The sequence below is a fragment of the Salvelinus alpinus genome, chromosome 38 (assembly GCF_045679555.1).
Source record: "Salvelinus alpinus chromosome 38, SLU_Salpinus.1, whole genome shotgun sequence".
NCBI lineage: Eukaryota > Metazoa > Chordata > Actinopteri > Salmoniformes > Salmonidae > Salvelinus > Salvelinus alpinus.
This window is the reverse complement of record NC_092123.1, coordinates 10,037,138-10,159,033: the sequence shown is the minus strand read 5'-3', so window position 1 is coordinate 10,159,033 and position 121,896 is coordinate 10,037,138. Positions and strand designations below refer to the sequence as shown.

General features: G+C 43.8%; 5 protein-coding genes across 17 annotated transcripts in view; 3 read left to right on the top strand and 2 right to left on the bottom strand.

The window, feature by feature from the left end:
* Nucleotides 1–1,208: 1,208 nt before the first annotated feature.
* Nucleotides 1,209–66,864, bottom strand: itsn1 (intersectin 1 (SH3 domain protein)). 6 transcript variants are annotated; one of them, XM_071387352.1, is made up of 40 exons: nt 66,720–66,864; nt 48,926–49,121; nt 45,428–45,495; nt 44,781–44,876; nt 43,997–44,060; nt 43,538–43,704; nt 41,260–41,421; nt 40,984–41,059; nt 40,040–40,152; nt 39,880–39,943; nt 39,404–39,541; nt 38,938–39,050; nt 38,264–38,526; nt 35,262–35,411; nt 35,019–35,159; nt 31,992–32,079; nt 30,967–31,106; nt 25,809–25,930; nt 25,457–25,656; nt 24,928–25,049; nt 23,258–23,272; nt 21,937–22,265; nt 21,619–21,793; nt 21,016–21,221; nt 15,087–15,169; nt 14,418–14,584; nt 13,994–14,161; nt 13,478–13,676; nt 12,600–12,794; nt 8,796–8,917; nt 8,318–8,424; nt 7,884–8,067; nt 7,375–7,473; nt 6,626–6,793; nt 6,194–6,406; nt 5,622–5,743; nt 5,451–5,533; nt 4,795–4,878; nt 4,097–4,270; nt 1,209–3,862 (listed from the first exon to the last, which is right to left on the bottom strand). In XM_071387352.1, exons 3-40 carry the CDS (start codon nt 45,453–45,455, stop codon nt 3,714–3,716), a joined length of 5,289 nt encoding a protein of 1,762 aa, XP_071243453.1. In that variant the 5' UTR covers nt 45,456–45,495; nt 48,926–49,121; nt 66,720–66,864; the 3' UTR covers nt 1,209–3,713. The 6 variants fall into 6 exon arrangements, with proteins under 6 accessions (XP_071243453.1, XP_071243455.1, XP_071243457.1 ...); XM_071387354.1 differs by having other exon boundaries at nt 12,600–12,791; XM_071387356.1 differs by having other exon boundaries at nt 13,553–13,676.
* Nucleotides 66,865–67,088: 224 nt separating this feature from the next.
* On the top strand, nt 67,089–72,128 carry cryzl1 (crystallin, zeta (quinone reductase)-like 1). Of its 4 annotated transcripts, XM_071387761.1 has the most exons (14): nt 67,090–67,313; nt 67,398–67,456; nt 67,583–67,660; nt 67,959–68,031; nt 68,147–68,191; nt 68,395–68,463; nt 68,619–68,752; nt 68,922–69,033; nt 69,379–69,399; nt 69,521–69,619; nt 69,881–69,993; nt 70,383–70,488; nt 70,675–70,720; nt 71,318–72,128. In XM_071387761.1, exons 1-14 carry the CDS (start codon nt 67,226–67,228, stop codon nt 71,415–71,417), a joined length of 1,143 nt encoding a protein of 380 aa, XP_071243862.1. In that variant the 5' UTR covers nt 67,090–67,225; the 3' UTR covers nt 71,418–72,128. The 4 variants fall into 4 exon arrangements, with proteins under 4 accessions (XP_071243863.1, XP_071243862.1, XP_071243864.1 ...); XM_071387762.1 differs by lacking the exon at nt 69,379–69,399 and having other exon boundaries at nt 67,089–67,313; XM_071387763.1 differs by having other exon boundaries at nt 67,098–67,456.
* On the bottom strand, nt 72,086–79,594 carry setd4 (SET domain containing 4). 4 transcript variants are annotated; one of them, XM_071387757.1, is made up of 11 exons: nt 79,456–79,594; nt 78,761–78,845; nt 78,574–78,669; nt 78,422–78,459; nt 78,249–78,337; nt 77,521–77,950; nt 76,355–76,529; nt 75,995–76,079; nt 75,797–75,877; nt 74,407–74,530; nt 72,086–73,720 (listed from the first exon to the last, which is right to left on the bottom strand). In XM_071387757.1, the coding sequence occupies exons 2-11, from the start codon at nt 78,834–78,836 to the stop codon at nt 73,571–73,573; spliced, it is 1,344 nt and encodes a 447-aa protein (XP_071243858.1). In that variant the 5' UTR covers nt 78,837–78,845; nt 79,456–79,594; the 3' UTR covers nt 72,086–73,570. The 4 variants fall into 4 exon arrangements, with proteins under 4 accessions (XP_071243858.1, XP_071243860.1, XP_071243861.1 ...); XM_071387759.1 differs by having other exon boundaries at nt 78,574–78,646; XM_071387760.1 differs by lacking the exon at nt 78,249–78,337 and having other exon boundaries at nt 77,521–77,813; nt 78,574–78,646.
* Nucleotides 79,508–82,842, top strand: cbr1 (carbonyl reductase 1). Its single transcript, XM_071387765.1, has 4 exons — nt 79,508–79,610; nt 79,991–80,272; nt 81,555–81,662; nt 81,975–82,842. Exons 2-4 carry the CDS (start codon nt 79,993–79,995, stop codon nt 82,409–82,411), a joined length of 825 nt encoding a protein of 274 aa, XP_071243866.1. The 5' UTR covers nt 79,508–79,610; nt 79,991–79,992; the 3' UTR covers nt 82,412–82,842.
* Nucleotides 82,843–116,217: 33,375 nt separating this feature from the next.
* Nucleotides 116,218–121,896, top strand: part of bcl9 (BCL9 transcription coactivator) — a 106,821-nt gene continuing 101,142 nt past the window's right edge. For both annotated transcript variants that reach the window (XM_071387836.1, XM_071387835.1), the window contains exon 1: nt 116,218–116,751. The gene's annotated coding sequence lies outside the window, so the exon portion shown is untranslated. The remainder of the gene's footprint in view (nt 116,752–121,896) is intronic.

The following is a 121,896-nucleotide window of genomic DNA, read 5'->3' as shown; positions in this document are numbered from 1 at the left end:
ATCTGTACATTTAAAAAACAAGAAAATGGTGCTGTCGGTTTAAAAAAAAAAATTAGGCATTTGAAATCCTTTTACTTTTGATACTTAAGTATACTTTAGCAATGATTTACTTTTGATTCTGAAGTATATTTAAAACCAACAACTTTTATACGCTAGTATTTTTTTTGGTGACTTTCACTTTTACTTGAGTCATTTTCTATTAAGGTATCTTTACTTTTACTCAAGTATGACAATTGGGTACTTTTCCCCCCAATGGCCGTCCCGCCAAACTGGATGACAGAGGAAGTAGGAGACTGATCAGAGGCTACCAAGAGTCCATTAGCAACTTTGAAAGCGCTACACACTTTTATAGCCAAGCCTGGTCAAAGTGTGCATGTGACAACTACAGTGCATTTGGAAAGTATTCAGACCCCTTGACTTTTTCCCCATTATGTTACGTTACAGCCTTATTTCTAAAAGGTTAGCAAAACCTCAAGACTTCCTTAGATATCACGCACCAGCTGTTGGAACATAGTAAATAGGAATTTCAACGTCATAGCCTCAGCCGGTGGTAACTTGTGGAACTTTAACCATTCAGCTTCCAGAATTAGACCCACTCAAAGAGACTACTAGGCTAACAACTGTAGCAAGCTTAGACGTCAAGCCAAAAGGACTTACACTGAAATACGGTGAAATACTTGGTAATAAACAGAGAACATTGCAAACAATTCTATTTGTTTACATTACTACCTTGAATGAGCAATCACAGAATGCCATCTAAACGGAAACAAATGTGAAAACAAATTTAGTTCCACCCTATTACCTCAAAAGAACGAAATGACTAAAATGTCACACATCAAGACATTCTCAGTTTCAATGTGAATATATATGCAAGTCCTACACAAAAACAATACATATTGCTATTTCAACGTCAAACTCCACCAAATCCAGCGAAGTTCTGTTGCCCCAAACATTCCTTGCATAACAAAATTGCACCCTGCTGAAACACCAGCCCCTTCAAATCATCAAGGTTACTGCTTTAACATGAATGATACGTTCAATGTACAAAGCTTTCAGGCACCGACTGAAGTGAACGCTATCCATGAGACCCATATTATGGAAAAGTAATATATGGCGGTAAATTCCAAAACATTTAAGTATATTTTGTATGAAATAAGTACTTACAAGGTTTGTAAATTAAGGCTACAAACCAAACATACATCAAACTCTTTGGTCCAATCAAATTTTATTTTCAACATTTAAGACAATACACTTCCCATACATTGATAACAATACATTGTCATCAACATTCTTCTACGGTAGTTGTTGTAATATATTACTTATACTCCTTTCAAATATTTCAACATATTCACATACTGTACTTTATCAGTTAAGACTTTGCTCATTAAAAAGAATAGAGACCATCACTGGTTTTAGAGTGAACATTAAAAAGGGCACTACTGTGGGGTAACCGGGAAGGAGTGGCGGTACAGGTCGCACGCTATAGGGAAATGACTAGTCATAATCTAAGTCCTCCAACTTGAACAGAGACCCAAGCACAAACCCAAAGCACTCGAGAATAGTAAGTTCATGTTACACACTCACTCCTAGACATACACATAAGGAACACAGGCTCTGCAAAAGCTGTTCTCCTTGACCACTTTCACTAACACGGCAGTGGAATTTCACTAGTATTTGTACATTATCTACATGGACACATAGCTGGTAACAACAACATACATTAAACTAACATTAGACAAACTATGCTAACATTGTCAGACTTAACAGACTGAAGTCAATCGTCTCCGCTTCCTTTGGATATCCTTGTACGTCTCCTTTCGAACGCGGAACCCAAGATAATGGGAGGGTCATAATAAAGAACGAAATAACAGAGAAGACAATATGAAAGATTCAAATGGTCTCATACCTCAGAGTAGATTGCATATTGCAGCAACCTGGAGGCTGATATTTCCCTTTTGTCTGAATTGTCTTTCTTAACGTCAATAAATATGTAATACAGTGTTGTTCAACTGAACACAGTGCCACACAAAACTCAAAAAAAATACTTCCTGTTCTCTTGCAAAGGAAATATATTAATTTGAGACCCAAATTGAATGAACCTGAAATGCCTCCTCTTCACAAACAGTTACAGTTACAGCATTGGCCGAATATGTCCATCAGAACAAAGCCTGACCTCAGTCTCCAAAACAAAACACCTACAAAATGGCTTTCCAACACATAAATATAGCACTCTATATTAAATGGTGCTTTTTTGCCGTACGAAAAAATGTAATTAAAAACAACCAAAATATACATACAAAACGTGAAGATATGAATGCGTTGAAAATAACAGACTTTTTCGGAACAAGTACAAAAACATTCCTGACATCACCGTATGATTCTTCTAACCATCAAAAAACGAATGATTTGTAGTACATTGGTACTCATCATCTTGGCCTACGCTGCAAATGTAACTAGAAATCGGCACTCATTTACACATCATTTAGAAAACAGGAAATCTGCTCTTCAATTCCCCTCAAACCGTACAACAATATGTTTTGGGCTAAGCCAATTTGATAGACAATATATTAGTGTGTACTTTCGTACAGTACTTCTGTAATGCCTCAAATACACCCAAACATTTCGTCTGGCCTTTCATTTGAATTTCCAATCTAAAACACAAACGCTCAATATGTGGAACATATGTAAAGATTACTGATAGCTTCATTTTCATTCTCAGCATACTAACATAACAGTTCTTTAATTGCTCAACACACTTTCCCAAAGTGTTCTCACCAAACCTTTGAGGGTATATCACAAAGTATATCTCTCCTCCTCACATTCACTTATGTACTGTACCTGCTTTTGTACCCTTGTCTCAAACAGACGTACACGGAAAAGAATACATAACTCGAAACCTGGGTCACGTTTGAACGAAAGAAATACAAGCGGAGATGTTCCAGCTAATACAACCAGGGGTATTATTAGACAGGCTTCAGACACGCTTTTGAAATGGTCCGACCTGCAATGACATAATAGCCGTATGTTTATAAACATGAACACAGTGTCAAAGGTTATATGGGAGGTTACCGTATGTTGTCACAGGGATGGCACAACAACAGTGTGGTCACCTGGGTGGTGTTCATTAAGGCCACACAACGGAAGGCGTTTTAAAACGTTTTGCAACGTAAAACGAAAATGAACGTTTATTATTGGACAAGGGAGTCTCGCACGGTTTGTCTGTTTTTCCCCGCTTGTTGACTAATGAACACGCCCCAGGTGTTAATGCCACAGGGTGGGCTCTTTCAGACATACAGTGCATAAGCAATGATCATATGTGTTGTTCAAACATTTCTCTACAGTATATCATGTCTCAAAGGTTCATTGCGTAATAAGATGGCCTTTGAGATTTTAGATTAGCTGTGGAATGCTTCATAATTTTGTTCAACCAAATAATAGTGGAATCATGATATCATATATACACCATAATGATACAAATCATAAAGAGAGAAAAAAAAAAAAACATAATTAAAACCCTTCTGCAGACATTCATTCACACAGTCACACGTGCGCACGCACACACACACACTGGAGTGTGGGGCTGGGCCGTTGGGGATTGTCACTAGAGCTTGGTGAGTCTTCGGGCAGGGGTAACGGGGTTTGGGGGGGGAGTGTACAGTATATGGGTGTTAGGCTGGGTTAGGCTGAGCAGGGCTGGGTTGAACTGGGATGGGCTAGGGCTCCTCGAAGAGCTGCAGGTCCAGTCGTACGACTATCTCTCCTGTGGGCACCTCGTGGAGCAGCAGCCTCTTGGTGATGGGCCCTTTGGAGCCCTGGTCCTTCTTAATGTCCGCCAGACGGATCTCTGTCCTGCCTAGGAAATCTACACACAAACAGGACAGACAAGTAATGAGGGTTCAATACAAGGTTGTCACACCATATTTTGTGATAGAATATATCGCATGACAGCACACACAATCAAAAAGGCCTCGTCAATAAAAAGCTGTTTGTGTGTGTGTGTATAAGCTTGTGTGTGCACAGTCTCACCGTAGCCTTTTTAAACAGAGTGTTATCCTGGTGTGTGTGTGTGTGTGTGTGTGTTTGCCCGCAGCCTCACCGTCAGGAGAGAATTGGTCCCTCTCAAACACGGTGACACACAGCACGTCCTGCTCCAGGTCCTTGATGAAGAACTGACAGTTGGAGTTCCACTTGGGGTTGAGCGTGTCCTGCAGGGTCTTGGTGATGTGGCACTGGGAACCCATGGTCACCTCGCAGTACGGGTTGCTCTTACCTGAGAAGAGATCACAACTTAGGGTTGCAAAATTCCGCTCACTTTCCCCAAATCCACTGGTTTGAAAGAAATCCCGGTTGAAGAATTCCAAGTTGGAGGATTCCCTCCATGCTTATTCCCTCCTGATTCCTAAACCCTCAAACTGGAATTTTACAACCCAATAACAGATTGGCACAGTTGTATAGACGTTTAGAATAGACCAATATGGGTATTCCTCCACAAATTAGTATTTTAAATCTTCCACATACTTGTGCTCGATTAAGCTGGCCTGGTGAAATGGAACCAATGGAATAGTCCCAAAAGGGCAAACACCACCCATCTGGCATTGCAGGCAGGCTCAAAATACTATTTGAACCCCTGCGTGTACTGTTAACACTATCATTCTTCTCCTGTGTACTGAACAGCAATCGACACATGTATTAAAAGGTGGCGTGTGTCACTCTCTCGTGTCAGAGACACACAGATCAAGTGTTGAGATCAACCTCAGGTCTGGGTGTGGCAGGGGGTCATCTCTAGGGACTTACCGTGAGAGCGGCAGGGCTTCAGCTCGATGCCCTCCACAATGTTTACCATCAGCCGGCCGATGCCCGTGGCCCTCTGTGAGCGAACTGCATCGAGACAGACACAAACGTAATGGTCAGAGGCAGACCTAACGTAATGGTCTGAGACAAACACACAGCAAAGTCAGAGGAGACAAAGCCAGCATGAAAACACTCAGTTGTCATGAGAAATAGTTTGGTAACACTTTACATGAAGTTGGTCTTATACCTGTGTACTAACACTGTACATACAATAAAAACCAAAATCGTTGTTAGCTCGTTCCTGGCTTCTTAGTGAAATTAAGCCGTTTTTGTTAAAAGTGGAATAAGTAGTCACTATTCCTCAAGTATAACACAGAAATCGCTCAACTCCACAATTCCTACACTACTATGTAGCAACATTTTCATAAAATGTTACTAGCATAAATACAAGGTTACAAAGATATAAGGGTTCACTTCAAGTAATAATACAAGGTACTTACATAGGGCTTATATGCAACCCAAAGATGCTCAAAAAGACACTACTATAAAGTGTTACCAACAGTGCTTTTGAGACCATGGTCTGGGAGGGTAGGTGACAAAGCTGTCCCTCCCAGACACAGTGGACCAGAGGAGAGGAGCAGAGAGACAGACTGTTATACCCAGGTAGGCCTTCTCCCTCTTCTTCTTCTCTGTCTCGATGAAGAGCTCCGAAGCTGCCTTGATCTTCTGCACCCAAGCAGTCCTGCATGAGTCATCACAACAAGGTCAAAAGAAAGCCTTGGCTATATGTGTGTGTGACTGTGACTGCATGCATACGTCTGTGTGTGTACCTCTCGTTGATGCTCTCTGCCCGGATGGTGTAGACCCTGTCGATGTGGGAGATGTGGAAGATGGGCTCGTCTCCCGAGGGATCTGTTGGCAGCTTCACCAACACCTCGTTCAGGAAGATGGGCTGTAGCGGGGGTTAAAGGTCACCACAAGGTCAGAGGTCACAAGTTCAGAACTCCTGGGGTGCATCGCAATAATATCTCGTCTCGTTCCTGAAGTGCGCACTCGTTTACTACATCCCATAAATCTAAAAGCACGGGATTGGTGCAGGTTTGGGCTAGAGGGAATTTCCACAATATTTCTTATACAGGTAATTTAATTTCGAATCAGTGAAGAGAAGTGAACAAATGTACAGGAAGGAGAGATAATTGGGATGTAGCCCTGGTCTTGAACATGCCACAAAACAGCCATACTACTGTACTTGGGGATTTGTACGGCAAATCAGACACCCATGACCCACTCAAAACCTCACACGACCCAAATTTGGGTCACGCCCCACAAGTTGAGAATTGCTGCCCTATAGGGTGCCATTTGGGACGCGGACAGTGTAGGTTGGTGAGAGGAGAGTACTTACGGTCTTGTACATGCGGTACTGCAGGTGGGACTTGGCACTGAACACCTTGTCGCAGCCCGAGAAGCCCAGGGGCTTGATGATCTGAGTCAGGAGGAGGAAGTCGTTGAATAGGAAGCCGTACAGCTCCTTGTTGCTCTTGGCCTTGTAGAGTTTGCCGCTGTGCAGGATTTTGCGCGGGCCCAGGCAGTTGGTCACCGAGTTGAACACGAGTTGCTAAAAGAAAAAAGGCCAAGTGAGTGAGTTGGGAGTTGAGTCTGTGTTCACGGTGTGTAAATGTGTCAACTGTGTGTGTATTTTTGTGTAAACAAGTACATGTTCCTGTGTTTTTCATTGTGTTTTATTTGACCATTATTTAACCAGGCGAGTCAGTTAAGAATTATTATATATATATTTTTAAATAATGATTTGTGTGTGTTTGTGTGTCTGTATTACCTCAGACAGACCCTCACACTGGACGTGGGCCTGGGTCCACTCCAGCCGGTCAGAGTTCTCCTTCTCCCTGACGCCCTCGTTGACCTGGGAACACAGCTCCTCAGCCTTCTCCAGAGCCTGCTTCAGATGGCTATGGTCCGGGTGAGCCTCCGGAGTATTCTCTAGGATCTGAGCCGTATCACACATAGTTAGATAGTCAATTCCAGTGTGTGTGTGTGTATCAGTTAAATGTTTTATTTATTTAACCCTTATTTTACCAGGTAGCTTTACTGAGAACACATTCTCATTTACAGCAACAACCTGGGGAATAGTTACATGGGAGAGGAGGGGAATGAATGAGCCAATTGGAAGCTGGGGATGATTAGGTGGCCATGATGGTATGTGGGCCAGATTGGGAATTTAGGACACTGGGGTTAACACCCCTAATTTTACGATAAGTGCCACTGGATCTTTAGTGACCACGGAGAGTCAGGGCATCCGTTTAACGTCCTATCAGAAAGACAGCACCCTACGCAGGGCAATGTCCCCAATCACTGCCCTGGGGCATTGGGATATATATTTTAGACCTGAGGAAAGAGTGCCTCCTAATGGTCCTCCAACACCACTTCCAGCAGCATCTGGTCTAGCATCCAGGCACCGACCAGGACCAAACCCGCTTAGCTTCAGAGGCTGTGGCCAGGCTTTTCAATCACATACACTTTATTCAGATGGTGGGAAGAGTGGGTGTGAGAAAACATGTGTGCACATACATTTTTGATGATGAGGGGGTAGCGCGTCACCCTTTGCATGGGTTTGAGGAGGAAGCTGGAGAGGGGCATTCCCTTACAACCTGGGTCCATGGCCAGTCTCTGTAGGGGAGAGGAAACACTATCACTATCAGATATCAGCGTAGAACCTAATAACACTCACATGTGAATATATATACACAGGAATCACGTTGGATCAGTCCCAACCTAGTGCTGTGGCTCGGCTACCCTCAAATAAGAAAGTATACTGACGCTAGTATATTAGTCTAGTCTTGCGGTGTCAGACATCGCGCGAAGAAACCAAGAACGGCTGGAGTCGAGGCTATTCACAGACAACCAAACAAGGGGCATGAACAAACGGAATGTGCACGAGACACTAGGGGCCAATAAAAGTTCAATACAAATTAGTCAAACATAGAGCTCTGGTCAACAGTTGTGCACTATATAGGGAATAAGGTGCCATTTGAGATGGTGACGCAGGCAATGCGCACTTTACGGCCTTTCTCCATTACCTTGACAAAGTCCTTGAACTCGGGCACCTCGTCGGTCTTCTGCTGGATGAGCGTGGCCCCGTTGAGCTGGCAGCTGCAGAAGCGGATGTAGGGCTGCATGTGGGGCAGCTGGGCCGTCAGGATGTCTCCAATCATCTTCACCGGCATGCGCTCGCCCGACATCTTCTTCCTAACCCTCAGAGCCCTGGTGATGGGGGACAGGAGGAAGGGGGCAGAAGAGAATGGGACGATTGGTGAGTCTGGCTATAGTTTTAACCATGTTCTGAAGCTGTACCGTGTTTGTTTACAAGGATCAATGGCAAAATATCATTACTTTGAAAGTGTACAAATGGATGTACCAATCCAAGATTGCCCCTTTAATCAGCTGCTATCCACCATATAGCTAGTTAAACTATAGTTATGACAACAGGACCAGAGGTGGCTAGGGGGCGTACTTGAGCAGCTTGATGTTACACATGATGAGCTCCTTCCAGTTGACGAAGATCATGGCCACCTCTTTCTCTGTCAGCAGCTCCGACTCCAGCAGAGGCTTCTGAAAGACCTGGAGAGGAAACGTTGACGCAATGTAACAAACATTCCGGAAACGTTTGCATGTAATGCAGATATCATGTTACCATGGAGTGAAAAAATATAAATAAATTATATATATACACACACACACACACACATATTTGAATATGGGGCGGCAGGAAGCCTAATGGTTAGAGCGTTGGGCCACTAACCGAAAGGTTGCTAGATTGAATCCCGGAGCTGACAAGGTATAAAATTCTGTCGTTCTGCCCCTGAACAAGGCAGTTAACCCACTGTTCCCCGATAGGCCGTCATTGAAAATAAGTTGTTCATAACTGACTTGCCTTGTTAAACAAAGGTTAAAAAAATAAATATATATATATATATATATAAAATGGCTACCTCGGTGACGAGCTGCAGGTCATTGACATAGTTCTCCTCGGTGACGATGAGCTCGTGCGTGTAGCCCTGTCTCTTCCTCTCAACGGGGGTCAGCATGTCCAGCAGGTGCAGGTCAGCGCACCCTGTGGAACAGGACAACAGCTTCGATCAGCTCCCCTCTGTCACTCAAATACCAACAGCCAATCAGAACACAATCTCAATGACCCATCTCTCAAATAAACTTCCACACCTGAACAAATCATTGAAATAAACAATATACACTACAAAATACTTCCCTGGAAAATAATAAAAAAATGTATTTAGAAGGTGTAGGGTAAAAGGGTCTTCACCTCAAAAGCCAGGCAAACATCATACATACAAATAAAACAAGTTGAAAGTATAATTCTTTAGAGCCTTGTAATTGACATTTTCCCCAGAGTTATCTACAAAAGGAATAAAAAAAACACACAAAACATGTCTTAAAGCAAACATGCTTTGAAAAGAAATGGTGGTAGGTCTCTTGCTCAAGTAAACAAACCTTTTGATTTTTAAAATCAGTAAATAAAAAAACACAAGTCCACCGTTGCCATTGAGCTTTTTAATCATTATACACGTCATTTTCTATATTAAAGACAGCATGACACTTTTTTATTAAAGCTGACTTGTTTGTACACATTTTTCAATTTGTACATTCATTTCTGATAAAATGCTTCAGGAACCAAGTGTAACGATTACATTTTGGATCTGTTGTTGATTCATAACATACCAGAAGCAATTCAGTTTATAGTCAGAGTATTGTATAGTTAGAATTTTTTGTGTGCTTCTCAAACCCGAGTCAGTAACGGAGTACAAACCTCCTTGAAACTGATGGGTCTCAAAAGACACATTGGAAAGTCCAACAAACCAATCATAAAGCAGCAAACACCAATACTGTCACATAGTGGAACCAATAGGAACCAAACGGTTATATAAAAAAAGGCTGCATACAGGAATTCCATCTTTGTGTTTTAGAATTACAATAAAATTACAATACTGTTGTGACAAATGCAAACAAGATTGATATGGTACCAGTCCAATACTACTGTATGTATATATTGCTTTAAATGGATGATGCCATGCTTTTTCCTGTTGTTTGAGAAGAATAATAGTTTAAGGCCATAGCTATATAGCCCTAGAACTTGGTATTCCACTCTGTTAGAAGGACTACAAAAAAATAGCATAGTCTTAGTTTTCATATGTAAACATTGTTAAAAAGCTATTATCAGGAGGGTATTCTTTTCATATTTAGTATGTTCATATTCAGCTGAATCACAGTTCTTTTCAATAGGATTTTCTTGACAAAATAACTGCGGAAAAGGTCAAACTAAATGGACATGTTGCTTCAGATTTTTACAAATGGCAACTGCATAAACCGGTAAAAATAACTTCAGGAGGGAAGGGGGAAAAAATACAATACTACATAACCATATATATTTAAAACACTATGCACTATAATTGCATTCATTTATAAAAAATAGACTGTCATGGGGATATAGAGTTGTCCAACTTGTGTAGAAATTACACTTCAATTGAAATAAATCTAGGAGAAAACATGTAAACCAACTCATGAATACAAAACACCCCATCTACTCTGAATAATACATAGTTCTGAGACGACAAGAATTGACTTGCTGAGGATATAACATCCTTACTTTGTGTGTGCCACTCAAATCACACAATTACAAGTCTGTGCATACTGTGTGTGTACCATCCCCTCTCCACTTGTGCCGGCTGTGCATTATTTGGTTTGCGTCGATCATAACCCCGTTTCACAAAACACTACAGCACAAAGTAAACACCCCAGCACCTCCAAACAACAAGACTCATCCAAAGAACGTTTAGTATGAACATAAAAAAACACTGCTAGATGTGAGTGGATAAATGGACAGGTTCAGTCCCGCCCATAGGTTTGACAGACAGCTTCTCTGTCCACTGTATGAGCTGGCTTTGGGGCAGGGGTGGTCTGGATGTAAGCTACAGTAAATGTAATAAGCTCTCCCTCCATCCTATAACGTGACCCATGTTTCGGTGACCTTTGAACCCCTAGACTAGTCCATTAGACAGGTTGCTCATGATGAACCAATCCCGGGCCCAGTCGGACAACCAACCCACCACCCATCCCCCTAACCCTTCGGTTTGTGCAGATCTGTAACACGTAAGCAATGTGGTTACAACCGATCCCGTTTCCTTTAGATCTGCAAACTGAAGGGGTTTGGGCAAGGGGAAAGGGGCTTGGGGTTGTCTTTCGGGCCAGGCCCCGGTTGTTTGGGTGGCCCGTCTGATGCTGTGTGTCATGAATAGTGGGTCTTTCTGTGGAGCTGTGGGTCGGATGGGGGAGGGGTTAGTAAGGGAGGGGAGGGAGAAGCTTAACGTCAAAAAGGAAGCCATTTGACTCATTAGTAAAAAAAAACAAAAACATAAATAGACCAAATCCGTGGTGCGGTGATAAAAAATGCAGAATGATAAAAAAAAGCAAGAGGTATGAATGTCTAAATCTACCCAAAAAAATCTGAGTTCACAGAAAGCCACAAAAGGACCCACTATCCAGTCTCCCATTCATATGATCACTTCAAGTAGTTATTTTTTTCAATTTCCTAAAAAAAAACATTGAAATGTTTCGATTAATAATAAATGTTAAATTTTTTAAAGTATATTGTTTAAAGAATAAACGGTGTAGGATAAGGAAGCTGCTTGGCAATTTTGGCGAGTGCGTCTAACAGTTCGAATATAAGGAGGTAACGGCCTGCTCTCTGCAGCTTGACTCTTCTAGCCCACAAGGCCAGGTGGTTATCATGTGGCAGTCACATGATCGGGGTGGCTGCATCTCCCATCATCCCGCGGGGGCAGTGTTTAGGGGATAGTGGGTCTCTTTGAGGACTTTCAAGGCTGAGTGGGAATGGGCAACATATGAGTCCTAGAAAGAGGAGGAGAACACAGCACATAAGCAAAAAACGCAAACCAAAAAAGGAAACAAACCAACAAGACAACAACAAAAGAAAGAAAAATATGCAAATACACGAGCGTGCAGAACTAAATGGACGCCGGTGGCGGACGAGTTCACGAGACGACACACAGCGTGCAGCATAACAGATGAGGTGGAGTCTAACCATGGTACAGTATGCATGAGGGATGTGGAGGGGAGGGGGCGTCTACAGGACATTGAGGGAGATGTTAGTGAGGAGGGACTGTACATACAGACACACACACACCTCTATTCAACTGAGGATGGTACATGATCTGAAAGGTCTTCAAAGAGGGGGCCCATAGGTATCAGTATGATCAGTTGCCTACAGATTATACCCTTGTCAAACACGGTCCCATTTGATTCGATTCCAGAGGTTTCCAGGGGTTTTAGTTGAAATGAATAAGGTATCGAAGAGAGTGAGAGGATACAAGAAGATCACTTCTATACAAAGCAGGAGTACACATCGGTGGGTGTGTGTGTGTGTGTGTGTGTGTGTGTGTGTGTGTGTAAGAGAGAGGAAGGAATGTAATCACAGTACTCGTTATGACCCGTGCTGGGTTGTGAGTGTGTGACTGTGTGTGTGTGTGTGTGTGTGTGTGTGTGTGTGTGTGTGTGTGTGTGTGTGTGTGTGTGTGTGTGTGTGTGTAAGAGAGAGGAAGGAATGTAATCACAGTACTCGTTATGACCCGTGCTGGGTTGTGAGTGTGTGACTGTGTGTGTGTGTGTGTGTGTGTGTGACTGTATGTGAGAAGGGTGCAGTATGTACTCAAACTGCTGGGTGTGACAGAGAGGGAGACTTTAGTAGTAGTGTGTGCACTCACATTGTTGGCTGGGGTCTGTGTCGGTGGTCAGTTTGACGTAGTTGGAGGGGAAGAGGCCCACAGAACCGTTCAGCTCGCCTTTCCACCAATCAGGGTCCTCCCTGCTCAGCACGTTGATGATCTGGCCCTTCCCAAAGGGCAGCTCGTCATCATTCTGTGCCATGTAGTCGTACATGCCAATCACCTGACACACTGCTGGAGACACACATACAGATACAAGTGAAAGGTTAGTCAGACAATACAAGACAATACAATAGACTTGGGCCCCGTCCACAAGAAAAGGGACAAAAGGCGATGTTCTATCAAATCTGTGATACATTGTGGGTAAATTGTTAACGACTGATTGATCAAATAATTATTGGATATTAATGATGCAAAAAAGGCGATTTGTAGATCAATCAGTCGGCAATGTCGAACAAACCCCAAAAACTCTTGTTTAGGATCTGAGAGGATTGGATGGGTATTATATAGGCTACTATGGAGAAAATTCTACGTATAGCTTATCAGAGGGCAAGGTAGAGCTACGACCAAATGAATTATACCTATCCAATCCCCTCAGATCTACACAAGAGACTAGGGGTGTAGGGGCTAGGGGTTACTCCTGGACAGGACCTTAAAATGCTACTATTAATATTAGGCCCACTTCACAACACAGTCCTCTGTTACTAATAATATGAATGTTATTGTAAAGAATGTTATTATAACACAAAATAATGTAATTATCAAGGATGTTATTATACCATGAAAGAATGTTCTTGTAAAGAACGTTACTATAACTTGGAAGAATGTTATTATGACAGGAAATAATGTTATTATTAAGGACGGTATTATAACATGAAAGTACACAGAGAATGTCTGCACTAGCACAGTATTAGTACCCGTCATATGTTGAGTCAAGGAGGGGCCCCAAGGCCCCGGCGGGCCCCCGTCAGATCCCTGCTCCTGGCCCCTACCTGCACTGGGCATTGGCAGCTTGGGGGGTGTGGGTTCTGTGGGCGTGGTCTTACTGGTGCTAGGGCTCAGGAGCTTCACGTAGTTGGCCGGGAACCAGCCAATCTGCCGCTTCTTTCCCCGGGCCTGGACCAATGAGAGGACTTGTGAGTATGGGAGAGGCCACAGGGGCAGAGCAAGAATTTTAACAGTTAGAAACAGTCCCTTCTACTTATTTTTAAAGCAAATGTGTGGATAACAATGAATCAATGAATTTCTACATCACTGTCTATGTATAAATTACCATATCACCTTGTATATTAGTATTATATTATATATTAAGACAATTATTGGCACATCTATGTCCACATATGAATACAACTTAGCATTTAAACATCTACTACGACATTTCAAGTAAGTGTTGTTTGTTTGTGGTGAGTAGTGTTGAGAGATGGTCCTCCAACCTGCAGCTCCCCTTCCCACCAGCCCCCTGGGTTCTTCTTCCTGATGAGGATGAGCTGGCCGGGCGCCAGGGTGAGCTGCTCGGCCCCCGTGGCTGTGTACGGGGCGATGACCTGGGCTATCTCGGGCTTCTTCCCCAGGCTTCCAGTCTTCCCTGCGGGTCCCAGTCCCTAGAGGGAAGACCGAGAGCTCTGGTTTTACTGGGAGTTAAACAAGGCACACAGTTCGTGAAACGTTAGCTAACGTTGGCCAACTAACATACTCCATTTGTTTTATGTTCACCGTGAACGTCCGCTAATGTTAGGAGAGCGCTTTGGTTTTACTGGGAGAGCTGATCAGACAAACAGGACTGCATCGCAGAGTTTACGAATCGCCACACAAATACTTGACAAAGCGTGTGAGCGAGAAGCGTTTCCTAGAAGTTACCTCAGAGTCCTTGGGTTTGACGTAGTTGGAAGGGAATACCCCCGTCTTGCCCGAGACCACGCCCGTCCACCAGTCGCCCTCCTTCTTGGTGACCACGATGACGTCGCCCTGCTGGAAGGTCAGGTCGCCCTGCTCGTTGCTCTCGTAGGTGTACATGGCTATGTATTCTGGGAAACACAACATCTGAGCAACAGGGTCTGCTTATACACATTTTTAGCTTTGTTTTACACAGGATTTCATCTAAATGGGTAGAGTAACAGGAACATACTGTGTTCCATGATAAACTCTGGTGTAAGTGCTCTGTTTTATATTGTATATATGGTGTGGAACAGTCTGAGAGAAAGAGTCATTTAAAGCCGCGATCCGCGATGGGTGAAACGGTGCCACTGGTTGCCCCAGGCGTATTTGTTATTGTTTTGTTTAGCTTATCAAAAAGGACATGAGCGTCCAGCGTCATGGTAAAAAAACAATCGTAGTACATCGTAGTGCTGTTCTATCGCACGTGCAATGAAATACAATGATGTCAGAGAAAAAAACAACAGCGTTCGTTGTTTGAAGTCATTTATTTGTTTTTGTAATATTGCAAACGGACGTGGCAGTTTCACCGCAAGGGATTCCAACTGTATGCTGAGCTGTGTGTGTGTGTGCGTGTCTAGGTCTATCACCCACCTTCTCCTGGGTCCATGGTCTTGGTAGGGGACGGGGTGGGTCTCTTCATGGTTGGGGGGCTGTCGGACGAGCCAGACTCAATGCTGCACCAGAGAGAGGGCAAACATTCACTCAGACAGCCAAGCCAGTGGCTAATATAACAATACATTCTAGATGGGGAGGGACTAAAGCCATACACAGAGAACTTGGCCATTGAGGTTTCAATAAAAAAGCATTATGATGTCACATCATTCCATGGCAGCCATGTTGCTCCCTCCTAGACAATATCAAGCAATAGTAGTTGGGATTTACTCTAAAGTTGGCTGAAGTCTGTAGTCCAGGGCTGCCCAACCCTCTTCCTGGAGATCTACCGTCTTGTAGTCCAACCCTAATTTAACATACCTGATTCTACTTATTAGTCCCTCAACAAGACCGTAACTAGCGGAATCAGGTATGCTACTTTAGGGTTGGACTGAAAACCTACAGGACGCTAGATGTCCAGGAAGATGTTTGAGTAGCCCTGCTGAAATCTATCCTGCTGACCAGGTCACCCACGCAAAATAGGTTTTTAACCTCAAGCGTCTTTCCTGGTTGATAAGGCCAGACAAAGTTGAATTACTGTTTAACGGATGCCCCGCCTCACTTTTCTCCACACCACCAAAAAATCTAAATCAGATGTGTTATATTTTGGCCAATATATGTTTATAATGAACTGTTTGCGCTCCCTTGAGGCTTTCCCAAGTTGATACCCAACAGCCCAAACAGCCTCAGATCACACGCTCAGATCATGTTCAAGCCTCGGATTGGACAGTGAAACACACACGCTCAAGCCTGCAGGCGTCGTGCAGATGTTTCATTTCTCTCTCATACAGTCATGGCTGAAGCCAGCACGAATTCCTACTATGTATGTGTCCAGGTTAAACGTGGGACGTCCCTCATTATAAACAAACAGTCGGTTAAATTCATGGTTATTGCATCATTTTCAGATCTATTAGAAGCGAGTAATAGACGAAACAATGTAATTTTACCAATTGACTGGCCAGAGATCAGGGCATTCATCAGCAAAGACGCAGTGCAAGCTGATAGTATTTTGGACAACCAAATTGAAGTCAAAATGATTGATGAAATCGAAGTGTGTCAGCTGTATTTGCGATTCATAACTTACATTTTTTTTTATTTATTTTTTTATCCCCTTTTCTCCCCAATTTTCGTGGTATCCAATCGCTAGTAATTACTATCTTGTCTCATCGCTACAACTCCCGTACGGGCTCGGGAGAGACGAAGGTCGAAAGTCATGCGTCCTCCGAAGCACAACCCAACCAAGCCGCACTGCTTCTTAACACAGCGCGCCTCCAACCCGGAAGCCAGCCGCACCAATGTGTCGGAGGAAACACCGTGCACCCGCCCCCCTCAGTTAGCGCGCACTGCGCCCGGCCCGCCACAGGAGTCGCTGGAGCGCGATGAGACAAGGATATCCCTACCGGCCAAACCCTCCCTAACCCGGACGACGCTAAGCCAATTGTGCGTCGCCCCACGGACCTCCCGGTCGCGGCCGGCTGCGACAGAGCCTGGGCGCGAACCCAGACTCTGGTGGCGCAGCATAGCACTGCGATGCAGTGCTCTAGACCACTGCGCCACCCGGGAGGCCCTTATAACTTACATTTTACCGGTACTACCAGTAGTAGTAGGCCAACCGATAACACCACGACAGAATGTGTTTGAAGTGATGATGCGCCGCCGAGAACAGCTAGCGTGTCCAGCAAAGTACATCGCCAGTGGCACGCACACACTTTGCGCAGATCCGCAGGTGTGGGCTTTTCGTGGCAGCCAGACGAGACAATTGAAGGAGGATGCGGTGAACAAAGTTACTGGGCTTGAATTTAGTCACACTTGATCTACAGTTGAAATCAGAAGTTTACATACACTTAGGTTGGAGTCATTAAAACTCGTTTATAAACCACTCCACAAATTTCTTGTCAACAAACTATAGTTTTGGCAAGTCGGTTAGGACATCTACTTTGTGCATGACAAGTAATTTTTCCAACAATTGTTTACAGACAGATTATTTCACTTATAATTCACTGTATCACAATTCCAGTGGGTCAGAAGTTTACATACACTAAGTTGGCTGTGCCTTTAAACAGCTTGGAAAATTCCAGAAAATTCCATCATGGCTTTAGAAGCTTCTGATAGGCTAATTGACATAATTTGAGTCAATTGGAGGTGTACCTGTGGATGTATTTCAAGGCCTACCTTCAAACTCAGTGCCTCTTTGCTTGACATCATGGGAAAATCAAAAGAAACCAGCCAAGACCTCAGAAAACAAATTGTAGACCTCCACAAGTCTGGATCATCCTTGGGAGCAATTTCGAAAAACCTGAAGGTACCACGTTCATCTGTACAAACAATAGTACGCAAGTATAAACACCATTGGACCACGCAGCCATCATACCGCTCAGGAAGGAGACGCATTCTGTCTCCTAGAGATGAACGTACTTTGGTACGAAAAGGGCAAATCAATCCCAGAACAACAGCAAAGGACCTTGTGAAGATGCTGGAGGAAACAGGTACAAAAGTATCGATATCCACAGTAAAATGAGCCCTATATCGACATAACCTGAAAGGCCGCTCAGCAAGGAAGAAGCCACTGCTCCAAAACCACCAAAAAAAGCCAGACTACGGTTTGCAACTGCACATGGGGACAAAGATCGCACTTTTTGGAGAAATGTCCTCCGGTCTGATGAAACAAAAATATAACTATTTGGCCATAATGACCATTGTTATGTTTGGAGGAAAAAGGGGGAGGCTTGCAAGCCGAAGAACACAATCCCAACCGTGAAGAACGGGGGTGGCAGCATCATGTTGTGGGGGTGCTTTGTTGCAGGAGGGACTGGTGCACTTCAAAAAATAGATGGCATCATGAGAAAATAAAATTATGTGGATATATTGAAGCAACATCTCAAGACATCAGTCAGGCAGTTAAAGCTTGGTCGCAAATGGGTCTTCCAAATGGACAATGACCCCAAGCATACTTCCAAAGTTGTGGCAAAATGGCTTAAGGACAACGTATTGGAGTGGCCATCACAAAGCCCTGACCTCAATCCTATAGAAAATGTGTGGGCAGAACTGAAAAAGCATGTGAGAGCAAGGAGGCCTACAAACCTGACTCAGTTACACCAGCTCTGTCAGGAGGAATGGGTCAAAATTCACTCTACTTTTTGTGGGAAGCTTGTGGAAGGCTACCCGAAACGTTTGACCCAAGTTAAACAATTTAAAGGCAATGCTACAAAATACTAATTGAGTGTATGTAAACTTCTGACCCACTGGGAATGTGATGAAAGAAATAAAAGCTGAAATGAATAATTCTTTCTACTATTATTCTGACATTTCACATTCTTAAAATAAAGAGGTGATCCTAACTGACCTAAGACAGGGAATTTTTACTAAGATTAAATGTCAGGAATTGTGAAAAACTGAGTTTAAATGTATTTGGCTAAGGTGTATGTAAACTTCCAACTTCAACTGTATATAGATTAGACTGATGCTTCCAATTGTGCATGTTATAAACATTTTATTTTGATGATGATAGGCTATACTCTGTGTGTGGATTTATGTTTTGTGCGTCTTTTTTCCAATGCTACATTCAATTTGGCAGACCTAACTTGATAGACCCTCTTTCTACAAGGCCTAGTCTATGATAGCAAAATATTCATACAAATATGATTAGACCTACCGGTAATGCCTAGGCTATGGAGATGCATTCAGGTAATGAACTCATTATTATGCATCAATATTGTAATTTGATTACAATTATTTATTGTCAATCATTCTTGAAATTGTTAGGCTATACAATTAAGTATTCAATCGCTCCCTATTCCAGTCTGCTGTCCCCACGTGCTTCAAGATGGCCACCATTATTCCTGTACCCAAAAAGGCAAAGGTAACTGAACCAAATGACTATCGCCCTGTAGCACTCACCTGCTTTGAGAAACTAGTCAAGGATCATATCACCTCTACCTTACCTGCCACCCTAGACCCACTTCAATTTGCTTACCGCACCAATAGATCCACAGATGATGCAATCGCCATCACTCTGCCCTATCCCATCTGGACAACAGGAATACCTATGTAAGAATGCTGTTTATTGACTATAGCTCAGCATTCAACACCATAGTACCCTCCAAACTCATCATTAAGCTTGAGGCCCTGGGTCTGAACCCCGCCCTGTGCAACTGGGTCCTGGATGCCCCCAGTTGGTGAAGGTAGGAAACATCACCTCCACTCCGCTGATCATCAACACTGGGGCCCCACAAGGATGCGTGCTCAGCCCCCTCCTGTACTCCCTGTTCACCCATGATTGCGTGGCGAAGCACGCTTCCAACTCAATCATCAAGTTTTCAGACGACACAATAGTAGTAGGCTTGATTACCAACAACGATGAGACAGCCTACAGGGAGGAGGTGAGGGCTCGGAGTGTGGTGCCTGGAAAACAACCTCTCACTCATGATCGTGGACTTCAGGAAACAGCAGAGGGTGCACCCCCCTATCTACATCGATGAGACCGCAGTGGAGGTGGAAAGCTTCAAGTTCCTTGGCGTACACATCACTGACAAACTGAAATGGACCACCCACACAGATAGTGGTGAAGAAGGCCCACAGCACCTCTTCAACCTCAGGAAGCTAAAGAAATTTGGCTTGTCACCTAAAACCCTCACAAATTTTTACAGATGCACAATTTAAAGCATCCTGTTCGGGCTGTATCACTGCCTGGTACGGCAACTGTGATAATGCATTGGGCAGACTGCACCACCCTCTGGAAAGCCTTGCAGGTTGCGGTTGGTGCAGTCTGCCCAATGCATTACTGGGGGCAAACTACCCGCCCTCCAGGACACCTACAGCACCCGATGTCAAAAAGATCATCAAGGACATCAACCACCCGAGCCACTGTCTGTTCACCCCGCTACCAACCAGAAGGTGAAGTCAGTACAGGTGCATCATAGCTGGGACAGAGAGACTGAAAAACAGCTTCTATCTCAAGGCCATCAGACTGTTAAACAGCCATCGCTAGCACATTAGAGGCTGCTGCCTATTGGCATAGACTAGGAATCACAGGCCACTAAGGAATGGAACACTCGTCACATTAATAATGTTTACATATCTGGCATTACTCATCTCATATGTATATACTGTATTCTATACTATTCTACCGTATCTTAGTCACTTAATGTTTACATATCTGGCATTACTCATCTCATATGTACTGTATATACTGTTTTTCTATACTATTCTACTGTATCTTAGTCTGTTCCGCTCTGACATTGCTCGTCCATATGTATATAGACTTAATTAATTCCTACTTAGATGTGTGTATTGGGTATATGTTGTGTAATTTATTAGATATTACTTGTTAGATATCACTGCACTGTCGGAGCTAGAAGCACAAGCATTTCACTACACCCGCAATAACATCTGCTAATCACGTACGTGACCAATAAAATTTGATTTAAGTAGATTGATAACTGATAATACATTACTTTTTTTTCAATATGATAGAATAGTGCATTCTATTATACATCTTACGTAAATAATGTTCATTAATGTCAACTTGTGTATTAATAATCTGAAAATCAGTCTGAAATTGAATATTTCTCCTATTGATCATGTCCATATAATGTGGTAAAGTACTTTTATTCCTTATACACTGAATGTTTTGTTTTTTTGCTCGCTCGCCTCACTTTTCTGGGTGAAAATCCGTTAAACAGTGAATCAATTTTGTCTGCCCTACGGGTCGAATAAAAATACATTACTATATAATATTATTAATAATAATACTCCAATAATAGTTTATATTATTACACACACATATATATATACACACACATATAAACATACATACATTATTGATAAATGTGACTATGGGGAGGGACAGTTTCATCCTCATTGTCCTCACCTCATGGACTTGCGTACGGGGCCAGAGATGAGCTTGACGTAGGACTTGGGGAACCAGCCCCGCTGGCCCTGCACCTCGCCGAACCACCACATGTCCTGCTGCTCCAGCACTGTGATCACGTCGCTCTTGTTGAAGTTGAGGTGGTTGTCCTTCTTGGCCCGCCACGGGTACAGAGCCTGGGCCTGCAAACCCTCCACCTTCTCCCCCTGAGAGAAGGGGGGAAACAGAGACAGAGAGAAAGAAATGGGGAGTGGGAGAGGAAGAGTGTGAGAGAAGGGAAGTACTACAGAATCTCTATGTGCTGTTTCTAAGTCCTGCTCTTCATTCGTCTGACAGTACAACCACACTGCTTTAGGAGTCAATATCATTCTCCTGCTAGGCCTAGGTGATATGTTCCTGTGCTCCTCAGTGTCATCTAAACTGAGTGTTACAATAAAATGTATTATTATTATTACTATTATTTGACTGATGTGTGTACTTTGTATTTCATTTAATTTTGCATGTTGCAGGGCTCATTTGTAAAAGAGACCTCAGTCTCAATGGGACTCCCTCTTTTTAAATAAAAAGGGTAAAAAAATATATACATTTTAAAAACGACTGTACCTGTCCCAGGACGGGAGAAGGAGAGGAGCCAGTGAGGGTGGCGGGTGTGAAGGCAGAGCGCTGGCGCAGCTGGCCCCCGGGCCCGGCACTGGGCACAGAGAGAGACGGCTGGGTGGGCCAAACGTCCCAGCCCTCCCCAGTCTCAGTCTTCTCCACAGAGCTGGTGGACGGCCATCTGAGTGGAGAGAGGCACACACAGTTTACCAACTCAAACTCTGATTTCTCTTCAATTAATAACTTGGTGTAGGTAAGACTATGATAGAAAAACACTTGTGTATTGAGTGCTGTGTGAGAGGAAGGGTTGGAGCTGTCACTCACGTGGTGCTGAAATCTGCCCAGTTACTAGATGCCGAGGAGGAGGAAGAGGCGGGACCATGGCTAGGGCAGGGACCGGGGGCAGGGGGAGCTGTTGCCGGGGGAGGGGTTGCCATTGGCTGGCTGGGTGGCATGGGTGTGGTAGAGACGGCGGTGGGTGTGAGCCGTGAGGCCAGTTTGGGTGGGGTGCCCGTGGTGGCAGCACTGGCCCGCAGGCTCATGGGAACCTCAGATTCTGGGATCTTCTCTGCGTAGTTGGCAGGGAACCAGCCCGTCTTCCCCTTCAGCTCGCCGCCCAGCCAGCCTGGCTCACCTGTCTGGGACTCGTCCACCTGGGGGTTGAAGGTCAAAGGTCAGCTCACCATCATAGCACTACAGAGCCAAAGAAGACTATAAAAATGACTAGAACTGATATTCTCATTCAAGTCATGCTGGGATGAGTGGACCGGGTGGGCCATATTGAGTGTACCTTCTAGTAATTATATTTCTATGCCAAGAACAACCCACAACCCCAGTTCTCAGGGATCTATCCATTGGACCTTTTCCTTTAACCAGCTACAGGCTCATAGCTGACAGCGGGGTTAGGATCAATTCTATTTCAAATTAGGAACATGTACTGAAAAACTTTGTTGAAAGCAATGGGGAAATTCCTGAATTGACTGAGTTAAAATTGAATGGACCCCAACTCTGACTGACAGACAAGGCAAGTAGTCTGGACCAAGATACTGTCGAGCCAACACAGGATTAGATTGATAAATTGTGGGAAAACAAATTAAATTAAGAGCGGTTACAATAAATCCTGTGGACTGGGGTTGCCCAGCCATGTGTGGTTATTCCTTATTTAAAACATACAACAGAGTGGTTGGACCACTTTTGGAATGGATGTTCGCGATTCAAAAGACAAGTCGAACATCACAGCTTCCTTTCCAAGCATGCGGATGGTCATGAAGAGAAGCTGAGAGAATAAGAATGACAGTGGATGGCTTTGGGACTGCTTTGTTGAAGGAGTACTTGGTGAAATGGGATCAAATGTGTCTGTATAAACGTCTCACTCTCTGCAGCTTACAAGATGCTTTATCCAGTATATAACGTAGAGGCACGCCTGTATAGATGTATGATCATATGCCATTTGAGAACAAGTGTGTATCCTCCGAGTATACTGACCATATAACGGATATACAACCACAAACATGCAACCAACGGTTAAATTCTTTAAGTGCTTATGAAGAGACGACAGCAGTTGAGATGGACACATGATGGACCAATGAGAGCAGGTGTTGGGATCATAAGTGAGCAGCTGATTAGACAGTGGACCTGCACTTACCCACTCCCCTTTCACCTTCAGGTAGAGTGAGCAAAGTCGGGAGAGAGTCAGGAAGCAAAAGTTAATACTCACACGCACGCATGCAGGCAGACACACTCATCTAGAGGTCGACCGATTAATTAGGGCCGATATTCATAACAAATCGGTAATCTGCCTTTTTGGAGGCCGATTATGGCCAATTACATTGCAATCCATGAGGAAACTGCGTGGCAGGCTGACCACCTGTTATGCGAGTGCAGTATTCAAAAGGATCTTGTGGCTGCAAGGAGCCAAGGTAAGTTGCTAGTTAGCATTAAACTTATCTTATAAAAAACAAATCAATCTTCACATAATCACTAGTTAACTACACATGGTTGATGCATATAATCAATGCGGTGCCTGTTAATTTATCATCGAATCACAGCCTAATTCAACTTCGCCAAACGTGTGATGATTTAACAAAAGCACATTCGCGAAAAAAGCACATTCGTTGCACAAATGTACCTAATCATAAACATCAATGCCTTTCTTAAAATCAATACACAGAAGCATATATTTTAAACCTGCATATTTTGTTAAAATAAATGCTTGTTAGCAGGCAATATTAACCTGGGAAATTGTGTCACTTCTCTTGCGTTCAGTGCAAGCAGTCAGGGTATATGCAGCAGTTTGGGCCGCCTGGCTCGTTGCGAACTGTGTTTCTTCCTAACAAAGACCGTAATTAATTTGCCAGAATTTTACATAATTATGACATAACATTGAAGGTTTTGCAATGTAACAGCAATATTTAGACTTCGGGTTACAACCTGTTCCGACAAAATACAGAATGTTTCCCGAATTTCACTGAAAGAATAAACGTTTTGTTTTCGAAAATGATAGTTTCCGGATTTGACCATATTAAATGACCAATGGCTCGTATTTCTGCGTGTTTATTATAATTAAGTCTATGATTTGATATTCGATAGAGCAGTCTGACTGTGCGGTGGTAGGCAGCAGCAGGCTCGTAAGCATTCATTCAAACAGCACTTTACTGCGTTTGCGAGCAGCTCTTAGCAATGCTTGATGCACAGCACTGTTTATGACTTCAAGCCTATCAACTCCTGAGATTAGGCTGGCAATACTAAAGTGCCTATAAGAACATCCAATAGTCAAAGGTATATGAAATATAAATGGTAGAGAGAGAAATAGTCGACGCATCATAATTCCTATAATAACTACAACCGTAAACTTATTAGCTGGGAATATTGAACCACCAGCTTTCATATGTCCTCATGTTCTGAGCAAGGAACTTAAAACGTTAGATTTTTTACGGCACATATTGCACTTACTTTCTTCTCCAAAACCGTGTTTTTGCATTATTTAAACCATATTGAACATGTTTCATTATTTATTTGAGACTAAATAGATTTTATTTATGTATTATATTAAGTTAAAATAAAAGGGTTCATCGTTCATTCAGTATTGTTGTAATTGTCATTATTACAAATATATTTAAAATTGTCCGATTAATCGGTATCTGCTTTTTTTGGTCCTCCAATAATCGTTATCGGCGTTGAAAAATCATAATCGGTTGACCTCTACACTCAACCACACACTCCTTTGTTCATATAGATGAATCACTTTACATAAACCTCCATAACATACGCACACAAATGGTGCTTGGCAGGAGTGATTGACAGCGTGCCTCTCACCATGACAATGTCTCCGGGGGTGATGGTGATCTCATCGTGACTGCGGGCATCAAAGGGGTACAGCGCCCGGTAGAAGACCACCTTGACCTTGTCCTGGTTGAACCCAGTCACCGGGATCTTGTCTGCAGGGAGGAGACGAGGAAGGGAGAGAGGAACACAGGACAGGGTCACATCTTTCTCTCTCACCCACGGAACCAGGCACATCCAAACGTTCTTAGAACTTCTACAGTAGGACCTCTGAGATTTGAAAATGTTTGGAATGTATGTCATGTCATTCGGGAACACTGAAATACTCGAGACTACTTAAAAACTGCATTAAACTTCACAGAAAATATGAATTGTGTGAATTGAATCTACATGCATTTCCTAATCATTTATTCAGATACCTACAGTACACATACTGGTTGTCTGATTTAATTGTCCCAGTTCGATATTGCCCCTGGTCAGTCCAGAAATCTGAGGTTTTGTAAATCTGAGGTTCTAATGTATGCAAGGCTTCTTTGTAATACATTTTATTTTTGGCACGTACCACCCGTGGGCCATGGGCTCTGGTTCATGAGTGTCCCTGGTTCAGGCTGCTCCATGAAGAGCTGGTTGAGTTTGTCCTGCATGTCCTTCTTAGTGCGCCCCTCCTCACTCACGCGCTTCATCCAGGGCTGGGGGGGCGGGGTGGGGGCCTCCACCGTGCCCTCATCTTGCCACGCCAGGCCCTCGTCAGTGGCAGACAACCTGGGGAGAGGAAAGGGGGTGTTAAGAGGTAACCTCTAAAATGACTGGATCACAGTGATGGGGCTGCATCCGCGTAACCCATACAAAACGAGCGGACATAGGAGCAGCTCGCTCACACATATGGTGTCCTGTGCGCACACGCACACACACACCTTCCGTCTGTGAGCTCGGCGGACTTGGCCCTCTCCTGGGCGATGGCGTGGATGTTGATTTCTCCCTCCAGGTGATCCTTCTGCTTCTGCCTCTGCTGCTTGCTGTGGATCTCTCGGAGCTCCTGCAAGGCAGCGTGGGATAGAGGAGGACCGGTGAGGGGGAAGTGTGGGCGGGGTCGCCGGGACTCAACACAACACTCACATCACAGTGAGGCGTCAGCCATTTTGTGCCCTGTAAGCGCCATTATGATCCCAGCCGGGCTCAGTTACCAGATGGAAAGTCTGTGTTTAGTCTACTGCTTCCCTCCATTTAATCTCATCTCGGTGTTTTCTCCAATTAATGCTGGGCTACTACTGAAATGTAGGTGTCGGTTGGATTTTTGGGGCAGACACACTTGCACAAAACATGGCCGCCGCCACAGTGCGTTCATGGGAGTTGGACAGCTCTCGGAGTCTGGCGAGCACTGCACATGAACCACTGAGGGAGGGTTAAACAAGCCCTGGGTTACTACGGCAACACTGACACCACTGGAACTGGAAGATTGCAGTGTTTCAGAGCTCCGGGGTGAAGTTTTCCTTAGGTACAGATATATGATCAGCTTCATCTCCCCCACTCCTAACCTTAACCTAGTAGGGGAAATGCAAAACTGACCTATGATCAGCATCTAGGGGCAACTTCGCTCTGCTCTGGTTTGAGCACCAAATGGAAACACTACTGGTTAAAGCCAAGTGGTACCAACCAATCACAGAGAACATTCATGGCTCTGGGAGAAATCTGAGCCAAACTATGATTTGGAGATCAGTCAAAAGAGTTGAATGGGAAATTCACAAGGATCATAGGTAGGTGTAATTCAAACCCATCGTCTCTAAAGGGTTAAGAAAGTCTTAATATACAGTCTGAGCAGGGAATTAAGTTCTGAGGACTTGATTTTCCTGAATGAATTACTATCAATATCATTAAATCAGTATTAGATGAAAATGCATTGAGCAGAGGAATATTCTAATGTCCATATCTGATACGAGATACATTAACACATTACGGCCACACGAGCTTGAGAACTTTTGGTCCTGACCACTACTATGGCCCATTTGGACAGAGTGACTGCTGGGTAATGTAGCCCGGCGTTAGAGGGCACACCGCACACACACCCCAGCACTCAGCTAACCAGTCTCATTGGTTAAGATTGTGATGAACCATGCATTGTGAAACACCATGCAACCAAAGGCTTCACCCCCATATGTTTAGTTGGCGTGTCATCAACACATGGGGCTGGAGAGAGTGAGGTACGTTCAGGAAAGCGATATTTCTTTAGTACTTGGTTAAAATGGTGAGAGATGCACGACTGACTGAGCAACTGAAGATTTATTGAAATAGTCTCACAATCATTTTTCATATCGCCTCAATCTACTGATAAATGACATTACCCTGTTCACTACCTTCTTCTCTATTTCTTTACTGTACCAAGTCTTCAATTAGCCTATGTCTGTATGGATTTGGTCTCCCAAAATAGTAGGCCCTACACCGCAGTTCACTATTAAATAAATACATCACTAACACTAGTGGCCACTCACCCAGTAGAAGGACTGTACAGCCGCAAAGCGTCGGTCGAGTGTGCTGTTTCTAATCTTGTCCTCCTGCCATGTAATTAAACAAAGGCATTTCATTTCTTTCCAATAAGACAGAGTGCCTTACGAGTCTTTTGAGAAGTGTTTTTGTGCTTTCTACAGATGTTTACTAACGCAACAAACGTATGTCTTAAAGTTTTTTGGGATACCAAATAGGTAAACGTTGTCCTCTCACCGTAACCAAAACTACAAAGCCTGACAACTTAAAGCTCAAGTGCTCAAGGAGCTGAAACAGATAAAATTGTCATTAATTCAATTTAATAAAATGAAGTAGCCAAACAACCAGGTTCATGCACATGGTGGCTAACAACATTGACCGGAGCTGTGTCCCAGTACACACTTGCATACTACCTAGTGTGACCCAATTGACTCTGGTCTTGGCAATGCATACTAGATAGTATGCTAGTGTTTTTATTGGGCCCTAGTCTAGAGGGTTGAGGAGGCAATGAGAGAGATATACTCCAGCACCACCCAGAAGACAGATAAAGGAGGGAAGCGGCTGGCTTTTATTAACTCGCTGCAGGGCTACCGGGGCTAAAGCTAAAGACGCTCAAGCAGAAGGGCGGCATGGCTTTGCTTTGACCGGCCCTTCACAGGAAGCAGAGGAGCGGTAAGGGGGTTGGGGTGGGGGAGCACGGGGGGAAGGGCGTGGAGGAAGAGGAGGAGGAGGAAGAGGCAGTAGGGACACCTGCAGGTAGACGTCTATACGCTGCAAACAGGCCAGGAGGGCTGAGAGACAGTCCAGCAGCGTCTGGTCCACCGAGCCCCCCTCGGACTGAAAAGAGACACACAGGGACCCCAAGGTCAAGGGTCAGATAGAACAGCAGCAGTGCCACCGAGGTCAACAACAAGGTCGTGTTCATTAGGCACCAAACAGAAAGAAACAGACTGAAAAAGGGAGGGACTACCTGCCCAATAAGGAAAGCACATTTTTGTTTTCCATTGCGTTGTCCTTAATGAACATGACCCAGGTATACATCCAGATTAGACTCAACCCCTAGCCCTGACCTGGCGCCTTGAGTTAGGTGGCACAAGAGCCCCATGTGGCTGTGTCCGACGTCAAACCACAGCAACCCACATACAGCTTAACCATTTTTGATTCCCCAGGTTGAGCCCACAGGATGTTGTGGGGAAGAGGGCCACGCTGCTCGGAAACAGCACAGCCTACCACAGGTACAGACACAGGGTGAGCCTAACATACCCGTCACATTACTGAGCCCAGCTGAGCAGAACCGTACTGCACTATGGCCTGGTTACACATCCACCATAGATGCTGGAACCGTGTTTTGAAAGGGCAATGTGAAATTGAGCCAGCCCAGTACAGTTCCGGTTGGCCCTGTAGTGTGACATGGGTGTAACTTTCTTCATCAGTTAGTAAGGCAGCTTCCTTCTTTAGCATTGGGTTTCAAATCTGCTTAGTAACAGCACACGGAGTTATTCTGATTGGTTATTATTCTCCAGAGGGGTGCACTACTCTAGAGTGTCCTGCGGTGGGCAGCAGTGCTGGTGAGTGGACTACCTGTCGCCCCCTCTGCTCCTCCAGCAGCAGCTCCAGACGGAGGCCCTCTATCCGGGCAGTGTGGCCCTGATAGAACGCAGCCAGAGACTGGACGGACAGGTGAGGGCAGAGGTCAGAGGGCATGGGGAAAAGGTCTGCCAAGCCACACAGACCAGACGGGGGTGTCAGGGTGGATGGCGGGCGGGACAACAGAGTGAGCAACAGTCAGATACAGTGAGAGAACAACAGTGTAAACCCCCACGTTTTCCCCCAGGTACAGACCTAGGATCAGCTCCCCTTCCCCCAATCCAAAACTGACCCAAGATCAGTGTCTACAGGCAATTTCACCCTACTCCACTACAGTGCACTCTGCATGTAGTGATCACATTCACACATGGCAATTGGATCACTATAACATTTATATGACCGCATTCACTATAAGCGGAATGCACTGTACTGTATATCTGAAATTCTGGGGCCCTGATGTGGTATGTGGAGCAATTAACTAAGTTTTGGTTGAAAAGAAAAAGGACTAAAGTACTGAGATCACATTGAAATTAAAAAAAGGGGATCATCAGACACACAAATCATCAAGCCATCTGACAGTCTTGGCGCCCCAACACACAAACACAACACGAAGAGATGCAAAGGTATCGTTAGGCAGAAAGAAAGTTCTGGAAGTCAGTGTTTTAAAATTGTCCACTGTCAACTGTTAAACTGAGCACATGGGGCAAATCCTAACTTCCATTTATTAAGTCAGATTTGCATTTGGTCTCTTATTGAAATCAATGCATGGTGAAAATTAGACTTATGTGGTAGTTAGGATTCGCCCCCCTATGAGAAGAACTGTAGCCAGTTGTTGGTCACTTCTTGTCTGTGCTCTGTGGGATAGGTCTATCCACTGGGAACAGGAGACAGGGACAGGGCACTCTAACCCTGTTCCTGGAGAGCTACCATCCTGTAGGTTTTAACTCCAACCCTAATCTAGAGCACCAGATTCTAATAATTAGCTGGTTGATAAACTGAAATCAGGCTAGTCTCAAATGGGGTTAGAGTGAAAACCTACAGGAGGATAGCTCTCCAGGAACATGGTTGGAGAGACCAGGGCCGGGTTTCCCGATAGCGATGGAACTAAAGCTTCCATAATGTTTTAACGAGGCATCGTTCCTATAAAAACGGCTGAAGATGTCACATGCTTTTCCCAAAGCACCACGTACAGAGAATGTTCATAAGTGTGTCGTTGGAGCATGTGTCGATACTGATAGATTCGAAAGAAAGTCAGCGTTGCTCTCGGATCAGGTTTCTCCTTTCAAATCTTATTTTAGCATTAGAATTATTCCACAATACTGACAACAGATCTGCACCTAGAGAGATATCATCGCCTATATGGCAGCAAATATTGAGGATGTTTATTCTAATGCCAACCCTATGATAATGCACTAAATCACAGATTTGGTACATCATTGCGCACATGTCACACAGCATTAAATATACTGAGACAAAAATTATAGACAGTAGCATTGCAAAAAATAACTCCTTGATTGAACATGACATTTATTTGAATAAGCTTATGATAGAAATATAGGTAATAGGCCTAAGTAGCCTAAACCTGTATCTTCTTTTAATGCAGTCATCTCGGTGTTCATTCAAAGCATTTTTTATCCTTCGCTTGTTTGTAACAATTGAAAAAAAATTCGACAACTTTCTATTTGTAGTCAACTTCCTTCTGAAGTTAACTGCGGTCACAGAGACACAGATCAACATCTTCATTCCATGTGTACTGGAGATATTCTTTGTATGAAGTGACGCAGGGTACAAAAAGCATCTAATGATGCACTGTGCTGTTCTACGAGTGGTCTTGGGGCAGTCGGTAAATAACGAGCGTTTTCAAGTGAAACTTTCATGCCAATGGTTTTGAGAAACACCTCAGAGATTTAACGATGCTCCTACGAAGGTTCTAACGATGAACTTAGCCTTAAAAACCGGGCCCTGGTCTGTAACCTAGTAAGATGAGTGGTTAGTGAGTAGTAGTACCGTGAGCTGGGTGTTGAAGGCGTCTATCTCCAGCAGCTTGGAGCGGGTCTCTCTCTCCACGGTGTCTAGCTGTTCTCTCAGCTGCTGCCGACTAGACTCCTTGACCTCCACTGCCTTCTGCAGCGACGACAGGGAGTCTCCTGGACAAGGACGGGGTTGTATTTATTAGTGCTCAGCGTAGCAACTTTTTTGCAGCAGAAAACTAAAACAAGCATTTCTTATTGGACAAGTTTGGCTAGCCCCTCCCCATTTGGCCCGTTCATTTTGAACCTAGTGAATATGACCCAGAGAGCAAGCGCCGTATCGGTTATTATAAACCGGGTGGTTCGAGCCCTGAATGCTGATTGGCTGAAAGCCGTGGTATATCAGACCGTTCTAATTCCGTTGGTAACCAGTTTATAATAGCAATAAGGCACCAAGGGGGTTTGTGGTGGGTGGCCTATATAGACACCACGGCTAATGGCTCTATCCAGGCACTCCGCTGTGCATAAGGACTTAGCTGTGGTATATTGGCCATATACCATATACACCTCTTCTGGTCTTATTGATTAAGTATAGCATGGCAGTCAGTATTTCCCTTTTGCAGGTGGGTTACAAAGGCCCCTCAGGCAACAGATTGTCAATTAAAACTAATAGGCCAGATTATTTGATGTGGCGCTAGGTGGGGGGCACTTCCACACCTATACTATGGTAGGGGAAACACTGTGGAACAGGAAATAAGGCAGTCCAATGTGGCCTACCCATGCACAGTATGATAGCATAGCTAGGACTAACTAGCAATCAGGCTAAAGCTAACTACTCATTTATGACAAGTACATGGGGGAATAAAACAATGCATTTACGTGGGAATTATTGTATGGCCTTAGCATAGAATTCACAAGCCATCTATAACAGCAAAGCATATAGTACAGTACACGGTCAGAGTCCAAATGGCTCCCTATATAGTGCACTACTTTTGACCAGGGATCTGGGAGACGCTCTCTGTAGAAAGATGTGCGGAGGTGAGGTGAGGAAGCAGTACTTACTGTGCAGGCTGTTCTGTTGAACCTGTTTGAGTTGTTCGTTTAAACACTGTTTGTCAGGGATCAGCCTGCCGAGCCACTGCTGAGAGTCCTGGGGGAGACAAACAAAGCAACGGCAAGTCTTAAGGAAACTGCATCTGTGAATGTTTAAACGTTAAAATGAATTTGGGATCCTTAACGTTAAGAACAATCCCTAACCGAAAAACTAAATGTTTTTTTGTCCCCACCCACTTAATTAAAATCTCAGTGCAGTTATCACAAAACGTACTATAACCCATAAGGGTTATAGTCAATAGGCTATAAAGGCCTGGGAAAGTTGTGTAATTCAAATAAAACCAGAGAGGAAGAGGCAAACTTCAGGCTACTTTGGTGAATTTGCAAGGTAAGACATTGCGAGATGCAGATTACCAAAACATATGAGCACGTTTCTGCCTGCCCCACCTCTCCATCTCTCTCTCCCTCGTGTTGGCCTGCCTGTTTGCTAATGTTCAGATCAAACTTTATTTGACACATGCGCCGAATACAATAAGTTAAATTTTGAATTACAAGCCCTTAATCAACAGTGCAGTTCAAGAAGAGTTAAGAAAATATTTGCCAAATAAAAAGTAAAAAATAAAAAGTAACACAATAAAATAACAATAACGAGGCTACATACGTATCAGTGCAAGTGTGTGCTCAGTCTTCGGTCTGCTGCATGTAGAAAATACTAGCCTATTCATGGCACCGATTTCGCAGGGATACAGATTGCCTCATAATATGAAATGACAGTAGGCTACCGGTAGCCTTTATCGATGACCCTTTTCAGACATAATGGAATGTGGCCTCTTGAAAGTGCCTCGGCTACGGCACATCTGTCTCTCTGTCAGGGTAGGCTACACTACGGATTTTTAAAGTGCAGACACTAAACATTCTCTGGAGATCTGAGCGGGCATTTTAGTTGTCTGTAAAGGAACGAGGCTTCTGAAGCAGGACTAACGTCCATCACTAGGCAACCAGAACCGTTAATCAAATGACCTTGAGCTGCAGAACAATCTATCCTAAAAAAATGACCAACCAAGACATTTAGTAGAAATTAAACATCTAGCTACCATACCATAAAAAAACTAAAGAAAGCAGCACATCAAATCAGCAACATTTACTGTCGTTAGGGAGAAAAATACAGAACATTTTATGCCGGAGCAGAATTCTACTTTTGTTGTCTGCAAAGTTACCAATTGTCGCTATCGATATGTTACTGTAGCTGCGTTCTGTCTGTAAAGGGTCGTGGTAGATATAACTTCATTGCCCGGCCCTAGAGGTCATACATACGTAACAGGACCATTATTCTGCATTGTAAATCGACGTGGAATCTTGTGATTTTTTTGTTATCTTTTTAACTGAAAACCGATAAAAAAGTTTAAACGTTAAGCAAAAATTGTCAATTTGTCACATCCCTAATCTGTATAGGGTTTGGGTGGAGGATATGCACCTGAGGCTGCAGCATAATGTGTGTGTGTGTGTGTGTGTGTCAGGGTTTCCATTAAGAAAATGTGGGGCCGGACATTTGACTGGCAGCATTTTAATTTAACGGACATTTGAGAAATTTACCGGAACCATATGCATTGGGTGCGTACCATGATTAGAGCGTCCACCCACAGTGCTAAATATGACAGAAATCACATTTAGATTATGGTAAATCATATTAAGAGAACATGCAACGGCGTGCATCCTTTTTACCGACAAAGTTATTTTAAGTTCGATGCGAACTTAAAATAACTGCCACATTTACTTTTCCTGAGCCAACAAGATGACAAACGAACAGCAAATCACTAGCCTATGCTAATCCAATATCCCCCATAGTAGAAAAGTTGACTTATTCTATTGGTCAGCGTGTCGTTCTGTGTGAGAAAGAAAAAGACTATTCCAAACAGACTCTGGGACAGTTGTGGGACGATAGATCCCAAATTCATACCATCAGTAAGCCTAGGCTACATGTACAGTGTCTTCAGAAAGTATTCAGACCCCTTGACTTTTTCAACATATTACAGCCGTATTCTAAAATTGATTAAAAAAAGTTTCAAAATGTTTGCTAATTTATTACAAATAAAAAATATCACATTTACATAAGTATTCAGACCCTTTACTCAGTACTTTGTTGAAGCACCATTTTTACTATTTTCTACAGCGTAGAATAATAGTGAAGACATCAAAACTATGAAATAACACATATGGAATCATGTAGTAAGCAAAAAAAGAGTTAAACAAATCAAAATATATTTTAGATTCTTCAAAGTAGCCACCCTTTGCCTTGACAGCTTTGAACACTTACTGGGACAGTGAATAATTTCCTATTCTTTTGGCTAGAATAATGTATGGTGTCATTTTGGAGTCCCTTTTATTTGAAATAACAACAGAATATGTTTCTAAACACTTCTACATTAATGTGAGTGCTACCATACACTACGGATAATCCTGAATGAACCGTGAATAATGATGAGTGAACAAGTTAGACGCCTAAATATCATACCCCACCAATAACGCTAACCTCCCCTGTTATTGTAATGGTGAAGGATAGCATGTCTTGGGGGTATGATATTTGTGCGTCTAACTTTCTCACTCATCATTATTCACGATTATCTGTAATCATGGTAGCATCCACATTAATGTATAAGTGTTTAGAAACATATTCTGTTCTTATTTACAATAAAAGTGACTAAATGTACACAACATTATTCACAATTCATTTCTATTGGGCACAAAAGAATCTGAAACGCAACCAAAACAAACAGAAAATGCATGCAACAAATTTGTAGTCATAAGCTTGATGTAATCTTTGCGTGCTATGAATATGTGACCAATTACTTAACTTTTGACTACTTTAATATACATACAAGTGAATTTGTCCCCAAAATGAAAGCTGACAGTCTGCACTTTAACCTCATAGTCATTGTTTGATTTCAAATCCAAACTTTTGGAGTATAGAGCCAAAAGAAGAAACTGTCCCAATAATTATGGAGGGGACTGTATGTGTTACACAGGGTGTGTACGTACCTGCAGCTGCTGTTGGAGGTGGGTGATCTCAGCGATGCGGACCTCGCGGGTCTTGTTGGTGCTCTCGATCTCATGCCGCTGAGCAGACAGGCGGAAGCGGATGTCCTGCAGCTTGCCCTCCAGCTGGCTCTTCTTGTCGTTCTGGGGAGGGAGGGTGAAACTAATTATCATACCTTATTGTCTTTTCTTCCAAAGAACAAAGTAAAGACAGTTATGATGGTGTGTGTGTGTCTCTGTCTTTACCAGTGCCTCCAGCTCTAACTCCAGGGTCTTCTTGCGGGCTTTGAGCAGGACAATGTTCTCCTGCTCTCGGTTCCTCTGGGTCAGCAGCTCCTGCCGGCGGTTCCTCTCCCACTCCAACTGACGCTGACGCTCCAGGTCCCGCTTTGCCGCCTAGCCCGAGGAAACACAGAGGGAATGCTATACTGTATACGTAGAAATAGTGCAGAGCCAGCCGTGGTTCGAATGGTAACACTTCCAGATCTACGCACATATTCAACTTCCTGCCGGAGACCTGGGTTCAACCCGCGTTTCCACCTTTTTCTCTACACCTGTCTCCCCCTGCCATTAAAGCAGTGCTTCTCAATTATTTTCTGTTTCTGTTACTGTTCTGTTTTCTGCTAGGAAGAAGTAAACATTTCGCGCCCCCCAACTCTCCGCTGCGACTGTAAATAGTATAATTTGTCTATAAAATTGTTATAAGTACACCTCTGCATAACGTTGTATCCTTATTAACATTAAAGAAAAGAAAAAAAGAAAGAAAGACTTAAAGTGCATAAATTTGCCTGAAAAAATTCATAAAAATCAAGCCTTATTTAAACAGATTTTTTTTTTTGACAATTTGATACTGATAAATAAAATGAAATATAATCAATAAATAATAATAAATTCAAATTGATCAGCAACATTAACTCAGGAGCACAATATATGAAACACTTTGACCTATAAAACAAAAATGAATAAAACTATTTGTACTGATTTTTTAAAATCAAAATGAGGAAGTCAGGATTAATGGCTACAATGAGCACGTTTTGCAGAGCACAGCTTTTCGAAGCGGGGTTTGAAGCATGATACTGCAACTCTCAGCTCCTGCTCAATGTTTAGCTGGGACCTGTACTTGGTCTTCAGTGCAGCAACAGCAGAGAAGCCAGTCTCACAAAGATAAGATGTTGCAAAAGGAAGAAGAATGCCCATGGCCCTCTGCCCTAAGAGTGGATACTGCCTCTCTACACTCAGCCAGAATTCACTCAGTGTCTGTGATGTGAACCTCAGTCTCAATGTGGAGTCAGACGTCATATCAATGAACTGGTCCTCCTCTGCAGAGCTGAAACCAGTTGGAGCTGGTGCATTGAAAGGATCTCTCACCCAGTCATATTGGGAACTGTTTTCAGGGAAGTACTTAAAAAAAAATCCCATCAGTGATGAAATATGCACCTTAATATATGGAATCACTAAGGTGGCATCATAGTCAGTAGTGTCAACAAATTCATGCAGGTTCTTGAATGAATCAGTATTTCCTTCATCAAGTCGCCTGCCCCACATTGCAAGCTTTCGAGTGAAAGAGATGATCTTCTCTGTGACCTGAGGGAGGTGTTTATCTTTCCCTTGAAGCTGTAGATTTAGTTCATTTAGCTTTCCAAATATGTCACTCAGGTAGGCCAGTTTTGCCAGGAAGTTCTCATCACTACATTTTTCTGCGAGGTCATACTTGTGCTCCTGCTCCGAAAACATTCTTATCTGCTCTCTGAGCTCAAAAACTCGGGACAAGACTTTTCCTCGTGACAGCCACCTTGCTTCACTGTGAAACAGCACAGCTTGATGTTCAGCTCCCATCTCCTCACAGATAGCAGAGAAGACTCTTGTTTTTAGTGGTCTGGTCTTTATAAAATTGACTACACCTACAATGTCAGTCATAACCTCACTTAATTCAGAGGAAAGGTGCCTTGATGTCAGTGCTTCTCTGTGTATAACACAGTGGGTCCACTCAGCATTAGGTGAGGCCTTCTTGATGAGTGCCCAAAGTCCTTTTCTCATCCCTGCCATGGTCTGTGCACCATCACTGCAAACACCAATGGAGTTCTCCCACTTTAGCCCATTCTCAGTCAGGAAGCAGTCCAGCATTTTGAATAGCTCTTCAGCTGTGGCTCTGTCTCTGACATATTTACAAAAAAGTAGATCCTCACACAGAGAGTTTGTCACGTCAAAACGTACATAAGCGATAAACAAACAGCCTTTGTTGCTGTCAGTTGCTTCATCGAACTGTAAGGCAAAACGTTTGTCTTTGAGTTTATCTACCAGCTGTTCTTTAAGATCGTTAGCAATGTCATTTATACGTCTGGCGACAGTGTCATTGAACAGAGGGATAGTTTTTATTTTTGCAGCACTTGCGTCATCCAGCATGACAGAGACCATGTCTAATGCTGCAGGCTGTATCAGCTCCTCTGCTATGGAGTGTTTTTTGTTGTTGCATTGAGCAATTTGGTACGCCACCTTATATGATGCTAACAGTGCTCGCTGGTTTACTGAAGTAGCATTCACAAAGCGGGACGATTGTTGGCAATATGCGGCACGTTTTCGCTGAAAAAACTCAAGCGGCTTATCAGCGTGATTGGGGTGTAATGTCTTTAAGTGACGCCTTAATTTATTTGGCTTCATGCTGTCCGCTGCCAACATTTTTAGACACAGTAAACATACCGGTCTTTCCTCGTCTCCCACCGTAGTCACAGTGAAGCCAAGCGCTACATACGCGTCGTCATATTTCCTCGTCTTAGCTTTCGGGAGACTTACGTTTGTCTCATTATCTCCGTCTCTCTCCGCCTTTCTTTTCATCCCGTTAAATATTTTCCCATGGTGTCTCTTAAGGGTTTGTTATCTGCACTTCATATATCCTGCTGTGTGCTCTTGTTCGGTGCAACAAAAAAAACTACTCCCTGCGGCAAAAAAATGATTGTTCCCCGGGGTCACACGCGCCCTGGCATGGCTCCGAGCCCCCCCAGGGGGGCGCGCCCCACTATTTGAGAAGGACTGCATTAAAGCAATACAATAAGGAGAGTGAATATACAAATCTTAAAAAGACAACGTAGTAGAATGGTTAATACACACACACTGCATTGGTTCCTGTGTTCTTCACTTTCCCCTTACATCTCCCCCTCCACCTCTCTCTCTTTATCTATCCTCACTGTCCTCCTTACCCCTCTTTTCCTTCTCTACCCTCCTTACTCCTCTTTCCCACCTCCTCTCCTCACCTCTCTCCTCTCGATCTCCTTGCGTCTTTCCTCCTCCCGCTGCCTCTCCATCTCCCTCTGCCTCTCCAGCTGCTTCTCCAGCTCCTGCTGCCGCCGCCTCTCCTGCTCGAGCCGCTCTCGCTCCTTCCTCTCCTGCTCCTCGCGCTCCAGCGCCGCCAGACGCTCCTGCTCCTTGCGCTGCAGCTCCAGCAGGGCCTGTCGACGCTTCTCCAGCTCCAGGTTGCCCCGTTCAAAGTTCTCCCGCTTCCTGTCCTCGAAAGTCACTTTGGGGAGACAGAGATAGAGGGGTCAGAGAGAGAGAGAGAGAGAAATGGGGGACATATTTTGCCCTGTTGCCTAATTTTCAGGGGCATTTCTTGGAAAACTGGGGCCATTTTTATAGACCTGTTTATATTTATAAAGGAGCGTTTTGCTGTGTGTTTAAAGGGATTGGCACATACATTTTTGGACTTTAAAATTGATGATACATAGCCATAGATTCGAGAAGAACATAGCTCACAAGCATTTTAGTTTAGTTCAACTGACGCACCGCACCCAAAATGTGAGCTCTTTTTGCTCCATTGTTCATGAACAACGTAATTGTAAACAAACACTGCATCGCTTCAGATCTATCACTTCGATCCCATGGACAGTCAGTCACCCATAGCTCGGTCTATGAATTTAAGAGTGGTTACGTTTCTCCAGCTTCTGTTTCTCGCTCTCCTGCTCCTCTTCGGCCTCCTCTTGGACCCGCTGGTCAGTGGAGTGCAGGCTGGTGACAGACACCCCGCTACCACTACGTACCCTCCTGGAGACGGACATCAGACCACAGTCAGAGCAGCTCACTAACCTACAGCACCTCATATAGGGCATGGATGAGCAGGACCAGGGGTTTTTCCTGACCGTGTGACTTGACCAGGAAAAACTCCTCATGGAATCAATATAGACTGATTGATTAATAGTTAAAACAATAGGAGCCAGTGTTTTTCCGGGTCAGGTCACGGGGTCAAGGAAAAAAACCCTGGCCGTGGTGAAGGGCAATAAGATCAATAAAGCATCTTTAGACAAGACTGTCTAAGGTAAGTGCCGGTATCAATGCCCTGCAGACAGAGGTAGAGCTAAGGGGCATTGCCAGACAGCAGAGGGTGCAGTGGATTGTACCTAAAGGTGGGGGGGATGAAGTCTGGGGGCAGGATAGGGGGCAGGGGCAGGCCGGACATCGCCATGTCAATCAGGTGCATGGCCAGGATGAACTCCTCGGCCGTCAGCTTGCCGTCCTGGTCGATGTCCGACAGGTTCCTATAGAGAAACAGGGAGAGGGGGAGAGAGAGAGAAAGACGTGGCGTGTTACCACCAGCCATGCACTTCCTGTCCTGTGACTAGCAGAGTGGACGAAGGTAAAACAAGTGCCGTTTAGGAGCACCCTGACGGCACTGATCCGAGACCAGTTTTGCGTTTCACCCTCCTAAACAGCAACTGATATATGATTAGTTTTGCCATCTGATGGTTAAGCTGATCCCAGATCTGTGCCTAAAAGTAACCTCTACCCAGAGTCAGCAGAGAGAAGCAGTAGTCAGAGAACATGTAGGAATTAGTGGCCAAGTATCCTAAGTATTGGCTCCGCTCCCACCTCTTACCATATGGACGCCAACGAGGTCTGGGGCAAGCTGGACTGCATCAAGATGGTTCTTGCTTGGGGTCCTGAAAGACAAGGATAAAAAACATGAGCTCTTTTGAGAAACCTCTGCTCTGGATTGGATAAACCGCAATGAGTATTGTTGACAGACAAGGTCTTACCGGTGAGGTGGCCGCTCATCATCTTGTCGTGGCTGTTGAAGAGCTGCCGGTACTTTAGCCGGGACGAGCTGGGAACAGCCCAGTCAATGGGGGGCTGGGGGGGCACAGGGGCGCTAAGATGGAGAGGGGGGGGGGGGACAATATCTTATTAAAAGTGTATTTTTAAACAGACTTTTTGATGATGCCTCACATCTGCTTGTATCTATTCGTTGTTTTTTTTAATAGTACTGTTGTGTTAAGTTGTGTGTTTTTGCTGTGCTGTCTGTGTCGGAGCCAGTTGGAAAATGCCTGTAAGACGAAGACAAATTTCCATTATAAACCTTTACACTCGTACCGGTATACGGGTTGAAAATGGCAGATTTGGACATTGATAAGCGCCTAAATTGGAACACAGTGGCTGTACAGTAACATGCTATACATGACGTAAGAACTCAGGCTCTACGCTTCACAGCGCTGTATGGGTTTTGAGTCTCGTTTGTGTCATCAACTTTGGTCAAATAATTTTCCCATAATCTCCAAACGGTTCCCTTTCAATTGCTACCATGCTTATGTATATGATTTTCATATGTCTTCTGTAAGAAACATTTAAATTTATCCATATAGGCCAACTCCCACAAGTGTAAAGGGTTAACTTAGGAAAAAAATGTACAATAAACTTTAAACTTGAACATGAAGTTATTTTTGTGTAACGTTGGAATGCAAAGCGGTCTGGACAGAAGAATTACTCTTCTCCAACTGACAACATGGGAGGTAGGCTGTGCATCTCTTTTTAACAGAGGGATCTCATCTCAAAGTGATGTGATGGTATTTTAATGAGCTAGCCTGTTGTGTGTTCCAAAAAAAAAAAAAGACTTGTGTCTAAGCACAAACACAGCTACATTTGTCCTTTTGCGTTTGGGCTCAGTGAGCAGGGGCCATTCTTCCAAGTGGGTGACGTGACTCACCTAGAAGTCTCAAAAGACTGGCCCTGCATCTTGGCACCGGAGCGGTTGGAAGAAGAGCTTTTGTTGAGTGTGGTGGCTGAGAGACAGAGATGGAGAGAAAGAGACCGAGAGAGATGGGGTCACAAAAAATGTTTATATAAAAAGGAGGTTAAGAAAGGATTAAATCAACAAAGTGAGATGCTCTGAAACGTTGCCAGAGGGCTTCACTGTCATTCACTAAAACGCCGCTTTGAATATTCAGTGGTGTGTCTAATGGCGATGCTGATTGGGCCATACCTGGGTGGGAGAAGCCCGTCATTGGCGCTCCGTTGGCCAAGGGGGGTACAGACGGGGGCACGGACGACACCAGAGGGGGGGACATACCCACCCCTGGCATAGGGGGCATGGGTAATGGAGGGACTGCTGGGAGGCCTGGCATTACCCCTAAACCATGCATTCCTGCAGGGTAGAATGAAGTAAGGTATGTCAGACAAACATAAGACAACAGACCTCCATTCATTTTCTATTGACAAGCCTATTATTTTAACGCTGTGTTTATTATTATTTTCCCCACTCATCCAAAATCGAGGAGCCCACAAGTGCTGAGTTCTGACTGATTACCCTTGAAAATTAACAACATTAGTCTGGTCATAAACAGGCAGTGCACAGCAAAATGCCCTGGTTGTCAGGGAAAGCAACCAAATATCGACCCAGGGCATTGCCTGTTCAAATACCAGAAACAACATGGTTGTGCTTTGAGATAATAGGTAGTTAAAGGTTTTAAATTGTCCCAGTGAAACATCTAGCTACAGTTGAAGTCAGAAGTTTACATACACTTAGGTTGGAGTCATTAAAACTCATTTTTCAACCACTCCACAAATGTCTTGTTAACAAACTATAGTTTTGGCAAGTCGCTTAGGACATCTACTTTGTGCATGACTGCAAGCAATTTTTCCAACAATTGGTTACAGACAAAGGCCTACCATCAAACTCAGTGCCTCTTTGCTTGACATCATGGGAAAATCAAAATAAATCAGCCAAGAACTCAGAAAAAAAATTGTAGACCTCCACAAGTCTGGTTCATCCTTGGGAGAAACTTCCAAACGCCTGAAGGTACCACGTTCATCTGTACAAACAATAGTACGCAAGTATAAGCACCATGGGACCACGCAGCCGTCATACCGCTCACGAAGGAGACGCGTTCTGTCCCCTAGAGATGAACGTACTTTGGTACGAAAAGGACAAATCAATCCCAGAACAACAGCAAAGGACCTTGTGAAGATGCTGGAGGAAACGGGTACAAAAGTATCTATATCCACAGTAAAACGAGTCCTATATCGACATAACCTGAAAGGCCGCTCAGCAAGGAAGAAGCCACTGCTCCAAAACCGGCATAAAAAAGCCAGACTACGGTTTGCAACTGCACATGGCGACAAAGATCGTACTTTTTGGAGAAATGTCCTCTGGTCTGCTGAAACAAAAATATAACTGTTTGGCCATAATGACCATTGTTATGTTTGGAGGAAAAAGGGGGAGGCTTGCAAGCCGAAGAACACCATCCCAACCGTGAAGCACGGGGGTGGCAGCATCATGTTGTGGGGGTGCTTTGCTGCAGGAGGGACTGGTGCACTTCACAAAATAGATGGCATCATGAGCCAAGAAAATTATGTGGCTATATTAAAGCAACATCTCAAGACATCAGGACAGGAAGTTAAAGCTTGGTCGCAAATGGGTCTTCCAAATGGACAATGACCCTAAGCATATTTCCAAAGTTGTGGCAAAATGGCTTAAGGACAACAAAGTCAAGGTATTGGAGTGGCCATCACAAAGCCCTGACCTCAATCCTATAGAACATTTGTGAGCAGAACTGAAAAAGTGTGTGCGAGCAAGGAGGCCTACAAACCTGACTCTGTTATACCAGCTCTGTCAGGAGGAATGGGCCAAAATTCACTCTGCTTTTTGTGGGAAGCTTGTGGAAGGCTACCCGAAAGTTTGACCCAAGTTAAACAATTTAAAGGCAATGCTACCAAATACTAATTGAGTGTATGTAAACTTCTGACCCACTGGTAATGTGATGAAAGAAATAAAAGCTGAAATAAATCACTCTCTACTATTATTCGGAGATTTCACATTCTTAAAATAAAGTGGTGATCCTAACTGACCTAAGACGGGGAATTTTTACTAGGATTAAATATCAGGAATTGTGAAAAACGGAGTTTAAATGTATTTGGCTAAGGTGTATGTAAACTTCCGACTTCAACTGTATGAACATAGATGGTGCAGATGATATGGCAGAGTTGGCTTTGAGCACTCTAAAGTCCATTTAGTTAATGGTGGCCATGGGGACAGTAACATTGGTGTATCTCATAGCCTAGTGGCACACGCTCCTAGTCTCTTGTACATCACCTGCATTGATCTGAAAGAACAAGTGGACAGGTCAAAGCAAAAATGTACTTTTTTTTGTTGCATCCACCACACTGCTTTTACCTATCCTGCTGTACAGATCAGTGCAGATGGAGAAAAGCAAGCTCCTTAAGACTATTGAGACGCACCCTGCCCCTGTCTAGTCCCTTACCGAAGGGTGCGGTGGGTGGCGGGGGCAGGGTGAGGGGCGGCTGCTTCATGGAGGGGGGCAGAGAGGGGGGCAGGGGGTGACCCTGCAGCTTGAGCTTGATCAGCTTCATGGCGATGGAGAACTCGTGCATGTCCATCTTCCCATCATTGTTCATATCGGCCAGGGCCCTGAGAGAAGGGAGAGAGAACAAGAGAGGGAGAAAGTAAAGATTTGATTACATTATACTGATTATTATCATTGTTGTTCACAATATGTCCGTGTGGATGTCATGCCAATAAAGCAATTGAAGAGCGAGAGAGGGGTGAGAGAAAGTAAGAGTGAGTGAAAGTGGAGTGGAAGACAGAGGGAGGAGAACGACAAAAACAGGAGAAAGGCAAAGAGAGAGAGAGACAACACTGGTTGACATTAGCAGCAGATTGAGTTAAGAATTGGAGAGATGGAGTGAGAGGAGACACTCACCATATCTGTGCCAGGACGGGAGGGGGCAGGCCTGACTGCAGGAAGAAATTCCTGGCCTGGTCACCTACGGACAATGAGAAGGGAAAATAATATTATAATACTGTCTGTTGTACACCATTATGGATATATCTATTCAAACACAGAGAGAAAAAGGCCAGTTGGTTCCTCTTTCAAGAGGAATCATATGCAAATAATTTCAATTTGAACAAAATCATACATTTTGAGACTTGTTACTGAAGTAGCAGAGTGAAACAAGCACTTACACGTCTCGAAAATTGTGTGAGGAGGTTCTGCAAGGTTATGTTGAAAATCAAAACACCCAAGGCAATGATATCAGATGATAATATGAGTGAGTGTGAGTGAGTGACTGAAATCCTTTATGAAAGTCCTTTATGAAAGTGAGAAAAGTGGATAATGACGTTGCTTGCTATGGTGTGGGCTGTAGGGAATGAAACACTTCAAGACCCGCCCTAGACGCAGTCCACCAGGCTTCATTCAATCAGATTAATTTATAAAGTCCTTTTTACATCAGCCGATGTCAAAGTGCTGTACAAAAACCCATCCTTAAACCCCAAACAGCGAGCAATGCAGATATAGAAGCACTAACCCATCACCTTTGACCTGGTACTCTGTTTGTGTGTGTAATATAAGAGAAAGTCCTTATGAAGTGACCTTCTGCTATCTTCAAGCAACTTCTGCCTGACATGATGTACTGCAAAGACTGTCCTCCATCGCTCTTTCCCTTCGTTTGTCCATCCCCTCCCCTGCTGTGAGTGAAGCTAACCTGTGATGTAGCCAGCTGGTGAGGGGGCCAGGCTGACAAACTGCTGGTCATGTTTGGCTCGCTCGTCCAGAGAGATCACCCAGGCGTCCAGGCCACCTGAGAGAGAGAAAGATCAGTTGAAGCTATCGCCTGGCCCGTGTGTGTGTGTGTGTGTGTGTGTGTGGGGGGGGTTAAGTCCACCATACACCATGGCTGTATCCTAAATGCAACCCCATTTCCTATATAGTGCACTATGTAGGGCAGGGGTATACAACTCTTACTCTACGAGTTACGGAGCCTGCTGCTTTTCTGTTCTATCTGATAACTAATTGCACCCACCTGGTGTCTGTCTAAATCAGTCCCTTATTAAAGGGGAACAGTGTTAACATGCAGTGGAACTGGCTTTGAGGTTCAGAGTTGATGTTCTGCATAGCATGGGCTATGCAGTCCAGCAGGCAGGCTTCCACCTCCTGGGAGTAATAACTTGATAGTGGCCCTTCCTTTGTGCTGAAGTTACAGTATAACTCTCACTAACCCATGTGTAGAGGGAGATCAGGACACACACACCTGCACGCAGGCACGCAGCCGCACGCACAGACATTTCTCTGACACATATGCACGCTTGTGACACACACATACGGTTGTCAATCTGGTTGGGTGGCACTCACCTCCGAAGGGCGTGGGAAACTGAGCCATTGTTCAGTCGGTCAGTCAACTGCAGCCTCGCTGCAAACACCTGAAAGACAGGAAGGTCCGGAACAGTCAACAGGTCCACAACTGTGTCTATATCCTCTCCTCTCTCTTCTCCTCCATCTCCCAAAAGCTCCCCTCAAAGTAAATCAAAGCAGCTTCATGTTCTATGCCTTTTTTTCTATGCCTTTTTTCCAGGCAGCAAGTTGTTAACAGACAGGTTAACATTTTGCAATAGAGACTTGTAATGACCTGTTTGGTAATAGGCAGATAGGCCTAAATGCATCACTTGACTGTAAAGTACAGTGCGTCGGTCAGTGGTGTTGCACTGACAGACAAATGGTTGTCGTGGGGTGCATCCCAAAAGGCACCCTATTCCCTTTATAGTGCATTGCTTACTGGTCAAAGGTAGGGCATTATAAAGGGAATAAGGTGCCATTTGAGATGCAACCATTATGTATGGGTGGATTGTCATCTGGTTAGCAACACTGAACCCTGCATGAGAGCACCAGCTGTACTGGACGACTATGTGATCACGCTCTCTGTAGCCGATGTGAGTAAGACTTTAAACAGGTAAACATTCACAAGGCCGCAGGGACAGACTGATTACCAGGATGCATACTCAGAGCATTTTCAACCTCTACCTGACCCAGTCTGTAATGTTTCAAGCAGACCCAAGAACGCCAAGGTAACCTGTCTAAATGACTAGCACCCCTTAGCACTCACGTCTGTAGCCATGAAATTATTTGAAAGGCTGGTCATGGCTCACAACACCATCAACTCAGACACCGTGGACCAACTAATTTGCATACCACCCAACAGCTCTACAGATGACACAATTGCTATTGCATTCCACACTGCCATTTCCCATCTGGACAAAAGGAACACCTACATGAGAATGCTGTTCATTGTCTACAGCTCCGCGTTCAACAACAGAGCCCTCCAAGCTCATCACGAAGCTATGGACTCTGGGATTAAACACCTCCCTCTGAACTGGACCCTGGACACACACACACACATCCCCAACACCATCATTAAGTTTGCCGAGGACACGGTTGTAGGCCAGATCACCGACGACGATGATACAGGGCAGCAGCTAGCCGAGCAGTTAAGAGCGACTAGGTGAAAAATCTGTCGATGTGCCCTTGAGCAAGGCATTTAAACCTAATTGCTCCTGTAAGTCACTATGGATAAGAGTGTCTGCTAAATAACTCAAATTAAGGTGTAGACCTTACCGTGAAATGCTTACTTACAAGCCCTTAACCAACAATACAGCCCAAAATATTTACAAAAACTAAAGTTAAAAAGAAAAAATACATAACAATAACGAGGCTATACACAGCTTAGTCGAGGTAATTTGTAAAGTGACTATGCATAGACAATAAACAGCAAGTAGCAGCAGTGTAAAAACAAAGATGGGGGCGGATGTCAATGTAAATAGTCCGGGTGGCCATTTGATTAATTGTTCAGCAGTCTTATGGCTTGGGGGTAGAAGCAGTTAAGTAGCTTTTTGGTCCAAGTCTGGAACCAATAGGACCCTGAACAGCTTCTACCCCCGAGCCATAATACTGCTAAATAGTTAAACAGTTAATCAATAGTTACCCTGAATATCTGCATTGACACTTTTTGCAGTAACTCTTTTGACTCATCACAAGCGCTGCTGTTACTGTTAATTATCTATCCTGTTGCCTAGTCACTTTATCCCTACATCTAGATATATACCTAATTTACCTTGTACCCATGCACATTGACTCGGTACTGGTACCCCGTCAATATAGCCAAGTTATCATTACTTGTGTTATTGTTTTTATATGTTTCTATTATAAAAAATGTAAAAAAATCTCACTGCATTGTTGGGAAGGGCCCGCATGTAAGCATTTCCTGTTAGTGTACACCCGTCGTTAACGAAGCATGTGACAAATAACACTTGATTTGATTTTGATTAGGCAGAACTCTGGCCTTAAAATGGCCTAGCTACATCCTGGGGTGGGTGTCACAAGAGGGGAGGAAGGGGGACGGAGGGGCCCTCTTCATGTTTTTATAAAGTGAATGAATCAGATTTTATTTATTTAACTAGGCAAGACAGTTAAGAACAAATTCTTATTTACAATGACGGCCTAACGACGCTGGGCCAATTGTGCGCCGCCCTATGGGACTCCCAATCATGTCCGGTTGTGATACAGCCTGGAATCGAACCAGGGTATGTAGTGACGCCTCTAGCACTGAGATGCAGTGCCTTAGATACAAAGACGGGGGGGGGGGGCAGATAGCGGGAGAGGGAACGGAGGAGAGGCAATGTTATCTCCCAGCTGTGTAAACGTCATGGTGAAACAAAGACATGGGGGAAGGGAGCAGCACACAGACACAAACAACCCCCCCCCAAGGTATTTTAATCAGAGCCAGACCACCCCTCCCGTACAGCCCTCACAGTGGGAGCCCCAAGCAGGCTGAAACATTTCAATGACAAGAAGACACAGGCACTGTATTCTTCTCTCTGTTCATAAAAAAATAAGTAATTTCCTATGACATTTACATACTAGGCAGTCTCTGTTTGGTTAAAAAAAAAGAAAAGAAGCTTGTTTGTGTGCATTAATTACGGGAGGAGTGACTGTTTCCGGAGCTTTGAGAGGTTCTGTTTCGTAAGAGCAAAGCCAGGCCAGCAGTGCACTGACGCTGCTGCCAGCTTTTCTCTCTGTCCTCCAGGCAGAAAGAGCAGAGAAAAAGCAAAGCAGATTACCATGCTGTTCCACAGTGATTCACCATCCTACACTTCATTCACATCACATCTCCCTTGAGAGGCACACAAGAGCCTCGTCACACACTCTGAGCTAGCCTCGCACTTACTGACTCACAGACACGCACGCCTCACACATACCAAGCAAATGAGGGCGGGGCAAAGCTGTTTTGTCCCTCTGACCTCGTTTCTCCCTGTAACTTTTCTGATCGTCTTTGGTGGTGATGAGTGTTTCCCTGTGACCCAGGGTCTTGAACAGGACAGTTCAGAGAGAGAAACATAGGCTAGGCTGCAAGGTGGATTTATCTACATAATCTGGTCACTTGGCAAACTCCTGTTGTGGTGGAACGCCCCATATAAGACTGACAGGCTAGGGCTGGGGCTAGTGCACCACCGCACATGATGTCATAGCAGAGGTATGCAGTCTGAGGGAGGGCATAGCCCAATGCAGTGTCAGAAGTTGAACTCCTGTGACAGACAGCAAACAGACTGACAGACACACCTGGCACACAGGTGAAGGGGAGAATTGTTCTTAAATCAACCGGATTTTTAGCCTCTTCCGCAGAAGACAAGGCCAGGCCAAAATAATGTATTTTTGAAGGACATCACATGGAGTTGGATTCGGTATTGTTTTTACAGATGAAATACAATTACAGTAACACTAACTAGTGCAGTAACACTAACTAGTGTTAGCACATACAGCCGGGAAGAACTATTGGATATCAGAGTGACGTCAACTTACCAACACTACGACCAGGAATACAACTTTCCCGAAGCGGATCCTTTGTCCGAACCACCCAGGGCATCTGAACTGATTCCAGAGGCTGACCCAAAACAAGGTCGCTGCAGAAGAGGTAGACGGAGCGGCCTTCAGGTCAGACTTCGGAGGCGCGCACACCACCCACCGCTTCCGAGTATATTACTCGCTAACGTCCAGTCTAGATAACAAGGTAGACGAAATTAGGGCAAGGGTTGCTTTCCAGAGAGACATTAGGGATTGTAACATACTCTGTTTCACGGAAACATAGAACTCCCGGGATATGTCGGTACAGCCACCGGGATCCTTTGTGCGTCGTGCCTACAGAAATAAACATCTCTCCAGGAAGAAGAAGGGCGGGAGTGTATGTTTCATGATGACCGACTCATGGTGTAATTGTAACAACATACAGGCACTCAAGTCCTTTTGTTCACCTGACCTAGAATTCCTCACATTCAAATGCAGACCGTATCATCTCCCAAGACAATTATCGTCGGTTAGTCACAGCAGTGTATATTGAATATGTATGAACTTTCCAATTTGTAAGTCGCTCTGGATAAGAGCGTCTGCTAAATGACTTAAATGTAAATGTAAATGTATATCCCCCCCCTCAAAGAACTTCATTGGACTTTATGCAAACTGGAAACCATATATCCTGAGGCTGCATTTATTGTAGATGGGGATTTTAACAAAGTAAATTTGAGAACAAAGCTACCTAAATTCTATCAGCATATTGATTGTAGTGCTTGCCCTGGCAGAACTCTGGATCACCGCTACTCTAACTTCCGTGATGCAAACAAGGCCCTCCCCCGCCCTCCCTTTGGCAAATCTGACCACGAATCCATTTTGCTCCTCCCTTCCTATAGGCAGAAACTCAAACAGGATGTACCTGTGACAAGGTCTATTTACCGCTGGTCTGACCAATCGGAATCCACACTTCAAGATTGTTTTGATCACCCGGACATGTTCCGGGTAGCCTCAGAGAATAATATTGATTTATACACTGATTCGGTGAGTGAGTTTATAAGTAAGTGCATAGGAGATGTTGTACCTACTGTGACTATTAATTCCTACCCTAACCAGAAACTGTGGATAGATGGCAGCATTCGCACAAAACTGAAAGAGCGAACCACTGCATTTAACCATGGAAAGTTGACTGGGAATATGGCCGAATACAAACAGTGTAGTTATTCCCGCCGCAAGGTAATAAAACAAGGGAAATGTAAGTATAGAGACAAAGTGGAGTTGCAATTCAACGGCTCAGACACGAGACGTATGTAGCAGGGTCTACAGACAATTACGGACTACAAAAAGAAAACCAGCCACGTCACGGACACCGACCCCACCTGGACAAGAGGAATACCTATATAAGAATGCTGTTCATTGACTACATTCAACACCATAGTACCCTCCAAGCTCATCAATAAGTTTGAGGCCCTGGGTCTCAAACTCGCCCTGTGCAATTGGGTCCTGGACTGCCTGGGTACCCCAGGTGGTGAAGGTAGGAAACATCTCCACTTCACTGATCATCAACACTGGGGCCCCACAAGGGTGCATGCTCAGCCCCCTCCTGTACTTCCTGTTCACCCATGGCTACATGGTCATGCACGCCTCCAACTCAATCATCAAGTTTGCAGATGACACAGTAGTAGGCTTGATTACCAACAACGACGAGACAGCCTATAGTGAGGAGGTGAGGGCCCTGGGAGTGTGGTGCTAGGAAACATCTCGCACTCAACATCAACAAAACAAAGGAGATGATCGTGGGCTTCAGGAAACAACAAATTACCTTCAGAAGTCACATAATTAGTTAAATAAAGTCCACCTGTGTGCAATCCAAGTGTCACATGATCTGTCTGACAGATCATGTGACACTTGGAAACATACATATACATACATCTCTATAACTTTGAATATCCCACAGAGCACCATTAAATCCATTGTTAAATTGTTTTAAGAATATGGCACCACAACAAACCTGCCAAGAGAGATCCACCCACAAACTCAGGGACCAGGCAAGGAGGGCATTAATCAGAGGCAACAAAGAGACCAAAGATAACCCTGAAGGAGCTGCAAAGCTCCAGCAGAGACTGGAATATCTGTCCATAGGACAACTTTAAGCCGTACACTCCACAGAGCAGGGCTTTACGGAAGAGTGGCCAGAAAAAGGCCATTGCTTAAAGAAAAAAAATAAGCAAACACATTTGGTGTTTGTCAAAAGGTATGTGGGAGACTCCCCCCAAAAATGGAAGAAGGTACTCTGCTAAGATGAGACTTTTGAGCTTTTCGGCCATCAAGAAAAAAACGCTATGTCTGACGCAAACCCAACACCTCTCATCACCCCGAGAACACCATCCACAGTGAAGCAGGGTGGGGGCAGCATCATACTGTGGGGATATTTTTCATCAGCAGGGACTGGGAAACTGGTCAGAATTGAAGGACTGATGATGGCGCTAAATACAGGGAAATTCTTGAGGGAAACCTGTTTCAGTCTTCCATAGATTTGAGACTGGGACGGAGGTTCACCTTCCAGCAGGACAATGACCCTAAGCATACTGCTAAAGCAACACTTGAGTGGTTTAAGGGGAAACATTTAAATGTCTTGAAATGGCCTAGTCAAAGCCCAGACCTCAATCCAATTGAGAATCTGTGGTATGACTTAAAGATTGCTGTACACCAGCGGAACCCATCCAACTTGAAGGAGCTGGAGCAGTTTTGCCTTGAAGGATGGGCAGAAATCCCAGTGGCTAGATGTGCCAAGCTTATAGAGACATACCCCAAGAGACTTGCAGCTGTAATTGCTGCAAAAGGTGGCTCTACAAAGTATTGACTTTGGGGGGGTGAATAGTTATGCACACTGAAGTTCAGGTTTGTAATATTTCATTTTTTTTTCACAATAAAAAATATTTAGCATCTTCAAAGTGGTAGGCATGTTGTGTAAATCAAATGATACAAACCCCCCCAAAAATCTATTTTAATTCCAGGTTGTAAGGCATCAAAACAGGAAAAATGCCAAAGGGGTGAATACTTTCGCAAGCCACTATATATACTGTATTTTATAGCATCTATTGCATCTTGCCTATGCCGCTCCGTCATTGCTCATCCATATATTTATATGTACAGTGGGGAGAACAAGTATTTGATACACTGCCGATTTTGCAGGTTTTCCTACTTACAAAGCATGTAGAGGTCTGTAATTTTTTATCATAGGTACACTTCAACAGTGAGAGACGGAATCTAAAACAAAAATCCAGAAAATCACATTGTATGATTTTTAAGTAATTAATTTGCATTTTATTGCATGACATAAGTATTTGATCACCTACCAACCAGTAAGAATTCCGGCTCTCACAGACCTGTTAGTTTTTCTTTAAGAAGCCCTCCTGTTCTCCACTCATTACCTGTATTAACTGCACCTGTTTGAACTCGTTACCTGTATAAAAGACACCTGTCCACACACTCAATCAAACAGACTCCAACCTCTCCACAATGGCCAAGACCAGAGAGCTGTATAAGGACATCAGGGATAAAATTGTAGACATGCAACAGGCTGGGATGGGCTACAGGACAATAGGCAAGCAGCTTGGTGAGAAGGCAACAACTGTTGGCGCAATTATTAGAAAATGGAAGAAGTTCAAGATGACGGTCAATCACCCTCGGTCTGGGGCTCCATGCAAGATCTCACCTCGTGGGGCATCAATGATCATGAGGAAGTTGAGTTATCAGCCCAGAACTACACGGCAGGACCTGGTCAATGACCTGAAGAGAGCTGGGACCACAGTCTCAAAGAAAACCATTAGTAACACACTACACCGTCATGGATTAAAATCCTGCAGCGCACGCAAGGTCCACCTGCTCAAGCCAGCGCATGTCCAGGCCCGTCTGAAGTTTGCCAATGACCATCTGGATGATCCAGAGGAGGAATGGGAGAAGGTCATGTGGTCTGATGAGACAAAAATATAGCTTTTTGGTCTAAACTCCACTCGCCGTGTTTGGAGGAAGAAGAAGGATGAGTACAACCCCAAGAACACCATCCCAACCGTGAAGCATGGAGGTGGAAACATCATTCTTTGGGGATGCTTTTCTGAAAAGGGTACAGGATGACTGCACCGTATTGAGGGGAGGATGGATGGGGCCATGTATCGCGAGATCTTGGCCAACAACCTCCTTCCCTCAGTAAGAGCATTGAAGATGGGTCGTGGCTGGGTCTTCCAGCATGACAACGACCCGAAACACACAGCCAGGGCAACTAAGGAGTGGCGCCGTAAGAAGCATCTCAAGGTCCTGGAGTGGCCTAGCCAGTCTCCAGACCTGAACCCAATAGAAAATCTTTGGAGGGAGCTGAAAGTCCGTATTGCCCAGCGACAGCCCCGAAACCTGAAGGATCTGGAGAAGGTCTGTATGGAGGAGTGGGCCAAAATCCCTGCTGCAGTGTGTGCAAACCTGGTCAAGAACTACAGGAAACGTATGATCTCTGTAATTGCAAACAAAGGTTTCTGTACCAAATATTAAGATCTGCTTTTCTGATGTATCAAATACTTATGTCATGCAATAAAATGCAAATTAATTGCTGAAAAATCATACAATGTGATTTTCTGGATTTTTGTTTTAGATTCCGTCTCTCATAGTTGAAGTGTACCCATGATAGAAATTACAGACCTCTACATGCTTTGTAAGTAGGAAAACCTGCAAAATCGGCAGTGTATCAAATACTTGTTCTCCCCACTGTATATATTATTCCTTTACTTAGATTTGTGTATATTAGGTAGCTGTTGTGGAATTGTTAGATTACTTGTTAGACATTGCGGCACTGTCGGAATTAGAAGCACAAGCATTTCGCTACACTCACAATAACATCTGCTAACCATGTGTATGTGACCAATAAAATGTGATTTGATGGAAGAAGTGGCGAGTCATTACTTTGGTCATGACTGAGTCCTACTTCTCCTCAGAATTTAAGGCTCAGACACCAACTTCCTCTCCAGTGTTCTCCTCGCTCAGTAGTTTTATGGCCTGCAGTATAAAACTTATCTCCCTCAGCCCCACTGTGGGACTCGAAGTGTCCCGCTATTTCATGCACCACTTCCCTCTTTTTAAGAGGCCCAACACAGGAAGCGGGTATTGTTTGGCCCTGTATACTGCAGTGTAGTGTTGTCACGATACCCACATTTTACAAACCATACGATACCAGGCCTAGTATCGCGATACCACGGTAGGGAAAGTAATTCTGTCCCCAAGCATCCTGTTTGTCTTGTCCCCTGGACGCTTGTTCACGTTTTCTAAACATTCTCCAAAAATCTGTCACTGAAATGTGAACACATTGAATTTCACTTCACTGTTCAGTGTACAATAGAATTCTGCATAGAATGGCTGATTTGCACATATTTGCAAAGGCCTACCTGTGTTTTGGCTGGAGGAATGGGAGGAAGGAATATACATGCATAATGATCTGCATTAACATTGTGCCAGTAAAGGGAAAACACTGCATGAAATACTCTTTAGTTAACACACAAACTCTCCCTCCCTTCCTCACTGTCTCCCTCACACACACCTCTCTCGCACAAACACCAAACAATTTATTATGGAGCACCAGAAAGAAATAGGATTTTTTAAATATAGTTTCGGCTTACATTAGGCCTATATGAATGCTACCATTGAAGCACATCTCATGAGTAGCAGACCCTTTTCCTTTCTTGCTGTGCCAATCAAAATTGCATAAACCTACTGTCAAGTTACCAGCTTGTTAGCTATCAAGGTAACACGACTGAACAACCAATAATTAGTGACCCGGGATTAGTTTAAAACGGCCCGCTTGTGACATTATATAAAAAGCGTGCGAATCCCAATAATAAGAAAAAAAATTATCGGAAATTTGGGTCATATTTTTTTTTAACCATTTAGGCCACAGACAAGCCATTTTCTTTACTGTAAAGATGCAAGCTTGCCTGTCACGAAGCAGGTGTTCCATTTTCCTTATCTGGCACTCAGAGACTGCATGACAGAACTTGCAAAGTCTACCCAAGACTGTTCTGTGCTCTTGGTTATAACAGATTAAATTATACAACGTATCAACATTGCTCGCTTTACGGACTGCTCCAATTTAACAAATGTACAAATCTAATAACAGAAGACTCATCAGGGTCTGCATCTCTGCTCGACATCACAGCTAAATTCGATTTTAAAAAACTGACAGCGGGCGGAAAAAAGCAGGTGATTGGGGGTTGGTAGGGGATACTGCTGGCTGATTACAGCTGTCACGTGATAAGAGCAGGAAAGTCAAGTGGATATTACTGGACCTGTGCATACAAGAGACTAGTGGCTGTTGCTTAAACTTAACAGAATTTAGAAACATTTTAGAAAAGCCGCAAGCAGGTTCCTTAGATTTATAGAGCTGAAAAAGTTGGTGGTATCAAACGAAACAGTGCCAAGGCATTCTAAAATGTTGGTATCATAAGTATCATGATGTTTTGGTACCGTGATGTTACCGTGCTACCAGCATACCGTGCAACACCACGGCAGTGTCACTCACAGCTCAGGACAATGGTGCAGAATAACATTCTGCCTGCTCATAGGACAACATGGATTGTCTCAGTTACACTGCCTCTGCACATTTCCACTGCTCAAACTAATATAGAGGCCAAAGGGAAAGGGTGAGAACAGTGAGTGTGAAAATAGTGTCCTCTATCCATCTTGTTTGTAAATTGTCAATGCTCCCTGACTGTCTAGCTTTCATTTGGATGATTTTTTGCGAGCTGGACCCAGTCAAGAAACTGTATGAATGTAGATCCACTATCATTTCAACACAGTTTCCATTGGTTTGAGTCATTTTGTGTTGTTCTTGCTGCACAGTTCGACGTGACTGTGTTAGCCGTAGTTGGCTAGCTAGCAAGCAAGGGATAAGAGTGTTGCCAGCCAGTATGGAAATAGAACATTTAGAACGAACGACTGGGTTGCGTCCATAGATATAGAACAAAAATACTTCACGATTGTGTCTGTCAACATAACTGATAGAATGAACGGCCAGCTGGCTTGGCTAGAAACAACAGATGTGTTGGGACTAGGCCTATATTTTCATTGATGGATGAAATAGCAGCATATGAATACATTTATCAAAAATAACGTTGATTTAATTCGTAACCCATTGTAGAAAAGCCATTGTACACTCGAGGTTGTGCAAAACGACCTTTTTAGCACGGCTGTGCTGCAGTCATAGGTACGAGGTGGAGCAGAGCACCATAGTAGTTTTGCACAACCTTGAGAGTACAATTGCTTTATTCAATCTATTTTTACACATCTACCAATAGGTCCCCTTCTTTGTGAGTTATTGGAAAACCTCCTTGGTCTTTGTGGACCTTACAGATAATTGTATGTGTGGGGTACAGAAATGAGGATAAACACTATTATTGCTGAGTGAGTCCATGTAACTTATGGAACTTGTTGAGCGAAGTTTTACTCGTGAACTTATTTAGGATTGCCATAACTAAGGGGTTGAATACTTATTGACGCGAGACATTTCAGCTTTTCATTTTTGTAAAAATGTCAATAAACATCATTCCACTGACATTGTATTGTGTGTAGGCCAGTGACCCAAACATCTGGTAGCTGGTAACACAACAAAATGTGGAAAAAGTCAGGGGGTGTGAATACTTTCTGAAGGCACTGTATGTATGCATAAATGATTAGTAACTAACGCTTTAGGGTGACATGTGGTCAGGGCCCTCTCATTGGGCCCGCCATAGCAGATGTGTGTCCACTAAGCCCTGAGTACACTAAGCCAGGCTTATGGCTGTTTTCTCTGAGTCTGAGCTGACCATGTTAACTCCAGGGGAGGTTGAATATATCCCTGACACACAACAACCAACCAGACAAAGCAATAATAAACCCTGGGCATTACTCTTTGGGCTAATTCTTCCACCATTAAGTGTATGAGGGAATTACGATGCTGACCAAAATGTGTGTGGAACTGGAAGTCGATGTGTTTTTGTTCTCTCTCCGTCTTAATTGGGGCATGGGGTGACAGGACAGTGTGAGGGGTAATAATAGCCCCCCCCCCCACTTCACCCTCACTAGCCACGCCTAGACACCCACTCCGGTGTGAAAGTCCTGTGCCACTACCGTTATCACATTCTTGCCTGTATTGCTGACGTCCAAAGCAGTGACACACTGGAGGACAAAAGTGGCTATGACAAGTAGAGGGACTGTCACCCTAGTAGGGCTAGGGCCTAAAAATTGTCAAAGACTCCAGCCACCCAAAGCAGAGACGGTTCTATCTGCTACCGCACGGCAAGCGGTACCGGAGCGCCAAGCCTTGGACCAAAAGGCTCCTTAACAGCTTCTACCCCAAAAGACATAAGACTGCTGAACAGTTATTCAAATGGCTAACTGGACTATTTGCAGTGGCACCCTTATTTTATTCTCATCTATTATAGGTTTTTGCACTGACTCTCTTGCACAGGCTCCATGTACACTCACTGGACTGACCACATACACGACACTGGAAACAAACACACATATTGACTCCACACACATACAGTGGCAAGAAGAAGTATGTGAACCCTTTGGAAATACCTGGATTTCTGCATAAATTGGTCATAACATTTGATCTGATCTTCATCTAGGACGGAACAATAGACAAACACAGTCTGCTTAAACTAATAATACACAAACAATTATACGTTTTCATGTCTTTATTGAACACACCGTGTAAACATTCACAGTGCAGGGTGGGAAAAGTATGTGAACCCTTGGATTTAATAACTGGTTGACCCTCCTTTGGCAGCAATAACCTCAACCAAAGGTTTTCTGTAGTTGCGGATCAGACCGGTACAACGGTCAGGAGGAATTGTGGACCATTCATCTTTACCAAACCGTTTCAGTTCAGCAATATTCTTGGGATGTCTGGTGTGAACTGCTCTCTTGAGGTCATGCCACAGCATCTCAAATGGAGTTGAGGTCAGGACTCTGACTGGGCCATTCCAGAAAGGGTATTTTCTGCTGTTGAAGCCATTCTGTTGACTTACTTCTGTGTTTTAGGTCATTGTCCTATTTTATCGCTCAACTTCTGTTGAGCTTCAATTGGCGAACAGATAGCCTTACATTCTCCTGCAAAATGTCTTGATAAACTTGGGAATTAATTTTGCCGCCAATGATAACAAGCTGTCCAGGCCCTGAGGCAGCAAAGCAGCCCAAACCATGATGCTCCCTCCACCATACTTTACAGTTGGGATGGTTTTGATGTTGGGGTGCTGTGTCTTTTTTTCCTCCACACATAGTATTGTGTGTTCCTTCCAAACAACTCAACTGTAGTTTCATCTGTCCATATAATATTTTGCCAGTAGGCTGTGGAACATCAAGTTATACTTTTGCAAACTTCAGACGTGCAGCAATGTTTTTTTTGGACAGCAGTGGCTTCTTCCGTGGCGTCTTCCCATGAACACTATTCTTGTTTTACCTATCGTAGATTCGTCAACAGAGATGTTAGCATGTTCCAGAGATTTCTGTAAGTCTTTAGCTGACACTCTAGGATTCTTCTTAACCTCACTGAGCATTCTGCGCTGTGCTCTTGCAGTCATCTTTGCAGGACGGCCACTCCTAGGGAGAGTAGCAACAGTGCTGAACTTTCTCCATTTATAGACAATTTGTCTTACTGTGGACTGACATCAAGGCTTTTAGAGATACTTCTGTAACCATTTCCAGCTTTATGCAAGTCAACAATTCTTATACGTAGGTCTTCTGAGATCTCTTTAGTTCGAGGCATGGTTCACATCAGGCAATGCTTCTTGTGAATAGCAAACTCAAATTTTGTGAGTGTTTCTATAGGGCAAGGCAGCTCAAACCAACATCTACAATCTTGTCTCATTGATTGGACTCCAGGTCAGCTGACTCCTGACACCAATTAGCTGTGGAGAAGTCATTAGCCTAGGGGTTCACATACTTTTCCCAACATACACTATGCATTTTTAAATGATGTATTCAATATAGACAAGAAAAATACAATCATTTGTGTGTTATTAGTTTAAGCACACTATGTCTATTGTTGTGACTTAGATGAAGATTTTTTGATGACCGGAGCGTCATGGTTCACATACTTTTTCTTGCCATTCGCTGCTGCTACTCACTGTTTATTATCACTTTACCTCTACCTACATGTACATATTACGTCAATTACCCCGTACCCCTGCACATTGACTCGGTACCCCTTTTATATAGCCTCGTGATTATTATTTGAACTGTTTTACCATTTTTCCTTTTGTTTATTTAGGACATGTTTCAAACTTTTTCTTTACTCTGCATTGTTGGTTAAGGGCTCGTAAGTAAGCATTTCACTCTAAGGTCTACACTTGTTGTATTCGGTGCATGTGACAAATCAAATCTGATATGGCCTAAATATTAGGGCCGAGACCCTACCAGTAACGCGATCCTCATTAGTATCATGGCAAGGAAACAAAACAAACTGGATTTACCTTATTTAGAAAAACAGCCCTAATGTTGGAAGGAAACATTAATATGTTGTCATTCAGAGTCACGTTTAGTTATTTTCCAAGCTACAGCACACAATATTTTACATACAGCAGGTTTTTAAATGACCAAATAGGTGGCCTGCTTCGTGTTTTCATTTTTGCCATGGAAAAAACATTGCGAGTCACAACCCTACTAGTTAAGGTGAACAGCATCAAGTGGGGCTGACTAATGGAACAGGAGTGGTTTTTCAGGATCAAGAAGGGCCTTAGGTGGTTGGCGTGGCAGGGGACGTGGCAATGCCAAATTGTAGTGATGAAGGGAGTTTATAACACCTTTTATTGAACTGCTACTGAACTAAAGAAATATGGTAAATGATGTATGTATAAATTGCAAGACAGTCTCACTGTGTTTTTGATACTCACATGGATGACAATACTAAAGATATATGGTGGACAATAATAAACAATTGTGAACAATAAGATTTGGAAGACAAAATGTATTATGACTATAAAACAACTTTTTGTCCACTTAAACATTATTTTTAAACGAATCAAACAGGGAAAAAAAATATTTGAATGCTGGACTCCAAAAAAACTTGTTGACCTACAAATACTTCCATGGACACTTAAATATGTAAATCATGTAGTCTAATAATAAAACCATTTATTGATTTGAAAAAAGATTTGTAATCATATCTATTATGTTTATAAAATAAGAAAAAAATATTTTCATAAAGATTATTTTACATGCAAAAAAATGTTATGGGCGTTGTCGGCACGGTTGAATTTGAGAAAACGATAGAGGACCCCCATCTTTTATTTTATTTAGCAATTTTAGCATTTAAGACAATTTCTTGCAGTTCAATAAATTTTTCCATGGAGCCAGGATACAATTTTGCAGTTTTAACATACATCTCCTGCAATTCTACACATTTAGCCATGGACCAGAGAGAAAATGTTGCCGTTTCTAAAGATAATTTCCTGCAATTGTATGCATTATGCTATGGCTAATGCTGTGTTCTTGTGCTTAAACTTAACCGGGGCCTCCCACTCCTCTTTCTATTCTGGTTAGAGCCAGTTTGCACTGTTCTGTGAAGGGAGTAGTACACCGCGTTGTACGCAATCTTCAGTTTCTTGGCAATTTCTCGCATGGAATAGCCTTCAGCCTTCTCAGAACAAGAATAGACTGACGAGTTTCAGAAGAAAGTTATTTGTTTCTGGCCATTTTGAGCCTGTAATCAAACCCACAAATGCTGATGCTCCAGACACTCAACTAGTCTTATGAAGGACAGTTTTATTGCTTCTTTAAATCAGAACAACAGTTTTCATCTGTGCTAACATAATTGCAAAAGGCAACATTTTAACCTTTTAAAATGATAAACTTGGACTAGCTAACACAACGTGCCATTGGAACACAGGAGTGAGTGATGGTTGCTGATAATGGGCCTATGTAGATATTCCATTAAAAAAATTAAAATCTGCCGTTTCCAGCTACAATAGTCATTTACAACATTAACAATGTCTACACTGTACTTCTGATCAATTTGATATTTTAAATGGACCCCAAAAAAATTGTTTTTCTTTCAAAAACAAGGACATTTCTAAGTGATCCCAAACTTTTGAACGGTAGTATGTATGTGTATGTATGTATATATATCTTTTTTTTTATAATATAATTTCACAACCTTTATATGTGCTTTTAGTCATTTAAATTTACACAAAGTGTTTTTCCATCCCAAATTTTTTCTGGGATTTTTACAGTTTGGACTTAAACATCCAAGGGTTACATCAGAAGAATCCCTGCACAGGTGGGGAGGTTATTTAATTAATCAAGTGACTTATATAGGTGTCCTTGAGCTGCTCAGTAGAATACTAATAGTGGCAAAGAAAGCATTGTGAAAAATCCAAACAAAAAAAGTGTAGGAGAAAAAGCAATCAAAACACAGACATACAAAGTGATCCATGTCGCACAGACACAGGCCCATCTGGATCAACTGAAGAAAGGATAAAAAGAGGTGTCACTACTCCTAGAGCTGGTCGCCTGGCCAAACTGAGCAATCCGGGGAGAAGGGCCTTGGTCGGGGAGGGGACCAATAACCCGATGGTCACGCTGACAGAGCTCCAGAGTTCCTCTGTGGAGATGGGAGAACCTTCCAGAAGGACAACCATCTCTGCAGAACTCTACCAATCAGGCCTTCATGGTAGAGTGGCCAACGGAAGCCACTCCTCAGTAGAAGGCACGACAGCCCGCTTGGAGTTTGCCAAAAAGCACCTAAAGGACTCTCAGACCATGAGAAACAAGATTCTCTGGTCTGATGAAAACAAGATTGAATGCTTTGGCCTGAATGCCAAGCATCACGTCTGGAGGAAACCTGGCACCATCCCTATGGTGAAGAATAGTGGTGGCAGCATCATGCTGTGGAGAGGTTTTTCAGTGGCAGGGACTGGGAGACCAGTCAGGCTCGAGGGAAAGCTGAACGGAGCAAAGTACAGAGAGATCCTTGATGAAAACCTGCTCCAGTGTTCAGGACCATAGACTGGGGGCAAAGGTTAATCTTCCAACAGGACAATGACCCTAAGCACACAGCCAAAACAATGAAGGATTGGCTTTGGGACAAGTCTCTGAATGTCCTTGAGTGGCCCAGCCAGAGCCCGGACTTGAACCCCATCAAACATCTCTGGAGAGACCTGAAAATAGCTGTGCAGCAACACTCGCCATCCAACACTGACAGAGCTTGAAAGGATCTGCAGAAAAGAATGGGAGAAACTCCCCAAATACAAGTGTTCCAAGCTTGTAGCGTCATACCCAAGGAGAGTAGAGGCTGTAATTGCTGCTAAAGGTGCTTCAACAAAGTACTGAGTAAATGGTCTGAATACTTATGTAAATGAATATACATAAATTAGAAAACATTTCTAAAAACCGTTTTTTGCTTCGTCAGTATGGGGTATTGTGTGTAGATTGATGGGGGGGGGGACGATTTAATACATTTTAGAATAAGGCTGTAACGTAACAAAATGTGGAAAAAGTCAAGGGTTCTGAATACTTTCGGAATGCACTGTACAACCAAATTGAGAACTGTGCAACACCCACAGTTCTTTCCACCATCCCCAAGAGAGGTCCAAACTGCATGCAGATAGTATGAGGGAATCCTACTCCAAACTGCAGCACCAACGTCAGAATTATCGCTCATCAAACCAACATGACCTTGGATATAAGGGAGTTGGTGTTTAAAAAAAACAGACGACTATCTAACTTATCAGATGGCTTGTCAATCTCGGGCCCACAGATCCTGCAGTGAATGCTGTGCAACCGATTGGTAGTCTGGTGACCAAAGGGCAGCACTGGTTCACTGGTCAATGATCAAAAGGTTGAGGTGGGGAACGGGGCACTGGGGTAGCGACAGCGTCTATGGTGCACGCCAAGACAAGGGCATTGCCTGCATCTTTGAAACATATCTGTCTGTAACCTACATCATGTTGCTTTGGCAGTATAATTAAATGTGCTGAAAATGGACTGCAGTTGACTGTGTGGACTGCTGGTGGGTAGATTTAATGTGACACTTTCCTATTGAGGACCTGAAACACCATGCTCCAGCCAATGTCAAGGCAAGGTTGCCCTGTAGCTGAGCAACCCAGGGGCGATAGATAGGAGCGCTGCAGTATCAACAACTGTGAAGCCAAAACTCTCTCACATACATGCATGCATGCACACATGCATGCACACACACACACAAACACACATGCACACATGCACACATATGCTCACACACACACAAGACTGTTGCCTATCAGTCAGCCCATAAGCCCCGATGCGGATCAACATAGTCAAAGGTTAATGTAAAATCGCAGAAAAGATTAGGAGGTTTGGTGGGCCGTTTTCCCTGCACTAGTCGGCATCGGAGGCAATTCAGTTAACTTGATAAGTCTGTAATTCCCTCTGCAATAAGCACACCATGTTCAGCCCTTAGAGGAAAATTCCCAGATCCTACATCAGCACAGCCCCAGTTCAAAAGCCAAGTCAATACTATATGCATTGAAAATCTACCTACCGTCAAGAAGATTGCATTTCCTACCAGCCAGCGCAATTTTCTGCATTTTCTTGCCATGACTATGGTAGGGCTGGGCGATACGGCCAAATTATAATTTCAGGTTATTTTTTTTGATATGACAGTATTTTATGTTTTTGAAATTTGCTTTGAGTAGTATGTGACCCTAGGGTGGCAACACATATATTCAAAGTGATTTCAATGGGTTTCTCCATTCTGATTGTTTAATACTGTTCAATTAAACCAAAAATAATTTCCTTCATTTTAATCAATTCCTGCATTTCCTGCCCTCATTTGAGATAATTTCCACACTGCCACGTAGGGCTGCACAATATGGAGGGGGGGGGGGAATCTAGACCTTATTTTTAACCAAATGTTGCAATTTGACTTGTGATTTACATCAAAACAGTTGGAATCATGGAAATAGAATGTTTATTCAAATTGTATATTTAGAATATAACAGTGGAGAGGATGACTCATAATAATGGCTGCAATGGAGTAAATGGAATGGTAATAAACATTTGTTTGATATGACAATGAATGAAAATGTCAGGGAGGAGTTATTGTGACAGGGTAGGAACCAAAGTGTTGGTCAGTGTTTCCTAGGAGACCCTATAATCTTTGGCAATATTAAATGTTTCTTCATGTTGACAACATATTCATGCTTTGCCTATTCCTCTTTGATTTAAAAGATACTGTTGCACAAACAACACGCTGATTTAGGCCTACACCATCACTGGTATCAGGCTGTATAGCTAGCAATGTTTTCTTTGACTCAGTACATTTAATAGCTAGCTAGCCAGTTAACTAGTGATTAGCATTAGAGGCTAACACAATTTAGCTAAAACATGCCAAGGAAAAACAGACTAGTTGTTCGCAGATGTAAGAAAAACAAACTAATAGTGTAATTATAGAACGCTTGTAGATATATATTAAGAAGCAAAGTGAACACAACATTTTGTTGTCATCAACATTGTTGCATGTGCTGCATTGACCATGCAGACTGAACGCAAGTGTCTCGTGGTAAAGCAACAACAAATGCGCTCCTTGAGTGACGGGTTGGGACTAGGTCTGTGTGGAAAGCGGCATGGAGAGAGTGGAGAGGGATGACTCAAGGAGCAGTGTAAACTATAAAAAAATGGATGTTACACAAGGCATATCACATTTAACAAACATTCAAATACTGTTATAGAAGGTAAAGTAAAAACCCATAATGGTCCATGCATCAATAATGGTATTAACCGCCCAGCCCTACCCTATGGTATTGAATAAAGCTGATCAAGAAAAATACAAAGCCCCATTTGAGAGGGAGATGCAAGTCCAGCAAAGCAGAGTTCCAACCAGCCTTTGCTGTTAAGACGTGGTAAGACAAAGCAGAAAACCAAATAGCTGAATTAGCACACTAACACTAATCATTGGCACCAGAGCAGTATAGTGGGTCTCCTACAAGTCAAACAAAACTCAGCAGGCTATAGCACTGGAAAGTGAAACTACAGTGGCAAAAGGATTCTATGCTGTGACCAAAATCATATTACAAAATCAAAGCATGTCACTTCCTTCATGCTCCTCAAATAGAGAAAATTTGGGGTAGGGTGTCACTTCCAACAACAAAGTTCAATGCACATTAATCATTTATATGATCTTTCTTGACAGCCAAGCTGGCATGGCTTCTAGAGTCAGACAGCATCAGATAGTGGGGCTAGGTTTAGGTTGGCCCACAGGGTGTGTGTGAGGCAATGCCAAACATGGCTGTTAAAAATCATGCCCTCTATCTTTCTCTGCCGGTCTCGCTCTGATAAACACACACGCAAATGCACGCGTAGTGGCATGGCGAGATGTCAGACAGAAATATCCTAGAGTAGACATGTTTGTGAGGGATATTCATTTCATTAGCTAAACAAAAGAACCAAAATAATCCAACCTGTGCAAGACTAATGATGTCAGGGCAAGGGCACAGCACAGTTCTTGTTAGATATGGCCAGGTCCAGAGCCTTCTTTTCTACTGCAAAGACAAAGCTATGGCCATGTCATTCCTATTGAAGCTAAGCATAATATTTAAATTCTTAAGAGCCCACATCACAAAATAAAGCATACCTAGCTAGCAAGCTAACTGGCAGCTAACTGTCAATGCAGCTTCGTTAGCTAGCTCATCAGTCTATAAGCCGGTTGGCTTATATGATTGGTTGTTAGCTAGTCTGAAAATTCAGGCTGTCTGAAAATTCAGGCTGTAATACATCATTAATTGTTATATACAGCCAGACACATTTTTGTGAAAAATCTTGTAAAATGTTCCTTACAAACCAGAATGTTGCATGAAATGACATTGAAACTTATTCTACCGGTTGTCTGTGCAGTTTGTCCTTCAGCTGCTTGAAATTTGAGGGAAATATCCACAGGAAAGAATTGTTTATTATTTACCCAACTTTTTAGCAGTAGGTAGGTATATGGTTCAGTTAGTCACCTAGGTAAAATTAGTTTTATATTCGATATTCAGTTCTCTCTCATCAATAGCTATGGAGCCAAGCATGCCATGGCAACGAACATGGTATATTCTGAATCAGGGGAAGATGCAACAAAATTCACACAAAAAGCGTGGATTGTTCTCTATCCTCCCCTGATATACAATTTCCATTGTCATGGCATGCTTGGGTCAATATCTATTGACGAGAGAACCGAATATCAAATATAAAACGACCTTTACCTCGGTGACGAACCCAACCATATAATAATATATGTAGCTACCTACCTGCTCTCTAAACAGTCGGGTAAACAATACTTTCCTGTGGATATTTTGTCTCAAATTAAGAGCAGCTGAAGGGAAGGACAAACCACACAGGCAACCGGTAGAATAAGTTCAAATATACAACATTCTGTTTTGTAAGGAACATTTACACTATTTTGCACACAAATGTTTCAGCCCGTATATAACTTACCAATTAATTGTGCATAACAGTCTTATTAATCTGACTGGTTGCTAACTGACGTTAATGCACATACTAATTGCCTTGCTTAACATCACATTCAACACAAATGAACTTGGTTAGCTAGTTGGCAAGGTAAGGAACCTTGGAAACATCATCCACTAAAATTCATACAATGGCATCTGACTGGTCAGCTAGCTAATAACACGAAATGGGTTGATAAGTGCAGTGCAGCGATTTCCTACCGACCGTCTTGTCTGCCCCCTACCAGCTACTGTTACCAGCTAGCGCGAGCCAGGCTAGCCAGAAATTCTTCCAAATTTGTACTGATTGATTACCATATTTTTCTTACCTCGTCATTCGTTTTCCATTCTTAAATAATTGATAAGCTAAGGTACTGTGTGTTACTTATAAGATAAAATCGAATGGTCGATTTAGCGAGATATTTTCCCTTTAATTCCAAATTCCCTTCCACCATGGACCCGCCGTAAGGCTAAGCAAATTGGGAAATGGGGTACTACCGCGAGATGTTGAGTTTTCTGAGTATCGGCAGTATCTGGCCAATCAGCGAACGATATAATATGATCGACGTAAAATTGTACTAATCACAAATAGCACAAATGTGATGGAAGTGCCCTATTGGACTATAATCGCTGATTGACAATGAATTTTGTGAACGCGATAAATCAAAAGACCAATGGCCAGCTTAAGTCAACCTCGCGGTATCAACATTTTTGGGCGTACAGAGGAACTAAAGGAAAACATACAAATATTTGTTGATGCATGTAGTTAGCTAACTTTCTGCCCATTTTCTTTTAACCCGAAGACCGTTAACTAATATCATATGTCCAAAATGACATGTATTTGTTTTGTAAGATATCTGCAAACTCATTGACATGGTTTAACAAGAATTTTGGCAGTACAAGTTTCTACTCTCAATGCACAGGTAAACAAACAGCATTGCTAGCTAACGTTAGTTGCTTTTATTGCGCGTGAATTTCACCTGCTGACAGTTTTTCCACCATGAAAGGGCTTTACTGTAAACTGGGTGAAACCGCTGCAGAGGCGAAATTTGTCATCCAGGAAACGGTGAGTGCCCAGCATAATAATGTAGCTGTCACTTTAGTCTAGCATGCCAACAATTTTATCAGGAAGGCTCATAACGCTAGTTTTCTGTCTGACAAACTCACTGATTGTCTTTTCAACATGTCGCAGAATGTACCCAGTGCCCTCGGTAGCAACCAGGTCAAAGTGCAAGTGAAGGCATGTGCCCTTAGTCCACTGGATATAAAAGTAAGTGTAAATGTGTGTTCTACTCATTGTATTGTCAATGTTGACTATATAGACCTAGCAATAGCCCTACTTTCTCAGTCATAATGGACAAGACTTACTGTTGTCACTTTCAATATGCTGCTGAAAATAAGTATCAGCCCCTGTATTTTGTTTTATATATATATATATTTTAGACCAAAGTATGTGTGTTGCTTTTGGTCAGTGTTGCTATAGGATAGGCCTGCCTTACATGACCACACAGCATGTATGGCTGTATGGGCTACTTGTCACATTTCCTTACCCTCTCTCCTCTGGTTAGCTCCACGAGGATCTAAAGTTCCAAAGGGACCTGGTGCCAGTAGGGAGGGAGATTGTTGGGATCGTCCTCCAAGGTAAACAGAATATTCACTAATTGATCTTGTTTATCACTTTGATGTTAATTACACAATGAACTATACTTTTGGAGCAAAGCTTTAATCTTTTGCAATGTTTTTGTTCTGTTTTCAGTTGGGCCTAAGGTGACCTTTTTCCAACCTGATGATGAAGTTGTAGGTAAATGTTACAGGTGGGATCTGAACCTGCTACATAAGGATAAATCATAGAGCTTCAAAACATCCCCTTATTTTGATCATTTTGACATTGTCAACGGCAATGTTCCCGATAACCTATTGAAAGACCCTTCCCTTTTTATAATTTTTGGATATGACCATTGTGTATTTATCTAGACTTTGCTTTTCCCTTCTTCCACATGACAGGAATTCTGCCCTTGGATACAGCAATGTCTGGTTTGTGCTATGCTGTTGTCATCAACGAGCATCATCTTGGTATGTTGCACACATCCAAAAGTTACGCAAGAGTACATCTATAGCATCTATTAGTATTTGTTGGTACAAATTAACAAAGTAATAAAGGGATTTGTTGGTACAAATTAAGTAATTGTTTCTTCTGCAATAATGAGTGACTTGTGTTCGCTCACCAGTGCAGAAGCCAGAGAAGTTGAGCTGGGTGGAGGCGGCAGGGGCCATTCGGGATGGACTGCGCGCCTATACAGCCCTCCATACCCTAGCCCGTATGGCATCCGGGCACACTCTGCTGGTGCTGGACGGAGCCAGTGTAGGTATTTCCCCATAGTGGCCCCTCATCTGAGCATTCAATGGCACGGTATAAATCCATAGTTGGACATCACAAGAAGATGTCAGCAAAGAATCTTAAAGAGAAATGGTGTGCTACTATTAAGAGAACAAGACTACTAACTGCAATTTTGGCTGTTTATACCTTTCAGCCCTTGGGAGTTCTGTCCATCCAGCTGGCCCACTACCATGGAGTTAAAGTACTGGCATCAGCCCTGTCCTCCGAAGACCAGAAGTTCCTGGAGCAGCTTCGGCCCAGCGTCGGTGAGAACAGGGAGGGGGCCAACGTGTGTGTGTAACTAGAGTAGCGGTGTCACAGTAGAGAAGGTGTTGGAAGTTGATGATTGTAAATTAATGCAACCGGGTAATAACGGATGCGAAGAGACAGCGTTATTATCCGTTACCTAAACCACTCTCATCATGAAAAATACAGTAGTAAAGTTCTGACAGCAACGCACAGGGCCGGTTTCTCAGACACAGGTTAAGCTTAGTCCCGGACTGAAAAGCATGCTAGATGGAAATTCACTGGGAAACTGGCCCGTAGTATTTAATCCTAGTCTATGCTCTCTGTTTCCTCTGTCACTTTTCCACTCAAATCACGCATTCTAGGAGTGCGAGAGTCACTTGTAGGTAAGTCTTGTGTGTGTCCTCTTGGAGGGCAATGGAAATGGAGTACCAAAAATGCTTATTTATTGTTGGTACACTTTTTGGCGTGTAGCCTTCATAAGGGTTTTCCCTGTCCTGTGTCTAGCCAGGGTGATAGGTGTGTGGGATTCCAAGGTAGACCTGGTGGATTCTTGTTTGGAAGAGACGGGCGGTCTAGGGGTGGACATTGTCATGGACTCTGGAGGTAAGAAGCCAATGTAGGGCCAAAGGTGGTTGTTTGTTATCCATTATGCTAGCTAGCTTTGTCTAACATGAATCGTAGTGCTGTGAGTGTGTGCTTCTATGATTTTGTATCTTAACACAAAACCGTAAAGGTTTGTAACAGGAATAGAAGGAAAATGGATTCACTGTTGTGCCCTGTTGTTTTTATACCATTGACACAGGCTTAAGAGGTGTCCTTCAAAGTTATTGTGGTGGTGGTGATGTGTGTGTGTGTTCCCTCCAGTGAGATTGCATGAGGAGGAGCCAGAGGCCAGGTGTCTTCTGCCCTACAAGCATGACATCATCACCCTGCTCGGGGTCGGAGGTCACTGGGTTACAACTGAGCAAAACCTGCAGGTAGATGGCAGTCAAGTATTCTATCCATCCATCCATTCGTGTTGGATTAGAGCAGCCATTTGGCAGTTCAATTCCACTAATCATCATATAAGATTTATTCATCACTACTTGTCACACTCATACATTGCGATGGGTGATTGAAATATTGTTTGTGTTTGTTACAGCTTATTAATGTGTGCTTTCTGAGAAGTTAATTATACTGCAAAAAACAGACTATGAACGCTGCCAATGTCATGTTGGGAGTAGTGAAGAGATCTGGGTTAGATGGTGTTTCCTGTAATAATGTGTTTATCTGTCTTCCCATTGACCTTCAAGTGGATTTGCTCAAGTTTGTACACAACGTCTTTGTTTGGGGTTTAATCTGAGCTCGTCTCTCTTCTGTTTCTCAGCTGGACCCTCCAGATAGCCGCAGCCTCTTCCTGAAGGCCGCCTCCCTGTCTTTCCTCAACGAAGAGGTGTGGGGGGCTTCCAGTGCCCGCCAGGGGAGGTACCTCCGTATCCTTTAGCTTACCCCAGCCCCTCCGGGTCAGCCTCTGGAGGGGGCAGGAATTTTAAAATCTCCTAACTATAATTCATTGAGATGAAACAAACATATTGAAATGAAAATCTGATATAAGGGGTTGAGCATGGATAATAGAATTGCTAATATGTTACATGTTAACCTTACATGCTCCATTTCAGACATCATGAAGGATATAGTGGAGAAGCTTTCCACTGGGACCTTAAGGTACAGAACTGCAATAATGAGTGTGTATGTGCAGTGCAAGTGTGAATAAGCTAGGGCCTCCCGAGTGGCGCAGCGGTCTAAGGCACTGCATCGCAGAGCTAGAGGTGTCACTACAGACCCGGGTTCGATCTCAGGCTGTGTTGCAGCCGGCCGCGACCGGGAGACCCATGAGGCGGCGCACAATTGGCCCAGTGTCGTCCGGGTTGGGGGAGGGTTTGGCTGGCCGGGATGTCCTTGTCCCGTTACGCTCTATCGACTCCTTGTGGCGGGCCGGGCGCATGCACGCTGACTTCAGTCGCCAGCTGTACAGTGTTTCCTCCAACACGTTGATGCGACTGGCTTCCAGGTTAAGCGAGCAGTGTGTCAAGAAGCAGTGCGGCTTATCAGGGTCGTGTGTCAGAGGACACATGGCTCTCGACCTTCGTCCGTACGGGAGTTGCAGTAATGGGACAAGACTGTACCTACCAATTGGATATCACGAGAGGGGTGAAAAGTAAAAATATATATGTTTGAATAAGCATGGTTATACTGTAAAATTTTTCTTGGTTTGTGTTTATCCTGGTGGACAGTGCTCACTTTGCCCTCTGTCTTATGCAGGCCCCAGCTAGAGGACCCGGTGCCTTTGTATGATGCCACAGTTTCCATGGAGATGGTGCAAAAGAAACAAGTCCGGAAGAGGTTGGTTATTCAACTCTGAGGCGGACAGACACTCTGGTCCAGCATTCCCCTTGTCAAAGACAGGCTCCCAAATTCTGCCTCATATTTCCTATGTATTTGTGGCCAGCAGTGGTGAAAAAAGTACCCAATTGTCATACTTGAGTAATAGTATAGATAGCTTAATAGAAAGTGAAAGTCACCCAGTAAAATACTACTTGAGGAAGTCTAAAAGTATTTGGTTTTAAATGTACTTAATTATCAAAAGTAAATGTAATTGCTAAAATATACTTAAGTATCAAAAGTAAATTCCTTATATTAAGCAAAGCAGACGGCACCATTTTCTTGTTTTTAAAATGTAGATCGCCAGGGGCACACTCCAGCACTCAGACATTATTTTCAAAAGATGCATGTGCTTAGTGAATCCGCCAGACCTTAGGGAGTAGGGATGACCACGTGTTCTCTTGATAAGTGCGTGAATTTCACAATTTTCCTGTCCTGCTAAGCGTTCAAAATGTAACGAGTACTTTTGGTTGGCAGGGAAAATGTATGGAGTAAAAACAACTTAAGTAGTACTTTATACCACTTGTTGCCAGTCATTCCAGTATACTGTAAATATGTGCTAAGAGTCTGTTTCTGAGTTGATCAAAACATATCAAATGAGATGGCTATCTAATGTTTGCTCTGCTTAGTGTAATTACATTCAACACATTGATGCTTGTCTTTTTATTAAAAACCTTTGGTTAACCCTCAAGCATGAAGCATTGTCATTTTTTACAGCCTCCAACAGAGCAACACATCAGTGGTGTTTAGTATGACACACCGTAGCAAATCATTTGCAACAGAAATCAAAACATCAGTAGAACCTAGAAGTTTTATTCCGTTTGGTGCCTTACTGAACATGACCCAGCTTGAATTCTACATAAACTGCAACTGCTTTTCGTGTGTCATTTGTGACCAGAGAAATTCTTGCTAAATTATTTAATCTAAGGTGGGGAAACAACAATGTCCTGTTTCTGGAGGCTTTCTGGGATTGGAGAAGTACCATTGTCCACCTGTACCGCTCTCTGAGGGCATATCAGAAGTGTTGAGAGACGGGTCACTTCCAAATAGTTTGTCCTTCCAGTCAACGCTCTGTTAAGTGACCCTCACTGTGTTTGGCCAGAGTTAACAGGGCTGCATTCAGTATATAACGTAATAGAACAGAAAGCGTGCTGTACTGAATGACCAATTGGGGGGAAAAACAACAAAAAACATGGCAGGGTTTGGTTGTGGGTTCAAAATGCACAGCTGTCCTTTAAAAATACGTCACTCATTGCTTCAACCCACACCCTGGCAAACCCACCGACCGGAGCAAACGTATTTCAAAGTCTGTTAAAGAACATACAAGAAGTTTGCAGAAAATGTGTCATTCAGTACAAACCGTTCCGCAATGTAGCAAACGTTAACGTACCCCTGATGTCTGAGGTCGTTGACCTATCAATAGACAGGTTTCCATTGACCCAGGTTTATTCAACAAAAGCAATGTAGCAAAAAAATCATTGCGGCGGGTAATGGAAACGGCAGATATGAGACATTTTCTAAAGATGGACCACAATTTTTAGAATTGGAATGTAATACAAAATGAGGCAACGGTGTGCTTTAGGACCATGCCGATGCCTCTGAGCGGTCAGGTTGGCTGTTTATCCAACCGGATAAAAAAATGATGTCCCCAACACTTCTAAAACCAAAGTTGTGCCCCTGATTATTGCATTCTATCCATGCGGGCTACCTGAGACATTAAACAGATAGGTGGGAGGGCATACAGGTTGTGGTCAATTTATTAGTGTGCAGTTTGCCTAAATGGGTAATGGAAACACTTGAACCACTACGTTTTTATTCTACACTAGGTTTCTGCTATTATTTTTGTTGTAAATTGTTTTTTTTAGGCGGGATGTTATACGTCCAGCGGTTTATAATCGACAAAATAGTTCAATGGAAATGCACCCTAGCAGGCAATTGTCGCATCTATTTTCTATGCAAACGTTCAAAATGTTGACCAAAAAAATAAATCACTGGACAAGTTAATGGAAACATAGCTAGTGACCGTGCCCTTTTGCTGAGCCAATTCATTGCACTGATAATGAAACAGACATGGTTGTCTCCTCATAGAAGCATAGCCAGTGATAGATAAATAAAGTGACTGGTTCTGTAACGTCATATTAAGTTGTGCATGCTGTTCTGTCTGCTTGGCAACAATTGTTTCTGGTTAAGACCCAAAATTCCTTGCTCCTCTCGTCGTAGACATTCCACCACAGCTAGCTGCTCCTTGAGAGACGCGTCTGCCCTCTTTGTTAGTTGGGATATCTGGAAAAACAGAGGATAAAGCCTCAACACAAACTCATTGTCAGATCCTAGAATCAGCACATCAGCAAAATCCTAAATTATCTTGCTCCACTCTACGTCTGTAGGTGCAAATATCTGTTAAAGTGGCCAATGGAGAATAACTGAAACCAATTCAACTTGAATGTTATGGATATAGCCATGGGTATCAAGTGCAACTCACAACTATGGTACCTTGTCTTCATGATTTTCTTAGCTTTTCTGCTTCGCTCTTTGTGCTTTTGTGTCTGTTCTCCGCATTTCTTTCCTGCTCTCGATTTGTCTGTATTCATTTTTGTCCTCTGCTCCTGAATTCTGTTTGTCTCTCTGACCTTCCTATATCTCACCTCTGTTGGTCTTCTTCATGAGTTTTTGTCCTTTCTCTAGTCTTGTATCATTTCAGACTATCTATTCTTCATCCTACCTCTGAGGCTTCAAGTGATCGGCACTATACATACTGTCTTTTTGTTAAGGGTGACAGAGTTTCCAACTATTCTTCCTATTATATATGGACCTCAAGTTCTTGGTAATCCGGTCACCCTGAGGACCATTTTACCTGCCATTAGAGACTGATAACTCTTGCCTTATGTCACGACATGTTTTGTGAGCATCTATGGGTTGGCTTTTTTCTATTTTGGATTTAAATGTCAGGTCTCTTTTTCCTACGGTACCTTGTCCAGAGCTCTAGTGTTGTCAACTATCAGGTAGTGACAAAGCCTAAGGGCTGCATCGACACTCCACTCCTCTCTGTCCTGGCTCACCACCGCCCCCAAGAGGACACTCTTCCAAAAAGGGCTGAAAGACACATTCACACTTCAAAATCATTCCAAATTTAAGCAATCTTGATCTGTGATTGGTACACACATTTTGGGACTTTTATATTTAAATACACTACATGATCAAATTAGTGGATTTGAACATTTCAGCCACACCCGTTGCTGACAAGTGTATACAATTTAGCACACAGCCATGCAATCACCATAGACAAACATTGGCAGAAGAATGGCCCATACTGAAGAGCTCAGTGACTTTCAACGTGGTACTGTCATAGGATGCCACCTTTCCAACAAGTCAGTTTGTAAAATTTCTGCCCTGTTAGAGCTGCCCCGGTAACTAAGTGCTGTTATTGTGAAGCTCACTGCCATTGAATTCTGGACAGTGGAAACAAGTTGTCTGGAGTGATGAATCACACTTCACCATCTGGCAGTCCGGTAGACGAATCTGGGTTTGGCAGATGCCAGGATAACGCTACCTGCCTGAATGCATAGTGCCAACTGGGGCTGTTTTTCATGGTTCGGGCTAGGCCCCTTAGTTCCAGTAAAGGGAAATCTTAACTATGACCTTCTAGACGATTCTGTGCTTTCAACTTTGTGTCAACAGTTTTTGGAGAAGGCCCTTTTCTGTTTCAGCATGACAATGCCCCCGTGCACAAAGCGAGGTCCATACAGAAATGGTTTGTCGAGATCGGTGTGGAAGAACTTGACTGGCCTGCACAGAGCCCTGAACTCAACCCCATCGAACACCTTTGGGATGATTAAGAACGCTAACTGCGAGCCAGGCCTAATCGCCCAACATCAGTGCCCGACCTCACTAATGCTCGTGGCTGAATGGAAGCCAGTCCCCGCAGCAATGTTCCAACATCGAGTGGAAAGCCTTCCCAGACGAATAGAAGACCGACTCCATATTAATGCCCATGATTTTGGAATGAGATGTTCGACGAGCAGGTGTCCACATGCTGTGTATACCCATTGATTCTAGAATAATATCATTTATAAATGCCTCATGAGCTTAATTCAACGGTTGTAACCAATCAGAACTAAATATAAGATTGTTTTCTACACTGTTTCAAAACAATGTAATTGTAAAACACCATAGCCTCAAAACATGGTCAGTTCTTGGATCCTATTTGTTATATTTCTCCAGCCCCACCCCTTAGCTGTTTACCTAAGCAGTGGTTGGGGCGTGACCGCTTTGCTATTTTTGAACTGCAGATTGCCCCTCTAAGAATGTTTTGCAGCTGCTGTTGATTGTGTTATAAAACGGAAAGATGATATTTCTTACTATTGTTCTGTCTTAAGTGACAGCAGCCTGAGGGCGGTCATCAGTCTCCAGGAGGGCCCATCCAAACTAAGGGTCAAGTTTCTGTTTTAGAGAGAGAGAGAGAGAGAGAGAGAGAGAGAGAGCAAGTGAACTCATGGTACTGTAAATACTGGCATCTGTACGAGACAGCAGTAAAGTTGTGATGCTGATAACACTTACGCTAAAAAGTCATTTTTCTTCAGGAAGAGTAGCTTCTGTGCCAGCTGATTTATGTCTGTTATACAGATGCACTGTTGAAGGATAACTGGAAAACACATGAATAACCAAAAGAAACAAGTCAATTGGCTCTATTGGTTGGAAATTGGGATAGGGACAGCGTAATAAATGCATACTAAATATTACAGCAAACATAAGGTCAAACTAACTTGAGGTGCGAGCTCTAACTTTTGCGTACATCATGCATTGATGTCAATGGCGTGCAGAACTCAAGTTAGGATTGAGACCATGAACATATAATCGTTGCTGAAAACAACTGGTCCGTGTACCGTTTTATCCCACTAATAAGCTAGCCTTCCTTACCTTGGTCCACATACACCACACTGTGAGGGTTTCCAGGAGCAACAAACCCATACTCTAACAGGAGACGTTGGTTGTCATGGGGACCGTAGCAGATAAAAGCCTGCTGGAACCTCTTGCAGCCTTGGACACTACGGATCTCATAGCACCTGTTCACATGGCTGAAGCTCGCCTTTACCTGAGGACATAGTACATTTTGATACTTCACTCTGATACCTTCAACTTGAACTGTCACCAGACAGAGATGTCAATATATATACACACGTCTGAATATGCAGGCCATGGAAGAACTGGGACATTTTCAGCTTCCAGCAATTGTGTACAGATCCTTGCGACATCATAGGGTCGTGCATTATCATGCTGAAACACGAGGTGATGGCGGAGGATGAATGGCAAGACAATGGGCCTCAGGATCTTGTCCCGGTATCTCTGTGCATTCAAATTGCCATTAATAAAATGCAATTGTGTTTGTTGTCCCTAGCTTATGCTTGCCCATATCATAACCCCACCGCCACCGAGGGGCACTCTGTTCACAATGTTGACATCAGCAAACCGCTCACCCACACCACGCCATACACGTGGTTTGAGATTGTGAGGCCGGTTGGACGTACTACCAAATTCTCTAAAACGACGTTAGAGGCTGCTAATGGTAGAGAAATGAACATTCAATTCTCTGACAACAGCTCTGGCAGACATTCCTGCAGTCAGCATGCCAATGGCACGCTCCCTCAACTTGAGACATCTTTGACATTGTGTTGTGTGACAAAACTTCACATTTTAGAGTGGCCTTTTATTTTCCCCAGCACAAGGTGAACCTGTGTAAGGATCATGCTGTTCAATCAGCTTCTTGATATACCACACCTGTCAGGTGGATGGATTATCTTGGCAAAGGAGAAATGCTCACTAGCAGGGTATGTAAACACATTTGTGCACAAAATTTGAGACCAATAAACTTTGTGCATATGGAACATTTCTGGGATCTTTTATTTCAGCTCATGAAACCAACACTTTACATGTTGCGTTTATATTTTTGTTGGAATCTAAACTGAATATTGTTCCATTTCACTGCTGTTTCACTTCAGTGAATGGAGCAGAATTCAGTTTGGATTCCAGGTTAGTAATGACTAAGTTGTGTGTTCCTACATTGTAGGTGCACTCACTGCTCTCACCTGTATGGCTGGGCAGTGGTTGAGCAGGTCCAGGTAGGGGGCTAAGGCATACACATTTCTCTCCCTGGACATGTAGGGGCTGTGTTGGTGCTCCATGTACACAGTGCGCGTGTTCACACTGCACCATGCCCAGCGCAGTGCATCATACGTGAACACACTCTCTACGGGCTGACTGAAGAGAGGCTGGAGGGAGCTGAAGAAGTCCAACGAAGAGGAGTGCAGCTCCTGAACTATGGCTCTCTGCTCCAGGGCCTTCCCACTCAGACTCCCCGGCAGCAGGTTGATGACCTCATCTGAGAAGTAAGCAGGGCACGTGTATTTTTGGGGCAGAACGTCGATGTAGGGCTTCCATTCTGCACGTTGGCCAAAATGTCTCTCAGAGATGAGGAAAGCACAGAGGGCTAAGAGAGGAGACACAGGCGGTTTCCATCTAGGAGGATTTAATGAAACATATCAACAAACCAGAAATATACATTTTTATCTATTTTTTTTTAACCAGATAGTTTTGTATTTGAACCGGACTTGAACATCAAGTTCTCAGCAGAGAACATTTTAAATGGAAACCGTTAACTCTAAAAACTCTGCAACGTGACGTAAAAGCTGTCGAGTTCTGCTTTTATGTCAAGTTGCAGAGCATTGAGTAAACGGTTTCCACTGCAAAAATGTTTCTACTGTGTGCGACTAATGAATACTCCCTTGGTGTGTGTGATGCTGTCTGTATGCGTTACCTTTCTATGTATTCACCAATGTAGCTCCTTAGAACAGTAGAGGTAGTTAAAAGGCATTTTTCAGGTAAGGAGATCACCAAATCATCAGCCTAAAGTCAATCAGAACAAGAGTTTGAAGGCGTGCTGGAACCAAATTTGTATTTTAAGTAAAAGAGTAAAAGTATTCTCATAACCTTGATAGGCTGTAAGGTCATCAGTCCACGTCCTGTGTCTGTAAAGAAAAAAAGACAAAGCTGCTGGTTAGAAATGTATGAAGAATAGAAGACAACTCTTTATCCAAATGTATAACGTTTTGGCATCCATCTTGACTCTGAAGGATTTCTACCTGAGAAGTGTACAGGTACTAGAAGCTTGGAGCTGAAGCCTCTCTGTTGCAGCCATCTTCTTAGAGCCACAAACTGTGGTTCATGAGATAGTGTCACTGGAGAGGTAACAAATAGCACCACAAGGTAAGGCTAAGAAACATGAACCCAATTTGAGAATGATGAGGTTGTGACAGTCATGATTTGCACCTGACTGAACAGTTGTTTCTCTGCACTCCCATTGCCTCTTCTTTCTCGCCCTTCTCCCATGTTGCTTCCTCGTCATGATGATGGGCTTTGATGGGAAATCAGATCCATAGCATTCGTATTAACTGGCAAACTCCCTGTGTTCTAATGTTGATAATAATCCCACTCATGCCTCCATAACTCACTGTCATGGTTATGTTGTTTAACTGTAAACATGTAGTTTTGATGTTCGTGGCTAGCTAATGCTGTTGCTAAACCCGTTTTGACATTAGTAATATGTAACGATAGTATATCATATGGCCAATAAATAAACGACTGGCTAACTCACGTAACTACTTTGGGGTTTATACAACTGTTTGACCAAGCAAGCAGCATGTGGTTGCGGTCGTGGCTAGAGGGGATACCGTTTGTCAAACTTACGTCTAAAGGTGATTCCCCCTTTTTGTGCATTTTAGCAAACCGTTTTCCTAACCTTAACCTGCTACGTTAATTATCCTAACCTGCAGCGTAAATTCTAACCTGCTACGAGAAGTCAATTCTGATACAAACTGTATCCCATCTAGTCAAACCCAGTGGCGTCACAAGTATCTCTCAGTAGGCTCTCTATCCGTCTATTGAATTATGTTAAAAGTAATTATCATATCATAGACATATTATAATTGTGTAAAAGTTGATTTTGTAATTCAGCGCATGCTCACCCAGATCTACATTTTAGTTTGTTATTCCGGTTCTGCGCAGTAGGCTGCTATTGTTACGGAAGCCAGCTAGTAGCCTAAAGCGTGTCAACCTCAGTGGTTTGAAGCCAGTTCTGTGACAGTACTATACGACACGTCAAGAGTACCCCCACTGTAAAGTAAGTACATCAAAACTGCTGTACCATCGACTAACTTAACTGCTTCTGTTTTAGAGTAGTCACTTCAATTTAGCACACAACTAACTAACGTTAGCAAATTAGAACATATCGCTAGTTTGAGCAGCAAAGCGCTCTAGAGTTGTCAGTCATAAACCCTGTCAGAAAATGGTTCTCTGCCTGGAGTGTATTCATTAGTCGGATTCCGTTGCAAAATGTTTTGGCATGGAAACCGTGTAGCTACTCCAAACGAAAAACGTTTTGCAACGCAAACGAGAGTTTCTATTGGACAAATCCAGGTCCTCATAACGTTTTTCAACGGAATCTGGCTAATGAATACACCTCTGGTATAATCTAATTCTCCCGTAAACTTTGCATTTCAGGTATGCCAAAAGTTGCACTGGTGACTGGTTCCAATAAGGGGATTGGATTTGCAATTGTGCGGTCGCTTTGCAAGCAATTCAATGGGGATGTTTTCCTCAGTGGCCGGGATGCTGGCCGTGGAACAGCGGCTGTGGAGAGCCTGAATTCTGAAGGGCTGAAACCCCTCTTCCAACAGCTTGACGTCAACGACCCAGAAAGTGTGCACGCGGCCCGAGATTTCTTCAATGAGAAATATGGTGGCCTTGATGTGCTCATTAACAATGCTGGGATTGCCTTTAAAAGTACGGAAATAAGTTGATAGAATGTAATAGCATACCACCCTGTGTAACAGTACTCTTCTTGCGTTGTGTACAATCAATCCTCGACACGAACTCCAAAGTGTAGCACCAGTCATGGAGATTTATTCTGATAGGAACAGCACAAAATTGCACGTCATGCAATGCACGGCTCACCATCCAACTCTGCACTCACGCACGCTGGTTTGGTGCTTGTTCACTGGGGCCATATAGTTACCAAAATAATACAATTACAATATACAATATAATATCTTTAACAATGTACCTGATAGGAACAGCACAAAATTGCACGTCATGCAATGCACGGCTCACCATCCAACTCTGCACTCACGCACTGTACAAAATATATGAACCCCCCCCCACCAGACACAGTAAGTTGCTAGCTAGTACTGGCGGGAATTCTTTACAACCAAAATGCACAACCAATATTCTCCAAAAAACACTGCATCTTATGTGTGATGTTCGAATAACATTTACAAACACATTTATATAAATTGTACACTTAAATCATCACTTTTGATGTACAGTGCTTTGCAACCAACAACTTACCGCTGGTTTGGTGCTTGTTCACTGGGACGATTCTAACTGAAACATCCTCCCTCGTAAGCAAGCTACGCAAACCAGCCAATAAGATGCCATGTTGAGTAGGTGAAGGCAAGACAAAACTAAAACCAAAGACCCATTGGCTTAACAATAAAGTGGCAAGGGGAATCACCAATATAACCCTGTTACACCTGCATATCACTGCTGGCTTGCTTCTGAAGCTAAGCAGGGTTGGTCCTGGGCAGTCCCTGGATGGGAGACTAGGTGCTGCTGGAAGTGGTGTTGGAGGGCCAGTAGGAGGCACTCTTTCCTCTGGTCTAAAACATATCCCAATGCCCCAGGGCAGTGATTGGGGACACTGCCCTGTGTAGGGTGTCGTCTTTCGGATGGGACGTTAAACGGGTGTCCTGACTCCCTGAGGTCATTAAAGATCCCATGGCACTTGTCGTAAGAGTAGGGGTGTTAACTCCGGTGTCCTGGCTAAATTCCCAATCTGGCACTCAAACCATCACGGTCACCTAATAATCCCCAGTTTACAATTGGCTCATTCATCCCCCTCCTCTCCCCTGTAACTATTCCCCAGGTCGTTGCTGTAAATGAGAACGTGTTCTCAGTCAACTTACCTGGTAAAATAACGGAAAAATAAAATAGCTACTATGATTGGCCATAATGATGCTATATGATGCCCCTTTGATCTGAGAGACGACTGATGTTTATTTTACAGATGCTGATACTACACCCTTTGGAACCCAAGCTGAGGTGACTCTCAAAACGAACTTCTTTGCCACAAGAGACATGTGCAATGAGTTTCTCCCCATCATCAAACCAGGAGGTAATACTGTTAGAACAAGCCAACTGACAGCTAGAACACTGATGCTTAGCAATAGATTGTAGAGCCTATCCCCTGGAACAGAGGGACCTTTTTTATGACCACACATCATTGTGTTTCATCACTTTCAGAACAATGATGTTCTGTGACCATACACATTCTAGGACCCTGTGTTTTTCCTGTGCCACAGAACCTCACAACCACATTACCCACCCTCTCATAGTCATGGGGTTATTTTGCTGTGTCAATTGACAGTAGATACCGTAACTGTTTATTTTACTAACAACACAGTTGTTTGTGTCTGTCTGTCCTCAGGGAGGGTGGTGAACGTGTCTAGTGTTATGAGCTCCATCGCCCTGAACCGCTGCAGCCCTGAACTCCAGGCCCGGTTCCGCAGCAATGACATCACAGAGGAGGAGCTGGTGGGGCTGATGGAGAGGTTTGTCCAGGAGGCCCAGGCAGGGGCGCACTCCCAGGGGGGTTGGCCCGACACAGCCTACGGGGTGTCCAAAACAGGCCTCACCGTGCTCTCCAGGATCCACGCCCGCAAGCTGAGGCATGAGAGACCAGCTGACCAGATCCTTCTGAATGCATGCTGCCCGGGCTGGGTGAGGACCGATATGGCTGGGCCCAACGCCACCAAGTCACCTGACGAGGGCGCCATCACCCCCGTTTACCTGGCCCTGCTTCCTGCGGGGGCTGGGGAGCCGCAGGGACAGTTTGTGATGGACAAGAAGGTCCAACCGTGGTGAGGATTAGGTTATCGAGTAATGTGTGTATTCTGGAGGGGTTTAGAGTCTGGCTCTGTGGGAATGGGGGTTAAATGCACTGTATACATTGGAAAGGACAACATCACAGGAAAATGCAGGAATGTTGATTTTTGGTACACAAAAATGTGTACACCCAGGTGTGTATTTTTTTGTTGTTTATCCAATCTCACTCTAATAGTGTTTTTCAGGTCAATGGAATTAACCATGTTTTTAGCACCTACGTATGATATTGTATTTATTCAACATTTTACTAACAGAACTTATTTTCACATTTCACACAATCAGATGGGGCTGTTTAGCAAAAAAGTAGTTTTGCCTGTTTTGCATGTTGTTTTGGCATTAATGTGTCACATATCAGTTTGCAAACAATGTAATTTCATAAAAATAATTGAGTTAATAAAGCTGCATACAAACTTGGTCTCTTTAGTTTTTCTTTAGTAAGGCAGCTTACTAAAGAAAATGCAGGTGTTTCAGCTTAGCTCATTGCTTTCTGTGGTGCTAGGGCAGCCAGCGGAAAATACGGAGCGTAGGGGTTGGTAATGTTCTCTAGTTACACTGTGATTGGCTCAGTGTTCTGTCACTCATGGGGACCCTACGTCACCGCAAACTCTGCGGGTAGAACTCGAAAATTCAAGGCCTTTGGGTGGTGTCATAGTTACATTAGAAGTGCCCATCCAAGAAGGCTCAAGGTCGTTGGCCATAGATAAAATGATGTCAAATCACATATCTACAGTAGCTTTGATGTCAACATCATACTTCCAAAATCTTTGCAAGCTAGCAGTCATCATCATGAATCAAGTCGACAATCTACTGGCAAATCCTAGTCATATGAAGAGCAATTATAGATAAAATGTATCAGTGCTCATTGGACAAACATTACAGAAGTTGGAAATTGAAAATTCAACAATGAGTGGTTTGGAAGGAATCGGTGGCTAACTGCAAGCATTGCAAAGCAATCACTAGCCTGCCATTCAGTGGAGTGGGTGTGTGGTCCAAGTCTGAGTTTAAGGGTCTCTTTTTAAACATTGGACATACTGTCAATCCAGCATGACTTCTGCCACGCTCAAAACAACTGGAAACTCGGGAACTCTGACTTCAGTGAGCTCAAGACAACTGGGAACTCGGAATAAAACGAGCTCAGACTGGGCAAATAAGTTTTGAATGGTCATCCAACTCGGAATTGCAAGCGACCTGAAGATCACTGATGATTCGTCATCATGATTTGACCTTTTCCGAGTTCCCAGTTGTCTTGAAAGCACCCTAAATCCAGAGAATGGAAGACTTTGATGACAAAATTTGCCCACAAAGGGCCGCTGCACCACCTTCCTGTTCAAGTGAGCACAACACAAGGTGAGTCCAAAAATGTCTTGTATGCTGCTGAATAAATGATGTAATATGCCAGGGACATATATATATATATATATACTGTAGCTAAGAAAGTAATACTAAGTGTATGTTGTGTAGTAAGCTGTTAGTAGCCAATGTGCCTCACCCTAATAATTTTGTGCCTTTTCCCTTCATCATTTTACCTACTGTCTGACTTGGTGGTGCACATGTAATACAGTATATAGCCTGTTTAAGAGAAATGTCATGGAATATTGTAAGAGCTTTCATTGTCTACTTATATGCCCCCTTTATTTATCCTACGGTTGACTTGGTGTACAGGGAGAATACTTTAAGAATGGCCCATGTTCTGAGTTCTGTCGCTGTACATTTCAAAAGTGCTGAACAAATAGTTATATTGACTACGTCCACGCTCATTAATGTCTTAATCTAATTTACCCTTATGCCACAGTTTGTACATCTCAATTGTCAGTAGACCACATTTGTTTAAGCAAGTCAGCCACATAAGCTATGCTTTTTTTAAAGGCAGTAAATAAGGCTGAATTAACTGTTTCTCTGTCAGACAAGGCTCTGCTGATAGGTGTAGCAGTAGTAAGGTGTTGGGACTGTGGTTGTGACTCGTTGGCCCTAACAGTTTGTGGGCACTGTTTGTCACCGTTATTGTGATTCATGTATTGTTTAGTGTTGTGGCTTTGCTGGCATGCATCCATTTTTCCCCCCACCAAGATTTACATGATAAAGTCGCCACTGCGCACAATGTATCATGCTTAGTTAGATGTGCTTATGTGTGGGGAAATACAGCACATTGTGTATGCATTGTGACTTAATCATGTATCTTTTTGATATTCACTCGTCTTTCTTTTTATTGTGGACTATTAAAGGCGCAAAATTATGTAGAAATGTTCTCGTTGAAAAAAATGGTTAAGTGTACTGAATCATTGCTCCATCTTAACTGCTGTTAACCCAAAATATCGTATTTTCAAAAATGTTGAAGCTGGTGTAAAACAACAAAGTAAAAAGACTAAAACAAAACAGAGGTAGGTCAGGATTTTACAACTCGATGTTAGATGGTTCCGCACCATTAAAGTAGTCTTTGGGCCAGGATAAACTGTAATCCAAGGTTTGTTTTTCTTTAAAACAGTGTCACGAAATGGCTCGAAGCCCGTAACAAAAAGGGAGAGAACAGAAATATGGAATAACAAAAATATATTTAATAACTGAAGTAACCTATATACAGTGGTGTATGTAGCCAGTAGTGTAAGTGAGTGGTTGTGTGCATAGATGTGTTGAAAGGTGCCCCAACCCAACAATGTGTCTGCATGGAGAGAGCCTCCTCAATGAATGGGGAAGAGGTGTATTTATCCCGGGACACACCCGGGCCCAGGTGTGTCCCATTTTGCTGACGACCCTCCCGGCTCTGCCCACCGACATCCTATTAAGGAAAACAAGAGCAAAGAGAGAATTCGGCAGACATTGTAGGAGGGTTGTCACAACAGCCATTACAAACTTCAGCCACCACTAGCTAACAATCAGTAGAAGTGGATGGGGCATCAGTGCCTTCAGAAAGTATTCATACTGCTTGACTTATTCCACATTTTGTTGTGTTACAGCCTGGATTCTAAATAGATTAAATATGTATTTTCTCTTCCATCTACACACAATACCCCATAATGAAAAAGTTTCAGCAAATTTATTGAAAATGAAATACAGAAATACATACAGTTGAAGTTGGAAGTTTACATACACTTAGGTTGGAATCATTAAAACTTGTTTCTCAACCACTCCACAAATGTATTGTTAACAAACTATAGTTTTGGCAAGTCGGTTAGGACATCTACTTTTTCCAACAAATGTTTACACACAGATTATTTCACTTATAATTCACTGTGTCATAATTCCAGTGGGTCAAAGGTTTACATACACTAAGTTGACTGTGCCTTTAAACAGCTTGGTAAATTCCAGAAAATTATGTCATGGATTTAGAAGCTTCTGGTAGGCTAATTGACATAATTTGAGTAAATTGGAGGTGTACCTGTGGATGTATTTCAAGGCCTACCATCAAACTCAGTGCCTCTTTGGTTGACATCATGGGAAAATCAAAAGAAATCAGCCAAAAAAAATGATAGACCACAAGTCTGGTTCATCCTTGGGAGCAATTTCCAAACGCCTGAAGGTACCACGCTCATCTATACAAACAATAGTACGCAAGTATAAACACCATGGGACCACACAGCCGTCATACCGCTCAGGAAGGAGACGCGTTCTGTCTCCTAGAGATGAACGTACTTTGGTGCGAAAAGGGCAAATCAATCCCAGAACAACAGCAAAGGACCTTGTGAAGATGCTGGAGGAAACAGGTACAAAAGTATCTATATCCACAGTAAAATGAGTCCTATATCGACATAACCTGAAAGGCTGCTCAGCAAGGAAGAAGCCACTGCTCCAAAACCGCCATAAAAAAGCCAGACTACGGTTTGCAACTGCACATGGGGACAAAGATTATACTTTTTGGAGAAATATCCTCTGGTCTGATGAAACAAAAATACAACTGTTTGGCCATAATGACCATTGTTATGTTTGAAGGAAAAGGGGGGATGCTTGCAAGCCGAAGAACACCATCCCAACCGTGAAGCACGGGGGTGGCAGCATCATGTTGTGGGGGTGCTTTGCTGCAGGAGGGACTGGTGCACTTCACAAAATAGATGGCTTCATGAGGGAGGAAAATTATGTGGATATATTGAAGCAACATCTCAAGACATCTGTCAGGAAGTTAAGGCTTGGTTGCAAATGGGTCTTCCAAATGGGCAATGACCCCAAGCATACTTCCAAAGTTGTGGCAAAATGGCTTAAGGGCAACAAAATCAAGGTATTGGAGTGGCCATCACAAAGCCCTGACCTCAATCCTATAGAAAATGTGTGAGCAGAACTGAAAAAGCGTGTGGGAGCAAGGCCCACAAACCTGACTCAGTTACACCAGCTCTGTCAGGAGGAATGGGCCAAAATTCACCCAACTTATTATGGGAAGCTTTTGGAAGACTACCCAACACATTTGACCCAAGTTAAACAATTTAAAGGCAATGCTACCGAATACTAATTGAGTGTATGTAAACTTCTGACCCACTGGGAATGTGATGAAAGAAATAAAAGCTGAAATAAATCATTCTCTACTATTATTCTGACATTTCACATTCTTAAAATAAAGTGGTGATCCTCACTGACCTAAGACGGGTTGGTTTTTACTAAGATTAAATGTCAGGAATTGTGAAAAACTGAGTTTAAATGTATTTGGCTAAGGTGTATGTAAACTTCCGATTTCAATTGTAAGTATTCACACCCCTTTGCTGTGACACTCCAAATTGAGCTCAGATGCATCCAATTTCCTATGATCATCCTTGATATGTGTCCAATTCAATTGTTTGGACATGATGTAGAAAGAAACACATCTGTCTATATAAGGTCCCACAGTTGATAGTGCATGTCAAGGTGAGAGCAGGAAGACATGGCGCCAGGGGGGAAAATGGAGGAAGCGGATGTTCTGTTTGAATCAGCTGGCATGTATTTGGGTTATATGAGATTCCCTGTGAGAGCCTTTGTGCCCAAATGGGGGAGAATTACAGTATATGCCAGCTAAGTCTAAACGCTGCAATTGTGGTGAACATGCACCCGAATTTCTGAAGTGTTCTGTTGGGGTGAAGGAGACGGCGGTGTCAAGAATAAGGGCTGTCCAGAATGTCTCTTATCCAGAGGGGTTGAGAAGAGCGGAAGAAAGGAGTGAAGTTGAAGAAGTAATGGTAGTAGGAGTAGATGAGACACCAGATGATGTTCCTTGTCAACAGAGGGATCCTGACATGTTGCATGTGAAGAAGGTGGACTTTGTAGCATTTATTACTTTGGTTATCATCTGCACAGCGGAGCACAGTGGTCTCCATCATTTGGAAATTGAAATAAATATGGAGCTACCCAGACTCAGCCATCTGACCAAGCTGAGCAACCGGGCAAGAAGGACCTTGGTCAGGGAGGTGACCAACAACCCAATGACCACTCTGACAAAACTACAGAGTTCCTTGGCTGAGATTGGAGAACCTGCCAGAAGGACAACAGTCTCGACAGCACTTCAACAATCTGGGCTTTATGGGAGAGTGGCCAGACAGAAGCTGGGCCACTCCAGGACTTTCACATTCTTGTTCTGAAGTCATTCCTGCGTTGCTTTGGCTGTATGCTAGTCCTGTTGGAACATACATCTTCCCCAGTCTAAGGTCGATTGCACTATTTGGCTCCGTTCATTGTTCCCTCTATCCTTACCAGTCTCTCAGTCCCTGCCTCTGAAAAGCATCTCCATAGCACGATGCTGTCACAACCGTGCTTCATGGTAGGGATGGTGATAGATGGGTGATGAGCTGTGCCAAGTTTTTCTCCAGACATAGCTCTTTTCATTCAGGCCAAATAGTTACATTTTTCTCTCATCAGACCACATAATCTTTTATATTATGCTCAGACTTTCGCGTGCCTTTTTGCAAACTCCAGGTCATGTGCCTTTTTCTACATTATTGGTCATAAAACCATCGTTGCCTTAGTACACTGCTCAAAAAAATAAAGGGAACACTAAAATAACACATCCTAGATCTGAATGAATGAAATATTCTTATTAAATACTTTTTTCTTTACATAGTTGAATGTGCTGACAACAAAATCACACAAAAATTATCAATGGAAATCAAATTTATCAACCCATGGAGGTCTGGATTTGGAGTCACACTCAAAATTAAAGTGGAAAACCACACTACAGGCTGATCCAACTTTGATGTAATGTCCTTAAAACAAGTCAAAATGAGGCTCAGTAGTGTGTGTGGCCTCCACGTGCCTGTATGACCTCCCTACAACGCCTGGGCATGCTCCTGATGAGGTGGCGGATGGTCTCCTGAGGCATCTCCTCCCAGACCTGGACTAAAGCATCCGCAAACTCCTGGACAGTCTGTGGTGCAACGTGGCGTTGGTGGATGGAGCGAGACATGATGTCCCAGATGTGCTCAATTGGATTCGGGTCTGGGGAACGGGCGGGCCAGTCCATAGCATCAATGCCTTCCTCTTGCAGGAACTGCTGACACACTCCAGCCACATGAGGTCTAGCATTGTCTTGCATTAGGAGGAACCCAGTGCCAACCGCACCAGCATATGGTCTCACAAGGGGTCTGAGGATCTCATCCCGGTACCTAATGGCAGTCAGGCTACCTCTGGCGAGCACATGGAGGGCTGTGCGGCCCCCCAAAGAAATGCCACCCCACACCATGACTGACCCACCGCCAAACCGGTCATGCTGGAGGATGTTGCAGGCAGCAGAACGTTCTCCACGGCGTCTCCAGACTCTGTCACGTCTGTCACATGTGCTCACGTGCTCAGTGTGAACCTGCTTTCATCTGTGAAGAGCGCAGGGCGCCAGTGGCGAATTTGCCAATCTTGGTGTTCTCTGGCAAATGCCAAACGTCCTGCACGGTGTTGGGCTGTAAGCACAACCCCCACCTGTGGACGTCGGGCCCTCATACCACCCTCATGGAGTCTGTTTCTGACCGTTTGAGCAGACACATGCACATTTGTGGCCTGCTGGAGGTCATTTTGCAGGGCTCTGGCACTGCTCCACCTGCTCCTCCTTGCACAAAGGCGGAGGTAGCGGTCCTGCTGCTGGGTTGTTGCCCTCCTATGGCCTCCTCCACGTCTCCTGATGTACTGGCCTGTCTCCTGGTAGCGCCTCCATGCTCTGGACACTACGCTGACAGACACAGCAAACCTTCTTGCCACAGCTCGCATTGATGTGCCATCCTGGATGAGCTGCACTACCTGAGCCACTTGTGTGGGTTGTAGACTCCGTCTCATGCTACCACTAGAGTGAAAGCACCGCCAGCATTCAAAAGTGACCAAAACATCAGCCAGGAAGCATAGGAACTGAGAAGTGGTCTGTGGTCACCACCTGCAGAATCACTCCTTTATTGGGGGTGTCTTGCTAATTGCCTATAATTTCCACCTTTTGTCTATTCCATTTGCACAACAGCATGTGAAATTTATTGTCAATCAGTGTTGCTTCCTAAGTGGACAGTTTGATTTCACAGAAGTGTGATTGACTTGGAGTTACATTGTGTTGTTTAAGTGTTCCCTTTATTTTTTTGAGCAGTGTATTTAGGTCTGGTGCTGTAGGTTTTAATGGGGTGCTTGTCTTAGGTAAAATATTCTGAACCAAAATATAAACGCAACATGCAACAATTTCAAAGATTTTGCTGAGTTACAGTTCATATGAGGAAATCAGTCAATTGAAATAAATTCATTAGGCCCTAATCTATGGATTTTACATGACTCAGAATACACATGTGCATCTATTGGCCACAGATACCTTTAAAAACAATGCGCCTCAGGGTCGCATCCTGGCATTTCAGTGATTTCAAATTGCCATCGATGAAACGCAATTGTGTTCGTTGTCTGTAATTTATGCCTGCCCATACCTTATCCCACCGCCACCGTGGGGCAATCTGTTCACAATGTTGACATCAGCAAACCGCTCGCCCACATGATGCCATCCACGTGGTCTGCGGTTGTACTGACAAATTCTCTAAAATGACGTTGGAGGCGGCTAATGGTAGAGAAATTAACATCAAATTCTCTGACAACAGCGCTGGCGGACATTCCAGCAATCAGCATGCCAATTGCATGCTCCCTCAACTTGAGACATCTGTGGCATTATGTTACGTGACCAAACTGCACGTTTTAGAGTGGCCTTTTATTGTCCCTAGAACAAGGAACACCTGTGTAATGATCATGCTGTTTAATCAGCTTCTTGATATGCCACACCTGTCAATTGGATGGATTATCTTGACAAAGGAGAAATGCTCACTAGCAGGGATGTAAACCAATTTGCGCACAAGATTGAGAAATAGCCTTTTTGTGCATCTGGAAAATGTTGGGGATTTTATTGTTCAGTGTAGTAGTTTTGAGCCCCGAATAAGAGGATAAAATTACAGAAACGCCCAAAGATGGCAATGGTAGGTCTATATTCATTCATATGGTGCAATGGTCATCTCATCTAGTAATCTCACAAAGAATGAATCCACCAGTGGAGGATTCTGAGGGGCGGACATCTCATAGTAATGGATGGACCGGAATTAATGGAATGGTAACAAACACGTGGCTTCCATGTGTTTGATAACATTCCATGCACTCCATTCCAGCCATTATAATGAGCCGTCCTCCCCTCAGCAGCCTCCACGGATAATTGTAGTTATGGAAATGTCGATGAATACCTTAGAAGTAGACAAACATGTACTGGGTTATTGTCTATGGTTTAAAATTGTATAAGATGATTTGGGCTTGAAATGTAATAGGCTACAGCGCCTATCATAAGTATTCACCCCCTTGGATTTCTTCACATTTGATTGTGTTACCCAGTGAGATTGGGATGGATTTGATTTGCCCATTTTTGTCAATCTGCACAAAATACTCATGTCAAAGTGGAAGAATAAAAATATAAACAATAACATCAATTAATTAACCACTATCAACGCACATAAATTAGCTAAGTATTCACCCACCTGAGTCAATCAGTACATGTTATAAACACCTTCGGCAGCAATTACAGCTGTGAGTCGTTTTGAGTAAGGCCCAGATTCCGACCCGGGTTATGCACTTTTCTCTCTATGCGTATTCTGACGTTGATTTTAAGCGTTTTGAGGTGGAGCTCAAATGAATGAAGGTGTGGCGGAGGTGTGTCCACAGATCGACTGTATTCGGACCTTGTTTTAACTCCCTAATAATTCAGACACCTTTACGCGCGAGGAAACCATGAATAAGGTCTAGCGAACCAACCGGTTCCAAGAGGAAAAAGCATCTACTTCTTTTTTTCCGACAGAAATAAGATCAATCAATCAATCAATCAATTTTATTTTATATAGCCCTTCGTACATCAGCTAATATCTCGAAGTGCTGTACAGAAACCCAGCCTAAAACCCCAAACAGCTAGTAATGCAGGTGTAGAAGCACGGTGGCTAGGAAAAACTCCCTAGAAAGGCCAAAACCTAGGAAGAAACCTAGAGAGGAACCAGGCTATGAGGGGTGGCCAGTCCTCTTCTGGCTGTGCCGGGTGGAGATTATAACAAAACTATGCCAAGATGTTCAAAAATGTTCATAAGTGACAAGCATGGTCAAATAATAATCATGAATAATTTTCAGTTGGCTTTTCATAGCTGATCATTAAGAGTTGAAAACAGCAGGTCTGGGACAGGTAGGGGTTCCGTAACCGCAGGCAGAACAGTTGAAACTGGAATAGCAGCAAGGCCAGGCGGACTGGGGACAGCAAGGTATCATCATGCCCGGTAGTCCTGACGTATGGTCCTAGGGCTCAGGTTCTCAGAGAGAAAGAGAGAACGAGAGAATTAGAGAGAGCATACTTAAATTCACACAGGACACTGGATAAGACAGGAGAAGTACTCCAGGTATAACCAACTGACCCCAGCCCCCCGACACATAAACTACTGCAGCATAAATACTGGAGGCTGAGACAGGAGCGGTCAGGAGACACTGTGGCCCCATCCGAAGAAACCCCCGGACAGGGCCAAACAGGAAGGATATAACCCCACCCACTTTGCCAAAGCACAGCCCCCGCACCACTAAAGGGAAATCCTCAACCACCAACTTACAATCCTGAGACAAGGCCGAGTATAGCCCACAAAGATCTCCACCACAGCACAAACCAAGGGGGGGCGCCAACCCAGACAGGAAGATCACGTCAGTAACTCAACCCACTCAAGTGACGCACCCCTCCTAGGGACGGCATGAAAGAGCACCAGCAAGCCAGTGACTCAGCCCCTGTAACAGGGTTAGAGGCAGAGAATCCCAGTGGAGAGAGGGGAACCGGCCTGGCAGAGACAGCAAGGGCGGTTCGTTGCTCCAGAGCCTTTCCGTTCACCTTCACACTCCTGGGCCAGACTACACTCAATCATATGACCTATTGAAGAGATAAGTCTTCAGTAAAGACTTAAAGGTTGAGACCGAGTCTGCGTCTCTCACATGGGTAGGCAGACTGTTCCATAAAAATGGAGATCTATAGGAGAAAGCCCTGCCTCCCGCTGTTTGCTTAGAAATTCTAGGGACAATTAGGAGGCCTGCGTCTTGTGACCGTGATCATTCTCCAAGCACTGTCATTGACTCATTGATGATCTCTATTGATAAGAGCTAGGTAAATTAGTAATCCGTTTGGAAAGGGGGATTGTAAATACACATAGCAATTGTTTTAAATGATCCCTGGAGACGAATGTGAAACCAGCCATATTGAAGCAAACTGAAAATCATATCAACATGACATGTATTGCGGCCCCTTTTCCACAGTGAAATTGGATATAAATAGCTGTGCCACTATTCCGAATTCTAATTGTGTGCCATCATTTGCTTGGAGGAAATTTGGAGACCCAAGCTATAGGCTTCTGTAGAGCTCAATCTGCATAATAGACGTATGCGCATTAAAACGTTTTAATTATATACCAGGGCTTTTCTCCGTGAATGATGTTAATGTGTATCATGTTAAATATTAGCCACTATCGGGAGCCACCGTCAGTAATACCCAGATGCATTTATTTTCGCATCATTCCATTCCGTTTACCTTTTTTCCCTCTGTCACGTCCTTGTAAATTAATTAGTGGATTATCTGAGGCTAACGTTGTGCAATAATTTAGGGCATGTACCCTATTTGAATCATCGTGGAACTCACGTAGCAGGTTAAACTGGGAGCCTGAAGCACGGTTCACGACGACTGGACTATTGTCGTACAGTTCCATGATCAGTGAGAATTAGGGTAGATGTATAGGATTATTGTTCAACCCCCATTGTACACTTTTTTTTACACCTTCCAATATTTCTAACAATTTTCCGGATTAATCAAACCACTGTATTTTTGATTGGTGTAATATACAGTATTTCGTGCGTAAAGGATCTCCAAACGGTTTTATTAATGATTCATACATACTTTCCTAACCCTAAAATGTACCTAAATAGTCTACAAAATCAGAGTATTTTTAAATCTACCAGTTGGTGCTGAAACTGAGACGAAAATGCATAGATTGGTTTCTTTCATAGAGTACCACAGTATGAGTCATAACACCCATAACACCTAGCAGTCAAACAGGGAAATGGTTCCATTAGTTTTTCCACCAATCATTTTTCCCATAGGGGATTTTAGAAACTTTTAAAATAAGGGCTGTGTTTTGTGCTACCCTGGTGTGACCTTTTGATAACCATGTACATCTCTTTAGGACATGGTGACTTTTATCAATATATTCACCTGTATTTACCGCCCCCCCCTCCCCCAAAATGAAATGTTAATTAGCTGCTAAAGTGGGTATCATAAAGAACTACAAATGCCATGATGATCTGGACGAGACGGCCGAATCAAGGCAAAGGTAAGAATCTCTGGATTAACTATCTAATGTTAGCTAAATGTAGTAATGAATAAATTGGTTACATTTCTTTAAATGGACAATTCTGTGAACTGTCTTGCGCAAGTTTTAAATTGACACAATACCTGTTAGCAAAGGTGTCAGCTAGAGATGAAATGCAGGGACTTGCAGGGATTTGTAGTTTTGCATGTCTACTTTGATCCTAATTAGCATTTTTGAATCTGAGAGTAAATAGAGCCGAATATATTGATAAAGGTCACCTTGTCCGAGAGAGATCTGCATGGTTATCAAAACGTCCCCTATGGGAAAAATGAATGGTGGAAAAATGATCGGAACCATTTCCCTGTTTGACCGCTAGGTTTTATTGGTATTATGACACCTCCTCTGTGGGGCTGTATTGGTTCCTATATTCTGAACCTGTTCTAAGAATGTATTCTATTGAGTCTGTCGACAAATTAGAATTAAAAGTGCACCGTATTTAAGGAGTGGCTTCAGATAAATGTTACGAAAACCCCACCGAATGAAAACTCCACAGGAAAATCTGTTGGCCAGAAAGTGGGAGGGTTTTCAGCAGTTGAATGAAATGTATTCAGAGTGCGCAAGGTAGCCACACCTGCAGAGTGCATTACGTGACTGAACAAGGCAAGTCTGAACACCAAATACAGAGAAGTGCGTAGGAAAGGCATAAATTCCTAAGTCGGGATCGGCCCCTAAGAGCTTTGCACTCTTGGATTGTGCAATATTTGCCCTTTTATTCTTTTCAAAATTCTTCAAGCTCTGACAGTTTGGTTGTTGATCATTGCTAGACTGCCATTTTCAAGTCTCGCCATAGATTTTCAAGCAGAGTTAAGTCAAAACTCTAACTAGGCCACTCAGGAACATTCACTGTCTTCTTGGTAAGCAACAGCAGTGTAGATTCTGTCTTGTGTTTAGATCATTGTCTTGCTGAAAGGTGAATTAGTTTCCCAGTCTCTGGAGAAAAGCAGACTGAACCAGGTTTTTCCTCTAGGATTTTGCCTGTGCTTAGCTCCATTCTGTTTATTTTATCCTGAAAATCTCCCCAGTCCTTGTGATATGGCCATTCCTCCAGACAATGCCATGAATTGTGATTGATCACAAGCTGTGCTCTGGCACCAGCAAGTCACTGACGTTGTCTTCATCACAGTCTTTATCACAGGTCATTCTCTCACCCTCTCTCCCCCTACAGTAAGTAGCAGGCCGAACAACGTTAGCTTGACTTTTACAAATGTGTCCATATATTGGTCTTTAGTGCCACCTATAGGTTAAAATTGTGGATGGTTACATCAAATTGTTTCTCAATTTCAGTTAATAGCGTATGTCAGCCCCCCCCCCCCCCCCCCCCCACCTGGGTGCACATTTTGTTTTTTGCCCTAGCACTACACAGCGGATTCAAATAGCCAACTCATCATCAAGCTTTGACTATTTGAATCAGCTGTGTAGTGCTAGGGCAAAAACCAAGACGTGCACCCAGAGGGGGCCCCGGGACCAAGTTTCAGAAACCCTGGCCTATGTCACCCTGGTTGTTGAAACTACAGTATCTGTTGTACGGTGAACTTGGCCTTCTCAAGGTTAATTTGTGCTTTGATAATAGCCAGTGCCTACCGAGCCACTGACCTCACCACGTGTTACTGCAGCCCAGGCCTAACATGAGATATTCAAACCTAACCCACTAAACTGATTACTGTCCGAGTCCTACACAAGACAGAAGTATCAAAGGCTCACACAAACACAGCTCACTAAACAGATTAAGCTACTGACAAACCAGCGTGTGCGTGCGTGCGAGTTTCTGTGTACACACAGTGGAAACTCTGGTGCCGCCCTTCTTGGTGCCAGCCAGAGAGTCTCTCTAAGTCTTAGGAAAACCTGTTACTAACCAGACCGAATATGTTCTACTTCTGGCATTTCCTCTGCCCTTTCTTCCTCCTGTCAGCCATGGCCACTGCGGCACCTCTTGGGCAGGATGTGGACCCAGCTGACCCAGAGGTACAGGCCTGTGTTGCCTTCGGCATCAAGAGCTTCAACTTCCACAGCCAGACTCATCAGCTCCACAACATTACCAAGTTCCACTCAGTCCACAGAGAGGTGAGAGACCCCCCGTTTGACTGCAGTCTCGCCAGCTCATAAGGATCATACCTTATGGGCAATCTGTTCGTAAAGACTGCAACTCCTAATAAAGATTTAGGGAGTGCATTTTCTTCTTTCTAGGTATGGTGATTCGAGATTTCCCCCCCCCTAATTCTGTACATTTTATTTTCACTTCCCAACTAGATAAACATAGCTTTGTTGTATTTGCATTGTACATGGAAGTATGATTTTGCAATTGTTCGTGTTTGCTCTGCGTCCGATGTCTTGTTGAAAGCCCTTTAATGCACAAATGAAGCTGAACTAAGGTGTGGCTCTCTCAGGAGGTCGGTGCAGGTCAGTACGACATTGATGTGGAGGTGAGAGGTTGCCAGTCCTCCTTCTGTTCTCCAGACAATTCCAACACCCAGGTATGCCTCAACCACATCTTGAACCCGCTCGGTATCTGCAGCATGTATTTTATGGATTTAATTTAGGGGCATGAGAAAGAGGGGGGGACAGAGAAAGAGACAGGGAGGGCAGACCTGAACGTCCATTACCAATAGGTATAAAACAAACTAAATTTCCTTCTGATAGAGATGGAGGATGTAAATATTTTCTGAATTCATTTCAAGAATGGCTTTGGGAGAGCCTTGCATTTCAGACAATTGATGCAGACTGGGGTCCGCAAGGTTTTTTGAGGCAATGAAAGTCCTTCAAGAGCTATCAGTATTTAGTCTTTAATCTAATCTCTTGTTAAGGGGGTGGTAGTGCTAATAGCACAGAGGCTGTGCATGTTTGCACTATTTGCATTGGTAACAGTCCTTATCACAAAGAACTTGGACATTGAAGTTTCTCTGCTATGCTGACTCCCTAATGCCAAAACTCCTTTCCTCTCTCTCTCTCGTTCCAGATTTTCCGTTGTCATTTTGTCGTTGTGACTGCTCCTTGGAAGAAGCAGCTGATTCTGATCAAAAGCACCTGTACTCCAGTGTCTTAGGATGGACAGGAACTACTGTCTATGTGCAACTACACACATATGTGAAAAAACACACTTAGCATGTGTCAATTGTAGCTGTCAATTGAATCGTCAAACTATGAATTCATTGTGTGATGTTGTTGCTTATATCAGACATGCACTATTTGGCCTAGAAAGCTAACAGACTCTAACAAACACCTTTTAATCCGAATTTAACCTAACACTAATTATTTTCATGCTAGAATGAAATGGAGTTATTTTGTAGGAGTAAAATCAATGGAGTACTGATTAGATTGTTGTGTGGTATTCTTATAGATTGTCTAATCTACTGTTTAATATGTTGATCGACTCTGGTGCCAGTGAAATCGAATTAGGGGCTCGATTCAATGTGCGATTGAAATTTAAAGGTGATGTTCCAGCGTGAGCGGAGACTGCATTCATGGTAAATGCTGCATATGTCTGTTCAATTGGAAATTACCTTTAAAAGGCGACTGCATGTCCTGATTTTGCCTCCTTTTAGATTGGGTTATTAAAGGATGGTATCCAATTCCATGACTGAACTCAAACGTAAATTGGTTTTAGGGTGTGTGTGTGTTTGCAGGTGTTAAAGTTTGTTGAACTTTGTAAAGCCTATCCCTGGGGGTAATTAAGGACCATCAAGAAATTATACAATGTAAATGAGACAATATTTTCATGTTGCACACCTTTTAGTTCTCATTAAATGCTTTCACCTAATCATTCAAGGGTTTTTCTTTAATTCTACATTGTAAAAATAATCGTGAAACTATGAAATAACACATGGCATCATGTAGTAACCAAAAAAGTGTTAAACAAATCAAAATATATTTTAGATTCTTCAAAGTAGCCACCCTTTGCCTTGATGACAGCTTTGCACACTCGTGGTATTCTTGAATGAGTTCCCACATATGCTGAGCACTTGTTTTCATTCACTCTGCGGTCAAACTCATCTCACACCATCTCAATTGGGTTGAGGTCGGGTGATTGTGGAGGCCAGGTCATCTGATGTAGCACTCCATCACTCTCCTTCTTGGTCAAATAGCCTTACACAGCCTGGAGGTGTGTTTTGGGTCATTGTCCTGTTGAAAAACAAATGATAGTCCCACTAAGTGCAAACCTGATGGGATGGCGTATCGCTGCAGAATGATGTGGTAGCCATGTTTGTTAAGAGTACCTTGAATTCTAAATAAATCACTGACAGTGTCACCAGCAAAGAACACCCAAACCATCACACCCCCTCCATGCTTCACGGTGGGAACCACACATGCAGAGATCATCCGTTCACCTACTCTGCATCTCACAAAGACATGGCGGTTGGAACCAAAAATCTCAAATTTTGACTCATCAGACCAAAGAACAGATTTCCACCAGTTTAATGTCCATTGCTCGTGTTTCTTGGCCCAAGCAAGTCTCTTCTTATTATTGGTGTACTTTAGTAGTGGTTTCTTTGCAGCAATTTGACTATGAAGGCCTGATTCATGCAGTCTCCTCTGAACAGTTGATGATTAGATGTGTCTGTTACTTGAACTCTGTAAAGCATTTATTTGGGCTGCAATCTGAGGTGCAGTTAACTCTAGTGAATTTATCCTCTGCAGCAGAGGTAACTCTGGGTCTTCCTATCCTGTGGCGGTCCTCATGAGAGCCAGTTTCATCATAGCGCTTGATGGTTTTTGCGACTGCACTTGAAGACACTTTCAAAGTTCTTGAAATGTTCCGGATTGACTGACCTCCATGTCTTAAAGTAATGATGGACTGTCGTTTCTCTTTGCTTATTTGAGCTGTTCTTGCCATAATGGACTTGGTCTTTTACCAAATAGGGTTATCTTCTGTATACCACCCCTACCTTGTCACAACACAACTGATTGGCTCAAACGCATTAAGAAGGAAAGAAATTCCACAAATTGACTTTTAACAAGGCATACCTGTTAATTGAAATGCATTTTAGGTGACTACCTCATGAAGCTGGTTGAGAGAATGCCAAGAGTGTGCAAAAGCTGTCATCAAGGCAAAGGTTGGCTACTTTGAAGATTCTCAATTATAAAATATATTTTGATTTGTTGAACACTTGAACCCGAATGAACATCCCTGGAGAGACCTGGAAATAGCTGTGCAGCAACGCTCCCCATCTAACCTGACAGAGCTTGAGAGGATTTGCAGAGAAAAATCGGAGAAACTCCCCAAATACAGGTGTGCCAAGCTTGTAGCGCCATACCCAAGCAGTCTTGAGGCTGTAATTGCTGCCAAAGGTGCTTCAAAGTACTGAATAAAGGGTCTGAAAACTTATGTAAACGTAATATTAAAAAAATATATATACCAAAAATCTAAAAACCTGTTTTTACTTTGTCATTATGGGGTACTGTGTGTAGATTGATGAGGAAAATAAACGATTGAATCAATTTTAGAGTAAGGCTGTAACGTAAAAACAAAATGTGGAAAAAGTCAAGGGGTTTGAATACTTTCCGAATGCACTGTAGGCTGCTTGCTAAATGAGTAGTTGTTTTTTAGTGGCAGTTGCTCTTTAAATTTAAATTGCGTTATATCGTGGATCTTCCACTATGCGGATTAAATCGGCCCGTAAATCTGTGTATTTAGCTGCTAAAGTGTAAATCTTCTGAGAAGAACAAATAATGTGCTAAGGCATGAAGACCCACACCATTCCAAAAGGCGTCAGTGTCTTCTTCTTCTTTATGGTTTTATGGCAGACTACACCTATTGGTGTAATGACACCACCTACTGTACAGGTAGTGAAAAAAAATCCATCGGGAGCGTGGATACCAACATCATATACAACACAATAAAAAAAAATACAAATGTATCCCCACCCTTTCAATGACAATCCAAAGCACATCCCTACACAGGCTCGGGTGCCTGTGTGGACTGAACAATCATCGACAGGATTCCTTGCAATGCCTCTGCTGTAAAATCCCTGAATCCCAAAATCCCTGAATCCCCAAAAACTTTCAGCCGCACTCATAAACGATGACTATCTTCTCAAATGTCTTCTTTGTTTGCGCTGTGCAGTTGATAACCAATGCAGTAAACGATACCAAGTCCACCTTTTTAATATGCAACATCCCAGGATCCTGTTGACGACAAACATTCAACGATGTCTCTAATCCAACTACCATGGTTTCTTTAACGTTACTCCCTTCTTCCACTCTTCTCACTGCCCACGGATAGGCGACATGCTGAACAGCCCTTGTTCTTGCCACCTCGGTGTTCTTCACCCTAACAGGGAACTTCATGAATTCTGGTGCATGCTCGCCACCACAATTGCAGAATTTCGCCTCAAATGGCATATGGATATTCCTCCCGTCTACATACACTTGACACATGTCCAAATAGTTTACATTTATCACACTACAAGGGTTTGGGCACGAAGGCTCTCACAGGATACGAAGGGAGAGAGTACGAAGGGAGAGACTCTTCTTCAAAGAACAAAATAATGGATAGAGGGGGCTTCCTCACTGCATCCACCATACGGGTCAGTCGGCAATTTCTTGTCATTTTCACTGACGCCACCTCATCTATCGCGTCTATAATTTTCATCAAGACTTCAAACGGATCTCCCAGGTATCTCGATTGATCGAAAAACACTCAGTCCAACAAAAATTTAGTCAGAACTAGGCTTGGATTTACTCGACTCCACGGCCACTTTACTTATTTTGTTTCCTTTTTTATTCACCACTGTAATCCATTCCTTCTCACTCTGATCTCCACTCGACATCAGTTTCAAACAAAACATCCTCCATCTTCTCAAGTCCCAATGGTGCCTTCTTCTTCTTTAAAGTTTTATGGCAGACGACACCTATTGGTGTATTGCCGCCGCCTACTGTACTGTACGGGCTATTGAAACAAAAACAAAATGATATATTCCACTGCGGGAAGAGGGGGACCTGAGATAATACAAAATCCCCAAATAAATCAAAACTACCATCCCACTCCTTCAGTCACATTCAAATCACATCCCTACACAGGCTCAGGTGCCTGTGAGGATGGAGCGTTCTTCGACAGGATTCCTTGTAATGCCTCTGCAGAAAAGTTCCTGAGTCCCAAAAAACGCTCAGCCGCACTCACAACGCTGCCTACTGTCTAGGATTTCCTCTCCGTTTGCGCTGTGAAGATGATAACCAAAGTAAGAAATGCTACAAAGTCCACCTTCTTCACATGCAACATGCCAGGATCCCTCTGTTGACAAGGAACATCATCTGGTGTCTCATCTACTCCTACTACCATTACTTCTTCAACTTCACTCCTTTCTTCCGCTCTTCTCAACCGCCTCTGGATAGGAGACATTCTGGACAGCCCTTATTCTTGACACCTCTGTCTCCTTCAGATATTCGGGTGCATGTTCACCACCACAATTGCAGCATTTAGGCTAAGCTGGCTTATAATACTCTTCCGTTCTACGTACATTTGACACATGACCAAATCATTTACATTTATCACACTGCTAGGCCTTTAGCAGTAGTTGCCAATTTGGGGGATAATGTCATGCTGATGCTTAGGTGTTCGTTGATAAATCGTCAGTACAGGAAATATCCACAAGATGGCTTCCTCACCTAAAGCAATTGATAAATCTGTACCTTGCTGTCAAAGGAATTGAACTTCAGCGGTAGAATGACAGCTAGTGCACTGTCGAGCACATAGATACTGTAGATGTATTCTATCTATGGAGAAAAGTGAAGCAGAGGTTTTGTCAAATGAATGTAACAGGTCTTTATGATACTGCCTGTTGCAATGAAATGCCAGTGTGAGGAAACGGTCCATCCCCTGTTCTTAGTTGACACTTTCCAACCCGATACTTTCTTTCTTCCTTTGCGAAGTGTAACTTCAACAAGGAGCGGAAGTTTGTCTTCCGACTGAGTATAAACATGAACATATTTTGTTAGAGGCAGAATGATGGTTTAATTTTAAAATGCTGACCTAACCCCAAGCTGTTTCAGACAAGAAAATCTGTGATCCATATTCTCTCTAGATTTGAAAATACTAGGCTGGGGTAATAAGGACAGCTGTATGTTGAAATTGTCACCAGTCTCTTGATCTTCTGCTTATGTTCTATGGTTAATGGCAGTACCTGCCCTGCCATTGTAAATGTATGTGAATAATAATAAATATAAATGTGTGTATTTCCCCCCTCTGATAACCAGGTGGTGAATCGCATCTCTGCATGTCTGGCAGACATATCAGTGTGGATGACGGATCACCACCTCAAGCTGAACCTCGGCAAGACGGAGCTGCTCTTCCTCCCGGGGAAGGACTGCCCGTTCCATGATCTCGCCATCACGGTTGACAACTCCATTGTGTCCTCCTCCCAGAGTGCTAAGAACCTTGGCGTGATCCTGGACAACACCCTGTCGTTCTCAACTAACATCAAGGCGGTGACCCGTTCCTGTAGGTTCATGCTCTACAACATTCGCAGAGTACGACCCTGCCTCACGCAGGAAGCGGCGCAGGTCCTAATCCAGGCACTTGTCATCTCCCGTCTGGATTACTGCAACTCGCTGTTGGCTGGGCTCCCTGCCTGTGCCATTAAACCCCTACAACTCATCCAGAACGCCGCAGCCCGTCTGATGTTCAACTTTCCCAAGTTCTCTCACGTCACCCCGCTCCTCCGCTCTCTCCACTGGCTTCCAGTTGAAGCTCGCATCCGCTACAAGACCATGGTGCTTGCCTACGGAGCTGTGAGGGGAACGGCACCTCCGTACCTTCAGGCTCTGATCAGGCCCTACACCCAAACAAGGGCACTGCGTTCATCCACCTCTGGCCTGCTCGCCTCCCTACCTCTGAGGAAGTACAGTTCCCGCTCAGCCCAGTCAAAACTGTTCGCTGCTCTGGCACCCCAATGGTGGAACAAACTCCCTCACGACGCCAGGTCAGCGGAGTCAATCACCACCTTCCGGAGACACCTGAAACCCCACCTCTTTAAGGAATACCTAGGATAGGATAAAGTAATCCTTCTAACCCCCCCCCCCCCTTAAAAGAGTTAGATGCACTATTGTAAAGTGGTTGTTCCACTGGATATCATAAGGTGAATGCACCAATTTGTAAGTCGCTCTGGATAAGAGCGTCTGCTAAATGACTTAAATGTAAATGTAAATGTATTTGCCTTTTATAACCATATCCACATTGTTTCCAGGCTAATTCAAATTGCTGCCCATCCCCTTTAACTGTGCTCAATCAGTCCCATGGTCTCTTGACAAATAAAATAGTTTTCTTCGGTTATTCCCATGTACTCTACGGCAATCAGACATCCCCTATCTGTCCATCTCAGCCATGTCGGGGGCCATGATGGGCAGAAGCCAGCAGGGTGGCTAATCAGCTAGCCACTGGCTGGACAGTGGCTGTGCCTGCTCTTTAATGGGGAGACAACAGGCTCCTGCTCTGCCTCACTGCCCGTTTCTGCTCTATTCCTGTCTCTTCTGCTTATGTTACAGAGTCCCCGAGTGCAGGCGTTGCATAACATCCAGCGTCAGTTCGAAACCTTGAAATGTTAGACCACTGCATAGCAAACAACTGCACTGACTGGGGAGAGGACCCATAAAAATAGACTGAAATAGATTATATTCTATGAGAGGACCTATACCTGCTGTTGGTGGAGATGGAATTTGTTCTTTAGAGCTGAGAGTGACTATTAGGCGCTAACTGGTCATATCAGAGGTGATGCTTTTCTGAAATAGTATATGCAGGCATGTTCACAGATCCAGTATATCCTAGATACCGTGCCACCAAGGAAATGTCACCTTCTGAGTAGCAGGGTACAGGTATCCAGGAAAAAGGAGAAACTGAGATGAGGGTAGAAAAAGATGTGTCTATGCATTTATATAATCCTCACCAGTCCATAGAGAAAATAATAGATATACAATGATGGTGGATTGAGGCTCATTCGCAACCATTTCTTATGTCCCCTGTTCAGTCTTTGCAAGTACATCACTGACCTTGCCCGTGCACGCTCCATCCCGTGCACGCTCCATCCCCTGCACGCTCCATCCCCTGCCTCCAGACAGTATATTATCAAATCGCTCTGGAGACAGTCGAATGACATAACCAGCATTTGCTGCCAATCTGCGCTGATTTTTACTCACTCAGGGTCACCGCCCGCCTCTGAACGTAGCACCAATGCGTGCGTAGGGTTTCAATTGACGCCCCGGCTGTCTCTGCTGCAGACGGCTGAGATGGAGATATGTAACTCCCGCACACATATTATACTTGTGCCGAGACAAAAACAACGTGCATAGGTAAAATTGTGGAGTTATCTTTCTTTCGTTTTTTTTTTTATGAAATCAAATTTACCACTGTGTGGTTGTTTTTTTATTGATCTATTCTATTTATTTTTATTTAACCTTTATTTATCCAGGAAGTCCAATTGAAGTCAGAATACCTCTTTTACAAAGGAGACATGGCCAAGAGAGCAGCTAAAAAAAATACAAAATAAATGTATAGCACTGTATGTTCAGACTTCATCTCTAAAGACAGATTCGCTGATCTGTGACCAGCGTCTCGGCAGATGTCCACAAACGTTTCTTGTGGTGGAGGTCTGCGCTGACAAGAAGGTAACCACGGTATGAGACTACCAGTACAGGTAGAAGACAATATTCAGCGCTCAAGGCCTGATTTTTTTTTATATAGATGCTTATGAGACCAATTGAGAGCCGTACAGATATCAAACTTGGAAAGTCAAGGGAGGATTTATTTATTTGACCTTTATTTTTTTATCAGAGAGTCGTACAGAAACCAAGGTCTCTTTTACAGATGAGCCCTGAATTACATAAATGACTGAAAATACACTCACCAATATAAATACAAAATGCAAGAAGAAAGAAAAACATGGTCATAAAAAACAAACACATTCATCACTAGTAAGGTCCTCAATCAGCCTTCTGAATGGTGCGAGAGGCACCAGAGCATCTAGTTTAAGAACATTTACATTTTATCCACAAATAAGGTGCAAGAAAACTAAAAGCTGATTTACCTAACGCCGCAGAGACCAAAGGAATTTCCAGAGTTAACCATCCCTGAGACCGGGTGTGGTAACTCAAATGTCTAAAGTCTAGTAAAGATGTTAGCTGCAGTGGGACTTTTTGTAAAAGGGCTTTATGAATGCAAACATAGCAATGTATCAACCTACGTGACATCAAAGAGGGCCAACCAACTTTCTGGTAGAGAAAACAGTTATGAGTACTAAAATTGACACCTGTAATAAAACTCAGTGCGCTATGATAAACTTAAGGAATGTCGACTGAATAATCTGCTTTCTACTATTTAGCGAGAGGCATGACCTATTTCTATAGAAGAAGCCCATTTTTATTCTCGGCTTCTTTACCTATTCATCAATACGCTTTATAAAAGACAGCTTTTCATCTATCCAGATATTTGTAAGCAGGGACACGATCAGTATGGACACCATCCAAGGTACATACAGTGCATTCGGAAAGTATTCAGACCCTTTGACTTTTTCCACATTTTGTTACCTTATTCTAAAATTGATTAAAAAAATGTTTTTCCTTGTCAATCTACACACAATACATCATAATGATAAAGCAAAAACAGGTTTTTAGATTAAAAAAAAATACAAATAAGTAACGGAAATATAACTTTACACAACTTTACTCAGTACTTTGGCAGCGATTACAGCCTCGTGTCTTCTTGGGTATGACGCTACAAGCTTGGCACACCTGTATTTGGGGAGTTTCTCTCATTCCTCTCTGCAGATCCTCTCAAGCTCTGTCAGGTTGGATGGGTAGAGTTTCTGCACAGCTATTTTTAGGTCTCTCCAGAGATGTTCGATCGGTTTCAAGTCCGGGATCAGGCCGGGCCACTCAAGGACATTTTGGCAAACTCCAAGAGGGCTGTCATGTGCCTTTCACTGAGGATTGGCTCTACCATAACGGCCTGATTGGTGGAGTGCTGTAGAGATGGTTGTCCTCCCATATCTACAGAGGAACTCTAGAGCTCTGTGTGATGGAAATTCTACCCTTAATCAATAATGAGGAGAGGCTAAATTAATCAAACAAGGTATTACTTTTATTAAAAGACTTATAACAAGGAGGCTTGTCGCCCCCTCCCCCCCTGGTGAGATGGAGTGAGAGCTTCTAGGTTATATACTATCTCAGGATAGGTGCAACCTCAGAGATGACATACAATGGTTCCAAACACCAAGTCCACACATCCTGTGCCAGACCTTCGGCCCCAAATACAAAGAACGTGTTGTTTTGTTCAGTATTAAGAACATTTGTTGTTACTTAGTTTCCACCTTGAACTAGGGGAGAGAACAATCTCCCCCTAGGAGGAGGTGACTGACATACAGACACAGTGGAGACAAGTGATTGGTTCCCCATTACTCACGCCATCACTGCACATGGTTTGCAATAAAGACACATAGTTCACATATGGAAACAATGTTTCCTTTTGACCTCCTTTGCCATACTCATTGCTGATATTCTGCATAGCAACAGGGACATGTGATAGACAAGACTGATTTCTCCCCTTTCTGGGCCCAAGGTGACTGAGGCCCATATGAGCAGCTGCCAACACCAGAGTCCGAAAGGAGACATTCTAATAACAAGAGTTCAACAGTTCAATCATATAAGCTTATTCTGCAGATAAGACATCTTAATTATCTTTGTTATAGGAGTTAGTTAAAGATACCATCTCAAGCCTAATGCCTAGGCTTAAAGAAGGATATTTTAGTACACAAGCATTAGTAGGGTTTAACAGAAAACTTCCCTCACATCTGTCAGAGTGACCATCGGGTTCTTGGTCACCTCCCTGACCAAGGCCCTTCTCCCCCGATTGCTCAGTTTGGCCGGGCGGCCAGCTCTAGGAAGAGTCTTGGTGGTTCCAAACTTCTTCCATTTAAGAATGATGGAGGGCATTGTGTTCTTGGGGACCTTCAATGCTGCAGAAATGTTTTTGTACCCTTCCCCATATCTGTGCCTCGACACAATCCTGTCTAGGAGCTCTACGGACAATTCCTTCGATCTCATGGCTTGTTATTTGCTCTGACATGTACTGTCAACTGTGGGACCTTATATAGACAGGTGTTATGCCTTTCCAAATCATGTCCAATCAATTGAATTTACCACAGGTGGACTCCAATCAAGTTGTAGAAGCATCTCAATGATGATCAATGGAAACAGGATGCACCTGAGCTAAATTTAGAGTCTCATAGCAAAAGGTCTGAATGATTATAAATAAGGTATTTCTGTTTTTTATTTGAAATACATTTGCAAACATTCCTAAAAACATGTTTTCACTTTGTCATTATGGGGTATTGTGTGTAGATGAGGAAAATGTTTTATTTAATCCATTTTAGAATAAGGCTGTAACGTAACAAAATGTGGGATAAAGTCAAAAGTTCTAAATACTTTCCGAAGGGCCTGTATGCTTAAATCATCATAGTTAGTTGTATGCGATCTAGAGAACAACATATACTTAGTTTTTCCTACATGCAATACTAATTTCAGGTCAGTACATTTTTTTCTGTAATACAATGAATACAACCAGAGCCTGGTCAACCGTGGGGCCAATAACACACACAACAGTATCATCGGCATACAAGTGCAGGTTACAGTTTTTTACAGACGATATTGGTAATGTAAATAGTAAAAAGCACAGGACCCAGAATCGACCCCTGCGGGACACCTTTCGTAATATCCAGGATATCAGTAGATACACATTGAGTTCTATCTGTCAAGGATGATATGACATGCAATGTTAATTATATGACATGTGAGTGTTTTGGTACCAGCAGAGCACCAAACGGAAGAAAAAGCACTGATACAGCTAAGGACAACAGCTAAGGACAACTGAACTTATCCAGTAAGAAACGCTTTAGCAGGTTCCGATGCAAACCGTTTTAAAAAACGTTTACCATTTTGTGCCTAATGAATGTGACCAGGTCAATAATAAAAGTGTGCCTTCGAGATACCTTGGATATAAAATCATGAGAGGTATTCAAATCAAATCAAATGTTATTTGTCACATGCGTCGAACACAACAGTGAAATGTTTACTTACAAGCCCTTAACCAACAATACAGTTTTAAGAAAAATAAGTGTTAAAAAGTATTTACTAAAATAAACTGATGTAAAAAAATATATATATATTAATATATAATATATATATATTTTTTAAATAAATTGGAAAAATAACAAATAATTAAAGAGCAACAATAAATCAACAGTAGCGAGGCTATATGCTGGTGGTACCGGTACAGAGTCAATGTGTGGGGGCACAGGTTAGTCGAGGTAGTTGAGATAATATGTACACGTAGGTAGTGGAAAAGTGACTATGCATGGATAGTAAACAGAGCGTAGCAGCAGCGTAAAAATGGCTGGACAATGCAAATAGTCCGGGTAGCCATTTGATTAGCTGTTCAGGAGTCTTATGCCTTGGGGGTAGAAGCTGTTAAGAAGCCTTCGCAGAGAGAACAGTCTATGGCTAGGGTGGCTGGACTTTTAGAAAATGTTTAGGGCCTTCCTCTGACACCGCCTGGTATAGAGGTCCTGGATGGCAGGAAGCTTGGCCCCAGTGATGTACTTGGCCGTACGCACTACCCTCTGTAGTGCCTTGTGGTCGGAGGCCGAGCAGCTGCCATACCAGGTAGTGATGCAACCAGTCAGGGTGCTCTCGATGGTGCAGCTATAGAACTTTTTGAGGATCTGAGGATCCATGCCAAATCTTTTCAGTCTCCGTTGTTGTGCCCTCTTCACAACTGTCTTGATGTGTTTGGACTATGATAGTTCATTGGTGATGTGGACACCAAGGAATTTGAAGCTCTCAACCTGCTCCATTACAGCCCTGTCGATGAGAATGGGGGCGTGCTCAGTCCTCCTTTTCCTGTAGTCCACAATCATTTCCTTTGTCTTGATCATGTTGAGGGAGAGGTTGTTATCCTGGCACCACACTGCCAGGTCTCTGACCTCCTCCCTATAGGCTGTCTCATCGATAGAAGATAGAGTTATGGTCAGATTTGCCAAATGGAGGGCGAGGGAGAGCTTTGTACACTTCTCTGTGTGTGGAGTTAATGGGGTCTAGAGTTTTTTCCCCCTCTGGTTGCACATGTAACATGCTGGTAGAAATTAGGTAAAACGGATCTAAGTTTCCTGGCATTAAAGTCCCCGGCCACTAGGAGCGCTGCCTCTGGATGTGCATTTTCTTGTTTGCTTATGGCTTTATACAGCTCGTTGAGTGCGGTCTTAGTACCAGAATTGGTTTGTGGTAGTAAATAGACAGCTACGAAAAATATAGATGAAAACTCTATTGGTAAATAGTGCGGTCTACAGCTTTTCATGAGATACTCTACCTCAGGCGACCAAAACCTTGAGACTTCCTTAATATTAGATTTCGTACACAAGCTGTTATTTACAAATAGACACAGTCCTCCACCCCTTGTCTTGCCGGAGGCAGCCGTTCTATCTTGCTGATGCACCGAAAACCCAGCCAGCTGTATGTTATCCAAGTCATTGTTCAGCCACGACTCGGGGAAACATAAGATATTACAGTTTTTAATGTCCCGTTGGTAGGATAGTCTTGATCGGCGCTCATCCATTTTATTATCCAATGATTGCACGTTGGCTAATAGGACTGATGGTAGAGGCGACCAAGCAGCGTGCCCAGGAGGAAAGCCAGGAGTGGAGGACATCCTGGACGTGGGACGAGATTATGGCAGGAGACAGAAGCCTGCCATGGAAGCAGGCGGAGGCAGCGAGGGAACAACAGCGACGACGCCAGGGTTCGCGGCCACGATGGAAGCCCAAAAGACAGCCCAAATTTTTTTCCGGGGGGGGGAACACGGAGTGGTCGGCGATGCTGAGGGGTGAGTCAGAGACCGAGGAGGAACATTGAGACAGATTGAGCGAGGAGTGGGCGGCGAAAGTTGAGGGGAGTGAACCAGAGCCAACTCCCCGTACTCACCGTGGGGAGCGTGTGACCGGTCAGGCATCATGTTTTGCGGTGATACGTGTCTCCAGTGCGAGTTCACAGCCCGCTGCGTTCTGTGCCAGCTCCTCGCACTTGTCGTGATAAAGTGGGTATCTGTCCAGGACGGGTTGTGCCAGCTCAGCGCGCCTGGTGTCCAGTGCGCCTTCACAGCCCAGTACGTCCTGTACCACCTCCCCGCACTCTCCCTGAGGTGCGTGTCATCAGCCCGGGGCCACCTGTACCGGTCCCACGCATCAGGCCTCCAGTGCGCCTCCACAGTCCAGTACGTCCTGTGCCTCCTCCCCGCACTCGCCCTGAGGTGCGTATCACCAGCCCGGTGCCACCTGTACCGGCCCCACGCATCAGGCCTCCAGTGCGCTTCCACAGTCCAGTACATCATGTACCTCCTCCCCGCACTCGCCCTGAGGTGCGTATCACCAGCCCGGTGCCACCTGTACCGGCCCCACGCATCAGGCCTCCAGTGCGCCTCCACAGTCCAGTACGTTCTGTGCCTCCTCCCCGCACTTGCCCTGAGGTGCGTATCACCAGCCCGGTGCCACCTGTACCGGCCCCATGCATCAGGCCTCCAGTGCGCCTCCACAGTCCAGTACGTCCTGTACCACCTCCCCGCACTCGCCCTGAGGTGCGTGTCACCAGCCCGGTGCCACCTGTACCGGTCCCACGCATCAGGCCTCCAGTGCGCCTCCACAGTCCAGTACGTCCTGTGCCTCCTCCCCGCACGTGTCCTGAGGTGCGTATCACCAGCCCGGCGCCACCTGTACCGGCCCCACGCATCAGGCCTCCAGTGCGCCTCCACAGTCCAGTACGTCCTGTGCCTCCTCCCCGCACTCGCCCTGAGGTGTGTGTCACCAGCACGGTACCACCAGTGCCGGCCCCACGCATCAGGCCTCCAGTGCGCCTCCACAGTACAGTACGTCCTGTGCCTCCTCCCCGCACTCGTCCTGAGGTGCGTGTCACCAGTCCGGAACTTCCTGAGACGGTCCACGGTCCGGAACCTCCTGAGACGGTCCACGGTCCGGAACCTCCTGAGACGGTCCACGGTCTGGAACCTCCAGCGACGGTCGGCAGTCCGGAGCCTCCAGCGACGGTCGGCGGTCCAGAGCCTCCAGTGACGGTCTGCGGTCCAGAGCCTCCAGCGACGGTCTGCGGTCCAGAGCCTCCAGCGTCAGTCTGCAGTCCAGAGCCTCCAGCGGGGGTTCTCAGTCCAGAGCCCCCGGCGACGATCTACGGTTCGGAGTCCCCGGCGACGAACCACGGTCCGGAGTCCCCGGCGACGATCTACGTTCCGGAGTCCCCGGCGACGATCTACGTTCCGGAGTCCCCGACGACGATCTACGGTTCGGAGTCCCCAGCGACGACCCACGGTCTGGTTCCTCCGGCGACGATCCACGGTCCGGAGTCCCCGGTGACGATCTACGGTCTGGAGTCTCCGGCGACGATCTACGGTCCGGTTCCTCCGGCGACGAACCACGGTCCGGAGCCCCTGGCGAGGATCCACGGTCCGGAGCTTCCGGCGACGATCCCCGCACCAGAGGAAGATGACGTATCTGCGAGCAGAGTGGGTACTTCGCCCCGCACGCACCGGAGCCGCCCCCGACGGTAGATGCCCACTCAGACCCTCCCCTATTGAGTCAGGTTTTGTGGTCGGAGTCCGCACCTTTGGGAGGGGTACTGTCACGCCCTGACCATAGAGAGCGCCATGGAAGATGACGTATCTGCGAGCGGAGTGGGTACTTCGCCCCGCACCGCACCGGAGCCGCCCCCGACGGTAGATGCCCACCCAGACCCTCCCCTATTGAGTCAGGTTTTGTGGTCGGAGTCCGCACCTTTGGGAGGGGTACTGTCACCCCCTGACCATAGAGAGCTTTTTATTCTCTATGTTGGTTAGGTCTGGGTGTGACTAGGGTGGGTTATCTAGGTGATTTATACATCTATGTTGGCCTGGTATGGTTCCCAATCAGAGGCAGCTGTTTATCGTTGTCTCTGATTGGGGATCATATTTAGGCAGCCATTTCCCCTTTGTACTTTGTGGGATCTTGACTATGTATAGTTGCCTGTTAGCCCTATTGTTAGCTTCACGTTTCGTTTTGAGATCTATTGTTTTTGTTTTGCTGTGAGTTTCACCGATAATTAAAAGATGTGGAACCCAGATCACGCTGCGCTTTGGTCCACTCATTATAACGATCGTGACAATAATAAAGTTTTTATTACACTCAAGTTACTGAATTATGATCGTTTGTATTGCCAGTGTGCTTGCGATATTATTTTTCCTATTATGAGCATAGGCGTCATCCCAGCCGCGTAGCCCCCGGTGGGCCTGGGTGGGCACGGGTGGGCACGGGTGGGCACGGGTGGGCCCCACCCAATCAGATTGAGGAATTTAAAAAATATATATTTATTATGCTCTATACTTGTCAGTGTTCCAAACGGGACATTATTTGTCTTTTCACCTAAACATGCAAACATCATCAGACAGAATTCATAGCAAGCAGTGAACTGGAATGACATTCACTCTCATGGGATGGGTGGCCAAAAATAACTAACTGATAGCCACCCCCCCAATAAGCCACAAATATGACCACATTGAGGAGTATGTGTTTCTTTGGCTACATGTACTATGCCAATGAATACTTTATTTGTTCATTTAGCAAACAAGACAGCTCATAATCCAGTGCCTTTATCACAGTCAACACACCTATATTGTAGCTTTAATTACCTTTAAAAATTCAATATTTTCTCTCAACCTCCTGGTGTAGAAAAGCATGAGATTAGCTATAAAACTGCACATTTTCCTCTCTGCCCCATGGCAAAATGTATAGAATTGTAGGAAATTTGCTTTAAAACAGCAACATTTTCTCTCAGCCTCATGGCAAAATGTGTAGAATAGCAGGAGATGACCTATAAAATTGCACATGATTTTCTTTGCCCTGTGACAAAATGTGTAGAATAGCAGGAGATGACCTATAAAATTGCACATGATTTTCTTTGCCCCGTGACAAAATGTGTAGAATAGCAGGAGATTACCTATAAAACTGCACATGATTTTCTTTGCCCCGTGACAAAATGTGTAGACTTGCAGGAAGTTAGCTGTCCCCCTCCTCCCCCAAAACATCTGCAGGCCCACACACCAACAAATGTCTTACTACGCTACTGGGTTATACCAGTTGTATCTCAGACTATATGCCGTATAATTTTGATCAATTGTAGGACAAAAATATAACGACAATTTGTTTTATTTTTTAGACAAAATTAATTCAAATATATTGAATTTAGTCCCCATATGCCTGATGCCATTGACTGTGAGTACGGGATATGTTTGAGCAATCTCATGTAACATCAGTTTCCAGGCCTCACCAAAGGGAAAAAACATACATTGAGACAAATCCCAGTCCTACTAGTAGCAGGTACAATTAACACAGGAGTAGTAATGAAACCAAAGAGTAGTCCTACTACTCTGTACAGACCATTAATGTGTAATCCTTGGTGAAAAACTCCTCCCACCTCAAACTAATGTGCATTGAATACACATGAGATTCTCTCACTCGCATACAATTACCGTAAGGTCACTGCGTAGTGCTCTAGTTAACAGTAGCACAACATTACATATTTTTATTCTACACAAAACACTACAGAGTCACATACAGTACATGTTTATTGAAAATAACAAACATTCAGTGTGACAGTGATCTTCTACCCTTTTCTTTATTGACCCTACCCCTCCCCCCTCCTTCATAGAGGGACACAATATTTCCCCAGCATTCACACAGGTGTTATAAAAACAGAGTTGGTGGTTGGTTAAAACGATACCACAACATACACATTATAATTGTAGGTTTTTGTACAGTTCTCGGTTACAGGGAATGAGGAGAGGAAGAAGCAGCAGAGAGGCTTGAGGGAAGAGCACCCCCGCAATACAGCTCACATTGGTTCAACCCAATCTCAGGCATTGCAATACCACCAATTCTCAATGGGATCCTGTCCCCTCGCCCCGCCCCCACATCCCTCCCCATTTTGGGTCAGTTGCTGGTATATTTAACCCTTTGCTTACCCAGCTACTCATTCCGATTCTGTATTGGAGATATCTAGTACCAAATACATCACTCAGACATTGTCAATACCATTTACTGTTATTTCTTCATAGATGTGGGCATGTTAGTGACAGCATGCAGTTTCCCATTCCTCTTCTGACGTTGAGGTTTTAGTCAAAACCCTCCTTCAGAAAGGTGTGATGAAATAGTGACATGAGAAATGAATACACAGTGAATAACGAATAACTATAAAGAGTACCGAGTCAGATGTGCAGGGGGACGAGGTAATTGAGGTAGCTATGTAAAAAGTGATAATAGACAGTAGCAGCAGCGTATGTGGTGAGTGTGAAAGTGTGTGAATGTGTATGTGTGGCGTCAGTATGCATGTGTGCACATGTTACTGTATGTAGCGTGTGTGTGTGTGTGTGTGTCTGTGTATGTGTGTGTTGGGGTGTCAGTGTAAGTATGTGTGAGTGTGCGGGAAGACTCCAGTGTGTGTGCATAGAGTCAGTGCAAGAGAGTTAGTGCAAAAAATAATCCGTCCAGGTAGCCATTTGATCAGCTATTTAACAGTCTTGTTTAGCGGTCATGGCTTGGGGGTAGAAGCTGTTCAGGGTCCTGTTGGTTCCAGACTAGGTGCACTGATACCGATTGCTGTGCGGTAGCAGAGAGAACAGTCTATGATTTGGGTGGCTGGAGTCTTTGACAATTTTTTGGGCCTTCCTTTGACACTGCCTGGTGTAGAGGTCCTGGATGTCAGGGAGCTCGGCCCCAATGGTGTACTGGCCGTACTTACCACGCTCTGTAGCGCCTTGCGGTCGGGTACCTTTCCCTTGCCGTACGAAGCGGTAATGCAGCCAGTCAAGCCAGTCCTAACCCCGTGTGTCAGCGCGGTGAATTTGTTGTTGCCTACCCTCACCGCCTAGGGGTGGCCCGCCAGGAAGTCCAGGATCCAGGGTTCTGAGCTTGGTGATGAGCTTGGAGGGGACTATGGTGTTGAATGCTGAGCTGTAGTCAATGAACAGCATTCTTACGTAGGTATTCCTTTTGTCCAGATGGGTCAGGGCAGTGTGGAGTGCAATAGAGATTGCATCCTCTGTGGATCTGTTGGGGCGGTCCAGGGTGTCTGGGCTGATGGTGTTGATGTGAGCCATGACCAGCCTTTCATGGCTATAGATGTGAGTGCTACGGGGCAATAGTCATTTAGACAGGTTACCTTGGCGTTCTTTGGCACAGAGACTATGGTGGTCTGCTTGAAACAAGTTGGTAGCAGCATGAAGCTGCATGTGACGCAACATGGTCAAGGCCAGTGAGGTGATTTGAAAGCTGAGGGTAAACCGACTATGTACCTGTATGATAAAGATACCATTGTGCAGTTGTCACAATCATAAAACATATAACCGCAAAATGATGGGGCTTTAGTGATAAACAGTACGTTTCTCGGGATTTATTTGTTAACCTGTCTGGCTGCCATCTGTGTCTGTCAATCATAAACACCAAAATCCACACAGACCTACACACTCACTTTATGGGTCAGTTTCTGTGGGTTGAAGCTGACTTTTACTTTTACCTGCTAAGTTTGTTGCTCATGGTTCGTTGTTCCAAAATCAACACCTTCCCCCTGCTCTAGTCTCCACCATTACCCCCCCCCCCCCCACACACACCTCTGTTCTCAGGCCAGGCATGAGGACAGATCCTGTCCTACCCAACCCCCCCACCTTTCTCTCTTTCCCTCACTCTCCCTTGCCCTCTTTCTATGTAGGTGCCTCTCCTATTCTCCCTCAGTCTGAATCGTCAATGTTTTATCCTACCCTCCCCTCTCGATGTGATTTTTCACCTGTGAAAGCGGGAGCAGTATGGTGCCTGTGCAATCCTCTGCTGTGTGTGTGTGTGTGTGTGTGTGAGCAGGTCAGAGACTGGGAGGCTTACACGCCGAACGAGAGAGAGGGAGAGGAGGGGCGACCTGAATAGTGGGGGATAAAGAGCGAGTGGCAGAGAGGACAGAGACGGAGGGAGAAAGGGGTGTTTGCAAGGGTAGATGTCTGTGAGTGTGTGTGTGTGTGGGGGGGGGCTGTCTTGTTTGCAGCTTGTCAGCAATTGCTTGAGACAAGCTTCCCCTCCACCATGTGTGAAAGCTACTTGGCGTGAATGCCCGGACTGTACCAAGTGGCGGCGAGTCATGAGGGGGGAGCTACAAGAAAAACAGATCCACGCAGAGACAATAGGCCCCTGAAGTGTTCCCCCCAAGTTGCTTTGATGTTGTCCTAGTGCCTAGATGCTAGAGGGGACCAGGGGTTGCGAGGAGGAAGAAGTCTTTGTGTGCACTTTTTTCACCGTCCAGGACAAAAGAGTGGGGAGTAAGAAGCCCAAAGAGAAGAAAAACACCAAACAAATGAAACCAAAGCGCTCCTCTAGATGTTTTGTGTCCGCGCTAGTGGGGAAGCGAGGGAAGGAGAGAGCGAGTGAGGAGAAGAGAGCTGCAGCAGCACAGGCTGATTGGGTGAGTAGTCTCTGTGTGTGCTCCTTCAGCTTTGGTTGTTTTTTATTTCCAGGGGTTAGTTGTATTTAGGGGTTAGCGGGGGTGGAGGCTGGAGTTGGGAAGCTACTGGGTGAATTGCATGGTGTTGGTGTACCCCCCCATCAAAGCACAAATCAGGATTTTTTTAACACCAGTGTTAATGTGGAGATTGTTATACGAGGATAAATGCAATGCATTGAGCTGTGTGGTAAAGCGTGCTTAAACGGCAGTGTGTGTGTGAGATTGTCAGTGTGGTTTGGAATGTGGGATTGATTCGTCTGTAAATGGGATAACCCCCCCTATGATAGTCTGACCCTCTGTGTGTGAGACAGAGAGAGTAACGGCGGTGAGTGAGCATGTTAGGTGGGAGGGAGAACCGGCTGAGATCTCCCCATTTCCATGTGTGAGACAGAGGTGAGACAATGAGACCGCCCTCTCCATGTCAGCTTTGTCACTTGTGGTTGTGGCTGAACACGATGTTGGGGGAGTGTGTGGGGGGCAGGGTGGACCTATCTGCCCCTGAGGGTTTTGGGGGGCAGATGTCTGTCGAACCAAGTGAGCATGTGGGTAGCGGGCAGATTTCACACAACCAGCGGTTAGATTAGAAAAAAAGCCTTGTGATTTTTGCTTCTCCATTCCTTCCTTTCTGTCTCTCTTCCCTTTCCATGTTATGATGCTTGTCCACAGCTGCATTGTATCTTGAGAATTAGAACTCTCCATCTTATATACAGAGTCTTTGTTAGGCACTGGCAGTGAATGGCAGTTTGGGGGGGTTAATCATTCTGAGATTGTCTGTCATATTCACTTGGTTAACACTCAACATACAATTCAATGAGTGAACTGTGCACCATGCGTGGGATTCAGCTGGTATTAAAACGTATGCAAAAGAAAAGCATTAGAATTGTATACACAATGTCTTTGTGGAGGAAATATTGTTTGTTTGTTGCTTGATTCCTTGACTATTCAATTCTAGTTCATTTCAAAGAATGGTTCACCGTGACTTTAGTTCACCATAACATTAGTTCACCAATGTGATTATACAGGCATTTGTTTTGGAATTATTTGGCCGTTTCCATGCTCTCCCAATTCAGCAGTATATCTAATCTGAGAGATACTGCTGTCAGTCTTCGATATGATTGTTTTTCTTCACTTTGGTCCTGAGTTAAAGGAAGTCCTCTCTGTCAAGTGGACATGATAGAATGAAGTGTGTTTCTTTCTTCATTTGGATCCCCATTAGCTTTTGCAGAAGTAGCATCTAGTCATCCTGGGGTCCACAATAAACACAAAACATGACAAGTAACAAACGAAATTCACACACATTTAAAATACAACAATATGCAAACAATACAACAACACAAATTATATAAACAATACAACAACAAAAATAACGTGTGTGTTAGAGTGCGTCTGTATGTCTGTGTGTTTGTGTCCCCTCACAGTCCCGCCATTCCATGAGTTGTTTTCAATCTGTTTTTTAAAGGTAATTTTGCTGTTTGCTTGAGTAATAGGAGATGGAAGGGAGTTCCATGCGATCATGGCTCTGTATAGAACTGTGCGTTATCGTTCATTTGTTTTGGAATTGGGGACTGTGAAGAGACCCCTGGGGATATGTATGGGTGTCTTAGCTGAGTGTTATTTGATTATGCAGACAATATGTCATTTTGGTCACAGTATTATTTCTCCTAAAAACTAGGAGAAACAGTTCATCTCTGGTCAACCCTACACATTGATGGGGCTGCAGTGAAGTGGGTGGAGAACTTCAAGTTCCTCTGTGACTTAAAATGGTCCACACACACGCTCATAGTCATGAAGAAGGCGCGACAGCACCTCTTCCCCCTCAGGAGGTTGAAAAGGTTTGGCATGGGCCTTCATATCCTCAAAAAGCTGCACCATTGAGAGCATCTTGACTGGCTAAATCACTGCTTGGTATGACAACAGCACCACCCTCGATTGCATGCCGCTACAGAGTATGGTGCGGAAAGTCCAGTAAATCACTGGGACCGAGCTCCTTGCCATCCAGGACCTTTATATCAGGTGGTGTGAAAGGTAGGCCTGGAAAATCATTAAAGACTCCAGCCACCCAAGCGATAGACTGTTTTTCTCTGTTTCCGCACGGCAAGTGCTACCGGTGCAACAACGTTGACACCAACAGGCACCTGAACAGCTTCTATCCCCAAACCATAAGACTGCAAAATAGCTAACAAAATGGCTCCACAGGCTATCTGAGTTGACTCCTTAATTTTATTTTTGTACTGTCTCTATGCACACTCACAGGATTCTACACATTCATACACACACACATACGCACGCACGCACGCACTCACGCACGCACGCACGCACGCACGCACGCACGCACACACACACACACACTTGAATTGCTCACAAGCACACCATGCAGACATGTTTATACTGACTATACACACACACACGCACACACACTCACATACAATCATCATGTACCCTGCAGCTACTCTGTTTATCATATATCCAGATGCCTAGTCACCTTACCCCTATATATATATACCTCTATCACTCCAGTATCCCTGCACATTGGAAATATAGTATTGGAGCTGACCCTGTATATAGCTTACTTACTTCTCGTGTTCTTCTTATTTCATATTTTTTAAATTTTATTTCTCATGTGTTTTTGTTCTACCTTATGTTATTTTTAGTATATTGATACCTACATTAGTGGGTTTAGAGCTAGCAAGAAAGGCATTTCACTGTACTTGTGCACGTGACATTAAAAGTTCAAACTTGAGAGGGGAGGAGAGGAGAAATTCACTCTGTTCTACATTAGTCCTGTCTGGGTCCTCAGACATCAGCTTCAAAGATGTAGCCGTTAAGGGATTTCAATTCACACTGTGGAGTCAGTGCTACAGTATAAGAGGCAGAGTTCACTTCCAGTTGATTCAAGCAATGCATTACTGTAAAAGGATTTTAATACATCAAAAAATTTGAAGAAATTATCTACCTGCGTTAACTGCCGTTTATACTACATCTAACTCACCTAAATGTAAGTAAATGAGCACTGAATGAATGAGCATGGGCAATCATGAGTGTTTTATTTGTGTAAGCTTTACCTAATAATGCATCAAAGGGTACTTGGATTTATTGATAGAGTATATTTGTGCCGCTGTGACACACATTTTGTGTGTTCAAAACAAAAACCTTTTCTAAGCGTATTTCTCCGGACATTTTTCAGACTAGGAAAAGCGAATAGGTTGTGAGCATTTTTGTTACGTGAAAAAGGGCTGTCACGTTCCTGACCTGTTTTCTGTTATTTTGTATGTGTTAGTCGGTCAGGGCGTGAGTTTGGGTGGGCAGTCTATGTTATGTGTTTCTATGTTGGTTAATGGGTGACCTGATATGGTTCTCAATTAGAGGCAGGTGGTTTACGTTTCCTCTGATTGAGAGCCATATTAAGGTAGGTGGTTTCACATTGTTTGTTGTGGGTGGTTGTCTCCTGTGTCTGTGTATGTTGCGCCACACGGGACTGTTTCGGTTTGTTTGTTCGTTTTGTGTAGTCATTTTTCCTGTTCGTGCGTTCTTCGTTACATGTAAGTTCTTACGTCCAGGTCTGTCTACATCGTTTTGTTATTTTGTTTAGTATCAAGTATAGTTCGTTTTTTGTCTTGTTTAAATAAATAATATGTCATTTCACAACGCTGCGTTTTGGTCGAATCCCTGCTCCTCCTCTTCGGATGAAGAGGAGGAGGAAACTCGTTACAAGGGCAGACTTGGCAACTTATGAATTTGCATATGACCTCGAGAATGCAACTTAAGTCTGTTTCTCTATACAACAGGAAATAGCATGAAACAAAATGATACTGCTGTAGAATCAGTAAAACATCATACTGAGTAATTAGGTAAAAGAAGAAAAGGCATGATGATTGAATGAGTTCTAGGGTTTAAAATGAGGAAATTCTATCATTGAAAAGGATAGTTCACTGGGGAGCGTGCAACAGAATAAATGGGTTTATTCTTCACAGTTGTCAAATATCTAATGCATAAATTATGCCTACATTACAGCAACAGTTAATAATCCACTGCAAACATAAAAAAGCATTTAGTTAGATGACAGTTTAGTTAATGCCAGGATGTGAGAATGAACGCTCGTAATAGTTTCATTATGTCCCGGGGTTCCGTAGCAAATTTTTGGTCAGCAGAAATAACTTTAGAAAGAGAATGTGGACTGGGGACTTGCCTTGTGGGACATGGTGATTCTAGGAGGTTCATTTGGAGGTGTCCATCAGGCTGTGTATTCAGGGGGGGGGTGACAGCACTCCAAAGACAGTTGAATTTTTAGAGGGGTCTATGGCAGAGAGATGATTCCCATGAATCATGCAACTACTAAGATTGCCGCTTCAATCTGGAAACCAGAGTGAATCACATCACAGTTATATTTGAGCATACTACACACCCTCTTTGGCATAATCACCGCACCTTTTTGTGTCCTGATTCGGGCTCATGTATTAAGCTAGCGCTGGCTATTGGACAAGAGGGTAGTGAGAAAGAGTATTTGTAAGCCCTGCAGCACAGCCTGGCCTCAGGGACCCATCCCCCATCAACAGCCCCTGTAATCAACATGGATTTCTGCCCAAAGAGGTGACAAATTTACCGGTGCTATAGCTAAGCAATTTCAAGGAAAAACGAGCAGAGGATCGAATAATTGATAGAAGGATCAATGGCCGTGGTTAGAGAGAGAGAGAGAGAGAGAGAGAGAGAGAGAGTTGGAGAGAGAGTTGGAGAGAGAGAGAGAGAGAGAGTTGGAGAGAGAGAGAGAGAGAGAGAGAGAGAGAGTTGGAGAGAGAGAGAGAGAGAGAGAGAGAGAGAGGAGCTCTGCTGGCTGGGCAGACAGCAATCAGACATTTGGCCTCAGCTCCCTACTCTGTCAGGACCGGACTGAGGGGTAGGAGAGAGAGAGAGACAGGTTGATGAACGCAGGGATGGAAGTATAGGTGGTAGATGAGTGTTTGGATCATTTTTCTTAGTTCACGCTGATGGTCAGATTATTTCCCAGTTCTCTCTCTGCTTGATGACTTCCCCATGTGTTCCAGCCAGCCAGTCTGAGACGGCTGCTGAACTCATTCAGCTGCATGGCTCCACAGAGTGCAGAGTACAGGG

Excerpts from the sequence above, each read along its gene's own strand:
- itsn1 (XM_071387352.1), bottom strand. The coding sequence starts at position 45,455 with ATGGCTCAGTTTCCCACGCCCTTCGGAG. Across the intron at positions 32,080-35,018 it reads ACCTCCAACAGCAGCTGCAG|GACTCTCAGCAGTGGCTCGG; the intron begins GTACGTACACAC and ends TGTCTCCCCCAG. Across the intron at positions 12,795-13,477 it reads CTTGACTCAACATATGACGG|CAGTGTGTCAGGTGATTGGC; the intron begins GTACTAATACTG and ends GTGTGTCTCCAG.
- cryzl1 (XM_071387761.1), top strand. The coding sequence starts at position 67,226 with ATGTATTTGTTTTGTAAGATATCTGCAAACTCATTGACATGGTTTAAC. Across the intron at positions 68,192-68,394 it reads ACCTGATGATGAAGTTGTAG|GAATTCTGCCCTTGGATACA; the intron begins GTAAATGTTACA and ends TCCACATGACAG. Across the intron at positions 68,753-68,921 it reads TGGTGCTGGACGGAGCCAGT|CCCTTGGGAGTTCTGTCCAT; the intron begins GTAGGTATTTCC and ends TATACCTTTCAG.
- setd4 (XM_071387757.1), bottom strand. The coding sequence starts at position 78,836 with ATGACGAGGAAGCAACATGGGAGAAGGGCGAGAAAGAAGAGGCAATGG. Across the intron at positions 78,670-78,760 it reads AGAAACAACTGTTCAGTCAG|TGACACTATCTCATGAACCA; the intron begins GTGCAAATCATG and ends TTACCTCTCCAG. Across the intron at positions 76,080-76,354 it reads TGTGGTGTATGTGGACCAAG|TTATCCTTCAACAGTGCATC; the intron begins GTAAGGAAGGCT and ends TGTGTTTTCCAG.
- cbr1 (XM_071387765.1), top strand. The coding sequence starts at position 79,993 with ATGCCAAAAGTTGCACTGGTGACTGGTTCCAATAAGGGGATTGGATTT. Across the intron at positions 80,273-81,554 it reads TGCTGGGATTGCCTTTAAAA|ATGCTGATACTACACCCTTT; the intron begins GTACGGAAATAA and ends TTTATTTTACAG. Across the intron at positions 81,663-81,974 it reads CCCCATCATCAAACCAGGAG|GGAGGGTGGTGAACGTGTCT; the intron begins GTAATACTGTTA and ends GTCTGTCCTCAG.